This window comes from Haliotis cracherodii, unplaced genomic scaffold (genome assembly GCF_022045235.1).
Source record: "Haliotis cracherodii isolate W230 unplaced genomic scaffold, xgHalCrac1.p SCAF_3, whole genome shotgun sequence".
NCBI classification, from domain to species: Eukaryota; Metazoa; Mollusca; class Gastropoda; order Lepetellida; family Haliotidae; genus Haliotis; species Haliotis cracherodii.
Window position 1 is genome coordinate 69677790 of NW_027266286.1, and position 144179 is coordinate 69821968.

Below are 144179 nucleotides of genomic sequence, written 5' to 3' on the forward strand. Positions count from 1 at the left end.
TTATATGTCAGTCTCAAATTGCAAGCATATTGATGTAAAGTTTGTAAGGACATACATAGGTCACTACTTGTTGGGTTTAGGGACTGTTCATTCGCGAGTAAGACTCAATGAAAGAGATCATGCCCAAGCATAACACCTTGTCTTAAATGGTCAAAGCGGCTCATAAGCTCGTTAATATACACAAGTAACATCCACGCAGATAAAACGCATCTTTGTCCTACACCTTGTCAGTTGACCAGGGGTGAAAAACAAGATTTTCGTTCCACATTTACCTGTACACCTTAAACCGTCTCTAGCGCATACAGGAGGTATCTGTACACAATTTCCAAGTGTATGCATGAAATTTCAAGGGGTAACAATTGCATAAATTGAAGGTAAAATGCCCACTCTGACGAGATTGAATGTGACATTTTTATTAAGCCATTAAACTATCCAAATTATGTCTTTGATTACAGGTTATATATTCGGTTAGCTGAATTTGGCAAATATTTTGATTCATTTGACTGTTATTCTAATTCTCAGTGAAAACATTGAGGAAAATCATGTTTTTTTATTTCATTTTCAAATCTTGTGAGTAGATAAAGCACGCACCTGAAGCCATATTGTTACCTCTGTGGGAAGTCGGGCTCAATATATTTGTCATTCCTCTCAATTCAGTCTAACAGGGTATTTTAGAAGGGTTTTCCCACCACGGACGTCAGGGTGATACCTCTGTAATTTGCAGGATCCGATCTGTCCTTATTGTTTCCTTTATGTATCGGAATAATTGTTCCAGATCTTAACAGTGCAGGAGCATAGCAAGTACGTATCGTGTCAAACAGCTGGGTTAAGTGTTAAGGAGCAAATCTCCATGAAATATACATAAGTCGATTTGTGATAGTTCAATCGTTTAAGTTCGCATACTTTTCTATGTCCGTCTTACTATAGTTCCATCCTCTAGAGACCCGTGAAGATCCGGGAAGAATAGGTCTTCAGCAACCCATGCTTGTCGTAAAAGGCGACTAACGGGATCGGGTGGTCAGGCTCGCTGACTAGGTTGATGCATGTCATCGATCCGAATTGCTTGGATCGATACTCATGATGTCAATCACTGGATTGTCTGGTTCAGACTCGATTATTTACAGACCGCAGTCATATAGCTGGAATATTGCTGAGTGCGTCGTTACACAACAAACAACACTTTGGGACAAAGCACCTCACACGGATGTAAAAAATAATGGATACATTCAAGGCCACCTTTATTTGATCAAATGATTTACCATGACTCACAGGATCAATTGTTTCAAGTTTTTTCACGAACTCAGTATCACCAAATACTTTTCTGAACACTGCGGGCTAAAGACACTTGTCTCTTATGTTTTTAAGTTCAATCTTGGGTGAACTGTCGAAAAAAGCACCACAAATTTGAAATTCACGTTGAAATATGAATTGATGCTTGCGTTCTTTTTGACACCATGGCAATGTAATTTTCTGCAAATTCCTTGTCAGTAGACGTTTCTTCAAATTCAACTGTACTTTATCTTCATCGCCGTCCCCATCATTATCGCTATCTGTTTGAAGCGACTTACGATCAACGACGAGCTCGCCAAAACACAGCCAACAAAAACTGATACCAGCCACGTGCTACAGTGACAATATCAAAGGATAGCCAATGTAAGCCATTTGTTTATACTGACAGTAATGTACACCCACTTTGGTGATATATAAATATTGTTAAAACCAAAAGAATGGAAGTAACTATATCTGACCCGATATAACAAAAACAGCTTGAGCGTCTGACCTCGCCGAAGGTTTGAAGATGTTTCCGTGGGGTGGTATCTCTACGATGGGAGTTACTTTCCTTATAGTCCAGGCGCTTAGGGACTCGTTAGGGGGTATCGTGCAGATGTGTCTACAAGCATCAAATTTGGCACAGGTGTAGACAAGAACATCCTTATTTCTTTTAGGAGGGCGCCAAAGCCGGTGATCATTGGGGCCGCCATATTGGCAAAATCCGAGATGGCCGCCAGCCCCTATTGGATTTTGTCCTTACTATATAACCAAAAGTCATAGGATCACCAATAAAGGCTCTTTTCATAGGTTTTTGACCTCAAGGATTCCAAATCTGAGCTTTGTTTTGACATACAAAATACGCTTTGTCCAATGTAGTTGTCAGAGTATTACCAGGGGCATACTTAAGGGCAAAAACTTGCAGGTTCAGGTTTAATTTGGATGTGACGCAATAATGTTATTTTCTGGTCAGCAAATGAGCATAATGCATTGCTGGTGGTTGATGGTTTATATTGCTGAACACATAAAGGTCACATAAATTGTTCCTTGCATTTATTTTTCCTTCTTCAAGTAACACTGATATGGGTGGTCATGACTAATTGTGCATTAATCACACGTAGGTGGCGTATATGGCTACTTGTCCAGTGAATATTTTCATATTTTTCCGTCTCTGTAGTTGTTTTTGACTGAAATGGTGAGAATAGTAGTGGTGGTGGTGATATAATTGAAAATTGAACCTGTGATATTGCACCAACAGTGGAAAGTATCAATTGGGAACTTTGCTGTATGCCAGTCTGATAAACATGGAGAATTGCAAACACCAAAGGTAGAAGGTCTTTTAACTCTTGGCAGAGACCTGACTGACTTTAAGGAAATCAATGCCGTTCAGTCTGATATTACAGTCTTCTTTGGTCAACTACATAATGCACCAGGTATTGCAGCAACACTCCGATCCCATAATGCTAAGTGTCACAAAACATGTAGGAACTACTGTAGTAGTTCTCGTGTTAAGAGACCATGAACACAGAGTTCACCCAAAAAACTCAGATCAGCGGTGGCATCACATGGAAAACGCAGTGACGTCAAATGCTGCATTATCGGTGATGAGGATGACCAGACCAATATACGCAAGGTGGGAACTGACAACGTAGATGCAAATCTAAAAAAGCTGGGCAAAGTCAAATAATAACTTCCAGTTGAAGGGTCAATTGATTGCACATGCTGCGGATGCCCATGCTGGTGATGTTTTGTATAATGTTCAATGCTATCTGCATCTACGAGAGACTGCCGATCGTCGAGCATCCGCCAACCCTGCTCTGCATGAGTTTCGTCAAATTGCTACAGCACAAATAGCAGCCCTTGTTGAGGATTACAGCCTCCATATATAAGCTCTCAGCACTTCGACAGATGTACCGAACACTGATGGAATAACAAGGAAGTCCCTGTCACGATACCAGGCAGCCACATTCCACATGGTTTAAAGAGCATATTCTCAATCTTCTTCGAAAATGAGTTTTCACAGGAGACGGTAATCTACATTTCTAATAATACAAAGATTGCAGATGAGTCACAGCTTTGTCAAGATGATGCCCTATTAAAGGGTACATTGTCGTTCAAAAGTACACACACAAGTTCAGGCTCACCGGAAAGAATCAGTCACACGAAGAGTCCAATAAGAGTCCACAGGCACATATACATCATTATGGAACAGGAAGTCGTCACATCTCTCTCTAGGGTCCCTGAAGTTAGAGAGGACCTCAATGCACAATACATTTCACAGACACTCAAAAAGGTGCCAGTGCCAGTGTCAAACACTATCAGGCATTATATAATCCTGACATTCGAGAATCGTCCTGATATGACCAAAAAAGGAAACAAAACCAATGATTTACCGAAGAAAAATATAACTCTAATCACAAGACTCTTCCTTACACAACAGTCACGACAGATGTAGATATGGAAGAGTTTTTTCGTTTTGAAAATAAATGGGAACCACCATTGGCTGATAGTGGTTCACTTCGATTCGGCAACAAGTCTGATATTCTGGAATGCATCAAATCGCCAATTGGTTGAGCACATCCAGCCGAATTGGCCACAGTTGTTGTGTAGGATATGGCAACTGTTGTTCATATGGTGCGGCCTATTATAATCAGCGAAGACATTTGCTGAGTATGTTACACAACACATGGTGCCATTCCTGGAGTCTCAGATAACCACAGCAGTTACACGTATAGATGCCATTGGGGATAACAAACCCGAAAACAACATCAAATCCCTCACACATCAGCGTCGGGATACAGGTCCATGGACTATGACTGGGGATGGCCACACATGAATCCCAAAGCATGACCGGAACAGTAAATTTCTCATAAATGATGATAACGAAAAGGAGTTATTCTCTTTCCTCAGTGAGGAGCTTGTCAAGATATTCCTTCATCTGGCACATACTGTAGCACAGGGCCACCAGTGTTCGGATTTATGATGGTAACGTGGTGGTTTCTTCTCTACACTATCAGAGCTGTTGGTGTGTTTCGGTAGCGGGAAAAAAATCGCGATCCATGATATCTCTTCCTATCGTGGACCTTCATGATCTGTGACACTGCCGCTTTTCCATTGCATTACATGGTGCGACATGACATACAGTCAACGAAGGCAGACATCGTCTTTTTACAACTGAGAATACACCACCCACTCAGGCAGCCTTGTTTGGACACATAAAAAGGGCACTGCTTTAGGCAAACTTTTACTGGAATCAAGCAGCCTCAGGTCGCCAGGAAATCCCTGGCCTCAGTGAATGGGGGTGGCAAAAGGAAGACGGTGGTATCTGGTCACCATACTGGACAACTCTCGAGGATACAAGTAAATCACTTAATTTGCCAAAAAAACGCACTTCTATGTCAAAACAAAGCTCAGACTTGGAACACTTAAGGTCAAAAAGCTACAAAAAGAGCCTTCATTGATGATCCTATGACTTTTGGTTATGAAGTTAGGACAAAATCCAATAGGGACTGGCGGCCATCTTGGATTTTGCCAATAAGGCGGCCTCAATGATCACCGGCTTTGGCGCCCTCCTAAAATGAATTTAGTATGTTCTGGTCTACACCTGTGCCAAATTTGATGCTTGTAGACACATCTGCACGATATCCTTCTAAGGGCCTGGACTATTATCTTTGTGGAGGGTAAATTTATATCGCATAAGGAAGTGAACTTCTTCAGGAAGCCCTCTCAGAATCTGCCACAGGATAAAGTAACCCTCCGTTTGTGCTACATCAGGACAATGCCGTCTACCACAGATCAGCGTTCGCAAAACGCTGGTTTACAGACCACCACCTTGACGTGATGTATTTTCCGCCCGTTTCACCTGATTTTAATGCCATTGAAAATGTCTGGCAGCTCGACCTGTAGGACAATGTTGAGAATTTGGAGCCTGGAAATCTTGGAAGGGCACAGTCAGCGGGAGATGGTTTAATGTACCACAATCTATCATAGACAGTTTAACAGGCAGTATGACGAGTGTATGAACCAGTGTATCGACAGACAGGGTCCTCCCACTGAATGTTAAGATTGTACTTGACAAAATGGACACTTACATAGCTTATCGTAGAAGCACATTCACATATATGATGTATGTCTTATGATTTATATAACGGGGAGCGAGTTCTTTCGCGACACAATATGACTGCTCAAAAGCAACAAGACATTATTAAACATTTTTTCTGCTTTTATTCAGTTCACACAATTCATACATTAAAGTCTCATTAAAGTTTAATATATTTGATACTAAATCCAAAACTAGAAAGTACTATGGTAAACAAACAACTTAACCACCAAGCGCCTGAAGCCACACACGTTTCCTCTGAACCACAACATTACATTCAGTATACACCCAATAGCATTGCGTCTTCAACAGTGAGTGTTTCGCAACTTGCCTCACATTTGTATATCTACGAATTTTAGGCCAACTTGGTCTTATCAGAGAAAAGGTGAGATCGGCGACATGAAAAAAATAACTAATCGCTTCACTCGAGGTTACGCGCGCTTAATCCTAGATAAGTTGATGGGTGTCAAATCTCACCAGGAACCCGTATGGGGGTCCCTTCCACTGTTAAAAGACGATATATGAAATACAATCGCTAATGATTGTTCTCTAACGTTGGCGTTTATGTAACAAAGGTTACATTTGGGATAACACTTTCTTAGTAAAGTACAGATTCTCGTAGAAAGTGTTTTCCCAAATATAACATTTGTTACATTTGACCACTTTCTAAATGGCACAGAATGTTCGTTGACGTTTATTTTACATTGGTTTTCGAAGAAGCATATATTTTATCGATTTATCAACCACAATTGGAAAAGGTGTTTGCACAACAATAATGATTGGCCTATAGAGTGACAATCTGAGAACGAGGAAGTTGGCTCACCTCCAGTTAAGACTTATGAGTATTGTGTGTGGGTAAATGTTATCTTTAACGACGTTCGCACTCACTTCACCCCTCATGCAATCATGATCAATACGATTGCTTCAATTGCATACGCAACACAACAGCGATTTTAAATATGTAGATCACATACACGTATCACGCCAGTCAACTCAACGCATAACTAATTCACTATGCTATACGTAACCTCTGCTGTCGCTGTTTACAATGTGCTTATTACCGACCTTTATAGCCGTGTTTGACTATGAGTAATATTATATTGTAATGTGTTTCAGCCTTGTAATGTATTTATGTATATTTCTTGTGTAAATATTCCAAACATATAAAGAGAACCGCGTTTTAATTTTGTTCTTACAAAGAGGTTATTTCTTTCCCTCGCTTATTAACTTCTTGTATTACTTTTGTTTTTTCTGTTTTTCTTGATTTTAATGTGAATACCCTTCAGTTTGCTATAAACATAAGGATATTTACATCTGCATATAGATACGTTGTCCCTAATGTATAACCAAACTGCCCTGTTGGTTTGTAGTAGGTCCCAAGCAGTGCTATGTTGAGAATCGACCATTTTAGATCCGGTGACCAGAGTCCGTATCTTGGTTTTAACGTGTCATCGTTCCCCGATGCTGTTCATAACATCAGTAGATGACTTGACCGTCTCACACTTGATTATTTACCAGTCGCTGTGATGTAGCTGGAATAATACTCCGGCATTTAACAGTTATTCCCTTACTCATTGATAACCACAATGTGCATGTATGGGGAAAAAACCGGAGTGAGTCTTGGACTAGACCAACAGGAAGCCATTCTGAAAACAAACAGCGAGAATATGGTCACTTCAGTCATCCGTATTCAAACTTTATAATTAACTAATTGGTTATGTCTTGGGCATGTAAATCAATGGACAACAGCACGAGAGATGAACACTTCGATCAAAAACACTCCGTAAATATCCGATCTTCATTTTAGTCATTAGGTGCCTGTCACCCATTCTGCCCCAGAATCCCAATGTCATTGATAATTACCCAGTGACGGGTGGGGGAAGGTCGAGGGTACGACCCAGGGCCGTTGTTTACCAGAAGACATTTGAAAGATGGTCCTTGTTGTTACCCTGCCTGGCGCTGGGCATTAAGGGGATGAAAGGTCGGCTCGGAGTCAGTATACTGTGTTAAACATGTTAAACTGCGACATAGACTCTCAGTGGGCTAGTACTATAAGATGGCAATAGTCCAGACACGTGCATGCAGGTCGCTATATACGTGCAACCTTCAACGCGACATTAACCCCCTTTTCATCCTCATCTTTGTCTAGAAAGTAAGGGCGTTATTAGAAACAAGAATTAGGATGAAGTAATATATCTTATGTATGCAAAGTAATGCTGAAAGGCTTGTGGTCGCGTGTAAAATAACATAGAAGGACCTAGGGGTATGTATACTGTACACCGAAACCTACCCGGTCCCAGGCTGGTGTAAAGTAACCTACCCAATTATCTTCAGGCCAATGAAAGCCGATGTACTATGAATCTTCACAGAATATGAGATGAGATTTTGAGTTCTGTCCTTAGACAAATGCATTATGATAAAAGGAACATAATCAAAGTTACGTCGTTGCCCTTTCCCTAAAGTAACGCTAATCTTATCCAAACATGAACGCTATTGATCTCCGTTAGTTGTCTGTACTGCTTGTCGTATAATGGGTTTACAAGGTGGGGCTTTTTAATCCGTAGTAACACAACAACGCCGTCGGTTGACGTGAACTGTAGTATATCTTATTAAGCATTGTTAACCGTATGTTCCTTTAAACAGTTGGAAATATAACCAGGAAGACGTTACAGAATGTTTGTCGCTTGCATTGCGACATCGTCTGTGCTGTTACTGTTGTCATCCATCGTCGGGTTGATAGGTATGTATATTTGTGTGTTTGTTACCAAGACACCATGATACCAGTCACGGTTGAACAACTACTTTTGATGAAAGTGTGATTTACTTTCATGATACATACTTAGGCAAAAGCTCGAAGCAATGAATTTCGCTCAGTGACAAGTTGCTGAAGGTTCCGTTGTAAAAGATATATAATATAATAAATTATTGGTAGAATAACGATTATTGTTGCAACTATTATGATATAAAACATCATTGCCATATAATATTCAGCATGCATTATCTACAACTTATTATTTTAACCTATGCATATATTCATGAGCAATAAGCATTTAATATACTCTTTTGCTTGAAACCAACTGCCTACACTGAATTGTATCTTCAGAATCCTACACGATAGTATTCAACCCGTCATCGCCTGTATTCACAAATGGCACCAACAATGCTGTCTTGGAATGTTCAATCTTACCAATGGCCTCTGGAATGTCCCTGAAACTTTTCCATGAAGCACTGGAGTTGGGATCAGCAACCGGAAAGCGTCTTACGTCGTCAGGATCAAATACCACGATAACAATTGATACAATTACATTGGCCGACCAGGGTAAGACACATTTAACATCGCAAATCTGCATTGACTTTAAACGTCACAGGCACAGCTATATCAACATTTGTATCTCAGCAGGCGGTAACGTTAATGAATGTTTGATTTTAAAAGAACACAATTGGAAAATATTTTATGACATAAGTTGACATTAGGCGGAGAGAGATATTGCTGAAATAACAAGGTACGTCAATTATGTCCATGGTCAAAGTTTGAATGCGAGCGAGGACATCCTTCCACCAGTATTGTGATTATGTGCCTTGTTGCTACAGGTAATTACACGTGTAAGGCGTTCACTGGATCCACAGAAGTTGCCTCTGGATCCACAGATTTGAAAGTGTACGAGGTTCCTCGTTTGGTCCTGTTTCCCCCTACATTGGAGATCGCGGGTAAACAGACTTCAACCTTGAAATGCTCTGTCAACAACCCTGGCCAGATCAACCCCGCCCAAGACACTAGCATCATCTGGTGTAAAGATGGCATGAACATTACAAGTAAGTGCCAGTTTCGTTTCATCATAATTCTCTTCCTAACTCGACTTGTTTTTCATTACTACATTTCTTTTGAAAACAAATATTTGTTACAGTTTTTCAGCTACGTTATATGCGCACGCATTTAGTTGATATATATAGTGTTGTTATACGTTCTAAATATTCCTTACATGAGGTGTCATTATATGTGGACATGCGATGTGATCATGTGTCAATGTAACACAGTATGTTTTAACATGCATTATCCCCATATGTGTACACACGGTATGATTATATGTCTACATACAGTATGATTATGTGTCTACATGTGTTATGCTTATGTGTCTACATGTGGTATGATTATGTGTCTACATGTTGTATGATTATGTGTCTACACGTGGTATGATCATGTGTCTACATGTTGTATGATTATGTGTCAACATACAGTATGATTATGTGTCTACATGTGGTATGATTACGTGTCAACAAATGGTAATATACGTGTCTAAATGTGGTATGACTATGCGTCTACATGTGGTATGATGATGTGTCTAAATATGGTATGATTATGTGTCTACATGTTGTATGATGATGTGTCTATATATTGTATGATTATGCGTCCAGATACGATATGATTATGTGTTTACATGTCGTATGATTATGTGTCGACAAATTGATGGTATGATTATGTGTCTACATATGGTACGATTATGTGTCTACATGTTGTATGATTATGTATCTACATGTTGTATGATTATGTGTTGACAAATGGTATGATAATGTGTCTACATATGGTATGACTATATGTCTATATATGATATGACTATGTGTCTACATATGGTGTGATTATGTGTCTATATGTGGTATGATTATGTGTCGACATGTGGTCTGATTATGTGTCTACATGTGGTCTGATTATGTGTGTACAAAAGCTATGTTTATGTGTCTACATTGTGTGATTATGTGTGTACATGTTTTATGATTATGTGTCTACATGTGGTGTGACTATGTGTCTACATGTGGTATGATTATGTGTCTACATGTGGTATGATTATGTGTCTACATGTGGTATGATTATGTGTCTACATGTGGCATGACTATGTGTCTACATGTTGTATGATTATGTGTCTACATGTGGTCTGATTATGTGTCTACATGTTGTATGATTATGTGTCTACATGTGGTGTGACTTTGTGTCTACATGTGGTATGATTATGTGTCTACATGTGGTGTGAATATGTGACTACATGTGGTGTGACTATGTGTCTACATGTGGTATGATTATGTGTCTACATGTGGTATGATTATGTGTCTACATGTGGTCTGATTATGTGTCTACATGTGGTATGATTATGTGTCTACATGTGGTATGTCTATGTGTCTACATGTTGTATGATGATGTGTCTACATGTGGTCTGATTATGTGTCTACATGTGGTCTGATTATGTGTCTACATGTGGTCTGATTATGTGTCTACATTTGGTATGATTATGTGTCTATATGTGGTGTGAATTTGTGACTACATGTTTTATGATAATGTGTTTACATATTGTATGATTATGTGTCTACATGTGGTATTATTATGTGTCTACATAAGGTGTGAATATGTCACTGCATGTTTTATGATTATGTGTTTACATATTGTATGATTATGTGTCTTCATATGGTATGATTATGTGTCTACATGTGGTGTGACTATATGTCTATATGTGGTATGATGATGTGTCTACATATGGTCTGATTATGTGTCTACATGTAGTATGATTATGTGTTTTGTCTTATGCCTTACACCTACAGTATATGAGGGGTGGGGTGGTCGGGACGCTTAGTTGTTAAAGCGTTCGCTCGTCACGCCGATGACCCGGGTTCGATTCCCGACATGGGTACAATGCCCCTTTCTGGTGTCCCCCGCCTTGATATTGCTGGAATATTGTCAAAAGAGGCGTAAAACTATACGAACTCACTTCACTATCTTAGAACCATAATATACAATACAATTCATATTTATTACAGAGATAAATGGCATCAAACATTTGGACGCATTTTTCTCTTGGGACGCAAAGTCCTATTTTCAGAATGATAACTGTTTAGGTAATGATTGCAGTTTTCAGATATAATGTCTGATTAATTGAAAGTAGACATGCATGTTGAAATGTTTTGAAATAATGTGCACTCATGGCAAATTTCACGGAAGTGAGTTGACGTCAAACGTCTGTCTTTATGACGTCACAGCACAATTGTATCCTTTATGATATACTTAAGTGTGGAGTGAGTGCGTGAGTGAGTTAATGCTTTACGTCACACCGGCAATATTCCAGCCATATAGTGACGAGAAACCACACATTTTTCAATACATATATTTTTGCTAAACTAAAACCTGTCATCGATGGACAGTAAAATTACTAAAATAACACAGATTTATATGTAAAACTAGCATACAACTATAAAAAGATATCACTATAAATTACAATACAATATAAAAAGGGCTATAGTTCGCCAGCAGCTGAAGGTAGATCACCATGCTAGGATCCATAGGGACTTACAATACTTTTGCTACCTGCATGGACCCCAGCCGGATTTACATCATCCCTTCCGCGATTAATGACAAATTTAGCCAGGTTAAATGAACACATATACTACGATTAAAATTGTGGTGAAAAAACATTACTTTGAATGACGTGGTCTGAATTACCCTCTCAGGGGGACAATCATTTTACACAACTTCAACCCCCATCAAGGGTAAAGCCACGAACAGTTAACACGTTTTCCACTACCAATACTAAAATATTTATCATTTACAGAACATATCATCAAAATTTATTTTATTATTCTATTTCTTTTAATAAAACAATAGTTAAATGACTACTTACGTGATTAAAAAGATCCTTTTGCGATAAAACTGTGAAATAGTTATCCCTTGTGATGGAAAAATCAATACAGTCAAGCAGGACATGCTTGACCGTGATTCTTTCATCACAAGGGATGCAAAATGGAGGATCCTCACCTTTTAAAATATATTCATGGGTGTACCGTGAATGGCCAATACGACATCGTCTTAAAATGACCTCTTCAAATCTGGTCTGACAACACAAGTAGATGTAACCGATATTTGCTTTTATTGCATGTAATTTATTTATACCGACTTGGGTGTCCCACTTCTTCTGCATTAGATCTCTGATATAACATCTAATAACAGGTTTATAATCACTATAGGGTAGAAGAAGTGGTGGCTTAACTGTGGAAGTCTGAGTTTTCCGAAGTTGAGAAAAGTGATATTTTCATAGCAGTGAACATAACATATGATATTTCACTGCTGTGAACATAACTTTGACAGAACTATAGTCATACAAGAATGACCTCCCCTCAAATTGTTTCCTTTTGTCGTAAGTGTCTGTCCCGTTCACAAACTGTTGACCAATTTTTTACCTTAGTTCCACATTGACAAGGCAAAATAGTGACAGATGGTCATTTATGGTGTTAATGTCGCTTCATGGCGTTTGTTATTCTCTTGAAAATGTTTCGTTATAATATAAAAAAATTCTTACTTAACTCGTCAATGGAAACTGCTATTTTTGTTTTTTTCACCACTTTTTTGAGTCCATCAACGGTCTCGAAGTTACAAAAAATATTTTTTTGTTAATGTTGATTTTTTTCTATAATCATATCTTCATGTATGATACAGAATTCTCGCGACCCTAAAAATTTTTTAAACTTTTGTTTATATATTTTATGATTTTCCAAAAACGAGACTTCTTTTTTAGTCGCAAATACAAGGGGTGGTGACCCGTCCCTGTGTGTTAGGTAGGGAGAATTTACGTTTTAAGGTTTTACATTTGTTATGAAATAATTTAGTTTTCCGACAACTATATTCCACGTGTCTTGTGTAATATCATGTTTCTCTCATCTCGTGACGGGGGAAAAGGAGATATGTTCACGAGTGGCGAGAGAAGCATGACACATGACACATGAAATGTCCTCTATATTTCACATATATTGATGGCAGTGGATACATGGATGGCTACCACGTGTAAAATTACCCCCATGCGTGCCCTTACTCTCACTCAAAATAGGACAAAGAATTGTCACATTATTTTGCAGTTGTACTCCTATGCAAAACGTAAGATCGCCAGACATTTAATTGACAATCAATTTTGTCAACTCAAGGGTTAGTTGAGTTTTCTGCAAAAGTTTTATCTCTTGCTATTCTGTGAACAACACGTGGTGTTTTGATAACCGTTCCATATAAAATGTCAATGTATGATATGTATGCAACATGTATATTAGAATTGTGTGGACTATACACTTAATAGATGTAGTAATGATGACAGTAAGAAAATTGCACCCATCTATTTATAATTATCTACTCAACATTTGAGACTAGTTTATGACTGAATGTGGAAATGTAGACCTTTTCGTTGACTCAATGTTCATGGTACCGTTAAATAGAAGAAAATTTGGTACCAATTTGAACGAAATGGGCCAAACGAGAAGATGAACATGTTGAATTGGTGGGTTACGTCAGTGTTTAATGTTGTCATTCACAAACCGGAATAGAGGAACAGTATTGGAATCACCTTATTCTCAGCCAGTCATTAAACATTTGCCCGACAATGAACCATTTGTGGTTGTTCTCAATGACAAGGCCTCAAAGAGCATAACATTTATATATACACACAAAAAAAAGTTAAGCACACCCCTATTTCTGAACCATGACAAATAGCAAAAATCATGGCATGGAATGACTGACCACAGGAGCTGGGCGATACCAATGTCTTAGATAGAAGAAACATTTGGCAATAAATAGAAAAGATGTTGATGAGTTCTGATTGACATTTACTGACAGAAACATCATGGTGACACAGGTACTGTTTTTGACCTTCGACAATACCTAATAAAACTTATCGAGCTGCAGGATTAAGCAAACGAGTTACGTTTGATAATTCATGTGAAAATGTTCTTTCAAGTCTCTACTTGACATGACACGTGAGCCAGATCAGTAGCGGGTATAACCGCCACGTGCCCGGATGACGCATTCTAGCTACGTCTCATGCCTCCACTCAGACGTTGGATCTGTTGACGTTTTATATAACATTTAAGGCACCAGGAATGCTTTCACGGCGTTTATTGTAGACGTGTAGAAACCAGACACCTGAGAATATATTAAACTTTTAATAAATAAATTAAAAGATTTCTATTGTGTTTCTTAGACCACATAAATAAATCAACAAGGTGTAATGCATTACTACATCAAGGTACATCATGTAGCACTTGGGGACCAATTACTTGAGACATCCCATTTCTGTGAATACATAATCTCATACTCGTGTCTACACAAAATGAGAACATGTTGTCAGTGACTGACAATTTTCACTTCTATGTACATAGTTTATTACGTACACACCTTGGTGTGTCCTTTGATACTGAGGGTGTTATCAGGCTCTATATTATCGAACTTAAAATAACCAAACTGTAACTTACAGAGGAACTAATTCTGAGACTGATTCTAACTAATTACGATTTATGTGGTAATGAAATTTGATGTTGATTTCTTATGTTTTTTACATTTTCTATTGATTAATATGGTGCAAACTTCGCACCTGAGTATGTTTTGTTTATAAACGTTAATTGACATAGGTTTCAATAATTATGGACAAACAAATAAATATATAACTCAGCTTGTGATGAAAGCATGTGCCGATGTTTCCACGTTGGGTAGACTCACCGAATCGTCTTGACTTGGAGGTGGTGTTGAAAGTGTACCTAGGGCGATGTAATAAAAACAACTTTCTCCACACCTGCCATGTTTATGATTAGTTAGAGATATCTCTGACAATACATGCACAATTAAGTAAAACATGTAAATTGAGAAAAAACAATATTCTCGTTGGATTGTTGGGTTGAGAACTTACAAATGTACGTTCCTGTCCAGATTAAATGGTTCATTTGTTAAATTTGTACGGGTATAAAGTAAAACAAAAAATATCTGAGTAGATCAATTCTATTTTATATTTTTACATAAATTTCAAACGTCTTTTTTTATCCTAATCATACAGAGGACTAAGCCTATTAGGACTTGTCCATTACCACAAAAGGTAAATCTCATATGTTTTGACAAGCCATCTGTACTCCACTGTCTGGGGTACCTGGAAACTTGCAATGCATTTGATACTAATCTTATGATTATGAAATGGTTTTACCGCTTTTATTGAATGAAAATGTTTATGTGTTGTGTTACCAAGTATACTTTCATTGATATTCCAATGATGCTTATGTAACTGTACATATTTGGAGACTATTCCTAATCATCGCATAGTGATTTCATACTTCGCTTAACGCTATATGTTGCCAATGCATAATGCTAAACTTTTACAACGCGTTTAGTAGTTGTTTAATATAAATGATTATGTTCTTCATTACAGGTGCAGTGGGATCGGTTAAATTGGTCGGCAAGGAGTCTCATCTAACAATCACAGCTGTGGAAGTGGGGAGTACGTATGGCTGTGGAATCAGGGGCTATCTTTGCTCTGCACATACAATAACTCGTCCTTTAACAAGTAAGTGATAACATCACCCATCTTCATACACTAAAATAACTATTGTCATAAACTCAAATCAAAACCATCAATAAATCTTCAAGAGACCATGCAAACCAAGGTCCACCCAACTGATCAGTCGCAACATATTTGTATTTAGTACTAACTGTGAAATGGCGTTATTGTGCGTATCCAACCATAGGCTTTTTACTGCTGTAACTCACCCCTGAGGATCAGAGTGCTGCACCATGCACCGGGATACTTGCTCTTGCGCTGGAGAAGCCACAAGCCTCATCAGTTTTGGTACAAATGATGAAGAGAAGATAGTGTTCACCACTCTTTATTGGCTGAGTCCTACGTAGCATTAAATATGTTCTGAAGAGTTAAATAAATATACCCTTTACTGATAATAAATCAAATAAATCAATTACAGTTCTTGAAAAGTATTCAAACATTCATAATGTTCACCCAAAATCATACCCAATAAAGTTTACATTTCATTTTGAAACAAGGATTTCTCCCTAAATTTATCTCGCTCCAAAATTCACATTTACGGTAAATAAACATTTTCTTTGACTGACATTTACGCAGCAAAGAATAGTTATACCATTTAGGGGATATAACAATACTTGAAAACATTACAAATACTTCAAGCATATATTTTGAGCACTCAAAGATGATCGAAAATCGAACAACATGCTCTTTGAAAAATGCAAAATGAATTATCAATAAAGTTGACATATTTCCAAAACTTGCACTTATGACATGATAATATATCAAACAAAAAACAGTATTTTATACCTGAAGATTAGTGCTCAGCCGCTTACTCTCTGCAACACACAGAAATTCTCACACATTTGACCATCACGGGTTACTCACGCTCATCGCTGCAGCTCGCAAAACTCAACACGGAGTAATCATAATCGGACAATTGCACCCCTGCTCTTTTCAAGTACACACGCGTGTCACCGTATCTAATCGCTTTCGCTTTGCTCCTTTTGCTATGTTCACAATCGCTTTCGTTTTTCCCTGTTTATGCTTTAAATGCCATGAATTTCATCTCTCATTGTATTGGGTCTATTTCGCTCCACTCTCGAATCCTTTTCTCTGAATCTCATTACGAGGCCGCCAGTGAGGTGGCCGGGCAGCCAATCAGAGCACACTCTATGGGGATTCACCATCCTTCTGTGGAGATGGAATAGACGCACATTTCCAAACAGCCCGTGAGGAAGAAACTTTGGCGTGACGAGTCAGTGGATCTAGGCACTCAACTACCAAACACTGAGGAAAGCCATAATTTTTCAAGTAAGATCAACCTTAAACCGATTAAGCAGCAACCTAAATGCCTGTCCCTGGCAAGCTGGACTTGAGCTTTCCACATGTTCAAGTAAATATACATTAGAAGGTCAACACAATGTTGGGGTTGCTGTCCTACATGGAAACAATTAGGACAGCGTTCAGATTCGGCCTAAGACCAACACTTCCGGCACAGAATGTGAAGGGACCCCTCACTCATTACATTGACGGGAAGCTGTGGCTGAAGAATATAGTAACATAGCAGGTATGACAACCTTATGACATCTTGGACTTTCATAAATTTGGTTGAACCAGGCACAACTGCAAGTACCCTCACAAATGTGGTAAGTTGTGCCAAAATTCTCATGGCATTAGGACCTGCTTTCCAGAGAGTGTGGGAGTCCATATTACCCATGACAAGACCGTCGGTCCATCTACACAACTGACGTTCGTTCTTAGGGTTTGAGATTGACACTAATGCCATGCACACCAGAATTCCAAGGAGTCCAAGGATTGGACAGCGGATATCCAAGACATCCTGTCAACAGGTAACACAAGGTCATGCAAAAGTTCCTCACAGTAAAGTTTAACTTTTTGTGCAGGGCTATACCAATGGCAAGGGCCTTCAGCCATTGCCTTAACGACCTGCTTAGAAAAGGTATGCAACTATTTCACCACACTAGGATTTTGTACCAGCTATAATGACATTTCAGTGTTTCAGGATCAACTGTGGGGAGACAGCAATATTCTCAGCTGTTTACAGACGAAGCCATTGGGGTTGGCTTTGAGGCCTTATTGCCGGGCAATTGGTTTAGCATCAGATTATCAAACTAGTAGGTTATGGAAGAAACTACAAACGACTTGACTCTGCTGGAGCTGTTCCCCATTACTCTGGCCATCCAACTTTGGGGCAAGCAACAAGCAAATAAAACGTCGTCGCAATAATCAATAAACAGTCTACCAAGGTTCCCAGATTGATGAGCCTACTCTGCCACCTTATCCTACAGTGCCTTCGGTATTATATTCTGTTTAAGGAAAAAGAAGTTTCTGCCACTGCTAACCCTATTGCCGATTTTTTCTCGAGGTTGCAGCTTTAATGCTTCCGTGCGGCAGCATCTGACGTGGACCAGAAGCACACACCTTTCCCATGCAACGTATGGCTGATGTGAGGCAACAGTCAGGTAGACTCCTTCAACAATCTCTGTCTGTGAACACATGGTCCACAAACCAAAAAGGCATCAATGCCTTACAATAGTTCTGGTCGGCACATCAGGTGGTAAACTTCTTATCTGTCAGTCACTCACCACCCCCCTAACACAGACAAGATTGACACTGCAGCGCTGTCTCCGCAGTACAAATTCTGTGGTCTCACCGATTGTAAAAACCATTTCCTGGTGGGTAAGCTAGTAACAGACTTATACAAGTTGGTGGTCCGACTAGACAGTAGAAAACTCATCATGGTAGATCTTCTGCTGGTACTAACTAACATATGCATATGCATATATCTGTTGCATATGAAGCCAGGCTGTTCAAGGCACTGTAGAGCCTTCTTCGTGTTCTTAAGGGTCGGCAAGTTGGTCCAAACCATACCCTCCAAACCAGGTTGCTGCGTCCTTAATCTAAGTTTCTCCGCCAACCCCCGGCAGCTATCAATCCATCTCCCACACTCAAAGAGTGTGATCAGTACAATACAGGGTTACAATGTCACCTTTGCCAGGTAATCCACTATTTCATCACCAAGCACTATCTTGGTCAGCTATATCGCCAGGGCATGGTAGTAATTGATGCTGAAGGGGACCAGTCCAGACCAACTGAAGATGCTTGGTGTGGCGCGATGTGGAATGAAGTGGATGCAGCTGGACTCCATCTTACATGCACAGGTCGAGGCTACAAGGCACAGTCCCAGAGCCCTCATCATTCACCTGGACGATAACGATTTGTGCATGGTGAAGGGCAGCCAAATCGTTGACATGGTGGCCTCATTCCTTCGGATATGACTCCAAGATCATCATATCCACTATGCATCTCAGGCGCCCTTGGCACGATGCCAATCAAGATCAAGGGATGTAGAAGAAAATTAACCACAGGCTTGCCAACCACATGACTTGAAATTAATGATACACAAAACTGGAACATTAAACCGATTGTTGAATACGGCGGGGGTTCGTTTGTGGTTTGGGTTTGTATCTCTCATGATTGCAGGTTGGATCTGGTCAACCTGGTCAACCTAACAGGGGCATCCGGGACGTCTTGAGGCCAGTCGTCGTTTCTCATTTTGACATCCACCCTCTTGCCACTCGACCTCAGTACATGGATGACAATGTCAGGTGTTCGCATGCAGTCGTTGATTACATGAGGGCCAATGCAATAATGACTCTACCCTGGCTAGCAATGAACCAACATTTGAACCCACTTGAACATGTTTGAGATATTCTATGGCGGTGCATACAGGCACAAGACCCTCCTGTACACGATTTACGCCAATTGGAAGCCGCATTGCATCAGGAGTGGTTGTTGTTGACCCATGAAGAGAGCCAACGTCTGACTGGAGGCCTGAGACGTAGGGTGGAATGCGTCATCCGGGCACGTGGCAATTATACTCGCTACTGATCTGGTTCACGTGTCATGTCAAGTAGAAACTTTGAGGGACATTTTCACACGAAACATCAAACATAACGCGTTTACTTAATCCTGCAGATTATCACAGATGTAGATTTAAAACTGGCATGTCATCATAAAATTTTGAAGTATTCATAACAATACAAAGTAAAAATGGGCTATAGATCACCAATAACCAAAGGTAGGTCACCATACTAGGTACCATGGGGACTTACAGTACTTCTGCTACTTACATGGTACCCCAGCAGGATTTACACCATCCCTCTGGCTCCTGGTGATTGTTGGTAAGTGTAAGCCAAAGCAGTAAAAAACAACAAGTATTCTATGATTAAAATCCAGGAAAATGAAATATACTTTGAATGAAGTGGCACTTACGTACAATTATTTTACGTTACTTCTACACCCTTTGAAGGTACAACCACTAACAATCAAAGTTATATAATCATTCCACCATACTAAAATCACATACCTTTTAGAATACATGTTATCACAATTTGTCTATTAAGTCAATTTCTTTTAAATAAAACAAGAATTAAATGAGTACTTACCTGATAAAAAAGATCCTTGATGGATGAAACTTGAAAATATGTATCCCTTGTGATGGAAAAGTCAAAGAAGTCAAGAAGGACATGTTTGACTGTGATTCTTTCATCACAAGAGACACAAAATGGAGGATCTTCACCTTTTAATAAATATTCATGTGTATAACGCGATTGGCCAATACGACATCGTCGCATAATGAACTCTTCAAATCTGGACCGACAACCCAAGCAGGTGTTACCGATAGTTGGTTTTATTGCATGTACTTAATTAGTACCTACTTGGGTGTCCCACTTCTTTTGCATAAGGTCTTTGATATAGCATCTAGTTTGCATAAAGGTTTGCAGTCGATGTATGCTACAAAAAGTGGTGTCACAGAATTGTTGAGGGCTGCCTTTGCTGCAGCATCAGCCATAGTGTTACCCATGATTCCAACATGAATGAGCAGCCAGCAAAAGACGATGTCATATTGACCAGTAGCAAGGTCATTGTACAGTTCTAAAATATCTAAAATGAATGGATGACTTGAAGAGCTAGATCTTATTGCTTGTAGACATGATAATGTGGGGTTTAATCCGGAACCAGCTTAGGCTTACTGTAAAAAAGATCTTCGTAAAGGGGTTGAAAAACACAGTTGTATGCAAGGTGTAATGTGTTAGCCTGTGATTTTTTAATGTATTGTAGCGATAATTTGATAAGGCGTTGCTTCAATGATGGTTCATTAGTTTCTACATATAAGCTATCCACAGGAGATGATCGTATGATGCTTGTATTTCCTACAAAAAATGAATACAATTGATCTTAGCTTTTGAATAAAAATCATTTTCGAGACACCATTTTTGGATTTTGTTGAGACATAGCTGCAACTGTCACTTGATGGTATGCATATTTTTGCCACGACATGGAATATTAAAATCGTCCACAAATTGAATGATCCATCAATGGATTCATATATAACCTTTGACAGACAATCAATCTTTATACTAAACATAATTACAGACAAAATACTGCCTTGTGGGACACCCTGATCCTGATTATAATGGTCAGACAGGGTGGAACCACACGAACCTGAAATTGTTGGTCTGTTAAAAAGTGGGATATAAATTGAGGCAAACGACGTCTTAACCCCAAATCATGTAGATCTTTAAAATTATCATGCTTCCTTGCGGTATCATATGCTTTTTCTAAATAAAACAAGATTGATACTGCATGCTGATTATTGACAATTTCATTTTTGACAAAAAATTCTAAATGTACCAGATGGTCAATGGTACTTCTATTTTGACGGAAACCACATTGTATGTTACTTATGAGATTGTTAGTTTCCAAGTACCACACCAGTCGATTATTTACAATTCGCTCCATGGCCTTGCACACACAGCTGGTTAGTGAAATTGGTCTACAATTAGATGCATTGGTATGGTCCCTACCACGTTTAGATATGGAAACAACAATTGCATTATGCCATGAAGGAGGAAAATTTCCTCATGTCCAGATCTGATCAAATATGTCAAGAAGTGTCTCTAAACATGAATCAGGCAAATGATTCAGGAGCTGACAGTGATTATTATCAGCTACCGCTGCAGTATTTTCCTGGTGGAGTGAAAATACTTCATTATAATCTTGAGGATCTTTGAGAAGTAAAATCAACCCTGTTTCCTGTTGTTTCTGTTATTTTTTAAACTTAGGATCATAGTTCGATGATGAAGAGTCTTTGGCCAGCGTTTCACCCAATGTATTGGCAATGTCTAATTTATCTGTTAACACATGGATATTGTCCTGGAGATGGTGGACACTCAATTTTGAACTTTTGCCTTGAATTTTTGCAATCGTGTTCCACACTTTGGATATTAGCGTGCGATAATTAATTTTAGAAACATAATTCCTCCAAGGCTTACACTTATTTTGCTTTTAGGTACGGCATGCCTTGACACTTGTGATTTTAACATGATTCAAATCATGTACCACTAGATGTCGGTGGAAGTATTTTCACAGCCCTTTTTCTGCACTTCCTAGCCTGTTTCCACTCATTGTCAAACCATGTTTTTCGAATGTGTGGATTTGCAGAGGACTTTGGAATGGACATGTCATGTCAACACCTGAATAGGGTCAGTAACATTCCTGAACGCATCAGGCTCCAACCTATCAATACAAAGTTCCTGAAAAGAAGGCCAATTGGCTTTGGTAAAGTTCCCTTGATGTGGGTGGAACATCAGATGGATTATTTGCTGTTAAGATTGAAGGAAAATGATCACTTCCACACAAGTCATCATGAACCGCCCACATAAATTCGTTTAAGAGATTGGAATCTGTTAGTGACAAATCTAAAGCGGAATAGATTCCAGTAGCTGGATGTAAATATGTACTTGATCCATTATTGAAAATGCACAACGGCAACACTTCCCCATAATGGGTTATGGCCGTTTAACTCACCCATGATCATGCAGGGCTTAGGTAGCTGGTCATATAGTGATTAAAGGTGTGATCGCCGAACGCAGGAGAAGGGGAAATGTTATGTGCAAAGACAGGCGTACTGCGACAGCTTGGAGATTGGTTTGAAGCGCCACCGATCTGTGGATCACACCCTGTCTCACCAAAACAGACAATCCTCCAGTAGCTTTAACACCTGGTGGTGGTAAAGAATGGTAGGAACTAAACCGACGCAAAATCAAAGTTGTCAGTCTGTTGTCTCTCCTGGAGACAGATTGCCGACAGGTTAAAATCTTGTATCATTAAGTGTCATTCATTAAATCAGTACCGAGACCTCTGCAATTCCACTGAATCAGCAGATTCATAATGCTCAAGTTACAGGTGGATGAACTGGAGATCTACGTCTCCCATTTCGAGTCAACTTACTTCTGTTGCACCCATTTTGATGAGTAGAGACATCCATGTCCTCCAAGGTTTTTAACCTATGATTTATTTGTTTGGGTCATGGTGACCCTTCGGTACACGATATGATTTTTTTTAGAATAATCAACTTTCTTGCAATAGGTGATCTTTTTGGTGCTGGAAAAGTTATCGTTGTTAACCCAAGTTATTTCTGGCATTGAAAAGAGGTAACTGATTTGGAAGTTGCGTTGCATGTCACAGCTGCTGAGTTTGACACAGCTGTGGAGGTAGGGACAGTAGACATGACCAAATGCTTTGCTTCAGGGAAGGTTATGTTTCTCTTATGTTTCACTTTGACTATCTGAAGCTGGACTGTGTATTTGGGAAGCCACATGATCTCCAGAACAGTTTACACAGTGAGCGTTTTTGCTATATTTATCATCTGCATTGTGGCCACCTTCTCCACATTAATGGCAGATCTTGTGATTGTGGCATGATTGTGCCCTATGCCCAAACTGTTGGCATTTGTAGCATCGAAGTGGCTTAGGAATATATTTATCCACTTCTATGTTAAAGTAGTCAGCTTTAATATTTCTTGGAGGAGTTGGTTTAGAAAAAGTCATGAGATAAGTATTTGATTTCAGAATTGCATAATCTCTTTTGTAGGTGTAACGTCTGACGTTTGTAATTCCTTGGTCTTTCAATTCATCAGCTATTTCAATTTCGGACATGTCAGAGCGACAGTGGTCTCTATCTCTGATAATAATAAGCAGAAACCAAGAGTGTAGCAGCTTGTAGGTTTGTTGATTGTTTAGCAGCTTTGCATTTAACAAACCACAAACCAGAACAGAACTTTTTAACATCCTGTACATCTCCAACTATGCCAATAAGTGCTTTAGAAATGGCAATTGGGTTCAACTTCAGTGGAGTAATATCATTGGCAGAAACCACTAAAAATCGAGACCAACAAGTAAACGAAGTCGTCAGGGTTGCATTCTCCTCATCTGAGGAATCCTCTAATGCACGTTTTTTTTTTTTTGCATGTGCCGTGGTTAGTGTATTTACGGTTCATCATCCCAGCTCCCCACCCACCATGGAGTGTCATAAAGACAATGCTAAATACCAGTAGATCTCCAACTGGCAGGATACCAAGGATACTTTGGTGATATACTGAAGCAGAAGAATTAATTGACAATTATCCACCAGAGTGGCCCATGAGCCACCGACTTCTGGGCATACGACTCTAGGCAAATTACATAGTGACCCATCCCCAGATTCTTGCATCAAACAGGACATATACCTAGGAGAGCGTACACCCCAGCGAAAAAAGACACTGCATTTATGGACAATTTGTTACGTGGCCCTGGCACCTGTTTTGCACTACTTTTCCCTATCTAGGCAAGCTGGGTGGCTATGCTATTTCCATGTATCGTTTGGCCGTGGGTGTAGGGTAGCACTTTGGTGCTTTTTAGCTTGGTTCTTGCTAGTTTCAATTAACTTGCTTCCAAATTACTCCTCACGTTTAAGGCTACCAGCTTTCAGGGTAATCTGCTTGTCAGTGAGAACCTGGCCATTCCCGACTCTTCAGCCATGGAATCGTAAAATAGTTTACATTGGGGCAACCAATTGTATATTTTGGTAGTTGTCACGTCAGCGGTAGTTGACATTTTGTCCATTGGCAGTACCTGCCAGAATGGTTTTACTCACTGGTCGAGGCAGTGGTATTTGTTTTTGGACCGCAATGGTAGTTGCCATTTATACTATCAGGGGCCGGCAGCGCGGTAGTTTCCATAATTAAATATGTTGTCAGAGCCAGAGGCGGCAGCGGCCCTGAGCCAGCAGTGGCAACTGCTAATCACCATTGGCATAGGTAGCTTTTCATATACAAGCACCTGCACACCCTGGGCCATTTATTCGACTCTCATGTCGTGTTGTTATTATAGGCACGAGCATCCACAATATGGTATCCAGTATCTCACCCACGCGATAATTGGTTAATAAGAAGACTACACTACAGAAGACATTTTGTCTCTATTATTATATGCAATCCATTTTTCAGCAACATCTACCACCCAAATACCAACGGCAAATGTGTCAATCTCAGGAGTCGTCACATCAGACTACACGTTTCGTGAGAAAGATACAAATGTCAGTGTAAGCTGTGACCTTAGGAGTTCACCGCCGACAGATTTCACAATACAATGGTCTAGGAACGGATTTCGGCTTCAGAACATTGCCCTCCGTGTTCATATGTCTCAACATGAACTCGCTCATGGTCACGTCGTTGGAACACTTCATTTCTCAATAATTTATCGTCGGGATGCGGGTATGTGTTGACTGAACTCGGAATACGTTCATCTCTCCTCTAACAAACACGTGTGAGTGAGTGAGAATTATTTTACGCCGATTTTAGCAATATTCCAGCAATATCACGACGGGACTAGAAATGGGACTTCACACATTGCACCCATGCGGGGAATCGAACCCGGGTCTTTGTTCTGAAGTAACAGACACGAAGACTACTATTGCTATGAATAGCTAGGATAATTACCATCCACCAGGGCTTAGGATTTAATGAATGATTTGCATTATTGGATTTTCATGTATCTGTAGTTAATGTACTGCAAAAATCGTTGTCTTGTCCTTCGAGTTAAACTTGATATGCGAATTACTTTGGGTCTGTATTTACATACATGTAAAAATAGAACGTCATCCCAGTTTGGATTATCAACTGAAACAGATTCAACCGGGCGCCAAAGGCAAAATAGTGGTGAAAAGTATTTAAATGGATCACTGAAATTGCACACCAACGACCAAGTCAGTGTTCGTTAATACTGCTGCCAAGACATACCCCGTGGTGTATGTGTACCACACATACATAATGACCACGGATGTGTATAAATAATGAAAATTCCAACCTACATCAGATAACATTAATTTTTAATACAATTAATATACTCTTATTTCAGATTTATATTCTTGCAAAACATCAAAATCTGCAAGAGAATGGCCCTTAACAATACACGTGTATTCTCACCCGATATTACAGTTGATATCGGACACACCATTTGTCGAAGAAGGCTCTCCCGCCACTTTCAAATGTAGTTTTTCTAACATGGACTCTTTGGAACCTGGTGCATTTGCAAACATCACATGGTTTGAAAATGGAAAACCCCTGCAAGGTAGGTCCTGGAATAACGATATTCGGGTCGATTAACAAATACAAATCGTGGTAACTTTATAGTTTTTCCTTTTGCCGGATATCCTCTTTTGTAATCAATGTTGAACCCACATATAAGATTATGGATTTTTTTGTGCAGGACTGTTCTTCTTATGCGGATATTGTTTTCTGATATGGAAATGTATTATTTTGAGCATATATATATTATTTCGTCATTGTCATCATGTATTGGATAGGGTTGGATTGATATGCCCTGCACATAAACTAGCTGGCCTCGAAAGTTCTTTCGTTAATGAAGAATTTCTTCCTGTTTCAAGATATATGTTTGATGGCAACATTCCCGCAATATGCCGCCCTTGCATTATTTGAATGTGACGGGTCTGAATATTGGACTGTCTCAATTCAGTCACTTCCGGGATTATTTCCCCATTGTGTTCTTGCTGAAATAATGCCGACACGACGTTAAATGTTAACTCACTTAATATACACGTTCGTAGACTTACAATCATAAGGATGTGAAGGGTGTTCAATGTAACATATTTAGTTTATTGATTCAGAAACTGGAAGGAACATAACGAAAACTGGACTCGGCTCAGAGAAGCTGTACATTGACAAAGTCTCAGAAGACACCTTTTTCCACTGTTGCCTAAACATCACATGTTCTCGAATAGCGAAACTTACAATACTCAAGAAAGGTATATTATCTTATTTTGGATCAGGCTGAGTTTTATAAATGATCACTTCTTAAATGTTTTCGCAATTTTGATGATTGTGTTTGTGATTGGTTGTTTTGTTGTTTTACGCAGCACTCAGCCATATTCCAGCTATATGAAGCCGATCTGTAAATAATAAAGTCTGGACCAGACAATCCAGAGATTGACATGAGCATCAATCCAAGCGATTGGGATCGATGACATGCATCAACTAAGTCAGCGAGCCTGACCACCCGATCCCGTTAGTCGCCTCATTCGACAAGCGTAGTCGCCTATTACGGCAAGCAGATGTTGCTGAAGACCTACTTAACCCCAGATCCTCATGGGTCTTTGTTTATGAAGCATACATTAAGATGTAATACGGGAATCAGTATACGCAACATTTTTATGTTAAGAAATATTGGCGAGATTCATATGTAACATCTGGTTTATGCTACACAAACTGTCATCTTTATAACTAAATTTGTATATTCTTGTATTTATGCCATGCATAACTTACTTTGCACATCTTCTAGATTCAGCAGCTTGTAAACCAGAGCCGGATAGTAAAGGAAGAAACTGGACAAAGGCAATAGCTGGAGGAACCATGGTAAACGTGTGTCCAGTGGCCTATGATGGTAACTGTCTTTCCAGAATCCACACTTTATGGCGGATTTCAAGTATACATTAGAGTGTTTTTAGACAAGTACATACACGTAGACCAACATACATATTTGGGTCTGTGGTTTTCTTTGAAGGTACCATATCCCGTAGATGCAATGAACGTGAACAGTGGGAGGATCCCAAGGATTTCTCTTGTGTCAATCAAACATTGCTTAGTCTGATCGATAAGGTAATGTATTATTTTGTTCTTGGATACCTGTGTGTCAACCATACGCCCTGAAATGTTTTTGTTTTATACAATTTTCGACCCCATATAGATGGGGGTCAACCATACTAGATTATTATAAGGAGAACGGGGACACGGTCGGCCCAGTCGTACAACGCGCAGCTCGCTGTGCAGAAACCAAGCGTGGGTTTTGAATCCCGGTTCGCCCCAATTATGGTTCTCGATTTGTCAGCGTCATACCCTTACTCGTTGGTTTCAATGAAGTGGTCAACGTTTAAGACCTGCATCGCTTGGGCTTTACTCCCAGAAGAGGCTGACATGCCGTGATATAACTTGAATACTGTTCAAAGCGGGAAACCAAACTCACTTACTTTCTTTATGTGTATATACTTTATATAAATGAGTAAGTAGGATCGTGAAATATTAATGTTATGATCGGCCGTCAGACGGACGAAATATTCTGCTTTGAAAAAGACTGCTACAGAACGGTTTCGGAAGCAAAACCTAACGCCCCAACCCATCCGAATCATTACACGTTGGCCATGCGACTCTACTGTGCACCTGGTTAGGGGGTCACTCTTGGTTTTGATACTTTAGTAAAATAGCCCTGAATATTCAGCAATGTTTTTTTCATTTTCAACAGTAAGACGTAAGCTCCCTGCTCTTGTTAAATTACAGTATTTGTGATCAGATTGGGAATGCGTCGTCTACAACGTGATAGACGCCTGAGCTAAGGCTATTGACCTGATTCGAACTAGTAGAACTATTAGACAATATGTTCAAAGTGTATCAGTTGGTGATTTACAGACTTTGGGAAAAGGATCTTGCAAATAAAAAATGTTAACAATTGGCCCCGCACCGGCGACCACGTATTGTACCTACGTGATCAAATCGACACACTCTAGCCAGATGCTAATGGTGTCCAGAGCGTAGAAACTTGTTGAATCGCCGATGGTCTCGTGTAATGTTTTCAGATTACTACAGTTTCAGCCTGGACTTTGCAGATATGCGAATGGCAATGTTAGGCAACTTGACATAGTTTGGGATGGGTCTGTAATGATATTTCGAGGGATCACTATGACTGTCAGAACATCGCTCCATGTTTTCCATGGAAGGGTCACTGGACAGTACAACGAGACAACATACTGGCGCCAATAGTGTGCTGTGCTGGGATATTTAAAAACGATAATGCTCTTGACCCCAGTGCCCATATCGTGACGGACTACCTCTATTCGCAAGACATCGCCAGAATGCAATGGGCAGCCATGAGTCCTGACGTTTCCCCATTCAACATGTCTAGGATATGATAAAAGGCCACCCGCTACGTTGGCTATACTGGGCGCGGCGCGGCAAGAGCAGTGGACAAGACTCCAAAAATTGTCATTGAGAGATTGATTCGGACCATGCCATACCGTATTATGTGACCACACATATGTCGTTTACATCCGCCAACATGTCCTATTGATTGTCATGCTACACCTTGTTCTTTCGTTTTCTTATCCGTCTATTGCCTTCATTCGATACTTTTTTCTGTTTCTGTAATCATCTGTTATTGTCGAATATTCCCTACTTTTATTGGAGAGTACGCACATGTTAGATGCATGGTGTGGATCAGAATGTTTGTTTCTACCACCAATGATACTTCTTTTAAATTTGCAAGCTGGAAAACATAGAAGAAAGACTTGAGCCTAAAGACAATATCAGAAATTTACTTCTCAACTTCCGGAGTATAACGTCGAACAAAGAGGTTCCTCTAACTGCCGGAGATCTTAACAAAAGTATTAGCCTCCTGAAGGACATCGCCACATTTTTGAACAGCTCTGAATACATACTGAAAGAAGACGTTACAAAGGTAAGTCAATTGTTATACATGTAGATAAATGACACACTTTCAAGCAAAAAATTGCTCAACTGCTATGGTTCGTTACACAGATGGTCCAAATGACACGATGAAAGTAACCATACTATAAACCGATACTGCGTTGAATACTATGTTATTATCAAACATCACAGATCTTCCTCGACATTGTTGATGAGATCCTTTCGTTGGAGAAGAAGAAAGACTGGGACTTGGTATCAGAGGTGGTATGTATCTTTTGGAAAGTCTTAATCGCTTATGCATATACAGGAAAGATACAAAGTAAAATATAAACGTTTGCACATATATATCCGACTATGATATATTACAAAGGAAATAATGATTATTTGGTACTTGCTGAGCAAATGATAAGAGCCCAACACTGAAACTATCTCATTAACACAAACTCAGAGTTTACTTAATTTCAACATGTTTCAAGATGTCAAGATGACTTTTCTTGAGTAGTTTATTCATGACAAAAGATGAAATCAAACTGTAGTTTATGAAATTATGAGATCTCTGGGGCACACAAGAAACCTATAATAGTGGGTTCGATTCCCGGTTCGCCACGATTATTTTTCTAGGTTTGTCAGCACCATACTCGTGCCCGTGGGTTTCGCCGAAGTGGTAAACATCTAAGACCTGTATCACTTCGGGCTTTCCTCCCATATTAAGCTGAAAGCGGCGATATTACTGGAATACTGTTAAAAGCGGCGTTAAACTCAAATCACTCACTCACTCTTGCCTTGCCTATCACCTAAGGTTCCAATGTGTTTGATGTGTGCAGTTAGTTTGCTTCTTTCCTCAGACAGAAGTTCCAAGAGCATCGTCTCTCTTAGATATACTTAAACTTCTCGGCGAAGCCAGTGGTCACCATCAAACAGATCAGGTGATGAATATCACCGGACGTAATTTAAGTAAGTGTTAGACGTGCATACGATACTATTGTTTATAACCATTTTAATGGTACATATTTAATGGTTAAATATCAGTGACACCAGTTCATGGTGTTTCATGTCAAACGAAACATTCACTTGAACTCAGCGTTACTCTACAGAATCTCATCAACGACCTGTCACTTAAAACCAACATCAGTGTGGTAGCTGGTAGTGACGTTCAATCACGTTTAGTCTTTCAGGTGATGAACACAAGGAAGCCTGTTGGCATCATATTCCCATCCCAATATAATGCTAATGGCACTGCAACACTGAAGCTTAATCAGATTACACTGCAGAACATAGCAACTGGTAAGAAGACATTTTTTGCTGTTTTATTTTCGTTAAACCTAATTTGTTTCATCCACACTAATCGGTTATTATTATTGTTATACATTCTGATATACCAAAGGTTCGTATATGTCCATGTTGGCTACACAATGTCAGTTTTAGTTCATTGGCACTTGTACCATTATATGTCTATTCTAATATACATTATTGTTTTGCAGATCCTAGAGGCCATTTCATAATTGTTTTGGTATACTACAGTACACTATCGCAGTTTATATCAACGGCACACACATCGGCGAGCAGGTAAACTTGGTTTTAGCTGAAACTGATCAGATGTATTGTTTCCTGCCACTTATCGCTCAGTGACTTTCTCGAGTAGATGAATTGGTGACTATTTATATAGGAGTGAACTTCATTCGAATTATTATCACATAGAATATGAACCACCTTGTCATTATTATCTTGCCAAGTTAAATGTAATAACTATTTCTTCATGTTACCAGAGCCGACTGTGTCAACAGAGCGACGTTTGATTTCATTGAGGACTCTCCAATCGTTTCTCTGCACATTTACAGGAATAATCCAGGAGAAAGACGCACTTACATTCTCGACTTAAATCCAGGAATTGAAGTGCTTAATCCACACAATACGGTTATACACATTTTAGTGTAGTAATATGAATTTATGTGTTTATGTACCACCTACGTGAATACTCAAAGCATAATAGACCCTCGTACAATAATATACATTTGTAGAAGGCACAATGACCCCATTAATAAAATGTTGATACATCGAGTTGAAATTACCTTTCTAGGGCTGGGGATTCGGTAATTCTATCACAATGGTCAATTTGTTAAGACCGAAAGTTTTGTTTGTTTGTTAATCCTGTAACTGTCCTGATTTTTTTTACAAATCCGATTATTAATGTGATCACCACAATTAATTCATATGCTGGATAACTTTACAGGTTGCAGTCGATAAACAGCTGTGTGTGGAAATGGATCATGCTGAAATGTAAGCATACAAGGCGCATTTGTATTCATGCATGTTTGCAAACGCAGAGTTAAAGATGTGTAATGACTTCCCGCTACATTTGTAGTTTGAAAAATTATTTAGCAATTCGACACGTTTCTCATTACGCCGTAACATAAGTCAAATCAAAGGTAATCCAAGTGATTGAATATTACCACGATTCGGGAGTTTTCATCACCTGGCATATATAAATCATAGATCAGATAATTTGCAAATATAAATATGTTTTGAGATATAACATATCTTGATTCTAGGGGATGGTCAACTTGTTCTGCCACGAAAAAGTCTGGAAATGAAACCATGACTTTCTGCACATATCCACAGACAGGGAACTATGGTGTTGCTGAGGTATCCCGCATCTCCTGTAAAACACCCGTGATGATGCGTATACAAATTCATATTTCTCATTTAGTATTAATCTATATTCAAAGAATAATACCATACCCCCCTCTTAAAATGTATTTGTGTTGACTAATTCATGTTATGCACACCACAAAAATTGACCCGTGAAGAATAGGTAGTCAGCAACCCATGCTTGCCGTAAGGAGCGACTATGCTTGCTGACTTGGTTGATGTATGTCATCATATCCAAATTGCGTGGATCGATGTTCATAATGTCAATCACTGGATTGCTGAGGGCAACCATCCAACCAACTCAGCATGTTGTGCTGTTTTTTTGGTTTCTCTTATCCATAAAAAGACGTTAATCTAAACTTAGTTTGTAACATCCGCTATATATGCAAACATTTGAGTGAGGCATGGAGTTTACAAACCACAACAATTATACCTGTTCAGCACTCTCAGCATAACAATTGTGAAGGTATTGCCATGGAATAATGCCCAGTCGCTGAATACATAGGTATACTCTTAAAAAAAAGAAACGCAAAACCGATATTTGTGGACATAAAAGCAAAATTAGCGGACCAAGAGGTGCAAAATGAAGGGGTGTAATGTGTTATAGTCTCAGTGACAAATTTCCCGGATCACAGTGATCACAACCAGGACATGCAAACCATTAGTAAGGAAACACGCACGATTCGGAAAAACGCACCCAGTGCATTAACAAAAGCAATGGAGCTGACATGCAGCAGCACTGTAAACGGTATTTAAGTGCAGGGTTTTTGATTGCCTGGCATCTGCGTCAATCGAACAGTGACAGTGCTAGAAACCAACGTCATAGGCCGCTTGCAGGCAGGGCAATCCCGATGAGCTGTAGCCAGGGTTTTCAATGTAGCACCCTGCGCCATTACAAGGCTATGGGATCGGTTTCAACAGCATGGGTCAACACGTGACAGGCCAAGGTCGGGACGACCAAGAGAAGTGAGTGATTGAGTTAATATTCAACGTCACATCGGCAATATTTCAGCCATATCGTAACGAGAAGTTATACATTAATTATTCATATATTTAGGCTTTATAAAAACCTGTAATCGTAGGACAGTACGATAACGAGAATATGACAGATTAGATTTAAAACTAGTAGAGGAACATTTAATAGCAGAAAGAATGAGTTGACAACACAATATAAAAATGGGCTAGAGATCGTCAGAAACTAAAGGGAGACCCCCATACCATGGGGACTTACAGTGCCTTTGCTTCCTGCATGGACACGACCATGATTAACCACCCCCGCCCAAAGATCCGACTGGGCCACCTTCGTGAAAAGGCGACTGCAGCCACCTCAACCGCATCCCAAATACCCAGACTGCACAGAATCCCCGGCCAGACCGTACGAAACCGTTTACGAGCAGCAGGTCAACGAGCAAGACGTCCTGTTCGACGCGGCCTATTGAGTCGACAACATCGTCAACAACGACTGCATTTGTGTCTTCAGCACAGGGTATGGCCTCAGGGTTCAGCGTCGAATCAAGATTTCTCCTTCGTCGAGGGGATGGAAGAGCCCGGGTCTACAGACGTCGGGGAGAACGTTACGCCGGAAACTGCGTACATTAAGTGGACAGGTTTGTTTGGGGTAGCGTTATGATCTCTCATCATGGCAGGATGGGTTTGGTCCATATCCAGGGCAATCTTACGGCTCAACGTTACATCAACGATATTATCCTACCGCACTTCCTCCCCAATGCAGCCAAAGGCAATTGTGTATTCCAGCAGGACAACGCTCGACCGCATACAGCACGGATCACAAGAGCCTGTCTTCACAACAACGTTAATGTTCTCCCTGGCCCTCCAGATCCCCGGATTTGAACCCGAAAGAGCGCCTGTGGGGTGAAATGGATAGACGGCTACGCCAACGTCAACTACAACCCCGGACGTTGCAGCAGTTAGTGTTGCGGGTTGACTGAGCTGCCATTTCCCAGGATGTGATTCGCAAATTCGTCCTTAGGCAGGAGATGTCAGGCCGCTATCGATTCCAACGGGGGACCATATGCGTTGTTCAGCATCGTGCTGACAACAAAAACAAAAAGATTACGCAATTATTCAACATTACGAAATGCCACGCCTGTCCGAAAATGAGCGTCTGCGAGCCATTGGTATGCTTGAAGCAGGATCGAGTCAACTTGATGTTGTAAGACAATTTAACGTCCACGGAAACACCATTTGGTGTTTATGGCAACGTCGACAACAGACGAATGCAGTCAGAGACCATCCTCGAAGTGGCAGGCCACGCGTAACCAATAATCGATTAGACAACTGGATTGGAACAATACATCTACGAAAATCGATTCCAGCCAGCAACAGTGACTGCAAGTAGCATCCCTGGCCTTCGACGAATATCTTTACAAACAGTACGTCGCCGCCTCAGATGTGCAGGGATTGTTGCCAGAAGTCCCGCCAGACGTCCCAGTTTGACAGGAAACCATCGCCAAGCACGTCTACAGTGGTGCAGACAAACAGTCTCGTTTTCACCTCAGCCACAGCGATGGGCGGATTCGAGTGTATCGACGTCGATGTAAACGTTACGTCAATCATTGTGTCATGGAACAAGATCGGTTCGGGAGCGGCAGCGTTATGGCATGGGGTGGAATTACAGCAAGACAGAGGACCCGTTTGATAGTGGTAGAGGTAAATCTCAATGGACAGCGCTACCGCGTCGAGATCATCGGCCCTATTGTTTTAACGTTTTTCCGTCGTCATGGCCCAGGCATTACCTATCAACATGACAACGCCCGGCCTCATATTGCTCGACTTGTTCAGGATTCTCTTTAACAAAACAACGTGAATGTCATACCCTGGCCGGCTCGCTCCCTTGATCTCTCACCAATCGAGCACATGTGGGATGAGATGGATCGGCGCCTTCGACGTCAACCACGTGTTCCACAGACACTCCAGGAACTTCGAAACATGCTCCAGCATATGGATATGGACAGATATCACACAGGACTTTGTGCGACGCCTAGTCCATTCCACAACACGAAGATGTGTTGCTTGCATCGCAACCAGAGGTGGACACACATGCTATTGATTTGTAAATTGACATTTTGGCATGTTCAAGTTTTTGTTATCAAATCACGCATTTTCAGAAGTCAGTATGGCAAATTAAACCATTTGAACGCTTACAGGAGTCTTTTATCTGTTGCAAACCGAAATTGTTTCAGATTTGGTAAAAAACGTAACTTTGCATTAAATCTTATTCATTGTCACAGGAACATTAGTTGTTCAGTATACTTCAGTTGAAAAGTAGGCCCAGGGAGATGGGAGATTCAGTATCTGTGGACAATGCAGACTTGCTTTAGTTATGACTATAGAAATACGGTAAGGACTTTGCGGAAGTAAATATTTAGGACTGTTAGACAGACTAGTGCTCTATATTCGCATATGTTTTAACTGTATTTTGGTTTTTTTAATAAATCGTTACAAAGTGTAATATTTCAACAATTATACATTATTCAATCCACTCCCTTTACATCAAACATTCAAGACATATTGCAAATATAGACAATCATAAAATATGATATCATACTAATATTCGTTGCTAGGATTGAAAAGTCCGTTGATGGAAGACCAGAATTGAAAGAAAGCTGTATAATTGCAATTTGAGAATGCAGTTAATTTGGTCATATTGTAGTTTCTAATAACTTCACGTTGAATATATTTCAACTTCAGCTGAAAACCCTTTCGTGATTGTTTAAACACAATAAATTTGATAAGTAATATAACTACATTCAGAGAGTTGTTATTCATCCCCTTAAATCAAAATAAAATATTCTCTTTCCGAAATCAAGTCTTCATTCCACAGATGGCGTTAACCAGTTGAGAACAAACTACCACATCTGAGCAGCATATTCACAATCATAAAATACATGTACAATAGTTTCACTATATTTACCACAGAAGTTGCAACTTGGTGAATCTTTGTAACCAATATTATGTAAGTATTTATTTGAAAGTAATATGTAGTGGATATTCTCAAACTGCAACCATCTCCTTGTTGCCATGCAATTGCATCCCACCCACTATCGGTAAATACTTTCTGTAACGTTTTTTCCCATTTAAGCATTCCATGACATTTTATAAACGCTGGTTCTAAGAGTGTGTCATAAAAGAGTTTACGGCCTTGATTACACATTGTGAGTAGTGAAACATTGTATGTCTAAATAGGTTAAATTGCATTATTGATTGAAATTTGTTGTTATTCTATATCTATCAATAAAAGATTCATAAGAATATATTTCACCTGTTTCATCCGAAAGAAAGTAGTTGTTTACAGCAGGAATAATTTCATCAGTGACATACTTAGCATCTACCATCCATAATCTGTTAATGTTTTGGATAGAATTCAATGACAGTAACAGCCATTTTGAGTAACTACATAACATTGCTGATAACGCAGGATATAATTTTGATAATAAAAGTGATTTTAAAACTGTATTTCTACCTACTGGAGTCAATAATCTTGCTCTCCATACACTCATTTCTCTTTCATTTTTTTCAAATATATCTGTATAGTTTAAGTAAATAAGTTTTTCCAAATCAATAGAAAAAATAATTCCCAAAATTTAAATGTTATAGGAGTCCAGTCACGATTCCACTCTTTACAGAGCTTATATCGTGATCTCTTTTTCGAACCTTTCCATATCAGTGAGGATTTGTCAGTATTAACGTTTGATCCTGAAAACCTAGAGCAAAAAAGTTTAGTGTATTTAACACATTGAAGAGGCCTTTTTCAGATCCATCTAACATCAAAGCTGTACCATATGCAAATTGTGCTAGTAAATGTTCAATACTGTCAGTCATTATTCCCTTAATACTTTTGTTTTTTTCTTATTGCAAGTATCTCTGCGCATGTATAAGGCGACACTGGATTCCCCTGGCGACAACCTCTTGTTATCTTACAAAAAGGCTAGCAAAACCATTGACTAATACACTTGATTGAATATCGCTTAAAAATGTGATCCATTTTACTATGCTTGGACCAAAGTTGAAAAATTTAAATGTATTTAAAATGAAATGTCTATCAACAGAGTCAAAAGCTTTTTCAAAGTCAATCAGCATAAGTAATCCAGGTATTTGTTATATTTATTATATTCCATCAAGTCATATATTAATCTTGTAACTTCCAGTATATCTTCCCGGGACAAAACTTTCTGATCTTCACTAACAATTATACTTAAAAATTCTATTTGCAATTACTGCTGATGCTATGTTATACGAGGTATTGAAGAGAGTGATTGGGCGCCATTTTTAAGGAAATGTTTTGACTTATTTTCCCCAGGAATACATGTTATTAATCCCTGTTTTGTGTTACCGATTGAGATTCATTTCTGTATGCATGATCAACAGACTTAAGCCATATGTTTTAACTGTTGTTCTTTTCAGAACACCGTGAAGATCCCAGAGATAGTGATTCTGGCTATAAAGATCGTGGCTGGAATCCTTCTCCTGGCAGTGGTAGTAATGGCGATCATGAATTTCTTGGCGGAAAAAAAGTGAGCTATTTATAGATTAATTCGCACCAACGTTGTTTTGAGTACCAAGAGAGTGAGTTGTTTGTTTGTTTGTTTTACGGCGCACTCAACAATATTCTAGTTATGTGACACTGGCCTGTAAGTAAGGAACAGGGAACAATCCAGTGATTGATATTGTGAACACCGGGGACGATGACACACCATTAACCAAGTCACAGACCCTGGCCGACCGATCCATGTAAGGATGCCAACCAGCACAATTCTGAATTCCAAATACCATTTATTTTTACACTCGGTGTCTCAGCTCACCCCTGAATCCCAAATACCATTTAACACAAATCTCAAAAGCACATGTCTGATTTACAAGGTGAGGTGAGGTGAAATGGAGTCGCATTCGGGATGATTGCTCGAAAAATAGCGACGTGCATGCACGTGTATGTGTGTGGCTGCTTGAACTAGACCGAACTAATGCCAATTTTATAGTGCTAGCATACTGAGATACAGAGCGTGTGAGTGTATAAATATGGTTTTACGACGATTTTAGCAATATTCCAGCAATATCGACTCGGTAGACATTTGGATTTACGCATTGTAGCCACATGAGGACTCTAACATGGGCCTTCTGTGTGACATGCGAAGGCTTTAACCTCTAGGCTACCCCATCGCCTCAAGAGCCGAGAGAAGTTGAGTCTGCTACCAGATTGTGAGCAAGTCCCCCGCTGCATATTACATGTGGAAGACGTAGTCCCTGCATTCTGTCATTCATACGTCTGGTTATAAGTGTTTAACTTCTATACATCATTGTTCTTTGTTTCGTAATGAAGGTTGATACTGCAGAAAGTATATGAACATTTATTGGTTTCATTATCTCTGTCTCACTTATTATTCTGCAATATGATCAATCCAAACAACAATTTTACTCTGTTCATGTCAGCAACAACTTCATAAATGCAACTTTTGAGTTTCAGTCGAACGGAGCATTTAATTGCGTTAAGTATGCACAGTTCAGTGGCCATTTCGTACGGCCTGTTGGTGTTTGGTGGGACGGCGTCAGAAAATAAGGTACTTATGAATAAGATACACATCGCCTGTCTTTTTCGTATGTACATTAGGGATTCGGAAATGTTTGTTCTGGACAATAAGCGTCAACTTAGTTAAAATGTTCTCTCATACAGATTCGGTTTTTTTCTCTAATAATAAACAAATATATTATTTACTTTGCCTGACCAAACTGTTTTACTTCCGAAAATATCTAGCTGACCAAATGGAGAAATATTCAACTGCAATATAATGTACATTATTCAAAATCGTTACTTCATCGTCATTTGGACAGACCACCCACACACTACACTTCAACACTGTTTCAGTATCCAGGATATATGATTAAGACACGATGAAAGTGCATAGGATACAATAATATAGGACGATATATTTTGTAACTATTTTGTATATTACTTGGATAAAGGCGTACTTTCTATTCAAAACATATTTTATGTTCTTCATGTAAATCTATTTCATGGTACAAACTAAGATCTTAATTCCAGGATATCTGTTCTAACATCGCCGTTTGCATCAACTATTTCTTTCTGACGACGTCGTTTCTGACACTTTCGTTGAGTCTTTCAACTGTAGAACAGGCAAAACGATTCGCCATCGGTATGCTTATCGCATCACTGGGTAAAGTATTATATATACTTTTCGATTATTGCCTTTCATCGATTCTCATTGATTGAAAAACATGATAAGACATTATCCATTGTTCATGAAGACACAACTTGTTCACGTTACGTCAGCAGAATGATAGGTTATCTGTGAAATGTCAACGGACATACATTGTCGTCCTTAATTGACAATGGTTACAATTAACTTGAAACTTGTAGCATATTTACTTCATAACTTTTCAAAGCTTAATGATTCATACGGATGTTTTTAACCAAATAAGATATCAATTTATCTTATATTATACAAATATTTCTGTAACTTAATCTCAATGTTATATTTATATGTCAAGAGGGATTGGGTTGGGTGTTGACATGTCAGGTGTCCGGTATAATGTATGACACAGCTGATATACTGTCCCCACATTTCATTATTAGTATTATCTTTCTAAATCGATCAGGAACATTATCCATGAGTCCTATCTTTTTAGTTCTGCCGTCCATAATCATCGGTATATACTTATCAGTAAAAGGCAAGTCAGGCTACGGGTCCAACGACGTGTAAGTACAAATATCTGAATCTGACCTGAACAGGCGTTCAACTGGGTGATCAATTCAACTGATATGCCAGTTACTTTCACTCTCAATGTACCCCATGGAGTTCAGAGTTAGACAAGGTGCCCAGTGAACAGATGCGCGATGTAAGTGGCAGCCGTATGGATCGGGCAGTCGATCACTGAGACGGCGTGGATCAGTGCTCACAAGATCAATCAGAGGGGATCAGTGCTCACAGTGTCTGGTCCAGACTCGATTATTTACAGGTTGCGGCGTTAAGCAACAAGTAAACAAACAAAACCAAATACAATCTCAATGTACATTAATGTCCCGCATAATGTTCATCACATTGTTGTAATTCCAGGCAATTTTTCAATGTTTCTAGGTGTGTTCCATCAACAACAAACAATGCTCTATATCTTCTTGTCATCCCTCTACCAGCAGTGGCCGTGGTGAGGATTGTTTCATAATAATCGATTGAATTAAATAAAAAAAAGCGACGAAGCTCTTTTCCATATCATAACAAATCTTTAAACGATATCGACTATCTTTATACGATATCGACTATATCATAAGCATGTGTTTGAATCATAATCAAATAGTGATGATACCAGGTGTTGAACAGGTGAGCGTGTCACCCACCGGTGGTATCCGCCACAAACACTTGCAAATTTGGAAAACAGGCTCCACATCTCCACCATAAAACGTTTTGAAATCTTTACTGAGGCCTTGAATGTCGTAAAGCTCATCACAGACCCTTTGAGCAAGAGTATATAAAGCTCATTGGTTTTACCTCAAAAGCCGTGAAATGTAGACACCAGAGGCTGTAGATACAGGTGTATTGCTCGACAGTTAAGGGACAGTTGACTAGGGAAAGGTTGAAGTCTATCCTCTTGTCATTCATTGTCACTCTGAATCATTATGCATTCACCTCAATACGAAAATGATGAGGTGAATGCACTGGTCTCTTTTATTTTCAGGTCACGTGTGTAAATAATTAGAAGGGTTATTTTAGAGTGTTCATGAAACCCAATATCTATATCTGTTCCATATACGTTTGTTCACTAATATGGTAGAGCTTTCTTTCAGGTACAGGTTCTACTGTGTATCATTGTGGGCAAAACAGGCAAAGAAGGCAAAAGATGTCAATGCGTTAACAAATACAGGTACGGCATTTGACACTCTGTGTGTGTGTGTGTGTGTGTGTGTGTGTGTGTGTGTGTGTGTGTGTGTGTGTGTGTGTGTGTGTGTGTGTGTGTGTGTGTTTGTGTGTGTGTGTGTGTGTGTGCGTATGCCTTACCAAGACTTACGGCTACTCAGTAACAATGATTTTATTATAATGACATGTAATGATATAATTTGCTATTCATGTAGGTGAATCAAGACACGCCCAATTGCTTTGATATGACTGCTTACGAAACAGGTCCCTTACATTCACTTTAAAAAACAAAGCAATTGCAAAGAGTAGACGAAACGAACAAAATTGAGGCATATTCATTCGTGTCTAGACTGTTCTAAAGATTGTTCTTCCGTAACATTTCGTACAGAACTAACTACATGCCATCGTACATAAGATTATCTACCGACAGATACATGTCTGTGCAGATCGTAATAAAAACATACGAATGAATGTTTTGGAGAAGTTGTTTAAACACAAAACTGTTATTTCTAAACAAAGAACTAAACATAAGGCGTAAACCCTCTTAAGTAGGTGACGTTGACATTGTAGCACAAATGCTTTTGTTGGGGATAACAAAATAACACTGAACACTAGATTTAACTGGTCCATACTTTGCAGTTTGTCATGATACCAAGTAGAATCAATTTATCACTTTACAAGGTTACCTTATGAATGAGTTCCCTTCGTTTATTGGTTGATTAAATGTGGCAAAACCAACAAACTCTACTATTGAAAAAGGACTTTCATTTTTCTAATGCACTATGTCTTTGGTCCTTCTGGTTTAAAGTTCTAATGCAGTAAGAAAGAATTTTCCGAAAAAGAAAGTGGCATAATCCTTACTAGAATACTAATAATGTTACATTCTGAAAAAAATATTTGTTTTGAAGTTCTAGATAAAAGGGACAAACCACTTTTCACAATCATACTGATTAAAGTGAGTGAGTGAGTGAGGTTTTACGCCGCTTTTAGCAATATTCCAGCAATATCACGGCGGGGGACACCAGAAATGGGCTTCACACATTGTACCCATGTCGGGATTCGAACCCGGGTCTTCGGCGTGACGAGCGAACGCTTTAACCACTAGGCTACCTGACCGCCCCTCATACTGATTAAAAGCGCCAAGACCCTCTCCATATTGATAAGAAATATCTGCTAAAAGCAGTCGATTGCATGATTCCGACTACATCATTAACATGTGTTTATGAATACCCATCAAATAGAGATGAAACCAGGTGTTAGTATCATGAGCATACCCCAACCCCACCCCTAAATCGATGGCATTCGCCACAAAGACATGCAAAAGCAAATCAATTTGCCACTAATGCGTCAAATTTGGACATGTCCTCAACTTGTCTACCATAAAACACGTATATAAAAAATACGATTCACTTATATACATATAGAAAGAATTTCACAATATGACACAACTCGAAATCGTATTAAGTATGTATTGTATGTCAGTCATGTCATTATATCAGTAACAAAAATATCCTTATTGCAGGTCAGGTTTTCGTTCACTGAGGCTTGGTACGGAAACTGTATTTGGGATTCTTTTGTCATTGCTTACAGTATATTCTCAAGAAACTATCGATGTCCTATTTTCCGTTGTTGGCGTGGCCCAGGTTTGTATACATTTCATACACATTTACTTGAGGTTGTTATCGTACGGAAGCGTAGTAGGACCACAGTGAATTTTTTTGTCTAAGTATCTCCTATGTAGGACTTAGTATCTTCTACGTAGGACTTACTATCTCCTACGCAAGACTTAGTATTTTCTACGTAGGAGATATTAAGTCCTACGTAGGTGATATTAAGTCCTACGTGGGAGAAAGTAAGTCCTACGTACTAGATACTAAGTCCTACGTAGGAGATACTTAGTTCCACGTAGGAGATAGTAAGTTCTACGTAAGGGATAGTAAGTCCTACGTAGGAGGTAGTAGTAAGAAACGTGGTCATATTCGTGACAATGCCTTCCTGGTTGGGATTATATACTTACTCGTATTGTAGTATTTCTGCTTGTCTTCTTTCATTCCCGATTTGTAAGCAAGACCATGTGCACAAAAATGTGGTTTAAAAAGCCAAATAATTTTTTTTGTCTCTATGCCATTTTTAAAACTTGGAATTGATGAGAATGTTGTTTATATGTTTTGTATTTTAAAATCTGCCAGGATTATACAAATTCAAACAAGAAGTGATACGGAACATTTGTCTTCTGAATTCGTCCTGTTTATTTCTGAATAAGATGTATACATATCTATAATATCCAGTTAGTTAGTTTTAGATATCCTGTTCGGGTAAAACATATTGAACGTGTATTTCTTCTTTTCAGGCATCTTTTTATGTTCTAGCCGAGTTGGAATTGGTAAGTCTGATTAAACTTTATCCGGGGATGATGATCTTGTTATGGTGATATTTTGAATGAGGCATGTAATCTAATTAACGTCACGCGGTGCACATTTCATCCTGTTAGTGCACCAACGTTGTAGCGAGGCGAAGTTATTGATTGCATGTCGTAGTACCCCGACGAGACGGGGTTGTTCATAATATCAGTCACTGGTTTGTCTGACCTAGACACGATAATGTATAGTCTTCCATCATATAGCCGAAATGTTGCTGACAGCGGAATAAAATAGAATCCCGGTTCGCCCCGATTATGTTTCTAGGTTTGTCAGCACATTCCCGTGCTCGTTGGTTTCACCGAAGTGGTAAACCTGACACGCCGCGATATAAAAGCGGCAATAAACCCAACTCACTCACTCACTCGTAACTTTGACAGCGTTTCTGATTTAGGTAAGAACTAATCAGCAGTGAAATATAAAGAAATCCCCAATAAATGTTAGTGTTGTATGTTATCTGATAACTAATGCAATGATATTGTTACAGCCACGGGAAAATGCTGTTTGGCCTTCTTCCAGTTTGCAATCAAAGAACGACGCTAAATATGTATGACGTTTTTTCATGATTTCCTTTTTACCCCATGATTCAATTGTGTGCAATCCACGGCAAGTTTGCTGCAACCGTCAATGCAATGTTTATCTTCACTTTTTAGGGTTGGTTGCCCATAACCGCGTCCTGTATATCCATGGGGGGCCAGGCTCGCTGAGTTGGTTGATGCATGTCATCGATTCCATTTGGGTGAAACGATGCTCATGATATTAATCAATTGATTGTCTGGTCCAGACTCGATTATTTACAGGCCGCTGTCATATAGCTGGAATATGAAAGTGCGGCTTTAAAAAAAACAAAAAACAACTCAACAACATGGTTATACAATGTACATGAACTGAATGAAAGTATACCGTAGACTCGTATGGGTATAAGAGAATCTCACTTCCTTCGTTCTCACAAATATGCTTGACGTAAGAGGCGACTAACAGGATCGGGTGGTCAGGCTCGCTGACATTGTTGATGCATGCCGTCGATCCCAATTTCGTGGATCGATGGTCATGATGTCAATCACTGGATTGTCTCCAGACTCGATTATTATCAGACCGCCGTCATATAGCTGGAATATTGCTGAGTGCGGCGTTAAACAACAAACCAACCAACCAGTCGTTCTCACCCCTTGGGATTTCCATGGTTAGTGATGGTACCCAGCAACCAACATGTATCTTAGCTGTGAGGGGCGATAACATGGATCGAACAATCAAACTGTTGTTGACCAGGTACTTCACTGAACATTTGTACTAAATCTTTGTTACAACATAACCTCATGCGCCTTCTTCCAACATACATCACATGTTCGCTGTCGTATCTTTACAGCGTTGCAGGTTCAGGTAAAAGGAATTAATAGCGACATAAAAGCAGATCCTCTTTAAATGTTAGTGTTGTATGTCACCCGATAACTAATCGCAGACATACTTTTACAGCCACCGGAAAATGCTGCTGGGAATATTCTGGCGACGCTTTCACCAGAGGAAGCTAAACAAACGTACGATTCTTTCTATCCTATACAAATTTGTACAAAATAAAGTTGTGCATCTACTGAAGGAAATTATTTAGTTGAACCACATCATAAGAATCAACATAAACTAAAAATAATATATTTGTAGGAAGAAACAATCTGAAAATGATATATTGATATTTCAGGGCTCCAAAAAAACACCGACAGGCCACCTCAAACCAGTGAATATTTGTTGGGCTCTACATTTGGAACTACCATCTTCTGAATATTATTTGGATTTTGTGAATCGGTTTAATTCATAATCAGATTACATTTTAGTTTTGTTATTTTCAAGGTAAGAATATAACTCCACAGCAGTCTGAGCGTGTCGTAAAAGACGACCAAATGGATTGTGTGGTTAGGATGTGAATTGGTTTATTTCATGTCACCGTATCCCACTGTCGTGGATCGATGCCCATAATATCAAACACTGGATGTCTGGTTCAGACTACATTAATTACAGACCACCGCCATGTAGGTGGAATATCTCTGTCTGTTGTGTTTCACAACAAACATATTTTTCTGGCATATATGATAATGCAAAACAATCTGTAAATCACACTGACATCATATAGGTATCCAAGAACAGGAAAACTAAGAACAGGAAAACCAAGAACAGGAAAACCATGAACATAGGAAAACTAAGAACAGGAAAACCTAGGACAACCAAACCCCACACACAAGATCAAATGCAGATGTGACGAAACATACATCGGAGAAACATATAGATATCCGCACCACAGAACACCAAAGATTAACTGACAAAAAGAGACTCCAAATCCGCCATTTGAGATCACGTTCAACAAAGCCCCAGTCACCAGATCCAGTGGACCAGCCCCATGTGCCTTGCCGCCAACCACAAAAACAACATCACAAACCCTGCCATCCACATCAAACGATTAAAGCCTGCTTCGTCATGCCATCAGCCTTTCATCATCTTAGATTTAAGAGGGGATTCCATGAGATCCTAGATCTTGTCTCCTCAAGTGAAGAAGTTGCTGTTGATGAATTGGGTGCTGCTGTCTGTGATCACTTTGGTGTAGATGTGTTATTCCGTGTTGTCAAGTCTGGAACTGATTGCCTGCAGGGCTTCGTCTATTAGTACTCAATTCTAATATATTTATCATCTGGCCCAATCTCTTTGAAATGTGTGAATTAATTTTGTAACTTTATGGCCTTTATGTGACCAGATTTATAGTATAACTTTTCAGTAAAATTGAAAAAATTAAATAGAACATTTTGTATACATTATATATCTGCCATCTTGTATGTTTTTAAATTGTATCATGTACATGTATGTACTCATGTAATGGACTGTGTAGTAAAGTACTGTTGGAAATGCTAGAACACTGCTTTTCTGGCTTCATTTAATAAATACAAGTCATAGGGCTATGAAAATAGCATATATCAAAGTAAAGCAAATTGACCTAATCTTGCCTTTCCTAACTGACACTGACACATAAAGTGTTCATTTACAGGTAAAATGATGGTAAACTAATACAATATTCGTGTGTTGTCATGCATGGATGAAACGGCCTATAGCATGAGGTATTACCGCACACCTGTCCCGAGGTGATGACCTCACACCGGCCCGTGCATTCTCACAGGTGCAAATGTCACCCGACATGGGCTGACAGTAACGTTTTGTGCGAGATTTTATGCGTACTTCACTTCACTTCGAACACGATGAACCACCAGTGAGTATAGACAGATCCCACAGATTACGCTCTAAGTGCGGACAGAGACCAGTTATTGTGAAATTGCAAAGATAAATGCCAGGTTCTTGATGCTGCTCGGAAATATCTGAAAGGTAAAAAAAACCTTTTGGGTCAATTAAGACTTCGCTGAGTGAGAAAGACACATTCTCGATTGGCTCCCTTGATGATGAAGGCACGCGAGAAAAACAAGATATCTAATCTGAGCTATGACAAACTGATAATTGACGGCACTGTGTATACGTGGGATGGGGAGGCTTCAGATATACAGCAGGTTTGGAAACGTCGGAACAGGAGTTCTAATCAGCTGGAACATCTGAACCGAGGGACAGTACGTCTTATCAACATATATCCAAGTAGAGATGTGACAGATGCCCCAATGCCTTACTTTCTAATAGTGTAAGTGTAAACAACACCATCAGTGTCGGCAGCTTCATCGCTACAGATGGCAATCCTCTACCAGTGAGTCCGCACACCGGAATAGACGATGTAATTCGTTTGTCAAATACAGCACACGGTGTCAGTTCTCCAAACACTTATAACAGGAATATTGTTATTGTTATAGACTACTACTACTACTACTACTAATACTACTACTACTACTATTACTACTACTATTACTATTACTATTACTATTACTACTACTACTACTACTACTACTACTAGAATATTGTGAATAATACTACAACTACTACTACTAATAATAATATACAGTATAATGTAAGCACTGTTATTAATGTGTGTAGATGGAACATTTATGGACTTATGTCCAAAGACGAATCAGCTGACTTCATTTCATTTTGTGAAAATTTACATATATTCTGTTTTATAGAAATCATGTGTATTGATCCTAAGACCGTTTTAAACAAACTATTCTGTAACTTTGGTACCTTGGTTTGTAGCCTAAAGCGGTTTTCCAGTCGGGTTAGGTTGTCTGGAGGGTTAGCAGTATGTATTTCAAAGAGTTTATAGCCACTGGAACACTAACTAACACTTCTTGGTGTTTGTTTAACTACCATCGGATCTCTTTGAAATTGTAATAAGATTTTAGACATGGGTGTTTTCCCAGAATCTTGGAATATAAGTATGGTTATTTCATTGTATAAATCTTGGTCAGTTTGAACCAACTAATTATAGAGGCATTTCACTATTAAATGTTATGGGAAACATCTTAAAGTCAATCATAGAAAAACATTTGAGAATATGGATGGCAGTAAATGCTTTACTGACCGAGTCTCACGCAGGGTTCCGACCAAACTATTCTACTGTTGATAATTTGTTTGTTTTACAAGCTCTTTCATCTAAATATCTCTGTAAAACCAGAGGTCTCTTTTATTGTGTATTTATTGACTTTCAAAAAGCTTTTGACTTTGTTAATAGGAAAAACATTGATGTATTTACTTATTACTAAGGGATGTCATAGTAAAATGTCTGCACTTTTTAAAAACATGCATGCATCAGTCAGCGCATGTATTAAGGTCAATAATGAACGTACGGACTGCTGATTTACAACATCCTCCGGTGTACGACAAGGTTGTCTTTTAAGTCCGTTGTTGTTTATATTTTTCATAAATGAACTTGCCATAGAATTGCAAAATAGTTGCCAACATGGGATATTTGTAACCCAAGAAATAATGGACATTATGCTCCTTCTCTTTGCTGAGGATGTCGTAATTTTCCTATTCTGTAAATGGCTTGCAAAAACAGTTTAATGAGTCTTGAAGTAAATCTGAATAAAACTAATGTTGTAGTTTTTAGAAAAGGTGGTATTGTTGCAAAACATGAAAAGTGCTTGGTTCGTCTGCCTTGGGTGTAGTCACTTGCTATAAATATAAGTGTTATGTTTTCCTGTAGATTGTCATGGTCTATGGCATGTAAGCAATTAGCTGTTCAGGCGTCGAAAGCCATTATGCCGCTTTATGATTTATTCAGGAAAAATAGTTGTGTTTTTTTCACAGAATGTACCATTTTTAAGGCAACATTATGCCTATACGTTTGTATGGTTCTGAAATATGGGGTGCAAAGAATAACGCTGCAATTGAAAAAGTTCACACTTCATATTTCAAATGTGTTCTATGTGTTGGTAAGTTTGCCACAAACAAGGCAATCCTTGGTGAAACAGGCCGTAGTATTGGATTAAGTTACTTAGAATGATGCCTGATAGATACCCATATCAGTGTTACAAAATGTTAAAGGTACTTGAGGATAATGGTAAAAATAATTGGGTTTCAGATGTGAGAAATCTATTATTTGTTATTATTTCATTGCACAAATGTAATGTAAATATATGTCGCAGCTCCAAAAACGGTGATATTGTGAACTCTATTTGTACAAACTGTTCACTCGGAGAATTAGAAGATAAATACCATGTCTTACTTATGTGTGAAACGTATTCCCATTTAAGGTATAAATTTCTCACAATGTTGCAATGTATTTTAAATGATAAATCTGCTGAAACTCTGAAAATCCTGGTATGATCCATGCTGTTTCCATATTTTTAAAACATGTCTTTATAAAGCGGAATGTGTAACTTGATTTAAAATTATGTACATCAAGTGACAAATGTTAATATCCAATCTGCATTGTATCATGGGCCCTGATGCCTAAATTACTGAATAAACTGTCTGTTTGTCTGCCTGTCTGTCTGATATCTGGTTCAACAAGGCTGATATCTTGCAAAGACTGCGTTGATCCTCCCTTTGACATGTGTGGGTTTCAATGTTGAGTTATGGCTTGCCACGAACCCTTCACAGTTTTGTTTTAAACATATTTTATTGACATATATGGTCAACGGGATTGGGCAACAGTTATCCAACTTAGGTGGCCCTTTCCCTACTCTATATGTACAGACATTGATTATACATATATATATATATATATATATATATATATATATATATATATATATATATATATATATACACAAGTATGATCCAATTGCAGAAGAGAGTGCTCAATACAAAGTAGAGCATACATACAGATTTGAATACACTTTCCTTATATCATTTTGCAACTCTGAGTTTCACGCACCCATGGTATTGCGTACGATCATCAGGCATAATGAAACATGGTTTTTAGTTTGACCCTTTCTTTTTTGCTCGGCTTGGGGGTTTACCATGGCGACAGGTGGAAATGAGCTCGCTTCTTTTGTTTAGCTTGTTAGCTGTTAGCATGAGAATCTCGAGCTTCTCTTCCATGCATAGGTTGCAGATCCCTGAGTCTCTTTTGTTGGTGTTTGATTTCTTGATTATGTCCCATTTAATTTTGTAATTGGTTTTGTTTCTTTTTAACTTCCAGATGTGTTTGGAGAGTTCTGTCTCTTTTTCATATTTTTCAATCCTGAATGATTTTGTGTGGTTGTTATACCTTGTCTTGAAGGGGCCGCTTGCTAACCCAATGTAGGTTACATCATTGGTATCTGTTGTAACCGTGGCCTTATAGACTACGTCACGAGTGAGGCATTTACCGTTCATTGGGCAATTGGCTTTTTGTCTACAGTTACAGTCTTTTGATTTGGTTGATCAAGAAGTTTTCAATCTGTCAATACCATACTACGAAAAAGCCCTTGAAGCTGCAGGATACAACACGAAGTGCGAACTAAACCCAAATAAAGATCAAACACAAAAACAGAAAAAGCAAAGAAAACGGAAAATCATTTGGTACAACCCCCCCTTCAGCAAGAATGTGAAGACAAATGTAGGCAAACACTTCCTGAAACTTATCAACAAACATTTTCCAAAGGACAGCAAACTCAATAAAATATTCAACAGATCATCAGTTAAAGTCAGCTACAGTTGCATGAAAAACATCCAACAAATAATCAAGGCACATAACAGCAAGGTGATGAAGTCAGCCAACCAATCAACCAAATCAAAAGACTGTAACTGTAGACAAAAAGCCAATTGCCCAATGAACGGTAAATGCCTCACTCGTGACGTAGTCTATAAGGCCACGGTTACAACAGATACCAATGATGTAACCTACATTGGGTTAGCAAGCGGCCCCTTCAAGACAAGGTATAACAACCACACAAAATCATTCAGGATTGAAAAATATGAAAAAGAGACAGAACTCTCCAAACACATCTGGAAGTTAAAAAGAAACAAAACCAATTACAAAATTAAATGGGACATAATCAAGAAATCAAACACCAACAAAAGAGACTCAGGGATCTGCAACCTATGCATGGAAGAGAAGCTCGAGATTCTCATGCTAACAGCTAACAAGCTAAACAAAAGAAGCGAGCTCATTTCCACCTGTCGCCATGGTAAACCCCCAAGCCGAGCAAAAAAGAAAGGGTCAAACTAAAAACCATGTTTCATTATGCCTGATGATCGTACGCAATACCATGGGTGCGTGAAACTCAGAGTTGCAAAATGATATAAGGAAAGTGTATTCAAATCTGTATATATATATATATATATATATATATATATATATATATATATATATATATATATATATATATACACATATACATACACACATACATATACATATACATACGTATACAGAAATGCATACATATACACATAATCATATATACACACAATCATACATACTCATACAAAAATACACATACGCATATACATATGCACATATTACATATATGGTAACAAAGAGAAATATATTTACACAAGAACATAAACATAATGTTTGCAAGAATAACATAGACATACGTAAGAACTGCCTATGAACACAATTTACTTGTATATACACATTAATCCAAAATACATGCAAGACTACATATATAATTACTCAATCATACATACACTTATGTACATGTACATATATGCACACATACACACACTACATGTACATACCTACACATATACCCTTGTATAAAAGGGTTACTCGAATCTATATGTCGACAGTATATATTTTTGAACGCTGTTGAAGATGAGGTTATTGTGACCTTCAGCTAGGGATACATCACCGTAGAGAATATTTTGTATTGTACATGTAGTTCCAGCTTTTATAATGTTAACGAACATGATATTTCTGGGAATAGTGTAATTGGGACATTCAAGAAAAAAGTGTATGTTGTTTTCACATGGGTTTCCACAAGAGCAGGACAAAGTATCAGATAAATTTCCTTTACAGAGGTCTGCATTTAGGGAACTGCAAGAATGCCTTAGGCGTGTATGTAAAATATTAGCGTTTCGGTTGCCGATTGAGAAGTATGGGGGTGGAGCTGCAATGGTTGTTTTAATCATATGTTTAAAATTTGATAATGATGTTGCACATCTGTATTCAGGGAGTAACTCATTCCATAGTTTGATTGAAGAAGGTATAAAGGATTGTTGGTATGTAACTGTTCGTGCATGCTGCAAATTCAGTTTGTTCTGATTTCGTAACTCATATCTACTAATAGTTGATACTTTGGGTGGTAACGTGTCATGTAAATACGATGGACATAGGTTATTCACAATACTGTAGAATGTACAAAAAAAATAATTTTTTCCTTCTATAAGATAGTGATCCCGTCTCAAAATATAAACTCGATCTTGAAGAGAATTTAGAGAGACCTGTTACTATGCGAGCGGCTTCGAGTTGAATCATTTCAAGTTTTTCGGAATTTTCTTGACTGCAGTTATCCCATACCTCTGAAGCATATTCTAATATAGGCCGTATGAAAACAAGATAGATTTTGGACAGGGTTTGTCTGTCAAGTAGATATTTAACTGTTCTTAACGAACAATTCATTTTGGAAGCTGAGCGGCAAATGTTATCAACGTGAGTTGTCCACTTCATATCATGAGAGAGAGTAACGCCCAGATGTTTGTGCGAGATAGATGCGCTAAGTGCGGTATTGTTATAAATGATATCTGCAGTGCGGTTTTAACAATGAGTGAACAGAATGAATGTTGTTTTGTCCGGGTTAAACTTAACTAGCCATCTATTGGCCCAGGTATTGAGAAGCTTTAGATCACTGTTTAATCTGTGTTCTATCATTTGTAAGTGAAGAGATGATGTACCAATGGAAGTATCGTCTGCAAAAAGGCGAGTAGAATTCACTAGATTATCAGCGAGATCGTTGATGTAGACTAAAAACAAAAAGAGACCTAATACCGAGCCCTAGGGGACACTGGCTCTGGTGAATTTCAAAGATGAAAAGTTGCCATTTACAAAAACCTTTTGTCTCCTCTGACTAATATAGTCTTCTAACCATAGTAATAGCTTCACAGTTAGCCCAGATATGCTCAAAAGGGTTGAGCTCACAATGTCTGACTGGCTTACGTGAGACAAGTGAACGGGACCGTGTTGTGCCGCCAGCACATATGTCTTGTACTTTACTGGTTTCTTATTCAGCCGAATTTTTTCCATGAGCTGAAGTTTCGTTTCAGATGGTCTGAAATCGACAATGTCAGATATTCCTGTATTGTCGCCTTCAGACTACTCATGGTTGGCGCGACGGTATCTGATTCCCGGACGTTATATTAATTGGCGTTATCCATGACAATGACACTGAGTATGTCCCCACCTCCAAATGACCTCTCTGAACACATCACCATTCATTCCCTTATGATACTCACCAGTTTTCGTTTTCGCCTCGAAAACTAGCCATCTTTTAGTCCATCTGACAGTAGCCACATGCAGTCACATGTAGACGTCAAGGTAAATTATCTTGAAGCCCTTGAGATATGACAGGGTGGAATACTTTCCCTAAAATGTGCTCGGTCATCGCCACGCACAGTGTATCGAAATCCCATCACGTGGAGATCAATAGTTAATCGTGTCTTTAATTTCCTCCCGAATTGTACTACAAGTCGTGGCTACTTTCTGCTCATAAAACTTGTACACTATACGCCTAATCACCCTGTATCAAAACTGTCTAATATCATTCTCCGTTCCGGTTATGTTTTTGAGACTACCCCTATACCTTTTTTGTTGTATCTATCATAGACTTGATGGTATGAATTGAAAACCCAATAGTTTGGGCAGTTTGTTAATTCACCCTATCTAAACTAATAAATGTTTTCCCAATATCTCTCTGAAGTATAAAGAACTTGTATACATTTCCTAGTTCAGACTCCATGTCGTGTACCATGGTTATGGCTACGCAAGTGTAATGTAACATGCCTCATGAGGGCAGTGTTGACAATATAAACGCAGTCTCATTTTGTTATTTCAGAAGATGCACATCTTGAATTTTCTCCATATGATTTTTTGGTGTGGAATATATGTTTATGAACAGATACATAACAATGTATTATGATTAAAACGGAGTCAAGTGCGCATATTTCTATAGTCCGTTTTTGGACTTAGAATAAATGTGAACTTACTGTTTTCGTTCAAACTTTCCTTAGGTAAACTTGTCGATAGGACTCCTTGTGACTGAAATACTTCAAACCACTGGTAGGTCAATCGGTAGTTACTAGATATTTCAATAGCAACAGTCCGTGAAAACTTATATCCTTTTTCAACGGGCAAAAAGCATTTTTATAGCATTTCCGACAGTACTTTAGTGGTCTGTGTAACCTGATTATCTTTGTGTATTGTGATAGTAGCTCAGACGTAGGGTGGCTTTGGAAGAGTGCAACAAACAAACTCTTAATTACTTGTTTATGCAAATCATCTTAGTGGCGGGTCCTACCGGTGACCAGGAGCGTGTTTTTTATTATCACAAACAAGACAAAAGTTGGCTCACGCGATTAGCTTGTGTCAGTGATGGAATGCCATGTCATCACTTCGGCGTACTGTGTTCAGTGGGTAATATGCCAAATGATGATCACCTTAGTGATCTCTGTGTCAAAACCACAAGCATCCACTGACAATGTGCTGGACAGGCTCATTAAATTCATTGCATAATCTACATTTCATAGTTACATTTTGATGCAAAATCACTCATTGACGGTTTCGAGTGGGAAGTGACTGGTCCTGACCAGCAAACAGAAAACCTGCTGTTGCAAGAGTTTTAGTAGTAGAAGTAGTAGTATTAGTCGCTACCCGCCTTACATTGTACATTGCATTCAATTGCAATTTGGGTTCTTTGTATATCCCACCTTCATATCCCCTTCGACAGTCTGATCTACTGAATCTGTATGATCAGCTCCCTGCATCATCATGGGCGATTTAACACGGCATAAGCCTCCCCGGGGAAGTTCAAGTACAAGACATAAGAGGAAAGTCAATTTTCAGACTTTGTTTCTGATAATATCTAAGTGTATTAAGTGACAATTCAAGCGTCTATCTTGCCGCTGCAACTTATTCTGCCCTTGATCTCTCACTCACAGATTCAAACATTTACAATGGACTTGAATGGTCTATCTATGACTGATGACCAAAAGGAGAGGTTACTTCCCTAAAAACCGGATGATGACCCACCCCCTCCCCCTTCTTCATCTTACAAAGGTCAGTTGCTCGGTGTATGAAATATTCAGTGGTGAAAAATTAAAACCTGACAATTACAGATGTTGTGCCAGTTTCTATCCAGTTGTTTTCGGTCCTTGAAAATCCTCGTATTCGTAAACCATATAGTTGTGGATATGAAATATTAAAAAGAGTCATATAAAGCCTTAAGAAGAGATAGGCATTAGGGCCGCTTCATATCATCAGAAAATATGATTAATGTGACATAAATATATACAAAAGGTCCCATCTCTGGAGAAAAATAACTCAGTTGTGATAAGTATCTCTTTGATGAGCTAACTGTAGTAGGTTCTGAGAAAACGTGTCCCCATCGCAGACACTTTGCACCAAGTAAAATGACATCGATCAAAGGCTTTAACGCTGAAAAAATAAAAGACGGGAACAAATTTTTCATTTATCTTGACAAGTATCTCTTAGATAAGCATGCAAAATTATATTTAAGTACTAGTAACTGCAGAAGTTTCTGAGAAAACTTGTCCCCCCTTTCACACAGTATGCACCAAGTTGAAATGTACGGAGCAAGGACCAAATGTCTCTAAAAAACATAAATGACGCGACCAATTTTCGAACTCAATCTTGACAAGTATCTCTAAGATAAGCATGCAAACTTTCATTCAAGTAACTTCAGTATATGGCAAAGGTTCAAATTCTTCTGTACAACATTTTGAAGGATTCTTCATCATCAAATGTTGTTCCTGAGTTTCAGAGCTATCAGAAACAACAGGAAAAGAAAAAATGTTAATTTTGCTTCAAATAACGGTGAAGATTACCATAAAGTATTTTCATTCCATGAGCTACATACTATGCTTGAGCAAGCTCATAATACTCCAGCAGGTGATGCTAACATCAACTATTAGTTACTGAAGCTATTGCCTGAATCATGTCTGGAGAATGAATGAATGAATGAATGAATGAATGAATGAATGAATGAATGTCTTTATTTCCTCCAGATAAATCCGAAGATTCTCAAAACATCAAGATTATGTAATTAAATAATCAAATAACACACACATATACATATCAATGTCCCGCATATTTACAGGCTATAAACAGTGAGAAATATTGGTAAGGTTACCACACGTTGTTTAGGATCTGTTTAATTTGATATAAATACTTTGAAAATTCAATAATTGTGAAATGCCACGTTATTTCATCAATGTTATTGTTGTCTGCACCACGAAAGAATGCTAACATATCATGGTCTTCCATCATCTCTATTTTTACATACATTTCAACATCAAGATTATCAATTAGAGTTGAAAAGAATAAATCTCTCTCTGAAAGTAGACATTCACAGTTTAAGATGACGTGGTGATAAAAATCATGAGCAAAAGTATTCAATTTTGTGCATTCTTTTGATATTTTGCTTCTGGATTCAATCCTTATTACATACTGCATTTCTTCATTACAATGCTGTATAACACATGAGGAGTATGTGTTGTGTGAATTATAGAATATCGGGATAGGTCAGCTCTACATGATAGTTTATATTTCCATACTTCTTCCTCGTGAGTAGATATTTCATTTAACACAATCTTTCTCCACTTAGTCTTCGCGGGGAATTCCCCTGTGCGAACGTAGTGAAATACATGATGAAGTAGGCTATATTTGTTGGCTGTTGGAAGCAACACTCCACATAAAGTGTGTAAAGTATTGTTATGAACGAAATAGAGGGAAGTTGATGCGCAGAAAACAGTTTTACAAATTCAGACACATGAGTTGTTGCAGAGACGCCCCAGCAGCTGAAGTCTACATTTATCTATATAGCCAACCATGCTCCAAAGTCCTAGATTAGCAATAGTGGAATCAGTGGGGGAACGTTTGTCAAAACCTTGTACAATCCTTGCAAAGTAACGCTGGGTGCAATCGTACAAGGGCTTTGTGTCATTGATTTCTTGTCCATTTTGGCATGTGATAGCAATTCAATAACGAATGAATGTTATCCGATCTGGGTAGATTTTTATAGAGCAAGAAATGGGGGAACGCATGTGCATTTCAATTTGCACGGAACTCACGTGCATCGGGTTACCATGGCCGTTGCCGTGATGCGTTTGGGCGATCGGTTTTATTGTCATCTGCTTTGTTTTTTTATCATCATATTTCATTTTCTCGGACAAGGTAATGTTAAATTTTAGAAGATTTAACAAAAATTAAGGGAAGGTTTCAGGTACGGCCTATGATGTCCACTAACGTCTCCAGTGCACCGACAACTGTGTGCAAATAGCTCTCTGGCACATCAGCTCCTATATTCCCAGTGTCAGGCATTACATCACCAAGCAATCAGTGAACCTCGGGCTCGAACGTACCACGTTTAGGGGACTGGCTTTCGGCCATTTGTGTGGAATGGACGGCATACCCTCTTGCAACAAGCATAGTCATCTTTTACAGCAAGCATGGGTTGCTGACCCCTGGTCGGCTAAGTTTTTACCGAGATTTCTTTTGAATATGGAAAGGGTTTTGTCCCTTATATGTCCCTTGTGTTCCAGGTTGCGTACTGCCGTTTTCATTACCTTGTCAATGAGATTGCGTGAATGCTCGTTTTAAGGAGGCTGATCTGTGAGTCTTTATCCTTCATTTGATATGCTGTGTCTAACTTTGATGTGTCGAACTTACGGTTTTCTCGAAGTAAAAACATGGTTCTGCGTATTCCTTCTTTATGTATCATTTTCGGTCATGACGAACCTCGGGTAACTCAAAGTATTTACATGGGTCCCTTCAATTTCGACACAACGGTGTTTCGCTGTACTAAGATCCTGATATCGCTGTGTAGTTTAGGTTAGTGTGGTGCAGTCTTTCTATGTCTCTGCTGCCATTTATAACTTCTGTATTCTTCTCCTCCAATGATCGATTAACGGTTTTGATGTAAAAATCAAATTTCTCACACTGGTGATGTCCGTTTTCTTCTGTGATTGTTTTTCGTTTGTGGGCTAGAATCAGGATTAATGTGTCATCAGGGTTTTGGCTATTTGTCTTATTTAAAACCCCTTACTGAAGAACATCAGGGTGGACAGATTCTGTTATAAATCTGTATAGGCAAAAACATCTGAAGCATATTTCTCTGTTATAGTTTTATTTTCCCCTATTCTTCATTAGTGAGTGAGTGAGTGAGTTGGGTTTAACGCCGCTTTTAACAGTATTCCAGCTTTATCACGGCGTGTCAGCTTACGTGGGAGGAAAGCCCCAAGTGATGCAGGTCTCAGACGTTTACCACTTCGGTGAAACCAACGAGCACGGGTATGGTGCTGACGAACCTAGAAACATAATCGGGGGGAACCGGGATTCGAACCCACAATCATAGGTTTCTGGGGTGCCCAAGGGACGCAACTCTGCATATGGAATCGCGGCGCCTTAGTCGACTTGGCCACCCGTGCCCCCTTCTTTATTAAATATCCATAGGCACATTCTGATACATCTGTATAAGTACTTAACCCACCTTGTCCAAGACAAAATCTTGTAATTATGACAGCCTTATGTTATTTTCTATGACGATATATCGTATTGATTTTAGCAGGACAAACTGTTTTCATATCTCGGTCAGTAGTCCCAGCATTTTAGAATAAAGATGCCATTTTCGGTTAGCCATAAATACCTGGCAACCATAGTCAAGCCAGGATAGCATATTGTACATATTTGATTTTTCTATTGCACTGAGATGCCACATGGCCAAACCGTGGACAAGTGTAACACCCAAAAGATGGTTGAACAAAAAGACGAACACAGAATGACTTGAAAAAACTTTCAGGTCAAATGACAAAAAAACAGAGGTAGTGACCTCTTGTTCTTTACCTCGTAATAAACGCTTAGCATGTATAACCTTTTGACTTCTAAGTTGATCAACAATTGCATTTAAATCAATGTTACAGTCAACGTTACACATCGCCCCTTTGCTTTGAGTTATACTCTTTTGGGCAAAAGATCCGGGGTAGAATAGGTCTTCAGAACCCATTTTTGCTGTAAAAGGTGACTTGTCGTTAGAGGCGACTAACGGGAATGGGTGATCAGGCTCGCTATCTTGGTTGGCGCATGTCATCGATCCCAATGGTGTGGGTCGATGCTCGCGATGTCAATCACTGGATTGTCTGGTCCAGACTCGATTATTTACTGACCGCCGTCATATAGCTGGAATATTGCTGAGTGCGCCGTTAAACAACAAACAAAACATTGGGACAAAACCCCTCACACGGATGTAAAAAACAATGGATACATTCAAGGTCACCTTCATTTGATCAAATGATTAACCATGACTCACAGGATCAATTGTTTCAAGTTTTTTCATGAACTCAATATCACCAATACTCTTCTGAACACCGCATCTTCCCGAGGCAAGTGAGTTAACTGACTATAAAAGTCCAGTTTCCACCCTTACCAAACTTGGATGGTATTACGGAATTACATTTTGGCTGGACTAACGAGTCTATGCATAGTCCAATCAAAATCGCGCACCGAAATCGAAATCCGGTTCGTAAAGTGTCATGCAGATTACGGTCGACTGCAGGATTTGCAAAGCATGTGCACCGCTATTTTCTAAATCTTTTCATGTTTTTAATCAAGGTGCGCATGTGATTTGATGCACTCCGCGTTGTAAAACTCGTTTTATCACAATATAGATCTTCATTATCGATCAGACCGTCTTGACTGGGCGCCACCGTTTTGTTTGAAGCAAATGCAAGTGATACAAGAGGTTGAATCTGACTGGTCAATAGGAGAGGTATAGAAAGGACATAACTCGTAATAGCCACTGGTGGCGCTACGATCGAGCCCAGGAATTCCAGCCTAAGGGTGGAAACTGGACTTTTAAAGTCAGTTAACTCTCTTGCCTCGGGAAGATGGAACACCGCGATTTAAAGACATTTGTCTTAATGTTTGTAAGTGCAATATTGGGTGAACTGTCGAAAAATGCACCACAAATTTGAAATTCACTTTGAAATATGAATTGATGCTTGCGTTCTTTTTGACACCATTGAAATGTAATTTTCTGCAAATCCCTTGTGAGTAGACGTTTCTTCAAATTCAACTGTACTGTATCTTCATCGCCATCCCCGTCATTATCGCTATGTATTTGAAGCGACTTACGATCAACGACGAGCTCGCCAAAACACAGCAAAAGAAAACTTATACCAGCCACGTGCTACAGTGAAAATATCCAAGGATAGCCAATGTAAGCCATTTGATTATACTGACAGTAATGTACACCCACATTGGTGATATGAAAACCAAAAGAATGGAAGTAACTATATCTGACCCCATATAACAAAAACAGCTTGAGCGTCTGACCTCGCCGAAAGTCTGAAGATGTCTCCGTAGGGTGGTATTTCTACGATCGGAGTTACTTCCCTTATCTTTGTGGAAGGTACATTTATATCACATAAGGAAGTGAACTTCTTCGGGAAGGCCTCTTAGAATTTGCCACAGGATAAAGTAACCCTCCGTTTGTGCTACATCAGGACAATGCCGTCTCCCACAGATCAGCGTTCGCAAAACGCTGGTTTACAGACAACCACGTTGACGTGATGTATTTTCCGTCCGTTTCACCCAATCTTAATGCCATCTCGATCTGCAGGACAATGTTTTGCGAATTTGGAGCCTGGAAATCTTGTGCGATGGAATGGCACACTCAGCGGGAGATGGTTTAATGTACCACAATCTATCTGAAAAATGGACACTTACATAGCTTATCGTAGAAGCACATTCACCTATATGATGTATTTCTTTGATATACATTACGGGGAGCGAGCTTTTTCGCGACGCAATGTGACTGTTCAAAAGCAACAAGACATTATGAAACATTTTTTCTGCTTTATTCAGTTCACTTAATTCACTCATTAAAGTTTAATATATTTGATATGAAATACAAAACTAGAAAGTACTGTGGTAAACAAACAACTTAACCACTCAGCGCCTCAAGCCATACACGTTTCCTCTGAACCACAACATTACATTAATTATACAACCTATAGCATTGCGTCTTCAACAGTGGGTGTTTCGCAACTTGCCTAACATTTGTATATCTACGAATTTTAGACCAACTTGGCCTTATCAGAGAAAAGGTGAGATCGGCGAAATGAAACAAAATAACTAATCGCTTCACTCGAGGTTACGGGCGCCCCTTCCACTGTTGAAAGACGATATATAAAATACAATCGCTACTGATTGTTCACTAACGTTGGCGTTTATGTCACAAAGGTTATATTTGAGATAACACTTTCTTAGCAGAGTACACATTCTCGTTGAAAGTGTTTTTCCAAATATAACATTTGTTACATTTGACCACTTTATAAATGGCATAGAATGTTCGTTGACGATTAGTTTTACATTGTTTTCAAATAAGCATATATCTTATCGATTTATTAACCGCAATTTGAAAAAGCGTTTGCACAACAATAATGATTGGCTTACAGAGTGACAATATGAGGACGAGGAAGTTGGCTCACCTCCAGTTAAGAGTTATAAATATGGTGTGTGGGCAAATGTTATCTGAACGACGTTCGCACTCACTTCATCTATCATTTAATCAATACGATTGCTTCAGTAGCATACGCAATACATCAACGATTTGAAATATATTGATCACATACACGTATCACGCCAGCAAACTCAACGCCTAATTATTTCACTATGCTGTACGTAACCTCTGCTGCAGCTGTTTACAATGTGCTTGTTACCGACCTCGTGTTTGACTATGAGTAATATTATATTGTAATGTGTTTCAGCCTTGTAATGTATTTATACATAGTATATATAGTATATAGTATATAGTATATAGTATATAGTATATATTTATATATAGTTCTTGTGTAAATATTCCAAACATATCAAGAGCACCGCGTTTTAATTTTGTTCTTACAAACAGGTTAGTTCTTTCCCTCGCTTATTATCTTCTGGTATTACTTTAGTTTTTTCTGGTTTTTCTTGACTTTAATGTGTATACTCTTCAGTTTGCTATAAACATAAGAATATTTACACCTGCATATAGACACTTTGTCCCTAATGTATAACTGCCCTGTTGGTTTGTAGCAGGTCCCAAGCAGTCTATGCTATGGTGAGAATCGACCATTTTGGATCCGGTGACCAGAGTCCGTATCTTGGTTTTAACGCGTCATCGTACCCCGATGCTGTTCATAACATCAGTAGCTGACTTGTCCGTCTCATACTTGATTATTTACCAGTCGATGTGATGAAGCTGGAATATTACTCCGGCATGTAACAGTTTTTCGCTTACTCACTGATAACCACAATGTGCATGTATGGGAAAAAAATCGGAGTGAGTCTTGGACTAGACCAACATGAAGCGATTCTGACAACAAACAGCGAGAATATTGTCACTTCAGTCATCTATATTCAAACTATATAATTAATTAATTGGTTATGTCTTGGGCATGTAAATCAATGGACAACAGCACGAAAGATGATCCACGTCGTCGATATCACTTCGATCAAAAACACTCCGTCACGTCACACCTTAAATATCCGATCCTCATTTTAGTCATAAGGTGCCTGTCACCCATTCTGCCCCAGAATCCCAATGTCATTGATAATTACCCAGTGAAAGGTGGGGTAAGGTCGAGGGTGCATTCCAGGGCCGCTGTTTACCAAATGACATTGAACGATGGTGTTTGTTGTTATCCTGCCTGGCGCTCGGCATTAAGGGAATAAAAGGTCGGCTCGGAGTCAGTATACTGTGTTAAACAAGTTAAACTGCGCCCTAGAATCTCAGTGGGCTAGCAGTATAACACAGCAACGCCGTCGGTTGACGTCAACAGTGATATATCTTGATAAGCAATGTTAACCCGTGTGTTACATATCTATATTCCTTTAAACAGTTGGACATATCACCAGGAAGACGTTACAGAATGCTTGTCGCTTGCATTGCGACATCGTCTGTGCTGTTACTGTTGTCGTCCATCGTCGGGTTGATAGGTATGTATATTTGTGTGTTTGTTACCAAGACACCATGATACCAGTCACGGTTGAACAACTACTTTTGATTCCTTTCATGATACATATTTAGCCAAAATCTCGGGGCAATGAATTTCGCTCAGTGACAAGTTACTAAAGGTTTTGGTGTTAAAGAAAAATAATATAATAAATATGGTAGAATATAGATTATCATTGCAGCTATTTTAATATAAAACATCCATGCCATAGAATATTCAGCATGCATTATCTACAACTTAGTAATTTAAACTATGCATGTATTCATGAACAATAGGCATTTGAAATACTCTTTTGCTTGAAACCAACTACTTACACTGAATTGTATCTTCAGAATCCGACACGATAGTATTCAACCCGTCATCGCCTGTATTCACAAATGGCACCAACAATGCTGTCTTGGAGTGTTCAATCTCACAAATGGCCTCTGGAATGTCCCTGAAACTTTTCCATGAAGCACTGAAGTTGGGATCAGCACCTGGAAAGCGTATAACGTCGTCAGGATCAAGTACCACTTTAACAATTGATACAATTACATTGGCTGACAAGGGTAAGACACATTTAACATTGCAAATCTACATTGACTTTAAACGTCACAGTCAAAGCTATATCAACACTATACCACAGCAGTCGGTAACGTTAATGAATGTTTGATTTCAAAAGAACAACACATTTGGAAAATAATTTATGACATTAGTTGACATTAGACTGAGAGAGATATTGTTGAACTAACTTGGTACGTCAAGTATGTACATGGTCAAAGTCTGAATGCGAGCGAGGACATCCTTCCACCAGTATTGTGATTATGTGTCTTGTTGCTACAGGTAATTACACGTGTAAGGCATTCAATGGGGCCAAGGAAGTTGCTTGTGGATCCATAGATCTGAAAGTGTACGAGGCTCCGCATTTATTCGCGTTTCCCCCTACATTGGAGATAGCAGGTCAACAGACTTCAACCTTGAAATGCTCTGTCAGCAACCTCGGCCAGATCAGCCCCGCCCAAGACACTAGCATCATCTGGTGTAAAGATGGCATGAACATTACAAGTAAGTACCAGTTTAATTTCATCACACTCCTTCTTCCTCCCTCAACTTATATTGTCTTTCGTTACTAACAAGTATTTGTTACAGTTTATATGAGCACGCATTTAGTAGACACATATATATTGTTGCTTCGACATGCATTAGAAACAATATGTGTACATACGGTATGAATATATGTCTACATATGGTATGATTATGTGTCTACATGTGGTATGAATATGTGTCTACATGTGGTGTGATTATGTGTATACATAGGGTATGATAATGCATCTACCCACGGTATAATTATGTGTCTACATATAGTATGATTATGTGTCTACATGTGGTATGATTATGTGTCTAAATATGCCATGATTATGTGTATCCATGCGGTATGATTACATTTCTATATGCGCCAATATTATTTGTCTGTATATCAATATGATTATGTTTCTACATGTGGTATGATTATGTGTCTACATGTGGTATAATTGTGTGTCTACATATGATGTGGTTATGTGTCTGTATATGAATATGATTATGTGTCTACAGATGGTATGCTTATGTGTCTACATGTGGTATAATTATATGTTTACATGTGGTATGATTTTGTGTCTACATATGGTATGATTATGTGTCTGTATGTGGTATGATGATGTGTCTACATGTGGTATGGTGATGAGTCTACATGTGGTATGATGATGTGTCTACTATGCTTGTCGTAAGAGGCAACCAACGGGATCGGGTGGTCAGGCTCGCTGACTTAGTTGATGCATGGCATCGATCCCACTTGCGTGGATCGATGCTCATGATGTCAGTCACTTGATTGTCTGGTCCAGACTCGATTATTTACAGACCGCCGTCATATAGCTGGACCATTGTGGTGTTGAACAACAAACAAACAAACAAACTATAAGTTCTAAATATTCCTTACATGAGGTGTCATTATATGTCGACATGCGAATGGATTATGTGTCAACGGTATGGACCCGTGAAGATCCGGGGTAGAATAGGTCTTCAGCAACCCATGCTTGCCGTAAAAGGCGACTAACGGGATCGGGTGGTCAGGCTCGCTGACTTGGTTGATGCATGTCATCGATCCCAATTGCATGGATCGATGCTCATGATATTAATCAGTGGATTGTCTGGTCCAGACTCGATTATTTACAGACCGCCGTCATATATCTGTAGCAGCAGCTACGGCCTTCTCCGATGCGTCTGAGAAGACATGTATCTCTTTTGTTATGACACCCTGAAATGAGACAGGCACATACACTGTATGTGCGTGGTATCTTCAGTTCCTCAAGCAATGTTAACGAGTCCTTCCAATCTTCCCATTCTCGTTCACTGGCAGAAGGTAATGGTTGATCCCAGTCTGAATTTCCAGATATCAGATCCCGAAAGAGAATTTTTCCACGAATGGTCACAGGAGCAGCAAATCCCATAGGGTCGTAGAGACTGTTGATTGTTGATAGAATTCCTCGCTTGGTGTAAGGTATTGGGTCTGCAGACACTTTGAAAGTAAAGGAGTCAGATTGCAAGTCCCACGCCATTCCTAGGCTACGCTGCACAGGAAGCAAGTCTGACCCTAGGTCCAGGTCTTTTAGGTCTTTCGCCAAGTCGTCTGATGGGAATGTTTTCATAACCTCTGGATCATTTGATGCGACCTTGTGTAGTCTCAGATTTCCTCCTGACAGCAATGCTTGCTGTGTTCTCTTTATTAGGTCAATTGCTTGCTCGGTAGTTTGTAGACATGTTAGCCCATCATCAACATAGAAGTCTCTTTCGACGAAGAGCTGCACATCCTTTCCGTATGTTTCTACAACAGACTTGGCAGATCTCCTCAGTCCGTAAGTGGCAACAGCTGGTGAAGGGCTGTTTCCAAAGACATGAACTTTCATCCTGTATTCCACAAACTCTTGGTTTATGTCATTATCCTTATACCATCGAAATCGTAGGAAATTCCTGTGTTCCTCTTTTACGAGGAAACAGTAGAACATTTGCTGAATATCTGCCATTAGAGCTGTCGACTCTCTTCGAAAGCGTAGAAGCACACCTACAAGACTGTTTGCTAAGTCTGGTCCTTTCAGCAGCACATCATTAAGTGATGTCACCTCATGATTTGCTGAAGAGTCGAACACTGCTCTTAACTGGTCCGGCTTCTTCGGGTGGTAAACCCCAAACAAAGGTAAATACCAACGATCCTCATCTTCCGACAATGGTGGAGCCGACTCTGCATGATCATTGTCTAGAATTCTCTGCATGAATTCCAGGAATTGTTGTCTTTTGATGGTGTCTCGTTTCAGGCAGCGATCTAGAGTGTTGGCCCTATTCAAAGCGCGGCTCCTATTGTTTGGGAGCCGCTTTCTGCCATTTCGGAAAGGAAGTGGGGCAATCCAGTTACCTTCTGATGTTTTGACCATTTCATTATCCATGATTTTAAGGAACTCTCTGTCCTCCACAGATAATCCTAATTTGTCATCCTCTTGAGTGGTAACAAAAAGCTTGTCCTCATTTTGTCCATTTCTTTCACGTGCTGTGAAGATAACATGTTTTTCTCATTTCCTGATGGCCAGCCTTCCTTCACTTGAAAGTGATTGTCACAAGGCTTAAATATGGATGGGCGTCCATCTGACAGAGTGTAAGTCTTATTTACCGTGACTTGCTTGGGCTGATGAACTTTGCCAAGGCAAGTTTCGCCTACAATCACCCACCGAAGAGAGAGTTTTTGTCCATAGGGAGTCTTGTTCGGGCCAATCTGTTGGTCCAAAACATGGTGGGCCTCTATTAGGTCCCTACCAATCAGAAGGAGAATTTGTGCGTCATTGTCCAGAGGGGGTATGCAGTTAGCAATGTCCTTCAGGTGATTATAGTGCATTGCAACCTCAGGTACAGGTATCTCTTCTCGGTGATCCGGAATCTGATTACATTCTATCAGTGTGGGAAGCTGTAACCTGGAATGTCCATCAAATGACTCTACGATGTAGCCTTTGGCCCTCCGGCCAGAAGTATCTTTGCGTCCAGCACAAGATGACAATGTGTATGGGATTACTTCACCATCTGCCTCCAGGATCGTAAAGAATTCAGACTTCACTAAAGATGCATTGCTCTGATCATCAAACATAGCGTACATTTTTGTAGCCATATCAGGTCTTCCCTCTGGATAAACTTTCACAAGAACAGTTTTTGAACAGGACTTTCCAGCAAATCCATCTCCACATATCTGAGTGCACGTTGAAGCAATAGGCAGTTTGCTTATGTCTGAAGGTGAATCTTTCTTCTCCCCGCCATCATTCCCTCGGGGAGAAGGTGTTCCTGTTTCTGAGTTCTCTTGTTCCCAATCAACAACATGCAATGCTGTAGCATGTCTAGTGCTTCCACAAACTGCACATTTAACAAATTCCCTGCAGGCTTTGGCTAGGTGGGTCGATGTCAGACAGCACCTGCAACAAATACCAAAGCCCTTGATTAGTGCCTTGCGGTCTTCAATAGTCTTGAGCTTGAATGCCTTACATTGATTCAAAGAGTGATCAGTCTTGTGAACAGGGCACATTTTTGACCAGTCCTGGTTTCCTCTAGTCTCCTGGGTGACCTCTGTCTTCCGATTTGCTACGACCAGAGGTGGTTGTGAGAAAGGCGGTTTAGATCTGTCTTTCCTAGGGGAAGCTGTGTAAGTTTCATGTGCAAAACTTGGATAATTTTTCGCCTTGCATATGTCTCTTACGAAATTCACAAAAATTGAAAATGGGGGGAACGACACTTTGTTAGTTCTTTTGTATCTGATGGCATGAGATGTCCATCTCTCCTGGAGGCCGTAAGGCAGTTTGTTGACAATTGGTATCACCCCAGCTGAGGAATCAAAATAAGATAGAAGTGCCTTGTATTCATCCTGACCCTTGATGGATTCAACTTCCGAGAGGAGGTCTCAAAGCTCGTATAAAAAAAATCACTATTCTTGTAAGTCAACCTTAGGAAAGCAGCCAGTTTATTCTTCAGCGCAGCCTCAACCATCTCTGGGCATCCATATCTTTCATCCAGCCTTGCCCATATTCTTTCAAGGCCTCTTGAAGGGTTTTGCACATTAGCAGCTCTCAAACTGTTGGCGTATTTCGAGGATGCAGGGCCTAACCACTTCACCAATAAGTCAAACTCTTCAACGTCTTTAGCCTGCAGTTCGGCAATGATCCTGAGAAAGCTTAACTTCCAAATGACATAAGATTCAGGCCGATTGTTAAAACTTGTGAGCCTTGTGAGCAGTAACTCTTTCTTCAGCAGGAAGCGTGACAGTTCAGTAGCAACAAACATGTTATTGCCCTCATCCCTATGAATGTTCTCAAATTCCATCTCCTTGATGTGCCACTGAGTACACTAAATCTGCCTCTGCACATGGAATATTAATGTCCGACAATACATTAACTGGTCCCTGTTGAGCCTGTGGGGGAGAAGTTGAAGTCAGACGTGTGTTGGCTTCTTGTTGGAAGTTGTGCGGAGGCACATATATGTTACTCGTTTGGTTTTGTGAGTGCCTCACTACGTAATCCCTTGTGCGATCCTTGGCACCTTCAACTGGTATAAACACATAAATTGAATGCGTCAGCATATTCAAAAACCGCACGAAAACTTAGTCACATTACAAGGCTTGTCAAAGCGAATTCACGACATATCATCCTATGACAGCCTAATTAAGGTGTACACAAACAATCTTAACCATACTATCATGAATATACTGCCAATACTCACACTGTGCTGTGTCACAAGTGGTCAAAACCTAATTTTCCTGATTGCGAGAGCGAACGGCGTGGTTTGTCTCGCTTACCTTTAGGCAACGCCAAATTTGACTCGCGCACAGGAGAGCTCCAACAGCCAGGGAGCATACATTGCGGGAAACAGCACACTACCTATGGTTTGATTATTTGTCTACATATGGTTATGTGTCTACATGTGGTGTGATTATGTGTCTACATGTGGTGTGATTATGTGTCTACATGTGGTGTGATTATGTGTCTACATCTGGTATGATGATGTGTCTACATGTGGTATGATTATGTGTCTACATAGATAATGATTATGTGTCTGCATGTGATGTGATTATGTGTTTACATCTGGTATGATGATGTGTCTACATGTGGTAGGATTATGTGTCTACATGTGGTGGGATTATGTGTCTACATCTGGTATGATAATGTGTCTACATGTGGTATGAGTATGTGTCTACATAGAGAATGATTAGGTGTCTGCATGTGATGTGATTATGTGTTTACATATGGTAGGATTATGTGTCTACATGTGGTGGGATTATGTGTCTATATAGAGTTTGATGATGTGACTACCTTTGGTTTTAATTATTTGTCTACATATGGTAGGATCATGTGTCTACACGAGGTGTGATTATGTGTCTATATGGAGTATGATGATGTGTCTACCTATGGTTTGATCATTTGTCTACATATGGTAGGATTATGTGTCTACATGTGGTGTGATTATGTGTCTACATCTGGTATGATGATGTGTCTACATGTGGTATGATTATGTGTCTACATAGAGAATGATTATATGTCTACATATGGTGTGATTATGTGTCTTCATATGGTATGAATATGCGTGTACATGTGGTGTGATTATGTGTCTACAGAGTATGAGTATGTGTCTTCATATCGTATGATTATGTGTCTGCGTGTGGATTGATTATGTGTATCCATGCAGTATGATTACATTTCTTTTTCGGCGAAGGTTATTGGTCTGTATATGAATATGACTATGTTTCTACATGCAGTATGATTATGTGTCTACATATGGTATGAGCATGTGTCTACATAGTGTATGATGATGAGTGTACTTATGGTTTGATTATGTGTCTATATGGAGTATGATGATGTGTCTACTTATGGTTTGAATTATTTGTCTACATATGGTAGGATCATGTGTCTACATAGTGTATGATGATGTGTCTACATGTGGTGTGATTATGTGTCTACATCTGGTATGATGATGTGTCTACATGTGGTATGATTATGTGTCTACATAGAGAATGATTATGTGTCTGCATGTGATGTGATTATGTGTTTACATATGGTAGGATTATGTGTCTAAATGTGGTGGGATTATGTGTCTATATAGAGTTGGATGATGTGTCTACCTTTGGTTTGAATTATTTGTCTATATATGGTAGGATCATGTGTCTACATGAGGTGTGAGTATGTGTCTACATGGAGTATGATGATGTGTCTACAAATGGTTTGATTATTTGTCTACATAGTGTATGATGATGTGTCTACATGTGGTGTGATTATGTGTCTACATAGAGAATGATTATATGTCTACATATGGTGTGATTATGTGTCTTCATGTGGTATGAATATGCGTGTACATGTAGTGTGATTATGTGTCTACAGAGTATGAGTATGTGTCTTCATATCGTATGATGATGTGTCTACATGTGGTGTCATTATGTGTCTACATCTGGTATGATGATGTGTCTACATGTGGTATGATTATGTGTCTACATAGAGAATGATTATGTGTCTGCATGTGATGTGATTATTTGTCTACATATGGTAGGATTATGTGTCTACATATAGTATGATGATGTGTCTACATATCGTATGATGTTGTGTCTACATTTGGTAGGATGTTCTGTCTACCTATGGTTGTTGTGTGATGATGTGTCTATATGGAGTATGATGATGTATCTACCTATGGTTTGATTATTTGTCTACATAAGGTTATGTGTCTACATGTGGTGTGATTATGTGTCTACATGTGGTATTACTATATGTCATCATATGTGTATGATGATGCGTCTGAATATGGTATGATGTGTCTATATATGATACGACTGGTAATGAGAGATGACTGCTTGATCCCTGAGAATCTTCCTCTAACTGCAAGGCCCTTACTTCTGCTTCAGCCCCAGCCACTTCTTTCTGTTCTTTGAGAAGTTTGAGGTCAGCATCCATGTCTGCCTTCTTACGAGAGCACGCTGCTTAAGAATCTCTGCTTCCTTGACAGCATATTCTGCCCTTGCACGTGCTGCCTCTGCCTTAGCACGCTTCCTAGCAAGCGACGAACTGGTGTTGCTTAACCCAGATTTGCTGGTGTGCATAATTGACTTTGAATGATAGGATGATGAATCAATGAGTTCCCGGACGTGATGATCTAAAATTTTGCCCGTGATTTCAATTTCACTTTTCAGTACCTGGTAGTTCTCCAAATGTAGATCTAGGTCAGTGTTGCTATCCAGCGTGTTTGTACGCCCTTAAAAATCTATATATACCGATGACAGTTCACAGTAATGTGTATGCACTTGAGCCAAGCTCCGTTCAGTAAATCGTAATGACTTGAGGTCGCCTTGGTATTGACTACAAGCTTTAAGAATTCCCTTAAGTTCCTGTTGGGCTTTAGCTAGTTTAGCGCAGTGTGCATCCTTGGTCTCCTTATACATTCCACTTCCTTTTTCTGTTAGAGTTCTTAATCTGTATGAAGTTCCAGTAAGTTCCTCTTTTTTAATAGTTTCCATCTGCTTCAAACTCATAAACTCCTCAGACCTTTCTGCTTCTGCTTTGTCTATGTCAGACATGATGAATTTTCTCACAGTAGTTATTACTGTATGTTGTAATCAGCTTCTAACTCCTGTTGTTGCCTGAAAAGGGTTCCTGTCCTATTGCACAGTGTAGATATACACAAATCCTTGTGGTGGTTGCATTTTCCTGTTAACCAGCTTGCAGCAGTCTTATACTAGTCCTTTTACTGTACTTGCATCACCCTTGCGAGCTACAAGTCAGATAACCCCGAACCTCTTCCATTCAAGAAAAGATGGTACAAGTGTCATCATATTTGAAGGTGTTTATTCTGTAGATGGAGGTTCTCATAAAGGGTAAAAGGCTGGAAGAAATACAAACACAAATGATTACTTAACCTGGTCGGTAGCATATAATATCATGTGTTTAACAAAAAGAGTCCACATTTTATAATCATTACGGTAATTTGCTATACAACAAAAATAACAACTTTAAGTTCACAACAGAGTTTAAAGACACACCTAAACAACGTAAGAAATATCCATTTACGTATAACCTTATGCGACAATAAATTATAAGGGAAATCAAACACATAAATTGAATGCGTCAGCATATTCAAAAACCGCACGAAAACTTAGTCACATTACAAGGCTTGTCAAAGCGAATTCACGACATATCATCCTATGACAGCCTAATTAAGGTGTACACAAACAATCTTAACCATACTATCATGAATATACTGCCAATACTCACACTGTGCTGTGTCACAAGTGGTCAAAACCTAATTTTCCTGATTGCGAGAGCGAACGGCGTGGTTTGTCTCACTTACCTTTAGGCAACGCCAAATTTGACTCGCGCACAGGAGAGCTCCAACAGCCAGGGAGCATACATTGCGGGAAACAGCACACTACCTATGGTTTGATTATTTGTCTACATATGGTTATGTGTCTACATGTGGTGTGATTATGTGTCTACATGTGGTGTGATTATGTGTCTACATCTGGTATGATGATGTGTCTACATGTGGTATGATTATGTGTCTACATAGATAATGATTATGTGTCTGCATGTGATGTGATTATGTGTTTACATCTGGTATGATGATGTGTCTACATGTGGTAGGATTATGTGTCTACATGTGGTGGGATTATGTGTCTACATCTGGTATGATAATGTGTCTACATGTGGTATGAGTATGTGTCTACATAGAGAATGATTAGGTGTCTGCATGTGATGTGATTATGTGTTTACATATGGTAGGATTATGTGTCTACATGTGGTGGGATTATGTGTCTATATAGAGTTTGATGATGTGACTACCTTTGGTTTTAATTATTTGTCTACATATGGTAGGATCATGTGTCTACACGAGGTGTGATTATGTGTCTATATGGAGTATGATGATGTGTCTACCTATGGTTTGATCATTTGTCTACATATGGTAGGATTATGTGTCTACATGTGGTGTGATTATGTGTCTACATCTGGTATGATGATGTGTCTACATGTGGTATGATTATGTGTCTACATAGAGAATGATTATATGTCTACATATGGTGTGATTATGTGTCTTCATATGGTATGAATATGCGTGTACATGTGGTGTGATTATGTGTCTACAGAGTATGAGTATGTGTCTTCATATCGTATGATTATGTGTCTGCGTGTGGATTGATTATGTGTATCCATGCAGTATGATTACATTTCTTTTTCGGCGAAGGTTATTGGTCTGTATATGAATATGACTATGTTTCTACATGCAGTATGATTATGTGTCTACATATGGTATGAGCATGTGTCTACATAGTGTATGATGATGAGTGTACTTATGGTTTGATTATGTGTCTATATGGAGTATGATGATGTGTCTACTTATGGTTTGAATTATTTGTCTACATATGGTAGGATCATGTGTCTACATAGTGTATGATGATGTGTCTACATGTGGTGTGATTATGTGTCTACATCTGGTATGATGATGTGTCTACATGTGGTATGATTATGTGTCTACATAGAGAATGATTATGTGTCTGCATGTGATGTGATTATGTGTTTACATATGGTAGGATTATGTGTCTAAATGTGGTGGGATTATGTGTCTATATAGAGTTGGATGATGTGTCTACCTTTGGTTTGAATTATTTGTCTATATATGGTAGGATCATGTGTCTACATGAGGTGTGAGTATGTGTCTACATGGAGTATGATGATGTGTCTACATATGGTTTGATTATTTGTCTACATAGTGTATGATGATGTGTCTACATGTGGTGTGATTATGTGTCTACATAGAGAATGATTATATGTCTACATATGGTGTGATTATGTGTCTTCATGTGGTATGAATATGCGTGTACATGTAGTGTGATTATGTGTCTACAGAGTATGAGTATGTGTCTTCATATCGTATGATGATGTGTCTACATGTGGTGTCATTATGTGTCTACATCTGGTATGATGATGTGTCTACATGTGGTATGATTATGTGTCTACATAGAGAATGATTATGTGTCTGCATGTGATGTGATTATTTGTCTACATATGGTAGGATTATGTGTCTACATATAGTATGATGATGTGTCTACATATCGTATGATGTTGTGTCTACATTTGGTAGGATGTTCTGTCTACCTATGGTTGTTGTGTGATGATGTGTCTATATGGAGTATGATGATGTATCTACCTATGGTTTGATTATTTGTCTACATAAGGTTATGTGTCTACATGTGGTGTGATTATGTGTCTACATGTGGTATTACTATATGTCATCATATGTGTATGATGATGCGTCTGAATATGGTATGATGTGTCTATATATGATACGATTATGTGTCTACAGTGAGTATGATTATGTGTCTACATGTGGTGTGATTATGTGTCTACATAGAGTACGATTATGTGTCTACATGTGGTGTCATTATGTGTCTACATATTGAATGATTATGTGTCTACATGTGGTGTGAGTATGTGTCAACATAGATTATGATGATGCGTCTAAATATGGTATGAGTATGTGTCTGCATATGATACGATTATGTGTCTACATGAACTATGATGTTGTGTCTACATTTGGTATGATGTTGTGTCTACAGATAATATGATGCTGTGTCTATATTTGGTATGATGTTGTGTCTACATATGGTATCATGATGTGTCTTCATTTGGTATGATGTTGTGTCTACCTACGCTATGATGTTGTGCCTTCATATGGCCTGATGTTGTGTCTACATAGAGTATGACGTTGTGTCTACATAGAGTATGATGATGTGTCTACCTATGGTTTGATTATTTGTCTACATATGGTAGGATTGTGTGTCTACATGTGGTGTGATTATGTGGCTACATGTGGTATGATTATTTGTCTACAAAGGGTATGATTATGTGTATACATAGGGTATGTTTATGTGTCTACATGTGATGTGATTATGTGGCTACATAGAGTATGATTGTGTGTCTACTTGTGGTGTGATTATGTGTCTACAAAGGGTATGATTATGTGTATACATACATGTATGGTTTGATTATGTGTCCTCATGTGGTATGATTTTGTGTCTACAAGTGGTATGACTATATGTCAACATAAAGTATGATGATGCGTCTAAATATGGTATGATGTTGTGTCTATATATGATACGATTATGTGTCTACATAGAGTATGATTGTGTGTCTACATGTGGTGTGATTATTTGTCTACCTATGTATCATGATGTGTCTATCTATGGCATGGTGTTGTGTCTACCTATGGTATGATGTTGTGTGCACATATGGTATGATGTTGTGTCTACATTTAATATGATGTTGTGTCTACATAGAGTATTATGATGTGTCTACATATGGTATCATGATGCATCCATATTTGGTATGATGTTGTGTCTCCCAATTGTATGTTGCTGTGTCAACATATGGCACGATGTTGTGTCTACATAGAGCATGATGATGTGTCTACAAAGTGTACATGTTGTGTCTACATTTGGTATGATGTTGTGTTTACCTATAATATGATATTATGTCTACATTTGTTATGATGTTGTGTCTTCATATGGCAATACCTAAAAAAGAGAATGGAGCTGCAGCATTAAGTAAACGAGTTACGTTTAATGTTTCATGTGAAAATGTTCCTTAAAGTCTCTACTTGACATGACACGTGAAACAGATCAGTAGCGGGTATAACCGCCACGTGCCCGGATGACGGATTCTACCGTACGTCTCATGCCTCCAGTCAGCCGTTGGATCTGTTGATGGGTCAACAACATCCACTCCTGATGCAATGCTGCTTCCAATTGGCTTAAATCTTGTACGTGAGGATGTCTGTATGCGCCGCCCTAGAATATCCCAAACATGTTCAAGGGGGTTCAAATCTGGGCTCATTGCTGGCCAGGGTAGAGTCGATATTGTATTGGCCCTCATGTAATCCAGGACTGCATGCGAACGATGAGGCCTGGCATTATCATCCATTTACTGAGGTCGAGTGGCAAATGTCCCGGATGTACTGAGCCCCTGTTAAGTTGCCCCTTATGGTGACCAGATCAAACCTGCAAACATAAACCAAAACCATAAACGAGCCCCCACTGTATGCAACAGTCGGTTTGGGGGTGTAGTCCGTTCTTCCATCAGTGACGTGGAGCAGAAAGCGACTTTCGTCCGACCAATGGATCCGTCTCCAAGTTCTCAGATTCCAGTTCTGTCGCGCAATAGGTCTGAGCATGTTTCTCGACTAAACAGCTACCACTGTGATGATACCCCAAATTCCGACCAATGGCATTGCAAGACATTCCTGCATTATGCATGTCGATTATTTGCCATCTTGTGACGTTTGATAATCGCCTTTGTGCCATCGTCACACATGTCATGGAATAAATGTTTATAACCGAGCTTAAGAAAGCAATTTTAACGTTTAGCTATATTGCTTTTAGAGATACTCGAAATATGATTTTTCACGTTATTATATCTTTCATGACAGTTAAATAAATTGGGACCAAACAATAATGAAATATATTAGGGTGTGCTTAACTTTTTCCTTTGTGTATATGTAAGCATCACTACATCAACTGTAGACAAGTAAGGCGACTTCTGCCCAAACAAAGCATCAGTATTATCAGGTTTTGGCTTAACTTAAAAATAAGAAGACACGTAAAATCCTCTTTTGTACTGGATTCAAAACTCCATAAAAGAGGGAAAACTTGCAAGTTCCATCAAATTTACCGCCAAATCCCTGTTTCAAAGATTAGATTGTCTAATACGAATACAAATTCTTTATATCACCTTCTTTATATGCAGAATGTATGTGAGACAAATGGAATTAATACCACGTGGATTCTCATAACCTCAAAGGATTAACTTGCATTTACTTGCAGTTAAATACTGGCAAAACATTGGATTCTTCCACTCAATGCAACACCTTCCCACGCCACAAACTTAATGGATAACAACATTCCTTGATCCAAAGTATATTTGTCAGAAAAGGTGGTGACTATAGCTGTACATTTCCTGAATACATTTACTGGACAAGAATATTTGAAATGTTGGACTTGATAACATCAATGTGAAAAATGGGCACAATTATGCTCTCCTCTTTGCTGAGCTGTTTGTTTAGGCACACTATGACGAGTTGCTGCTGCAACTGACAAAATAAAAACATCGGAGTTTGGCCAAGAAGCTTAGCTTAAACATCAGCTATACCGATGATCTGATATAATGGTTAAATAAGGCGATTTTCTTTCAAATATGTACCCACCCGAACTATAAATAAGAGAGATTAGTGAAACACGACTGTATGACAAGAGGGATTACTTGAGCTTCCTAATAGTCAACATTGCCTTTATATCGAACATATATTCCATCCATGGATGTCTACGCCTCACAATCAATCAAACATGACCTTTCTTTCGTCTTCAGGAAGCTTAATACGACCCCTGCTTAAACGTTGTTTGATCAGGGTTTATGCGAATTGTGTGAGTGGCGGTTGCTACCGGTAGGGCAGGACATGCTTACCTTTTTTTGCGAACACCTGGTATTGCCACTGATTTTTATTGATCCATTCATTTAATGTTCTCTGCTATTTTGCCTCTTTGGCCAGATGACATCTGTTTCGAGTATAATCGAGACTGGTTATTGGCTGGCGTTGACGTTTTATTTAACATTTAAGGCACCAGTAAACCTGGTAGACGTGTAGAGGACATTCCCAAATTTTACGCATCATGACCAAATGTTTCAATAATTATGGCCAAACAATAATATATATAGCTCAGGTAGTGATGAAAGCATGTGCCGATGTTGCCACGTTTGGTAGACTCACCGAATCGTCTTGACTTGGAGGTGGTGCTGAAAGTGTACCTAGGGCGATGCAACAAAGTCAACTTTCTCCAAACCTGCCGTGTTTATGATAAGTTCAGATATCTCTGACAATACATGAACAATTAAATAAAACATGTAAATTGAGAAAAAACAATTTTCTCGTATGATGTTGGGGTGAGCACGGCCCTTTCCTCATTAAATGGTACATTTGTTAAAAATGTACGGGTATAAAGTAAACAATAAATATCTGAGTCGATCAATTCTATTTTACCCATAAATTTCAAACGTCTTTTGTATCCTAATCATACAGAGGATTAAGTCTGTTAGGACTGGTCCATTACCATAAAAGATAAATCTCATTTGTTTTGACACGCCATCTGTACTCCACAGTCTGAGGTACCTGGAAACTTGTAATTAATTTGATAATAATCTTATGATAATGAAATGGTTTTACCGCTTTTATTGAATGAAAATGTGTATGTGTTGTGTTACCAAGTATAATTTTATTGATATTCCAATGGTGCTTATGTAACTGTACATATTTGGGGACTATTCCTAATCACTGCATAGTGATTACATACTTCGCGTAACGCTATTTGTGCCAATGCATAATGCTAAACTTTTACAACGCGTTTAGTAGTTGTTTAATATAAATGATTATGTTTTTCATTGCAGGTGCAGTGGGATCAGTTAAATTGGTCGGCAAGGAGTCTCATCTAACAATCACAGCTGTGGAAGTGGGGAGTACGTATGGCTGTGGAATCAGCGGCTATCTTTGCTCTGCATATACAATAACTCTTCCTTTAACAAGTAAGTGATAACATGACCCACCTTCATACACTAAAATAACTATTGTCATCAACTCAAATCAAAACCATCAATAAACCTTCAAGCGACCATGCAAACCGAGGTCCACCTAACTGATCGGTTGCAAAATATTTGTATTTAGTACTAACTGTGAAATGGCGTAATTGCGCATATCCAAACCATAGGCTTATTACTGCTGTAACTCATTCACTCCTGAGGATCAGGGTGCTGCATTATGCACCGGGACACTTGCTCTCGCGCCATCCCCTCCTTTGTTCCATCGTCTGAAGTCGGCCATTCGCACCCCCGCTCTTTTCAAGTACACACGCGATATCACCGTATCTAATCGCTTTCGCTTTGCTCCTTTTGCTATGTTCACAATCGCTTTTGTTTTTCCCCGTTTATTCTTTAACTGCCATGAATTTCATCACTCATTGTATTGGGTCTCTTTCGCTCCACTCCCGAATCCTCTTCTCTGAATCGAGGCCGCCAGTGATGCGCGTCGGGCAGCCAATCAGAGCATACTCTACGGGGATTGACCATCCTTCTGTGCAGATTGAATAGACGCACATGCCCAAACAGCCCGTGAGGAAGAAACATTGGCGTGACGAGTTCGTGGATCTAGGCACTCTACTACCAAACACCGAGGAAAGCCATAATTTTTCAGGTGAGATCAATTTTAAACCGATTAAGCAGCAACCTAAGTGCCTGTCCCTGGCAAGCTGGACTATAGCTTTCCAGACTTTCAAGGAAATATACATTAGAAGGTCAACACAATGTCGGGGTTGCTGTCCTACATGGAAACATTTAGGACAGCATTCAGATTCGGCCTACGACCAACACTTCCAGCACAGAATGCCAAGGGACCCCCACCCAGATGCGATAACATTGATGGGAAGCTGTGGTTGAAGTACATAGTAACATAGCATGTATGACAACCTTACGCCATCTGGGACTTTTATAAGTTTGGATGAAGCAGGCACAACTGTGATAAGTTGTGCAGACATTCTCATTGCATTAGGATCTGCTTCCAGGGAAGGGGGTCCAAAAGAAGCCCAACCAATCTATGCCGCACAGCACCCCAGTCGCAAAGAAACGAAAGTTCAATGGCTCATTTCCCCGTGGATCTCAATGAAATGTCACCCTGGTTACGCCAATATGCTAAGTCAATTACAGAGACGCAAATTCCTCGAAATTTGTGACCAGCCACGCACCTAGACACGGTGGGTTTCGTCAAATAATAATTACAATTGGAAGTTGACCTCGGCCGGATGTTAGGTCCCTTCAAGGACACCCCCATGGACAACTTCCAAATATCTCCAATGTGCCTGGTGCCAAAGAAACAATTATGCCAACTTTCGGGTAAGCATGCTGATGAATTCCGTCTTGTTCACCATTTATCTTTTCTAAAGGACTAATCTATGAATGACTATATAGACGCAGATGCCTGTTCCCTGTACGATTTTCCACTACCTAGATGATTTCCTAACGGGGGTCACAGGGGGCACCAGGCACTGCTTTGACAACCTCAAAGGGTGTTTACATACACTGTGTGGGGGTCGATATTGCCCATGACAAGACCGTCGGTCCCTCTACACAACTGACATTCTTAGGGTTTGAGATTGATGTTTTCTCGAGTTTGCAGCTTGAATGCTTCCGGGCGGCGGCACCTGACGTGGTCCAGATGCACACACCTTTCCCGTGTGGGTGATGTGAGACAAGAGTCTGATAGATTCCTACAACAATCTCTGTCTGTGAACACTTGGTACACATACCAAACATCAGCAATGCCTTACAATACTTCTGGTCGGCACATCAGCTACAGAAGGTGTGGCCAGTTCCACTGGATCAGGTGGTAAACTTCTTATCTGTCAGTCACTCACAACTCTCGTAACACAGTCAAGTTTGACACTGCAGCGTTGTCTCCGCAGTACAAATTCTGTGGTCTCGCCGATTGTACAAACCATTTCCTGGTGGGTAAGCTAGTAACAGACTTATACAAGTTGGTGGTCCGACTAGATAATAGAAAACTCATCATGGTAGATCTTCTGCTGGTACTAACTAACATATGCCTATGCATATATCTGTTGCATATGAAGCCAGGCTGTTCAAGGCACTGTAGAGCCTTCTTCGTGTTCTTAAGGGTCGACAAGTTGGTCCAAACCATACCCTCCAAACCAGGTTGCTGCGTCCTTAATCTAAGTTTCTCCGGCAACCCCCGGTAGCTATCAATCCATCTCCCACACTCAAAGAGTGTGATCAGTACAATACAGGGTTACAATGTCACCTTTGCCAGGTAATCCACAAGCACTATCTTGGTCAGCTATATCGCCAGGGCATGGTAGTAATTGCTGCTGAAGTGGACCAGTCCAGACCAACTGAAGATGCTTGTTGTTTCGCGATGTGGAATGAAGTGGATGCAGCTGGACTCCATCTTACACAGGTCAAGGCTACACGGCACAGTTCCAGAGCCCTCATCATTCACCTGGGCTCCACCGATTTGTGCATGGTGAAGGGCAGCCAAATCGTTGACATGGTGGCCTCATTTCTTCGGATATGACTCCAAGATCATCATATCGACTATGCATCTCAGGCGCCCTTGGCACGATGCCAATCAAGATCAAAGGGATGTAGAAGAAAATTAACTGCAAACTTGCAAACCACATGAAATGAAATTAATGATTCACAACTACAGTAAACTACGGTTATAACGAACTCAAAGGGACTACTAAGTTTAGTTCGTTATAACCGTAGTTCGTTATATGTACATATACAGCATTACTACAGCAAGTAGTCGGGACCAAAAGCTAAGCTCGTTATATCCGTCAGTTACAAGCGTGTTCGTTATAACCGTAGTTTACTGTAATAATAATTTATTTCATTCTTGTTTGGTCCCAATATTTGTAACAGTCATGAAATATATAATTACGGGAAGAATTATATTTTCTTGAGATGATGTAACCAGTCATGCGTGAGGAAAGCTCACATGCCAGGCATGGTATGCCCGTGCAGCATGCTACCATCAAAAAGCATATGTCCAAACGTTAAACTTGCCTTCTTAAACTCGGTTTTAAACAGTTATTCCATGACATTGTGTGACGATGGCACGAAGGCGATTATCAAACGCCACAAGATGGCAAATAATCGGCATGCATAATGCATGAATGTCTTTGGTCGGAACTTGGGGTATCATCACAGTCGTGAGGCGTTTAGTCGAGAAACATGCTCAGACCGGTGATGTACAGGATCGTCCCAGATCCGGAAGGCCTCCTCGCGACGACACAGACGACACATCGCGAAGACAGGGACCTTCTTCGTCTCATATGCTGAGAACCCTTTTTAAGAAGTACTCGTCTTAAACAGCTGTGGTTTCAGCACCAGAACCGTCAGGAACCGGTCGAAAGCAGCATGACTGAGGGCTAGACGAGTCATAAAGCGTCCCTTGTTGAAAGATCACAATGAAGCTGCTCGTTTAGCATGGTGTATTGCCCGACAACCCCAGGGACCGACTGTTACATACTGCGGGACCTCGTTTATGGTTAAGGGGTGTATCTATCATGATTGCAGGTTGGCTCTGGTCACCGTAAGGGGCAACTTAACAGGGGCTTGGTACATCCGGGACGTTTTGAGGCCAGTCGTCGTTTCTCATTTTGACAACCACCCTCTTGCTACTCGACCTCAGTACATGGATGACAATGTCAGGCGTTCGCATGCAGTCGTGGATTACATGAGGGCCAATGCAATAATGACTCTACCCTGGCCAGCAATGAACCCAGATTTGAACCCACTTGAACATTTTTGGGATATTCTGTGCCGATGCATACAGGCAGGAGACCCTCCTGTACAAGATTTACGCCAAATGGAAGCAGCATTGCATCAGGAGTGGTTGTTGTTGACCCATCAACAGAGCCAACGTCTGACTGGAGGCATGAGACGTAGGGTGGAATGCGCCATCAAGGGCACGTGACAGTTATACTCGCCACTGGTCTGGTTCACATGCCATGTCAACTATAGAGTTTAAGGGACATTTGCACATGAAACATCAAACGTAACTCGTTTACTTAATCCTGCAGTACCTGTGTTATCATGATGTTTTTTTCAGTAATTTTCAATCACAACTCACCAATATCTTCGTTTGTTGTCAAATGTTTGTTCTATCTGAAGACATTGGTATCGCCCAGCTCCTGTGGTCAGTCATCCCATGCCATGATTTTTGCCATTTGTCATGGTTCAGAAATAGGGGTGTGCTTAACTTATTTCTTTGAGGAAATAACCAGATTATCACATATGTAGATTTAAAACTGGCATGTCGTCATAAAATTTTGAACTATTCATAACAATACGAAGTAAAAATGGGCTATAGATCTCAAATAGCCAAAGGTAGGTCACCATACTAGGTACCATGGGGACTTACGGTACTTCTGCTACTTACATGGTACCCCAGCAGGATATACACCATCCCTCTGGCTCCTGGTGATTGTTGGTAAGTGTAAGCCAAAGCATTAAAAAAAACAATTAAAAAACAAGAATTAAATGGGTACTTACCTGATAAAAAAGATCTGATGGATGAAACCTGAAAATATGGACATGTTTGACTGCGATTCTTTCATCACAAGAGACACAGAATTGAGGATCTTCACCTTTCAATAAATATTCATGTGTATAACGCGAATGGCCAAAACGACATCGTCGCATAATGACCTCTTCAAATTTGGACTGACAACCCAAGTAGGTGTAACCGATAGTTGGTTTTATTTAATTTATGTAATTCATGTAATTTATTAGTACTTACTTGGGTACTTACTTGGGTGTCCCACTTCTTTTGCATAAGGTTTTTGATATAGCATCTAGTTTGCATAAAGTCGGTTCAAAAAGTGGTGTCACAGATTTGTTGAGAGCTGCTTTTGCTACAGCATCAGCCATAGTGTTACCCGTGATTCCAACATGAATGAGCAGCCAGCAAAAGACGATGTCGTATTGGCCAGTATCAAGGTCATTGTACAGTTCTAAAATATCTAAGATGAATGGATGACTTGAAGAGCTAGATTTTACTGCCTGTAGACATGATAATGATTCTGAGAAGATGATGAACCATTTACAGCTGGACTGTTTTTGGATATATACCAAAGCAGTTGATATTACTTTGGCTTCTGCGGTAGAAATTGACCTATGGTCTGGTAATCGGGATGACAACAGCACTGGAGACTTAACTGTGCTACCATCCTTTGGTCCATCTGTAAAAATGGAACGGTGGGATTCATATTTATTTCTAATTTGTAGATATTCTTGTTGATATATTCATTGATTTGTGTCTGATTTTTTAAAATGTGTGGGAGTATAGTCTACTTCCTGTCTGACAAGTTGCCAAGGTGGAGACGACAAAAGGACTGAAAGGAGAAATATTATCTAAATTAATATTGGCAGCTGTGATGTGGGGTTTGATCCGAATGCCTAGTGGTGGGACCAGCTTAGGCTTACTGTGAAAAAGTTCTTCGTAAAGGGGTTGAAAAACACAGTTGTATCCAATGTTTAATGGGTTAGCATGTAATTTAGTAATGTATTGTAGCGATAATTTGATACGGCGTTGCTTCAATGATGGTTCGTCAGGTTCTACATATAGGCTATCCACAGGAGATGTTCGAAATGCGCCAAGACATAGTCGTTGGCCCTGATGATGAATTGAACCTAATTTAGAGTGGATCAGAGACCAATACAAATGGAGGAGGTTTGTCTGATCATCTCCCCACTTTGTATTAGAAACAACTTTCAACAAATCTAGAGCCTTCAGACGTTTAGTTTTATATGTGGCTTAAATGTCAAATGATGATCGAAAATGAGATCCAGGAACCTCTTCTACAACTTTGATAGAAATGCCATGTAAAAATAGCTCTGGATCTTTATGATGCTTGTATTTCCTACAAAAATGAATACAATTGGACTTAGTTTTTGAAAACTTAAAACTATTTTCGTGACACCATTATTGGATTTTGTTTAGACATAGCTGCAACTGTCACTTGATGGTATGCATATTTTTGCCACGACGTGAAATATTAAAATCGTCCACAAAAAGGGAACCATCAATGGAATCATTTAAAGCCTTTATCAGACAATCAGTATTTATACTAAACAGAAATACAGACAAAATACTGCCTTGTGGGACACCCTCATCCCGATTATAACGGTCAGACAGGGTGGAACCACACGAACCTGAAATTGTCTGTTAAAAATTGGGATATAAATTGAGGCAAACGACCTCTTAACCCCAAATCATGTTTATATTTTAAAATACCATGCTTCCAGGTGGTATCATATGCTTTTTCTAAATTAAAAAAGATTGATACTGCAAGCTGATTATTGACAATCGCTTTTTTGACAAAAGATTCTAAACGTACCCGTTGGTCAATGGTACTTCTTTTTTGACGGAAACCACATTGTATGTTACTTATGAGATTGTTGGTTTCCAAATACAACACCAGTCGATTATTTACAATTTTTGCACACATCTGATTAGTGGTCTATACATTGGTCTATAAATAGATGCATCGGTATGGTCCCTACCAGGTTTAGGTATTGAAACATCAATTGCATTATGCCACAAAGGAGGGAAATTTCCTCTGGAATGTGTGGATTTGCAGAGGACTTTGGAATGGTCATGCCATTTCAAAAACAGCTGAATAGGGTCAGTAACATTCCTGAACTCATCAGGCTCCAACCTATCAATACAGAGTTCCTGAAAGGAAGGCCATTTGGCTTTGGTAAAGTTCCCTTGATGTGGGTGGATCATCAGATGGATTTTTCGCTGTTAAGATTGAAGGAAAATGATCACTTCCACACAAGTCATCGTGGACCGCCCACATAAATTCGTTTAAGAGATTGGAATCTGTTAGTGACAAATCGAAAGCGGAATAGGTTCCAGTAGCAGGATGTAAATATGTACTTGATCCATGACTGAAAATGCACAAGTTGTTATCAGAAATGAAATCTTCCAGGACTTTATCTTTAGGATTAACGGCAACACTTCCCCATAATGGGTTATGGCCGTTTAAATCACCCATGATCATAGAGCTGGTCATATAGTGATTGAAGGTCTGATCGCTGAACGCAGGAGAAGGGGAAATATATAGGGAGCACAGTGTAAATATTATGAGAAAAGTCAGGCGTACTGCAACAGCTAGGAGATTGATTTGAAGCGCCACAGAACTGTGGATCACACCCTGTCTCACCAAAACAGACGATCCTCCAGTAGCTTTAACACCTGGTGGTGGTAAAGAATGGTAGGAACTAAACCGACGCAAATTAAAGTTGTCAGACTGTTTGAGATATGTCTCCTGGAGACAGATTGCCGACGGGTTAAAATCTTGATATCAACAAGGGTCATTCATTAAAATTAGTCCCGAGACCTCTGCAATTCCACTGAATTAGCAGATTCATAATGCTCAAGTTACAGGTGGATGAACTTGAAATCTACGTCTCCCATTTCGAGTCAACTTACTTATGTTGCACCCATTTTGATGAGTAGAGCCATCCATGTCCTCCAAGATTTGAAACTTATTATATATTTTGTATAGGGTCATGGTGACCCTTCGGTACACGATATGATTTTTTTTAGAATAATCAACTTTCTTGCTATGTTTCTCTAATATTTCACTTTGACTATCTAAAGCTGGTCTGTGAACTTGGAAAGCCACATGATCTCCAGATCAGTTTGCATAGTGAGTTTTTTTGCTACATTTATCATCTGCATTGTGGTCACCTTCTCAACATTAATGGCTGATCTTGTGATTGTGGCATAATTGTGCCCCATGCCCAAACTGTTGGCATTTGTAGCATCGAAGTGGCTTAGGAATATATTTATCCACTGCGATGTTAAAGTAGTCAGCTTTAATATTTGTTGGAGAAGCTGGTTTAGAAAAAGTCATGAGATAAGTATTTGATTTCAGGATTGCATCATCTCGTTTGTAGGTCTGTAACTCCTTGGTCTTTCAATTCATCAGCTATTTAAATTTCGGACATGTCAGAGCGACAGCGGTCTCTATCTCTGAGTAGAAATCTATAAGTAGAAATCAAGAGTGTAGCAGCTTGTAGGGTTGTTGATTGTTTGGCAGCTTTACATTTAACAAGCCACAGACCAGAACAGATTCTTTTAACATCCAGCACATCTCCAACTATGCCATAAAGTGCTTTAGAAATGGCAAATGGGTTCAACTTGAGTGGAGTACTATCAGTGGCAGAAACCACTAAAAATCGAGACCAACAAGTAAACGAAGTCGTCAGGGTTGCATTCTCCTCTAATGCAATTTTTTTTTTTTGCATGTGCCGTGGTTAGTGTACTTACGGTTCATCACCCCAACTCCCCATCCACCACGGAGTGTCATAAAGACAATGCTAAATACCAGTGGATCTCCAACTGTCAGGATACCAAGGATACTTTGGTGATATACTGAAGCAGAAGAATTAATTGACAATTATCCATCAGATTGGCCCATGAGCCACCGACTTCTGGGCATACGACTCTAGGCAAATTACATAGTGGCCCATCCCCAGATTCTTGCATCAGACAGGACATTTTATACCTAGGAGTGCGTACACCACAGCGAAAAAGGACTCTGCATTTATGGACAATTAGTTAAGTGCCCTGGCACCTGTTCTGCACTACTTTACCCTATCTAGGCAAGCTGGGTGGCTATGCTATTTTCCTGTATCGTTTGGCCGTGGGTGTAGGGAAGCACTTTGGTGCTTTTTAGCTTGGTTCTTGCCAGTTTCAATTAACTTGCTGCAAAATTACTACTCACGTTTAAAACATAAAAATCGTAAAATAGTTTACATTGGACAACCAATTGTATATTTTGGTAGATGTCACGTCAGCGGTAGTTGACATTTTTGCCATTGGCGGTATCTGCCACAATGGTTTTACTCATTGTTCGAGGCAGTGGTAGTTGCTTTTGGACCGCAATGGTAGTTTCCATCTAAACTATCAGGGGTCGGGCAGCGCGGTAGTTTCCAAGCAATTGCAGTGTTTCTTATAATTAAATATGTTGTCAGAACCAGTGGCGTTAGCGGCCCTGAGCCAGCAGTGGCAACTGCTAATCACCATTGGCAATGGTAGCTTTTAATGTACTAGCACCTGCACACCCTCGGCCATTTAATCAACTCTCATGTCGTGTTGTTATTATAGGCACGAGCATCCACAATATGGTATCCAGTGCCTCACCCTTGTCACATCACGCAATAATTAGTGGTTGATAAGAAGACTACACTACAGAAGACATTTTATCTCTATTATTATAGGGGCGGTCGGATAGCCTAGTGGTTAAAACGTTCGCTCGTCACGCCGAAGACCCGGGTTCGATTCCCGACATGGGTACAATGTGTGAAGCCCATTTCTGATGATATTGCTGGAATAATGCTAAAAGCGGCGTAAAACCATACTCACTCACTCACTATTATTATATGCAATCCATTTTTTCAGAAACATCTACCACCCACATACCAACGGCAAATGTGTCTATCTCAGGAGGCATGGCATCAAACTACACGTTTCGTGACAAAGATACACATGCCAGTGTAAACTGTGACCTTACGAGTTCACCGCCGACAGATCTCAGGATACAATGGTTCAGGAACGGATTTCGGCTTCAGAATACTGCTCTCCGTGTTCATATGTCTCAACATGAACTCGCTCATGGTCACGTCGTTGGAACACTTCATTTCTCAATAATTTATCATCGGGATGCGGGTATGTGTTGACTGAACTCGGAATACGTTCATCTCTCCTCTCAAAAACACGTGTGAGGGAGTGAGTATTATTTTACGCCGATTTTAGCAATATTCCAGCAATATCACGACGGGACTAGAAATGGGACTTCACACATTGCACCAATGTGGGGAATCGAACCCGGGTCTTTGTTCTGAAGTAACAGACACGAAGGGGCATATTGATATGAATAGCTAGGATAATTACCATCCACCAGGGCTTAGGATTTTAACGAATGATTTGCATTATTGGATTTTCATGTATCTGTTGTTAATTTACTGCAAAAATCGTTTTCTTGTTCTTCGAGTTAAACTTGATTAGGCGAATTACATTGTGTCTGTATTTACATACATGTAAATATAAAACGTCAACCCAGATAATAGCCAGTTTAGATTATCAACTGAAACAGATTCTATCGGGCACCAAAAGGCAAAATAGTGGTAACATTTTTTAAATGGATCACTGAAATTGCACACCAACGACCATATCAATGTTCGTTAATACTGCTGCCAAGACATACCCCGTGGTGTATGTGTACCACGCATACATAATGACCAGGGACATGTATAAATAATGAAAATTCAAACCTACTACAGATAAAATTAATTATTTTTACAATTATTATACTCTTATTTCAGATTTGTATTCTTGCAAAACATCAAAATCTGCAAGAGAATGGCCCTTAACAATACACGTGTATTCTCACCCGATAGTACAGTTGATATCGGACACACCATTTGTCGACGAAGGCTCTCCCGCCAATCTCACATGTAGTTTATCTAACATGGACTCTTTGGAACCTGGTGCATTTGCAAACATCACATGGTTTGAAAATGGAAAACGCCTGCAAGGTAGGTCCTGGAATAACGATATTCGGATCGATTAACAATTACAAATCGTGGTACCTATATAGTGTGTCCTATCTACAGGATATCCTCTTTTTTAATCATTGTAGAATCCACATATAAGATTATGGATTTTTTTGGTAGGACTGTTTTCCTAATGCGGATGTTTTTTTTTCTGATATGGAAATGTATTATTTTGAGCATATATATTTTAATTCGTCAATGTCATCATGTATTGGATAGCATTGGATTGATATGCCCTGCACATAAACTAGCTGGCCTCGAAAGTTCTTTCGTTCAAGAAGAATATCTTCCTGTTTCAAGATATATGTTTGATGGCAACATTCCCGCAATATGCCGCCCTTGTATTATGTGAATGTAACGGGTCTGAATGTTGGACTGTCTCAATTCAATAACACTGCCTCAGTCACTTCCGGGATTATTTCCCCATTGTGTTCTGGCTGAAATAATGCCGACGCGACGTTAAATGTTAACTCACTTTATATACACGTTCGTAGATTTACAATCGTAAGGATGTGAAGGGTGTTCAATGTAACATATATAGTTTATTGATTCAGAAACTGGAAGGAACATAACAAAAACTGGACTCGGCTCAGAGAGGCTGTACATTGACAAAGTCTCAGAAGACACCGTTTTCTTCTGTTGCCTAAACATCACATGTTCTCGAAAAGCGAAACTTACAATACTCAAGAAAGGTATATTATCTTATTTTGGATCAGGCTGAGTTTTATTTATGATTATTTTCTGAAATGTTTTCCCAATTTTGATAGTTGTGTTTTATGATTGGTTGTTTTGTTGTTTTACGCAGCACTTAGCCATATTCCAGCTATGTAAAGATTCCGGGGTAGAATAGGTCTTCAGCAACCCATGCTTGCCGTAAAAGCTGACTCTGCTTGTCGTAAAAGGCGACTAACGGGATCGGGTGGTCAGGCTCGCTGACTTGGTTGATAAATGTCATCGATCCCAATTGCATGGATCGATGCTCATGATATTAATCACTGGATTGTCTGGTCCAGACTCGATTATTTACAAACCGCCGTCATATAGCTAGAATATTGCTGAGTGCGGCGTAAAACAACAAACCAACCAACCAACAATATAAAGCCGGTCTGTAAATAATAGAGTCTGGACCAGGCAATCCAGTGACTGACATGAGCATCGTTCCACGCAATTGGGATCGATGACATGCATCAACTAAGTCGGCGAGCCTGACCACCCGATCCCGTTAGTGGCCTCTTACGACAAGCGTAGTCGCCTTTTACGGCAAGCAGGGGTAGCTGAAGACCTACTTATCCCAGATCTTCTTGGGTCTTTGTTTATGAAGCATACATTAAGATGTAATATGGGAATAAATATACGCGACATTTTTACGTTAAGAAATATTGGCCAGATTCATATATAACATCTGGTTTATGCTATACAAACTGTCATCTTTATAATTAAATTTTTATATTCTTATTTTTATGCCATGCATAACTTGCTTTGCATATCTTCTAGATTCAGCAGTGTGTAAACCAGAGCTGGATAGTAAACGAAGATTGTGGACAAAGGCAAAAGCTGGAGGAACTATGGAATACGTGTGTCCAGTGGCCTATGATGGTAACTGTCTTTCCAGAATCCACACTTTATGGCATTGCGGATTTCAAGTATACATTAGAGTGTTTTTAGACAGGTACATAAACGTAGACCAACCTACATATTTGGGTCTGTGATTTTCTTTGAAGGTACTATATCCCGTAGATGCAATGAACGTGAACAGTGGGAGGATCCCAAGGATTTCTCTTGTGTCAAACAAACATTGCTTGGTCTGATCGATAAGGTAATGTATTATTTTGTTCTTGGATACCTGTGTGTCAACAATACGCCCTGAAATGTTTTGTATTATACAATTTTCGACCCCATGTAGATGGGGGTCAACCATACCAGATTATTATATATCAAAAGGGGGACACGGTCGGCCCAGTCGTACAAGGCGCAGCAGCTCGCTGTGCAGAAACCAATAAGCGTGGGTTCTGAATCCCGGTTCGCCCCAATTATGGTTCTCGACACTTTCTTTATGTGAACATACTTTATATAAATGAGTAAGTAGGATCGTGAAATATTAATGTTATGATCGGTCGTCAGACGGACGAAATATACCTGCTTTGAAAAAGACTGCTACAGATAGAACGGTTTCGGAAGCAAAACCTAACGCCCCAACCCATCCGAATCATTACACGTTGGCCATGCGACTCTACTGTGCACATGGTCATTCTTGGTTTTGACACTTTAGTGAAATAGCCCTGAATAATCAGTAATTTTATTTTCATTATCAACAGTAAGAATTAAGCTCCCCGCTTTTGTTAAATTACAGTAATTGTGATCAGATTGGGAATGCGTCGTTTACAACGTGATAGACGCCTGAGCTAAGGCTTTTGACCTGATTCGAACTATTAGAACTCATCGAGAGGTAGACAATATGTCCAAAGTGTCTCAGTTGGTGATTTACAGACTTTGGGAAAAGGATCTTTCAGATAATAAATGTTAACAATTGGCCCCGCACCGGCGACCATCACCGATGGTCTCGTGTAATTTTTTCAGATTACTATAGTTTCAGCCTGGACTTTGTAGATATGCGTGGACGTGTCTGGAGGTGTTCTAAGGAAGATTATGCGAATGTCAATGTTAGGCAACTTGACATAGTTCTGGATGGGTCTGTAATGTCATTTGAAGGGATCACTATGACTGTCAGAGCGTGGCTCCATATTTTTCATGGAAGGGTCACTGGACAGTACAACGAGACAACATACTGGCGCCAATAGTGTGCCACGCTGGGTTATTTAAAAACGATAATGCTCGGACTACCTCCAGTCGCAAGACATCCCCAGAATGCAATGAGCAGCCATGAGTCCTGACGTTTCCCCATTCAACATGTCTGGGATATGAGCAAAGGCCACCCCGCTACGTTAGCTAAACTGGGCGAGGCGCTGCAAGAGCAGTGGACAAGACTCCTATAAATTGTCATTGAAAGATTGATTCGGACCATGCCATGCCGTATAGAGTAATGTTTGACCAACTGCACAACCCATAATTGATCAAGTCATCTCAAACATTCATTATGTGACCACATACATAATATGTCGTTTACATCCGCCAACATGTCCTGTTGATTGTCATGCTACACCTTGTTCTTTCGTTTTCTTATCCATCAATTGCCTTCATTCGATACTTTTTTCTGTTTCTGTAATCATCTGTTATTGTTGAATATTCCCTACTTTTACTAGAGAGTACGCACATGTAAGATGCATCAATAATACTTCTTTTAAATTCGCTAGCTGGAAAACATTGAAGAAAGACTTGAGCCTAAAGACAATATCCGAAATTTACTGCTCAACTTCCGGAATATAACGTCGAACAAACAGCTTCTCCCAACTGCCGGAGATCTTAACACAAGTATTAGCCTCCTGAAGGACATCGCCACATTTTGGAACAGCTCTGAATACATTCTGAAAGACGACGTTACAAAGGTAAGTCAATTGTTATAGGTATAATGACCCACTATCAAGCACACAATTGCTCAACTGCTATGGTTCGTTACACAGATGGTCCAAATGACACGATGAAAGTAACCATACTATAAACCGATATGTGTTTGTCTGCGTTGAATACTATGTTATTATCAAACATCACAGATCTTCCTCGAAATTGTTGATGAGATCCTTTCGTTGGAGAAGAAGAAAGACTGGGACTTGGTAACAGAGGTGGTATGTATCTTTTGGAAAGTCTTAATCGCATATGCATATAGAGTAAAGATACAAAGTAAAATATAAACGTTTGCACATATATATCCGACTATGATATATTACAAAGGAAATAATGATTATTTGGTACTTGCTGAGCAAATGTTAAGAGCCCAATACTGAAACTATCTCATTAACACAAACTCAGAGTTTACTTAATTTCAGCATGTTTCAAGATGTCAAGATCTCTTTTCTTGAGTAGTTTAATCATGACAAAAGATGAAATCAAACTTTAGTTTATGAAGTTTAGATGAGATCTCTGGGGCACGCCAGAAACCTATGATTGTGGGTTCGATTCCCGGTTCGCCACAATTATATTTTTAGATTTGTCAGCACCATACCTGTGCTCGTTGGTTTCACCGAAGTGGTAAACATCTAAGACCTGTATCACTTCGGGCTTTCCTCTCACATTAAGCTGAAAGCCGCGATATAACTGGAATACTGTTAAAAGCGTCGTTAAACCCAAATCACTCACTCACTCGAAGTTGCCTTGCCAATCACCTAAGGTTCCAATGTGTTTGATGTGTGTAGTTAGTTTGCTTCTTCCCTCAGACAGAAGTTCCAAGAGCATCGTCTCTCTTAGATATACTCAAACTTCTCGGCGAAGTCAGTGGTCATCATCAAACAGATCAGGTGAAGACTATCACCGGACGTAATTTAAGTAAGTGTTAGATGTGCATACGATACTATTGTTTATAACCATTTTAATGGTAAATATTTAATGGTTAAATAGCAGTGACACCAGTTCATGGTGTTTCATATCAAACGAAACATTCACTGGAACTGAGCGTTACTCTATAGAATCTCATCAACGACCTGACACTTAAAATCAACATCAGTGTGGTAGCTGGTAGTGACGTTCAATCACGTTTAGTCTTTCAGGTGAGGAACACAACGAAGCCTGTTGACATCATTTTCCCATCCAAATATAATGCTAATGACACAGCAACACTGAAGCTTAATCAGACTACACTGCAGAACATAGCAACTGGTAAGAAGACATTTTTTGCTGTTTTATTTTGGTTAAACCTAATTTGTTTCATCCGCACTAATCGGTTATTTTTATTGTTATACATTCTGATATTCCAAAGGTTCGTATATATGTCCATGTTGGCTACTCAATGTCAGTTATAGTTTATTGGCACTTACCATTATATTTCTGATATACATTATTGTTTTGCAGATCCTAGAGGCTATTTCACAATTGTTTTGGTACACTACAGTACACTATCGCAGTTTATATCAACGGCACACACATCGGCGAGCAGGTAAACTTGGTTTTAGCTGAAACTGATCAGATATATTGTTTCCTGCCACTTATCGCTAAGTAACTTTCTCGAGTAGATGAATTGGTGACTATTTATATAGGAGTGAACTTCATGCGAATTATTATCACATAGAATATGAACCACCTTGTCATTATTATCTTGCCAAGTTAAATGTAATAACTATTTCTTCATGTTACCAGAGCCGATGGTGTCAACGGAGCGACGTTTGATTTCATTAAGGACTCTCCAATCGTTTCTCTGGACATTTTATGGAATAATCCAGGAGAAAGACGCACTTACATTCACGACTTCAATCCAGGAGTTGAAGTGCATAATCCACACAAAACGGTTATACATATTTTAGTGTAGTAATATGAATTTATGTGTTTATGTACCACCTACGTGAATACTCAAAGCATAATAGACCCTCGAACAATAATATACATTTGTAGAAGGCACAAAATGACCCCATTAATAAAATTTTGATACATCGAGTTGAAATTACCTTTCTAGGGCTGGGGATTCGGAAAAAAATAATTCTATCACAATGGTAAATTTGTTAAGACCGACAGCTTTGTTTGTTTGTTAATCCTGTAACTGTCCTTAATTTTTTTACAAATCCGATTATTTATGTGATCACCACAATTAATTCATATACTGGATAACTTTACAGGTTCCAGTCTTTAAACAGCTGTGTGTGGAAATGGATCATCCTGAAATGTAAGCATACAAGATCCATTTGTATTCATGCATATTTGGAAACGCAGAGTTAAAGATATTGTGTAATGACTTTCCGCTCCAATTTTAGTTTAAAAAATTAATTAGCAATTGGACACGTTTCTCAAATCAAAGGGAATCCAAGTGATTGAATATTACAACGATTCGGGGGTTTAATGCACCTGGCACATATAATTCATAAATACTAGATCAGATAATTTGCAAATATAAATATGTTTTGAGACATAACATATCTTGATTCTAGGGGATGGTCAATTTGTTCTGCTCCGAAAAAGTCTGGAAATGAAACCACCACTATCTGCATATATCCACAGACAGGGAACTATGGTGTTGCTGAGGTATCCCACATCTCCTGTAAAACACCCGTGATGATGCCTATACAAATTCATATTTAGCATTAACGATCTATATTCAAAGAATAATACAATATGCCCCTCTTTAAATGTATTTGTGGTGACTACTTCATTCTATGCACGCCACAAATATATGCAAATATTTGAGTGAGGGATGGAGTTTACAAACCACAACAATTATACCCGGTTCAGCATTCTTAGCATGAGCATTGTGTCCCCATGAAATAATGCTGAATATATAAATATATATACTTAAGTTGAAAAGTAGGCCGAGTGAGATGGGAGATTCTGTATTTGTGGACATTCTAGACGTGCTTTATTTATAGCTATAGCATCACGATAAGGACTTGGCGGAAGTAAATAGTAAGGACTGTGAGACAGACAAGTGCTCTATTTTCGCATATGTTTTAACTGTTGTTCCATTCAGAACATCGGGAAGATCCCAGAGATTGTGATTCTGGCTATAAAGATCGTGGCTGGAATCCTTCTCCTGGCAGTGGTGGTACTAGCGGTCATGAGATGCCGGAAGGAAGAAAAGTGAGCTATTTATAGATTATACTTTGAGCTACAACGTTTCTGATTGTCAGTATAATTAACAAAACTAATTCGGACCGACGATGTTTTGAGTACCCGGAGAGTGAGTGTTTTGTTTGTTGTTTGACGCCGCACTCAACAATAGTCCGGATATGACAGTGGCCTGTAAGTGAGGAACAATCCAGTGATTGGTATTGTGAACAGCGATCCGCTCCACCGGGGTACGGTGACACACCATTAACACAGTCACAGAGCTGGACCACCCGATTCATGTGAGGGTTCCAACGACTACTATTCTGAATCCCGAATACCATCTAATTTTTCATTCGGTGTCTCAGCTCACCCCTGAATCCCAAATACTGAATACAAGGTGAGGTGAGGTAAAATGGGGTATCACGTCGCGTTCAGGATTATTGCTGTCATATAGCGTCGCGCATGCACGCGTATGGGTGTGGCTGCTTGTTCTAAACCGGACTAGTGCCAATTTTGTAGTTTGAAGCATTCTCAGATACGGAGCTTGTGAGTGTGTAATTATGGTTTTACGACGATTTAAGCAATATTCCAGCAACATCACCCCGGTAAACACTGGGATTCACGCATTGTAGCCACATTGGGACTCGAACGTATGCCTTCTGTACGACATGTGAAAGCTTTAACCTCTAGGCGACCCGTCTGCAATGAGTCTTCTACCAGATTGTGATCAAGTCCCTCACTGCATTGAAAGATGCGTGGCCCCACCATTCTGTCACTTATATGTCTGGTTATAAGTGTTTAACTTCCATACATCATTGTTCTTTGTTTCGTAATGAAAGTGGATAACTTAAACTGCAGAAAGTATATGAACATTCATTGGTTTCATTAGCCCCGACTCACGCATTATTCTGCAATGTGATCAATGCACACAACAATTTTACTCTGTTCGTGTCAGCAACAACTACATGATCTCAACTTTTGAGTTTCAGGAAGGATTTAAATGCGTTAAGTATGCACATTTCAATGGCCATTTCGTACTGTCTGTTGGTGTTTGGTGGGACGTCGTCAGAAAATAAGGTAATTTATAAATAAGATACACATCACCAGTCTTTTCGTATGTTAGGGATTCGGAAATATTTGTTCTGGACAATAAGCGTCATATAATGTAATTCTTTTCTTATACAGATGTATGTTTCTCAAAATATTTGTTGTTGTTTTACTTTACCTGACCAAATTGTTGATCAGGTATTAAAGCCAACAAAATGGTGAAATATTGAACTGTAATATAACATACATGATTCAAAATGGTTACATCGTCATCCTACTGGCTAGCCATCTAAACATGCACTTGCAACACTTGTTCAGTATTTTGGATATGTGATTGAGACACGGTGAAAGAATATTTACAGTTCCTTTTTCCATACTATATCTGATGCTAACGTAAATCTGAACACTGTTTTTTTATCAAGACATAAAGATAAATTGATAGATGTAATATAATAAGGCGATATATTTTGTAACTATTTGTATATAAGCTGGGAGCCTTAGATGTATTATATATTCTACTTCTGGTACGATCTAAGAAACAATCTAATGAGAATCAGATCTTTTACTCCGAGAAAACGTTTCATTTGTACCAATCAAACTTTCTGAATGGAGATGAGAAAGAAATTAAGCCGAATCGTTTTACAAAGCTAACATATGTTTGTTCTTAGAACCCACGCATCCCTCAGTTAGATTGGGTGTTTAGGGTTCACCTTCTATACACATGTCCTAAGTTCTTAATGCAGCTAGGTATCATATCGGAGTAAATGATCTGATTTAAATTAAATTGATCTAAGGAACTGAAGCGCCAAGTGTCACGTAAACATCAATGTGGCTACTCAAGTGAGATAAGTTTCATGATGACTCGGAAGGGGCCATGAAGACAATGGATATAATAGTTTGAAAACGTAATATCATTTGCGTAATTATTATGCTGACAGGGTAGTTTGGTGCCCAATGTGGTGGGAGATAGTTCTCAGAGTTGACCGCTGAAAATCAGTGCTGTGCTTGTAATCATACATGTATATGTAATCGTATGTGTGCATGTGCGTACAATGTATATATGTGTATATAGGTGTAATTATATATGTAGGATTACATGTGTGTTTGTGCTTATGATTTTGTTTTGTATTTATGTGTGTATACAAGTACAATGTGTTCATGTAGGCAGTTTATGTATGTTTAGGTTTTTCTTGAAACACTGTGTTAAAAAAACAACATATTTATGTTTTTCATGTAAATCTATTTCTCTTTGTTACTTGGACTGTCCATAGATTCGGTGCATTGGTAAATCAGTGATTGTCATTTACCCACAAAGCAGATCGGTACATGGCCAATGTTTGTAGAAGATCGTTGATCGTTGATTACGTTACACCGTCTCCTCGTATGATGTATGCTAGCTGTCTCATCATGGTCCAAACTATGGTCTAATTCCAGGACATCTGTTCTAACATCGCCGTTTGCATCAACTATTTCTTTCTGACGACGTCGTTTCTGACACTTTCGTTGAGTCTTTCAACTGTAGCAGCGGCGTTAAACAAAACCGACCCACGCACTGTAGCAAAGCCAGAACTATTCGCCATCGGTATGCTTATCGCATCACTGGGTAAGGTATTATATATACGTATTGTATATATATAGTATTGCATTTCATCGATTCTCAAAGGACGGCTAGAGGAGCATTGTTGAAACAGATGATAAGACGCCATCCAATGTTCAAAAAGACACAGCCTGTTCACGTTACGTCAGCAGAATGATAGGTTGTCTGAGAAATGTCAACGGAAGGTTATCATATCATACATTGTCGTCCTTAATTGACAATGGTTAATGTTAACTTATAGCATATTTACTTCATAGCTTTTAAAAGCTTAATGATTCGGACGGATGTTTTTAACCAAATAAGATATCAATTTATCTTATATGATATAAATATGTTTACTTTTATCTCAATGTTTTATTTATTCCTCAAGAGGGATTGGGTTGGGTGTAAAGTGGTGGAGTGTCGGGTATAATGTATGACACAGCTGGTATACTTTTCCCACGTTTCTTTATTAATATTATCTTTCTAAATCGATCAGTAACATTATCCATGAGTCCTATCTTTTTAGTTCTGCCGTCTATAATCATTGGTATATACATATCAGTAAAAGGCAAGTCAGGCTACGGGTCCAACGACGTGTAAGTACGAATTTCTAGCATCACGGTATCAATTTGAGTAGAAACATAATCGGGGGGAACCGGTATTCGAACCCACAATCGTAGGTTTCTGGCGTGCCCAAGGGACGCAATTCGCTGTGCTCTAATGTGTTCTAATGACATATTATTGACACAATGAGAAAATTATTTGGGATGGGATAGGGTTGGCCAATTGAATTATGGGGAAACAATATAATAATATTGTTTTCAAGGTGTTGGCTCAAGAACTGGGTGATCAAATCAACTGCGGTACTACTTGCTTTCAATCTCAATGTACCCCATGGGGTTAGACATATGCGTGTTGTAAGTGGCGATCGTATGGATCGGGTAGTCGGTCATGATGACTTGGTTGATATCGAGGCATCGTACCCCGACAGCATGGATCATTGCTCTCAGTGCCTGGTCCAGATCCGGGGTTTTATAGGTTGTGGCATTAAGCAACAAGTAAACAACCTAAACAAAACAATCTCAATTTAAATTAATGTCCCGCATAATGTTCATCACATTGTTGTAATTACAGGCAATCTTTCAATGTTTCTAGGTGTGTTCCATCCACAACAAACAATGCGCTGTATGTTCTTGTCATCCCTCTTCTAGCAGTGTTCCTGGTGAGGATTGTTTCATAATAATCGATTTAATGAATTAACAGCGACAAAGTCCTTTTCATAATCATAACACATCTATATACGATATCAACTATGTCATAAGCATGTGTTTGAATCATTATCAAATAGCGATGATAGCAGGTGATGAAAAGGTGAACGTATCCTGTTCCACCGGTGGTATCCGCCATAAACACTTGCAAATTTTGAAATGCCCTCCACATGTTTACCATGAAACGTTTTGAAAGCTATACTGAGGCCTTGAATGTTGTAAACCTCATCACACAACTTTTAAGCAAGAGTTGTAAGAAGCTCTTTAGAATTTTCGAAAAAAGAGCAGGCCCAGTTGAGACACCAATGGCTGGAGTATTGCTCGACATTAAAGGGAACGTTGACTATGGGAAAGCTGAAGTCGTACCTCTTGTCATACAGTCTTGTGTAGAGTTTATTGTCACTCTGGATATTTATGCTTAGATCTCAATTTAGAAAAATATGAGGCGAATGTAAATAATTAGAAGGGCTATTTCAGTGTGTTCATGAAACACAATATCTATATCCGTTCCATATACGTTACTTCAGGTGAACATTTGACTTGCCTTTGCATGTGTTTGTGACGGGTGTAACCTGTGGGGCAGGATACGCTCACCTTTTCGCGAATACCTGGTGTCGTTACTATTTGATAGTGATTGATAAACACATACTCAGGATATAGTCGGAATTGTACAATCGACTTTGCTTTATGCAGAGATTTTTATTGGATATGGAAAGGGTTTTGTCGCTTTTTTCACTAATATGGTAGAGCTTTCTTTCAGGTTCATCTTCTACTGATCTTTATCTGTGGTAGAGAGTATCTAGATGAAAAGGGCAAAAGATGTGAGTGCGTTAACAAAAACAGGTACGGCATTTGACACTTTACAAACAGGTACGGCATTTGACACTTTACAAGTTTAAAGTACTTGATGAAAACAAAGTGAAAATACATCTGATCTTATGTCTGATGTTGAAGTACAGGTTAACTGTTTCAGACCATTTCATGTCGTAAACACAATGGCAAATCATTACAAAGATAAACACTATGAATGAAAACTATAATAAGAAAACCTTATTATTCCCTAACCAAGTAAACTACGCAACTAAGAAAATTTAGAAATGAAAGTTGGTGAAATAATTACATATTTTTCACAAAAGTTATTTCCAAACATTACACTGAGAATAGTACACACAAGTGAGACATTAGCAAATCAAAGACACATATTCATAATAATAAACTTTAAAACGTCAACAACAGAAAATAGTCTCGTTTATCCGCCGAAACAGATTATATTGGGCGTAACAGGCAAAATAGCGGTGAAAAGTATATGAATGGATAACTGAAAATCTGTGACGACACCAGGTTTTCACGGACAAGATATGTGTGTCCAGCACCCGCCCCTCACGCGTTACTGATTTTGTTGAAACTAAAAACTATACCACGTATGTTAATTTTAAATTAAGTCTGCTGTGTACAAGTGCAGACATTTTTCTGCTTATGGGTAAAGTAAAATCGTTTGAGAAATATGTGAGAATGTCTCGGCCCAATGTGTAAACTTTATCCAACGTAAAACGGATATATATTCTTTAACGATTAAGGCTGTTGAGGAATTGTCGACAGTATTCTCGTCAAATATCAATACTAAGTCGGCGGTATTTAAATAATCAAAGTTGGACCAGACAATCCAGTGATTGACATCATGAGCATCGACCCACGCAATTGGAATGACGTGCATCAGGCACGTAAGCAAGCCTAACGACCCGTTCACGTAAGTCGCCTCTTACGACACGATACTAAGTAAAGAAAAAGACAATGTCATCAAGGATATCGTGCAGCCTTACCAAGACTTACGGCAACTCAGTGACAATGTTTTATTATAATGACATGTAATGATATCATTTGCGATAATGACCTGTTTTTTTCCAATATCTCTGCGAATTCGGAATAACTGTAGGTAGATTAAAGACATACCGAATAGCTTTGATATGACTGCTTATGAAACAGGCCACTTATGAAAAACAAATTTGAGGAATCATGAACAAAATGAAATTTCAAAGAAAGAACGAAACGAACAAAAATTGAGGCATATGCATTCGTGGTTAGACAAAAGATTGTTCTTCGGTAACATTTCTCAGAGAACTTACTGCATACCATCGTCCATAACATTGTTTTGTCGATATATGCAAATCTTAATAAAAACAAACGAATACATTTACAAAAGAATGTTTTGGAGACGTTGTCTAAACACAAAACTATAATTTCTAAACAAAGAACAAAATACAAGGTGTATAAATAATCAATAAATAACACTGAACTCTAGATTTAACTGGTCCATATTTTTTCGTGTTTGTCATGATACCAAGTAGAATCCATTTAACTCTTTTCAAGTTTTCCTACTGAATATGTCCTCTGCGGTGATTGGTTGTTTACATTCTGTAAAACATACGAACTCTACTATTGTAAAACTTCTAATGCACTATGTCATGGTTCCTTCTGGTTTAAAGTTCCAATGCAGTAAGGATGAATTTTCCGAAAAAACAAGAGGCATATCCCTAACCAGGCATCTTTAAATGTGAAGTTGGTTGGTTGTTGGTTGGTTTGTTGTTTGCACTCAGCAATATTCCAGCTATATGACGGCGGTCTGTAAATAATCGAGTCTGGACCAGACAATCCAGTGATTAATATCATGAGCATTGATCCACGCAATTGGGATCGATGACATGCATCAACAAAGTCAGCGAGCCTGACCACCCGATCCCATTAGTCGCCTTTTACGACAAGCATAGGCACCTTTTACGGCAATCATGGGTTGCTGAAGACCTATTCTACCCCGGAATCTTCACGGGTCAAATGTGTATAAAAAGGAACAAGCTGTTTCCATAATCATATTAAAAGCGATAAGACCCTCTCCATATTGATAAGTGATTTCTGCTAAAAGCAGTGACGGGCTTGTCTATTGTACGATTCCGACAATATCATGAACATGTGTTTATGAATAATCATCAAATAAAGATAAAACCAGGTGTTCGTATCTTGAGCATATCCTGCCCCATCGATGCCACCCGTCATAAACACATGAAAATCAAATCTAATTGCCACTGCCAATTTGGAAATGTCCTCAACATGTCAACTATAAAATTCCATGTATACACGTTTATAAACGATACGATTCACTCTTGTACACATATATAGCAATACACACAATGATGACACACCAAATCGTAATAATTTTGTCTTTAATGTCATTCATGTCAATTAATAGCGACAACAATATGCTTATTTCAGGTCAGTTTTTCGGCCACTAAGGCTTTTTGCGGAAACTGCTAGTGGACTTCTTTTGTCATTGGTTACAGTATATTCTCAAGACACAATCGATGTCCTATTTTCCGTTGTTGTCGTGGCCCAGGTTTGTATACATTTCATACACGTTTACTTGAGGTTGTTATCGTCAGTTTAATATCTGCTCCATCAACAACAACATAATTAACTTCTCATGATTACATGTCGGTACAATATACACAGAGCAACACTCTTGCATAACAAGGCATGAGCTGGAATAATCAGATCAGACATTCAACATAACTGGGATATATTTGAAGATCAAAGTTTTTTGGTCGTTTGTCTTCTAAAACGGGAAAACGGGGCGCGATTTAGTCTTAAACTATGGTATATCTGGTTAACATTGTGTTAACGTGGTCATATTCGTGACAATGCCTTCCTGGTCGGAATTATATACTCACACTTATTTTAGTATCTCTGCTTGTTTTCTTTCATTCCCGGTTTGAAAGCAATACCATGTCCCAAAAAAGTGGTTCAAAAAGCAAAATAGAAATCGAGTCTCCTTGCCATTATTTAAAACCTTAAATTTGATGAGATTTTTTGTATAATTTTTGTATTATAATATAGCACAGGAAAAGTCTGCCAGGAATATACAAATTAAAAAAAGAGTTATTACGGAGCTAACCAGACATATTTTTCTTCTGAATTCGTCCTGTTTATTTCTCAATCTATGTTATCCAGTTCATAGCCGTCGGTTAGTGTTAGATATCCTATTTGGGTAAAACATATTGAACGTGTTATTTTTCTTTTCAGACATCATTTTATGTTCTAGCCGAGTTGAATTTGGTAAGTCTGATTTAACTTTTACCGGGGATGATGATCTTGTTATGATGATCTTGTTATGATTTCCTTTTGACCCCATAATTCAATTGTTTGCAATTCATGGCGAGTTTGCTGTAACCGTCAATGCAATGTTTACCTTCACTTTTTAGGGTTGGTTGCCCATAACCGCCTTCTGTATGTCCATAGGTGGTCAGGCTCGCTGAGTTTGATGATGCATGTAATCGATTCCAATTGCGTGGATTGGTGCTCATGGTATTTATCAGTGGATCGTCTGGTCCAGACTCGATTATTTACAGAGCGCCGTCATACAGCTGGAATATTGCTGAGCGCGGCGTAAAACAATGTACATGAACTGAATGAAAGTATACAAAGAACCGTAGACTCCAACTTCCCTTGTTCTCACCCCGCTGGATTTACATAGTTAGGGATGGAACCCAGCAACCAACATGTATCTTAGCTGTGAGGGGCGATAACATGGATCGAACAATCAAACTATTGTTGACCAGGTACTTCACTGAACATTTGTACTAAATCTTTGTTGCAATATCACCTCATGCGCCTTCTTCCAACATACATCACATGTTCGCTGTCGTATCTTTGCAGCGTTTCAGGTTCAGGTAAAAGGAAATAATAGGGAAATAAAAGCAGATCATCAATGAATGTGAGAGTTATATGTTACTGATAACTAATACGCAGATATACTTTTACAGCCACCGGAAAATGCTACTGAGGATTCATCAATGGAATTCGCTGCACAAACGTACGATTCTTTCTATCCTATACAAATTTTGTTCGTACAAAATAAAGGGTTTAGATATAGTTGCACTTCTACTGAAGGAAATTATCTAGTAGGACCCCATTATAAGAATCATTATAATCTAAAAATAATATATTTGTTAGAAGATACAAACCTGAAAATGATAAATTGATATTTCAGGGCTCCAAAAGGCACCAGCAGGCCAACGAGCGGCTGCCTCAGTGCGGTGAATATATTTGTTGGCCTCTACATTTGGAACTACCATCTACTGAGCATTATTTGGATTTTGTTAATCGTTTTGATTCATAATTAGATAAGATTTAAGTTTTGTTATTTTAAAGGTAAAAATATAACTCCACAGCAGTCTTTGCGTGTCGTAAAAGGCGACCAAATGGATCGTGTGGTTAGGATGTGAGTTAGTTGATTTCATGTCACCGTATCCCATTGTCTTGGATCGATGCCCATAATATCAAACACTGGATGTCTTGTTCAGACTCCATTAATTACAGACCACCGCCATGTAGGTGGAATATCTCTGTCTGTGGTGTTTAACAAACAAACATAATTTTCTTCTGAATTCGTCCTGTTTATTTCTCAATCTATATTATCCAGTTCATAGCCCTTGTTTAGTTTTAGATATCCTATTTTGGTAAAACATATTGAACGTGTAATTATTCTTTTCAGACATCATTTTCGCAAATTGAGATGAATTGGGTAAGTCTGATTTAACTTTTACCGGGGATGATGATCGTGTTATAATGATCCTGTTATGATGATGTTTTGAGTGAGGCATGTGATCTAATTAACGTCACGTGGTGCACGTTTCATCCTGTTTGTGCGCCACGTGACGTTGTAGCGAGGCGACGTGATTGTTGACGACATTAGGCATTGCTCCTAGTATCATTCACTGGTTTGTCTGACCTAGACATGACAATGAATAGTCTTCCATCATATAATCGGACTGTTGCTGAATAGCATTTAAACAATCAAAGTACTCTTCATGACGCTCTTTTATGATTGTCTTTTGTCCCCATGATGCGATTGTTTTCAATCCATGATGGTTTTGTTGTAATCCTCGATGCAATGTTTGTCTTTGGTTGAATGTCTATGCAACGTCTCCTATATTTCTGCGTCGAATAAATGTACATGAACTTAACATGAAAGTAAAATTAAGAACCGTAGAATGATATGGTTACAGCCGAATCACATTTCCTCTGTTCTCGCAACCGTTGGTATTCCATGGATCTGATAGGTACCCATATAGCTATCCTTACTGTAAGAGGCGAGAAAAAAGATCTGGTGGTCAGAATCGATGAGTTGGTTGATTGGTTCCAGAGAGCGTGGGGCGTTAAACATAATTTTAGCCATAGGTGTATCGGATGAGAGTTAAAAAACAAAGAATATTGCTGACTAGGTATTTTACAGAACATTCCAAATAAATCTGTCTTTTAGTATCACCTCATGCGCCTTCTTCCACCATGCATCACAATTAGTGACTGGATGGAGGTAGTCTGCTTACGGCAATAGGAAAGTAGCAAATATGTTCGCTGTCGTAACTTTGCAGCGTTTCAGGTTTAGGTAAGAACCAAATCAGCAGTGAAATATAAACCAATCCTCAATGAATATTAATGTTGTATGTTTTCTGATAACTAATGCAATGACACATTTTTACAGCCACCAGAAAATGCTACTAGGCCTTCGTTGGGTTTGTCTTCATCACAGAAAGTCGCTGAATATTAATAACGTTTTTTTTATGATTTCCTTTTTACCCCATGATTCAATTTTTGCAATTCATGACGAGTTTGCTGTAACCGTCAATGCAATGTTTACCTTCACTTTGTAGGGTTGGTTGCCTATGACCGCCTCCTGTATGTCCATGGGTGGTCAGGCTCGCTGAGTTGGATGATGCATGTAATCGATTCCAATTGCATGGATCGATGCTCATGATATTAATCACTGGATTGTCTGGTCCAGACTCGATTATTTACAGAGCGCCGTCATATAGCTGGAATATTGCTGAGTGCGGCGTAAAACAACAAACCAACCAACCAACATGGTTATACAATGTACATGTACTGAATGAAAGTATACAAAGAACCGTAGACTCATATGGGTGTAATAGAATTCCACTTCCTTTGTTCTCACCCCGCTGGATTTCCATGGTTAGGGATGGTACCAAACAACCTATCGTAGCTGTGAGGGGCGATAACATGGATCGAACAATCAAACTATTGTTTACCAGGTACTTCACTGAACATTTGAACTAAATCTTTGTTGCAATATCACCTCATGCGCCTTTTTCCAACATACATCACATGTTCGCTGTCGTATCTTTACAGCGTTTCAGGTTCAGGTAAAAGGAATTAACAGTGACATTAAAGCAGATCCTCTTTAAATGTTAGTGTTGTATGTCACCCGATAACTAATCGCAGACATACTTTTACAGCCACCGGAAAATGCTACTGGGAATATTCTGGCGACGCTTTCACCGGAGGAAGCTAAACAAACGTACGATTCTTTCTATCCTATACAAATTTTGTTTGTACAAAATAAAGGGTTTAGATATAGTTGTACCTCTACTGAAGGAAATTATCTTGTAGGACCGCATTATAAGAATCAACATCAGCTAAAAATAATATATTTGTTAGAAGATAGAAACCTGAAAATGATAAATTGATATTTCAGGGCTCCAACAGGCTCCAGCAGGCCAACGAGCGACTGCCTCAATGCGGTGAATATTTGTTGGCCTCTACATTTGGAACTACCATCTACTGAGCATTATTTGGATTTTGTTAATCGTTTTGATTCATAATTAGATAAGATTTAAGTTTTGTTGTTTTAAAGGTAAAAATATAACTCCACAGCAGTCTATGCGTGTCGTAAAAGGCGACCAAATGGATCGTGTGGTTAGGATGTGAGTTAGTTGATTTCATGTCACCGTATCCCATTGTCTTGGATCGATGCCCATAATATCAAACACTGGATGTCTGGTTCAGACTCCATTAATTACAGACCACCGCCATGTAGGTGGAATATCTCTGTCTGTGGAGTTTAACAAACAAACATATTTTTCTTCTGAATTCGTCCTGTTTATTTCCTTCTCGCAAATTGAGTTGAATTTGGTAAAGGGGCATTCACACGGTACAACTAGTGGTATACAACTTGTTGTATGCAATTAGTTGCACAAACTGAAGTTGTATATAACTCGGCATCCACACGGCGGCAAGTTGCATACAACTCGGGTCTCGCGAGATCTCTGAAAAAAAGCTTGTGATTAACTACATTATCGCTTGAATCTTGGTTGCCGAGTTAATGTTCAGACGCAGAGCTTTGAAAAATCAACGCTGTGCGAGAATTGCGGTCGCACGGTACTGGGCCAACCACTGACTTTGCAATTTAACGGACTTGTATATTATTGAATTTTTAACCCCATGATGGAAAATTAAATGTATAACGTGACACATCCGATACGAAAACGTACTTGTTTTATGTGTCGAAAACAAATTTTCCGTTACACGACGTCAAAACACGAGGGCGATGCCCACATGTACAAAGACCAAAAAACCCCGCAATTCCTAGTCATTGCAAAACTCAGTATACGTCATGTCCGTGGTGAGCATTTGCTTTGGCTCAGGACAATATATTCTAGTATCTTTTTGTTTATGTGTATCTACAAAGTTCCCCAGAAAAGGAACCGATGTGGTTATTAAAGTCGATCTTTAATAACCACATCGGTTCCTTTTCTGGGACATTGAGCGATTGTCATCCAAAATGTCCTGAAGACATATTTCAGATTTTGTTATAATATAGAAGAATGAACTATAAAAATCCTGAAAGTGACCTTTGGCAAGTTGAAATCAGATACTTTTAGCTTATTTCCCAATTTATAAGAAACGTTGAAATCGGTAACACAAAAAAGTGACAGTATATTACCAATTATATTCGGTTATAGTATGGAAAATTTCGATTAAAAGAACAGAATGTTGGGCTTATCACTACAACAGCTCCACAACCCCTCCACCCCCCAGCAACGCACACCCAAGCCCCAACAGACCATGACCCACCTCCACCCATGAATCCCAAATGGTCGGCCCCTATTTTGAAACGCGCACCTGATGCAATCTTTAGCTGTCAATGTTCCGCCAATCAAACGTTAAAATCCAAATGTAAGACAAGTAGTTGTCCACACAAGAGTTATACATTAATACAAATATAACGTGGCGAATTTCCTTCAGGTATATATATACTTAAACTTAAGAAATGAAGTGCCCGTTTTATTTAACCTATCTATATACATTTGCCACAAAGAATATTTCACAATTCTCCAAAGGAAATATGTATATGCTGCAGTGTGTTACATTTACAAAGCATCTTATGGGAAGGATAACACGATAAATGTCAATTTCTATGACCAAACAAACAGCTGATTATTATGAGTCATAAATTCTATGGCCTTTATGTATACATGTATCCATTTTGCAGCAGTGCATTATTTTGCTGGGTGAAACGATATTGAAGAGATATTCAAATTATAATTCAAGATTGAAACAGTAAACTACTTCATAACTGAATGCGTTGTGTACTAGTTCACCCGCACCTCAAAGAAAATAACAAATATGTACAACGATGTTGATGTTGACGTATACTTTTATGACATCACTACCGGTAACCTCCCGTCATAACATAGCGAGTTCGCTGATAGCAGTACGCGGAATGTTTGGAGTAGGATTTACGGTGATGCTGGGATCACATACATACATACATAAATGAGTCATGTAAGTTAAGTAATCAGAATCAATCTGAAATCAACAAGTTCTGTTTATTTTTATGTTTCCATTCTCGCATTGATACTACGTGGAAAGGCAGACCAATACCGTCGTCAGTGTGTATGATTTTGCGTCAATCATGGCGTCACGTTGAACGATTTCTGTTGACTTTTTCCAAATAAGTATCTGGACTCTAATTATTAATTCCTCAATTTTTGCAACGCTTATCGACCCATGCATCTTCGTAATAAACTTAGCAAATGTATGCAACAAATTGACGACAAAATCTCTCGGAATAGTAAAATGTTCAGTAAAACTAGAAGTTTGCTTTGTTTACATTTTAAATGAGAAGGCCCACTGGTAGGTTTCAGAGCACAGGGTTTGGTTTCACACTTGAATACTGCGGTTGATTTCATTTGGACCGTTTGTATTTATTTAGTGACTTAGACAAAATGTCAATTGATTCTTAATGGTGTGATAAATTCAGAGATGTATGTATGGTAGCTGAGTGTGAAATACATGTGATGTGACAGGCATCTCGCCTGACGCGAAAAGAACCGTGATTTTGTAACACTATCCAACATGGAGGTTCGGTCCAGAGTTTTTATATTTCGAAAACGAATATAGGGTTATTGGAGTCTTTTCGGAATGATGATTGGTGTTTTGACAAAGGGCAGACACCCAATGGTTTTGTAATGGAACTTCTCATGTAGCTATACGTCATTTGAATAAATAATCACATTTAGAACAGTGAATTGGTAAAATGCGAAAATGGCATTTTTTTCCTTGTACACTATTTTCAGATGTCGTTAGTGATACATATGCTTCGGCTAAAATAGTTGTTAATGGCATCATATTATAGATACTTTCACACAGAATCTAAAACTGTGACGTGTATTTGTGTGTATGATGTATTTTAAGTTTTAGAAACGTATTATGGACCTTATCTCATCTTGGTCTACAGTACAGTGTACATTCACAAAGCCCGTCGTTTCAAATAACACCATGAACAGTTTAACCAGGAGAATAAGACCGATGCAAATGTCAAAATATATGATTTGGTACAGTTGTATTCTACGTACCTACTTTTCATAGGTCCTTTATTGAGTGGTGACACTTAGGATACCGAAAAACAGAAGTTACCGACGTGAATCGGAGTCGCCATTTTTGTTTACAAATTGACGTGTAAATGTCACGTGATTTTCATACGCGTTTTGATTGGCTGCGTTCATACAACTTGGCGCATGAAAACAGAGCATGTCCTATTTCGTATAACTCGCGTCCAACAAGTTGCATACGTCAAAAGTTGGGCCGACTTGCCCCTTCACACGGATGCAATGTGTTGCATTCAACAAACTGTATACAACTAGTTGTACCGTGTGAATGCCCCTTAAGTCTGATTTAACTTTTACCGGGGATGATGATCTTGTTATGATGATCTTGTTATGTGATCTTATTAACGTCACGTGGTGCACGCGTTGCTCCTAATATCATTCACTGGTTTGTCTGACCAAGACATGAAAATGTATAGTCTTCCATCATATACTAGTAACCAGACTGTTGCTGAATAGCATTTAAACAATCAAAGTACTCTTCATGACGCTCTTTTATGATTGTCTTTTGTCCCCATGATGCGATTGTTTTCAATCCATGATGGTTTTGTTGTAATCCTCGATGCAATGTTTGTCTTTGGTTGAATGTCTATGCAACGTCTCCTATATTTCTGCGTCGAATAAAGGTACATGAACTTATCAATGAAAGTTAAATTAAGAACCGTAGAATGATATGGGTACAGTCGAATCACATTTCCTTTGTTCTCGCAACCATTGGTATTCCATGGATGTGATAGGTACCCATATAGCTATCCTTACTGTAAGAGGCGAGAAAATAGATCTGGTGGTCAAAATCGATGTGTTGGTTGATTGGTTCCAGAGGGCGTGGGGCGTTAAAAATAATATTAGCCATAGGTGTATCGGAGGAGAGTTAAAAACAAAGAATGTTGCTGACTTGGAGTTTTACAGAACATTCCAAATAAATCTGTCTTTTAATATCACCTCATGCGCTTTCTTCCACCATGCAGCACAATAAGTGACTGGGCGGAGGTAGTCTGCTTACGGCGATAGGAATGTAGCAAACATGTTCGCTGTCGTAACTTTGCAGCGTTTAGGTAAGAACCAAATCAGCAGTGAAATATAATCCAATCCTCAATAAATATTAGTGTTGTATGTTTCCTGATAACTAATGCAATGACACATTTTTACAGCCACCAGAAAATGCTACTGGGCTTTCGTTGGGTCTGTCTTTTCACAGAAAGTAGCTGAAAATGTATGACGTCTTTTATGATTTCCATTTAACGCAATGATTCAATTGTTTGCAATTCATGGCGAGTATGCTGTAACCAATTGGGTGGATCGATGCTCATGATATTAATCACTTGATTTTCTGGTCCAGACACGATTATTATCAGACCGCCGTCATATAGCTGGAATATTGCTGAGTGCGGCGTTAAACAGCAAACCAACCAACCAATCGTTCTCACCCCTTGGGATTTCCATGGTTAGAGATGGTACCCAGCAACATACATGTATCTTAGCTTTGAGGGTCGATAACATGGATCGAACAATCAAACTGCTGTTGACTAGGTACTTCACTGAACATTCAAACTAAATCTTTGTTGCAATATCACCTCATGCGCCTTTTTCCAACATACATCACATGTTCGCTGTCTTATCTTTACAGCGTTGCAGGTTCAGGTAAAAGGAATTAAGAGGGAAATAAAAGCAGATCCTCAATAAATGTTAGAGTTATATGTTCCTGATAACTAATACGCAGATATACTTTTACAGCCACCGGAAAATGCTACTGTGGATATCACGACGCTTTCATCAATGGAAGTCGCTGTACAAACGTGCGATTCTTTCTATCCTATATACATTTTGTTTGTACAAAATATAAGGTTTAGATATAGTTGTACCTCTACTGAAGGAAATTATCTTGTAGGACCGCATTATAAGAATCAACATCAGCTAAAAATAATATATTTGTAAGACGAAACACACCTGAAAATGATAAATTGATATTTTAGTGCTCCAACAGGCCACCCAGCGACTGCCTCAATGCGGTGAATATTTGTTGGCATCCACATTTGGAATTACCATCTACTGAGTAAAATTTGGATTTTGTTAATCGTTAATCATAATTAGATTATATTTAAGTTTTGTTATTTTAAAGGTAAGAATAGCAGTCTATTCATGTCGTAAAAAGCGACCAAATGGATCGTGTGGTTAGGATAAGACTTAGTTGATTTCATGTCACCGTATCCCATTGTCGTGGATCGATGCCCTTAATATCAAACACTGGATGTCTGGTTCAGACTCCATTAATTACAGACCACCGCCATGTAGGTGGAATATCTCTGTCGGTGGTGATAAACAAACAAACATATTTTACTGACATATATGATAATGCAAAACAATCTGTAAATCATACTGACATCATACAGGTATCAGGAAAACCATGAACTGGAAAACCAAGAACAGGAAAACCATGAACAGGAAAATCAAGAACAGGAAAACCATGAAGAGGAAAACCAAGAACAGGAACATCGTGAACAGGAAAACCAAGTTCAGGAAAACCAAGAACAGGAACGTCGTGAACAGGAAAACCAAGAACAGGAAAACCATGAACAGGAAAACCATGAACACAAGAAAACCAAGAACAGAAAAAAACATGATCAGGAAAACCATGAACACAGGAAAACCAAGAACAGGAAAACCAAGAACAGGAAAACCTAGGACACCTAAACCCCACCCATGAGGCACAAGATCAAATGCAGATGTGACGAAACTTACATCGGAGAAACATATAGATATCCGCACCACAGAACACCAAAGATTAACTGACAAAAAGAGACTCCAAATCCGCCATTTGAGATCACATTCAACAAAGCTCCTGTCACCAGCTCCATTGGTCCAGCCCCATGTGCCTTGCCTCCTGACACAAAAACACCAACATCACAAAACCTGCCATCCACATAAGCTATCCACACCAAACGAGTCAAGCCTACTTCGTCATGATATCACCCTTTCACCATCTTAGATTTAAGAGGGGATTCCATGAGATCCTAGATCTTGTCTCCTCATGTGAAGAAGTTGCTGTTGATGAATTGGATGCTGGTGTCTGTGATCACTTTGGTGTACATGTGTTATCTGGAGGGCTTCGTCTATTAGTACTCAATTAGTACTAATAGATTTATCATCTTTCCCAATCTCCTTAAAATGTGTGAATTAGTTTTGTAACTTTATAGACTTTATGTGACCAGATTTATAGTATAACTTTTCAGTAAAAAAATTGAAAAAAATAAATTGAACATTTTGCATACATTATATATCTGCCATCTTGTATGTTTATAAATTGTATCCTGTACATGTATGTACTCATGTAATGGACTGTGTTGTAAAGTACTGTCGGAAATGCTAGAACACGGCTTTTCTGGCTTCATTTAATAAATAGGGCTATGAAAATAGCATATATCAAAATAAAGCAAATTGACCTAATCTAGCCTTTCCGAACTGACACAGGCACATAAAGTGTACTTTATGATGGTAAACTTAGGAAATTTTCGTGTGATGTCATGCATGTATGAAACCGCCTATAGCCTATAGCCTGAGGTATTACCTAACACCTGGCCCGAGTGATGACCTCACACCGGCCCGTGGATTCTCACAGGTGCAAATGTCACCCGAGTAGGGGGTGGCGAAACATGGACTGACAATGACAGTTTTGTCCGAGATTTTATGCGTACTTCACTTCATTGAACATGATGAACCAGTGAGCATAGAAAAGCCCACAGATTACACTCTAAATCCGGACATAGACCAGTTATTGTGAAATTACAAAGATAAATGCCAGGTTCTTGATGCTGCTCGGAAATATCTGAAAGGTATAAAAGACTTTGGTGTCAATTGAGACTTCATTTAGTGAGAAAGACACGTTCTCGATTGCCTCCCTTGATGATAAAGCGCGAGGACAACAATATATCTTATCTCAGCTGTGACAAACTGATAATTGACGGCACTGTGTATACGTGGGATGAGGAGGCTTCAGATATACAGCAGGTTTGGAAACGTCGGAACTGGGGTTCTAATCAGCTGGAACATCTGAACCGAGGGACTTTTCAACATATATCCAAGTAGAGATGTGACAGAGGCCCCAATGCCTTACTTTATAATAGTGTAAGCGCCATCCCTGCAGCTTCATCGCTACAGATGACAATCCTCTACCAGTGAGTCCACACACCGGAATAGACGATGGAATTCGTTTGTCAAATACAGCACCCAGTGTCAGTTCTCCAAACACTTTTAACAGGAATACTACTACTACTACTACTACTACTACTACTACTACTACTACTACTACTACTAGAATATTGTGAATACTACTACAACTACTACTACTACTAATAATAATACACATTATAATGTAAGCACTGTTATTAATGTGTGTACATGGAACATTTATGGACTTGTGTCTAAAGAAGAGTCAACTGACTTCATTTCATTCTGTGAAAATTTAGATATATTTATATTCTGTTTTATAGAAACCATGTGTATTGATCCCAAGACCGTTTTGAACAAACTATTCGCTAACTTTGGTACCTTTGTTTGTAACCTAAAGCGGTTTTCCAGTCGAGGTAGATTGTCTGGAGGGTTAGCAGTATGTGTGAGAAAGACGTTGACACATCTTTTTGAAAGAGTTTACAGCCACTGGAATACTAAAAAAAATTCAGAATTAAGGATAAGTTGTCTCCATTTACAATTTTTTGGTGTTTGTTCATATCCCCTCTGAACGCTCACCGATGTACAGTAACAGTGATCACTTGGACCAACAACTGATGCACATTATGTATGACTATGGAGAAACATGTACATTTATCCTGTCTGGCGATTTTAACGTTAGAACCGGGTGTGAAGTAGATTGTGTTTTGGATGATGGTTTGAATACTTACATCAATGATGAAGATTACAAGGCAGATTATGTTAGTTGTTTTAAAAATTCTCTTGATGCAAATGTTAATAATTTTAGTAGAATTCTGTTGGACTTCTGTAAGCTATTTTGTGTACATATTGTAAATGGAAGATCTGTACTGGATAGTTCCGTTAACTTTACCTTCATCTCCTATACAGGTTGCAGTGTTGTACATTATTTTATTGTATCTACGGAGTTATTTCCAAATACATTAGGTATGTCAGTTTCGCCACGCACAGAGTCTGATCACTTACATATGGTATGCAGTTTCAAGGATCTTGCGATTTGTGGAGTCTACAGGGAAAGCACTGCTACTGTTAATTTATCCTATGTTCCTGAATATAAAGTATCTTCAAAACAGTTTTCATCTTATGCTAAGTATCTCCGTGAATATATTTGTAAAATGATGTTTGAAGAATATATATTGTTGGTAGATCAAAATGTAAATGCTGCAGTATGTAAGCTCATACTGTACAGTGCAAAGACAGGTTCAGGTAGACAAAGATATCAGCCTCAGTGGTTTGATAAGGAGTGCGAGTTTTAAAAGTCCGAGAAATAGAGACTTTTGAATAAATTTAGAAGTAAGTTTTAAGTGTGATTCAAAAGTAAAGCAGTACATAACAGTTTGGGAAGACAGGGAAACAGGCCATACAGAGAAGTCCACTGAGAAGTTATATATCTCCAAGTGACTGGCTGATTTACTTTAGAGATCTTCTTAATCCCTTACAAAGAATTGATTATAATATAGTTTGATTGTGTTGTGGAGGAGTTCCTGCTCTCTCATACATGTGATAACTGTAATGATTTACCCTATTCGGATGAACTCTTGTCAGGTGAGATCACTGAAAGAGAGGTCGCGGACGCTATCAATAATCTGAGTACGGACAAGTCCGCAGGTGAAGATGGGATATCCCCTGATTTCTTTAAACTACCATCGGATCTCTTTGCACCGTACTTGAAATTATTGTTCAATAAGATATTAGACATGGGTGTTTTCCCAGAATCTTGGAATATAAGTATGATTATTTCATTCTATAAATCTTAGTCAGTTTTTGAACCAACTAATTATAGAGGCATTTCACTATTAAATGTTATGGGAAACATCTTCAAGTCAATCATAGAAAAACATTTGAGAATATGGATGGCAGTAAATGATTTACTGACCGAATCTCACGCAGGGTTCCGACCAAACTATTCTACTGTTGATAATTTGTTTCATCTAAATATCTCTGCAAAACCAGAGGTCGCTTTTTGTTGTGTATTTATTGACTTTAAAAAAGTTTTTGACTTTGTTAATAGGAAAAACATTGATGTATTTACTTATTACTAAGGGATGTCATAGTAAAATGTCTGTACTTTTTAAAAACATGTATGCATCAGTCAGCGCATGTATTAAGGTCAATAATGAACGTACGGACTGCTGATTTACAACATCCTCCGGTGTACGACAAGGTTGTCTTTTAAGTCCGTTGTTGTTTACATTTTTTATATATGAACTTGCTATAGAACTGCAAAATAGTTGCCAACATGGGATATTTGTAACCCAAGAAATAATGGACACTATGCTCTTTGCTAATGTTGTTGTAAATTTTCCTATTCCGTAAATGGCTTGCAAAAATAGTTAAATGAGTCTTGAAGTAAATCTAAATAAAACCAATGTTGTAGTTTTTAGAAAAGGTGGTATTGTTGCAAAACATGACAAGTGCTTGGTTCGTCTGCCTTGAGTGTAGTCCCTTGCTATAAATATTTAAGTCTTATGTTTTCCTGTAGATTGTCATGGTCTATGGCATGTAAGCAATTAGCTGTTGTGGCGTCGAAAGCCATTATGCCGCTTTATGATTTATCCAGGAAAAATAGTTGTGTCTTTTTTCACAGAATATACCATTTTTTAAGGCAAAATTATGCCTATACTTTTGTATGGTTCTGAAATATGGGGTGCAAAGTATTACGCTGCAATTGAAAAAGTTCACACTTCATATTTTAAATGTTTTCTAGGTGTTGGTAAGTTTGCCACAAACAAGGCAATCCTTGGTGAAACAGGCTGTAGTAATATTTTTGTAGCCAGCCAATTAAGGGTAATTAAGTATTGGATTAAGTTACTTAGAATGATGCCTGATAGATAATACCCTTATCAAAGTTACAAAATGTTAAAGTTACTTGAGGATAATGGTAAAAATAATTGGGTTTCAGATGTGAGAAATCTGTTATTTGTTATTATTTCATTGCATAAATATAATGTAAATATATGTCACAGGTCCAAAAACGGTGATATTGTGAACTCTATTTGTACAAACTGTACATCCGGAGAAGTAGAGGATAAATAACATGTATTATTATGTGTGAAACGTATTCCCATTTAAGGTATAATATTCTCCCCATGTTGCAATGTATTTTAAATGATAATTCTGCTGAAACTCTGAAAATCCTGGTATGATCCATGCTGTTTCCATATTCTTAAAACATGTTTTTATAAAGCGGAATGTGTAACTTGATTTAAAATCTAATCATGTACATCAAGAGACAAATGTTAATATCCAATCTGCATTGTATCATGGGCCCTGATGCCTAAACTTCTGAATAAACTGTCTGTCTGCATGCCTGTCTTTTTGATATCTGGTTCAACAAGGCTGATATCTTGCAAAGACTGCGTTGATCCTCCCTTTGACATGTGTGGGTTTGAATGTTGAGTTATGGCTTGCCACGAACACATCACAGTTGGCCCAGATACGCTCAAAAGGGTTGCGTTCACAATGTCTGACTGGCGTACGTAAGACAACGTGACCGTGTTGTGCCACCAGCTGCACATATGTCTTGTACTTGACTGGTTTCTTATTCAGCCGAATTTTCTCATTGAGTTGGAGTGTCGTTTCAGATGGTCTGAAATCGACAATGTCATATATTCCTGTATCATCCATGAAAATGACACTGAGTATATCCCCTCCTCCAAATGACCTCTCTGAACACATCACCATTCATTCCCTTATGATACTCACCAGTTTTCTTTTTCGCCTCGAAAACTAGCCATCTTTTTGTCCATCTGACAGTAGCCACATGCAGTCACATGTAGTCGTCAAGGTGAATGATCTTGAAGCCCTTGAAATAATATGACCTCATGGACAGGGTGGAATACTTTTCCCTAAAAACTGCTCGGTCATCGCCACGCACAGTGAATCGAAATCCCATCTCGTGGAGAGCAATTGTTAATCGTGTCTTTAATTTTCTCCCGAATTGTACTACAAGTCGGGGCTACCTTCTGCTCATAAAGCTTGTACACTATACGCCTAATCACCCTGTATCAAAACTGTCTAATATCCTTCTCCGTTCCACTTTTGTTTTTGAGACTATCCCTATACATTTTTTGTTGTATCTATCATAGACTGGATGGTATGAATTGAAAACCCAATAGCTTGGGCAGTTCGTTAATTTACCCTATATAAACTAATAAATGTTTTCCCACTATCTCTCTGAAGTTTAAAGAACTTGCATACATTTCCTGGTACAGACTCCATGTCGTGTAAAATGGTTATGGCACGGAGCAGTGTTGCATGTCCTCCACATGATTTTGGGGTGGATTAGATGTTTATGAAGACTATATTACAATGTATTATGATTATAACGGAGTCACGTGCACTTATTTCTATAGTTTTAGGACTTAGAATAAATGTGAACTTACTGTTTTTGTTCAAACTTTCCTTCGGTAAACTTGTCGATAGGACTCCTTGTGACTGAAATACTTCAAACCACAGGTAGGTCAATCGGTAGTTACTCAGTAGTCAGAATTGTAAACATAGTATATTCATCATTTTAGTTTTGGTTAAACTTGTAAACTATCGCCAGTGAGCAACCAGATGATTTAAATCCGGAGTCCATGATAAATTAAAAGTACTGTAAGTCCCCATGGTCTCTCGTATGGTGATCTAACTTCAGTTTCTGGCGATCTATAGCACATTTTTATTTGTATGTTGTGTTGTTGACCAATAATTTATTCTTTTAGATGTTCTCAACTAGTTTCTAATCGAATCTGTGATAATCTATTTGTTATTCTATCGATGACAGGGGTTTGTTCAGTCTAAATAAATTCTTCACGATATGGCTGAAACATTTGACGACAACCTCACTGAAACGTTCTCATTGACGCCTGTAGACCCTTGCACGACGATCAGAGCTGTCCAGATGAAACCTATCTATAGTATACTGTCCTAGTCTTGTCTTCTGAAGCTCAGATGATGCCTACATCCAGCTAGGCATGCCTGACGGTGACCTGGAAGCCAATTTGGGCGTTTCGCTTGACGTCGGGACCGGATGGTGTTGCGTACGGTTCTGTCACCAACTGGTCTCAACCCATGAAGTGTCCGAGGTGTTAATGGTGCAACCGAATATGATTCTCTTGTTGATGCGACGTCACACGTGGATGAGTCCATTGTCAAAAGTCATAAGCGTTGCCCTGCGGAAGATAACGTTTCCAAAGACATAATCTTGTGTTTCGATTAACCTTAAAATGTCTGGCAACTTCCTTTAGCACCATTCCTGTTTGCAGCATACCGATTTTCAGCAAGCCGTGGCATTGCATAAGCGTTATGTAATGGTTAAACAAAAGTATTTTATAATCACCTGATAGCTAAACAATCATTGTGTGCTGGTCATCACGTGTATGAGTACCATGCTCCCACCAAACGCACAAACATTCAAATTGTGCAGCGTGCATTAACATGTATTCAAGGATGACCTAAATAAGTAACTATAGCTCTTGAACTTTAATTCACTCTTGAACGGACTCTGCAAAGGAAAACATTCGCGCAAATAGCGTAAAAAATGACACAACACATAATATACTCTTCAAAAAACGAAATACAAAACGGATGTTTTGGCCATAAAAACAAAATTAGCGGACCAAGAGGTGCAAAATTAAAAGGTTTAATGTGTTTTGGTGTCAGTGACAAATTTCCCTGATCAACATAATCACAACCAGGACATGCAAACTATTAGGGCCATGGAGCTGGACGTACTGCACGTGCAGCAGCACTATGAACGGTATTAAAGTGCAGGGGTTTTGATTGCCTGGCATCTGCGTCAAACGAACAGTGACAGTTCAACAACATGCCAAGATTTACAGAAGTGCAGAGAAACAACGTCATAGGCTGCTTGCAGGCAGGGGAATCCCGATCATCTGTAGCCAGGGTTTTCAATGTAGCGCCCAGCACCATCAAAAGGCTATTGGATCGGTTTCAACAGCATTGGTCAACACGTGATCGGCTAAGGTCGGGACGACCAAGAGTAACCATGCCTGCCCAAGATCGCTACATCAGACTGCGCCACCTACGTGAAAGGACGACCACAGCAACCTCAACCGCATCCCAATTACCCGGACGGCGCAGATTCTCCGACCAGACTGTACGAAACCGTTTAGGAGCAGCAGGTCTACGAGCAAGACGTCAACAACGGCTGCATTGGTTTCGTCAACACAGTGTATGGCCTCAACTGCGATGGAGAGATTCAAGATTTCCCTTCCGGCGAGGGGATGGAAGAGCAAAGGTCTACAGACGTCGGGAAGAACGTTACGTCGGAAACTGCGTAGAGGAAGTGGACAGGTTTGGTGGGGTTAGCGTTATGTGAGCGGCCATCTCTCTTCATGGCAGGACAGGCTTGGTCCATATCCAAGGCAATCTTACGGCTCAACGATACATCAACAAAATTCTCCTACCACACGTCCTCCCAATTGCAGCTAATGGCAACGGTGTATTCAAGCAGGATACCGCTCGACCGCATACAGCACAGATCACTAGACCATGTCTACACAACAACAACGTTGATGCTCTCCCGTAGCCCAAGTAGGTTCCTCGTATAAGTGTATTTTCCTGTCTTACAGGTATTTGTTTTTGTAGACATAGGCTATAATGTCACCATGAATGTCTTATATTCGGCGGGTCTCCCGTAGTCTTCGTTTGTTTGTTGATAAACGCCGCACTCAGCAATATTCCAGTTATATGAAGGCGGTCTTTAAATAATCGAGTCTGGACCAGACAATCCAGTGATTGACATCATTCACATCGATCCACGCAATTGGGATATCATGACATGCATCAACCAAGTCAGCAAGCCTGACCACCCGATCTCGTTAGTTGCCTCTGCTGACAAGCAGAGTCACCTTTTGTAGGAAAGCATGGGCTTGCTTAAGACCTATTCTACCGCAGATCTTCACGGGTCCTGTACTATTCACAACATGTACCATGACATATGCCAAGTCACTCTTTTCCCATAAAACAACGGTAGGTCTTGTTGTCTAAAACAGAAAACACCAATTATATGATAAGTATTTTATATGTAACATATATCTTTATCCAAGTCAAGATAAGCGTCAAAATAATCTATGCCTTTGCACTGTAGAGTGGACGCCTATCTGTCGCATGTGGCCTATAAACGTAATCTTTGTATTCAAAGATGTCTAATCAGCGTGCGCAGTAAATTCTACAGATGACTTTTCACATAAGTGACCTCGTATGACATGTTTGTCACAGACATTGTGGAACAACTACATTGTTAAGTATGTTGTATGTTGCTCTGGCAACCCTCCTCTTTGCAGGTAATGACACATTTGGCTTTATATAATCTGTCTAATATAGTGCAGTATGTTTATGAACCCTGTGCATATCTTGCAAATTGCATAACTGTTTTTTATTTCATTCACCATTGCTTCATATGAAATGTATATATCATTTTCGAGCCATTGTTTCCCTCTTCTCAATGTAAGCATGTGTATGAGATCACAGAGTAAAATAACTGGGAATAATATACTATAACTGTGATACCATGGGTTGGTAGGTTCCAATGCTGCCCTGCAGTTTGCCTCCTACTACCAGGACCATATGGTTCTACAGAGAGGTCCTCAACAGGCTGTCATCTGGGGACATGCCACAAAAATAGGGGACACTGTGACAGTTGCCATTGCTGGTCACGGCTCCGTCACGGGTGTGGTCGCCAAAGATGCTGCAGGACATGGAACATGGAAGGTGAAGCTTCCGGCTATGACAGTCAAGGGTCCTTACACCGTGTCTGCCAAATCAAGTGAGGGGACAGTGACGATCAAGGATGTCCTTTTCGGGGATGTTTGGCTGTGTGGAGGACAAAGTAATATGGGTTTTCCAGCTGGACATGTAAGTTGAATCTATTATATACTGATTACAACAATGGTTCTGTACTGCTGGACGGTACAGAAATGAGTGACAACCAAGCAAAATGCAATATCAAGTCGACGCAGTTTTTCAAGGAGAAAAATCTGAACGACCACTGCATCGAGTTTATGTGCAGTGTGTTGAGAAAATCAGCAATCCTGCAGAGTCCTTCGCTTGGATAAAGTCGTCATGTCTGAAAAATGAAACAGAAGGTTTTCTGTTTGCTGCTTAGGACTAGTCACTTCTCACTCGAAACCGTCAATGTGGTATTTTGCATCAAAATGTTATTTTGAAATGTAGATTATGCAATGAATGTAATGAGACTGTCCAACACATTGTCAGTGGATGACCAGCTTTGGCACAAACACCGTATCTTAAGCGACATGATGGTGTAGCTCGATCATTTTTTGCCGTCTTCGACATGAAAGCTTGTGCTTTTGACACAGAGGTCCATCCATGGTACGACCCGCAATGTGTAGATGCGTCATGGAAAATGATAAATACAAAATTCTTTGGAATAGGCCCATTAAGAGTCTCAGACATATCCAGGCCAACAAACCTGATCTTGTCTTTTTTGATAAATCCAGTGGAATCATTTTTATAATTGAATTTTCTGTCCCTTTTGACACTAATGCGATTGACAAGATTCAGGAAAAACATGGCAAATATGCGGACCTCGCTTTCGAAATGTAACGCTTGCATCCCAAGTGCCAAGTTGTCCGACTCCCCATTGTTCTCGGTGCCTTAGGTTTGGTACCTCCCAATCTGTTGACTGACATTGGGAGAGTGCCCGGGTTTGCTACCAGGAATACAGCCCTTCTGACAATCTGGGTGATGCAGAAGGCTGCAGTGTTGGGGAGTCTTCAAATTCTCCGAAAAGTCCTGGCTTGGTTTGACTAGGCAGCGATTCCTTGGAGAAGTCCCATTTGCTGTCTGGGCTGCGTGTAGAGGGGGCAAGGGCCCTGAGCTGATGATGAGGATCACGCAAACCATCTTTTCTGCATTTACTTTTAAGGGAGGGGATTTTTGGTACGTTTATTGCCGCTGATATGTTTTATGCGCAAAAGTAGGATGGTCACGCTCACCTTCTACTAATTGACCAACCAACAATGTTTGAAGAGAATTTACTTGAGGTCGCCTACTCGCCACAGTCCTCTTGGGTGGAGTGAGAGGGTTGGGCTTCGAACTGCTTTGAATGACGTGACCAATAGTACCAACACGCAGGCTCCTCACATGTATCTTGCAGAAGTCCATTACTGTTTCCAGTGCGTACATAAGCAATTGAATGTCATGACTACAATACAGCCATTTGTAAAATTGTATACTTATATTTTCGGGGGTGAGCAGACTAACGTATTGCACGAACATATCAAGAGTTTCCATGCTAAATACGTTTCCTCGCAAGCACAAATGCATCGCTCCCTGACACTGATTTATGCGTCTTCAAAGTTCCTCTTCTATCCAATATAGGTACTAAATGCCACTGCTGAATTAGAAGCATCACTGAAGTATGTCGACATCAGGGTCATGAGAGTACGAGACGTTCAGTCGACATCGCCTCTCACAGAATTGCAAGCAAATGGAATATATACAAAGTGGACACAACCAACAAAAGGTATTCAACCAGTATTAATTCTTCCTCCACTATACTTCATCCACTGACAATAAGTTTGTTCCATCACAATCACATCATACATTTACTTCTCAACCCCATTTTATTTGAATAACAATAGAATCAATTATCCTACACAGTCGCTATCAACTCATTCTCTGCTGTCTGCTGGTTCTTTGGCGAGTATCTATACCCCGAGAGAAAGTATCCTATTGGTTTGATCGAGTCACAGTGGGGAGGAACGCCTATCGAAGCCTGGTCTTCTCCAGATGCACTATCAGCTTGTTCTCATCATACAAAACGGTAACATTTACATAGGTTCGATTTCTTATATACTGAACAACAAAAGTTCCTGTGACATTGAATAAGATTTAATACAAAGTTGAAATCTGAAACAATTTCGGTTTGCAACAGATAGAAGACTCCTGTAAGTTCAAATGGTTTAATTTGCCATACTTCAGAAAATGCGTGATTTCATAAAAAAAACCAACCATGAATATGCCAAAATGTCAATTTACAAATCAATAGCGTGTGTGTCCACCTCTGGTTGAGATGCAAGCAATACATCTTCGTCTGATGGAATGGACCAGGCGTCGCACAAAGTCCTGTGGGATATCTGTCCATATATGCTGGAGCATGTTTCGAAGTTCCTGAAGTGTCTGTGGAACACGTGGTTGACGTCGAAGGCGCCGATCCATCTCATCCCACATGTTCTCGATTTTTGAGAGATCAGGGGAGCAAGCCGGCCAGTGGATGACATTCACGTTGTTTTGTTGAAGAGAATCCTGAACACGTCGAGCAATATCAGGCCGGACGTTGACCGGATGTTGAAAGGCTGTGGCTGAGGTGAAAACGAGACTCGTCAGTGAATAGGACTGCATGGCCGTCCAGCGTAGACGCTGTCTGCACTACCGTAGACGTGCTTGACGGTGGTTTCCTGTCAAAATGGGACGTCTGGTGGGTCTTCTGTCGAGAATCCCTTCACATCAGAGGCGACGACGTACGGTTTGTGAATATATTCGTCGAAGGGCAGGGATGCTTCTTGCAGTCATTGTTGCTGGTTGGAATCGATTTCGTAGGTGTGTTGTTCGAATCCAGTTTTCTTGTCGATTATTGGCCTGCCACTCCGAGGATGGTCTCTGACTGCTTTCGTGTGTTGTCAACGTTGCCATAAACACCAAATGGTGTTTCTGTGGACGTTAAATTGTCTTGCAACATCACGTTGACTCGATCCTGCTTCAAGCATACCAATGGCTCGCAGACGCTCATTTTCCGACAGGCGTGCATATTTTGCATGGAATGCATGCTTTTCTGTAGCAGTTGCGTTTTTGTGACTTGATTCCATACATGTACTACAATATTGAAAACCAAACTTTACTTGTTTGAAAAATACACTAAAATATTGGTGTCACAGGAACTTTTGTTGTTGAGTATATCTCTTATTCATTTTACTTATCTTAACTGGGTTTACTCACCCATGTTTAAATCATTAGAATGTGCACATGTCTTTACAGAATGCAATGTGAACACGTGTACGTTCAAAAGAAACACATATTCAATTCGTTTACAGAGGCCCACATGCAGCGTCTGTTCTCTGGAATCCAATGATCAACCCTCTCCTTGACGTTACCATATATGGAGCCATCTGGTACCAAGGTATACACATCTTACAAGCATTTGAATATTATATAGCATAATATTCATTTATCTTTGATGAACAATATAAATGTTCTATGTGTTTATTGACTTTCCTACTATCTGTTTTTTGGGGGGTGGCGAAATCATGGACAATGTTGTCCTTAGTAAAAGCAATGCAGTGGCAAAGTAATCACAATGGTACACAAATCACTGGGATCTACTAATGCATGGCCATATTAATACATCGTGAATAATGTTTTTCTCTAACCAAGTTAATCTACTATGGGGTCGATGCCGTTCAAATATCCACAGAGATGTTAGTAGCTGTAGTCCAATTATCTGTGTCACAACTGCAGTCTAACACGATCTTTCGGGCAATTTCCAAGGGGTACAATGCTTTCTTTTCGGGGAAACAGGTCCTTGAAGATGGCCCTAAATCACTTCTGTCTGAATAATATGAGTATTGAGCAGAGTGAGTCTCACAGTGAATTGCTTTGGCAACGATAACAATTCGGGGCCACACCATTATCTAACAGATGGCTCAACAGAATGATGATGCCTCGACATATTTTGTTTCTCAATTAATGTTACGTGTTATTCCCATATTCTTTTTGCAGACCCATAGTTGACACATATTATCAGTTGTATGTGATTACGTCCCAACAATGCATGTAAATATCATTAACATAACATTAATGCATCGGGTGCAAAATGTCCGTTACATGTTGAAATTACGCTGGCCAGGCTGACGCTGGTTCGTACATTCTGTTCCAGGTGAAGCTAATGCCGGCAACGCTGACAAGTATTCATGCCAGTTCAAGGCAATGATCAACGACTGGCGACAGAAGTTTCATAAGGCCTCAATGGGAGAAACAAGCTCTACCTTCCCATTTGGGTTCGTCCAGGTGCGTCAGTGTTTGTATCGACATCAGAGACTTTTGGATAAGTGTATGCAGAAGAAACTGAAATTCTGAAGATGCCAATCACATTCTGTGAATGTAATTTGTTTACTGAGTGGAATTGTTGATTTTTAGCTGGCTGGTAATCATCATAGTACTTCATCTATCGGAGGCTTCCCTGGACTAAGATGGGCCCAGACGGCTAACCATGGCACCGTTCCTAATCAGGATTTGCAGAACGTCTTCATGGCGGTTGCCATGGATCTTCCAGACTACCATTCGCCATACGGAACGTGCGTAACAGCTTTGTATCTGCTTTTGGTGGTATAAGACTTTGGTAGAAAATAGGCAGAAGATAAAAATTAGATTTATTATTCTGTTAATGTAGAAATATTTAGATGGCCAGTGTCGTTAACTCTTCCCTTCTATGATACCTGAAAGTCAGTAATAGGAGTATGTGTTGCAATCTGATTGGTTGAAAAACGTTTATAAGTGGGATTTGAAATCCTGTAAATCTTTCGAAATTTTCACTGAATTGTCAGTAGTTAATCAACTACTAAACTAACAATTAAATGACACATAATGTTTATATCCTTAACTGAACTTTTGGTTGATTGTGTGTCCTCGAGACCCAATGCTGCAAAATTGTCATTACCGTATTCGACGTAATAAGCGCCCAGGGCGCTCTCAAAAAAAGAAATAGGGGGCTCTTTTTAGAATATTATTTAGTGGAAAAAACAGAGTTGAAAGATAGATTTCATGGTTTATGCTGACAGCCTGAAATGTTTATATACGAGAGATACATTTTTCCAGAATTTAATAGCCCATAATTAAGGGTGCATATAACACACGAGTGCGTATTACACTCGAATAAATAAGTGCTGTGTACATTGATCAATCGGAAGGGGTGCTAATTGGTATTGTTCTCTAGCCAATATATTAGCAAATGTTTCCGTGGGCGCTTATTAGAGCGGGGCGCATATTACGTCGAATACGGTATATGCTGTATGTGTTGTACTATTGAGTGGATCAATATTGACATTTTAAGTTCTATTCAACATCAGCATCCATCCCCGGTACAAGCAAGATGTTGCTAGAAGGCTGGTCCAGGCCGCACGAGGGGTAGCTTACAAGGACGCCGGAGTAATGTACCAGGGTCCGTTTCCTAAGACTGTAGCAGACAATAGCGAACGTCACACAATGAGCGTCATGTACAACTATGGCCCCATAATGGTCAACTCGAACAATGGATTTGAGGTAGGCTGCCCAATTTAAATCAATATTGCATAACACTGTTTGGCTTAAACGTGGATTTGAAGGTTACACTTATTACATCATTCTTCATCAAATCCATACACACTAAGACCAGAGGTTGGTAATTTTTCGTCATAAATTAGAAGTGTCGAAGCTACTACGTGAAGTATTGCTCCGACCGTCAGACCGACCAAACTTAGTAAATAACAACTACTCTTCCTGTTCTAGATGCTACTTTCATTTGGCAGGATGAAGTTTATGAATTTGTGTTATAACATATTTGTAGGTATGTTGCTCAACTGCTGCAAAGTGTGGTACTCACGATGCTTGGGTCGCGGCACCGATCCATTCCCACCAAGCCAATGAAGTAGTCCTGTCTACCACAGCATGTACTCACAACGTAGTTGGTTTGCGATACGCCTGGAGAGAGAGCCCTTGTGACTACAAGAAGTGCGCCATATATGGGAAGGATACGTCACTTCCGGCTCCCCCATTCATTCATACAGAGAATTTCGGAGCTGGGCATATAATTGGTTAATAAATCTGATAATGATTGACACTTGCTTTTGTTCATTAATGTGTTCTGGCCAAATCGGGATAGGTTTAGTACTGAAGAGTTAAATGTTTTCTTCTACTAAATACTGTGTTGCCATGTCAGCAGGGAACTGTCTTTGTGACTTGACGATGGTTGAGATACGTTTGCTTTTAATGTTGTGATCTACATGTGGCTTCAGAGATACAGTTGATTTTAACTGTGTGTTCTATACGAAACTATCATAGGTATTGAAACCGTCACTTCAGATACACACACCATATGCGCTCAAAACGTTATAGTGAGTGAATTTGGTCTTAAGTGATGTATGTCTTTGGTGAAACGCCCGAGCACAGGTATGTTGCTGACAAACCAAGAAACATACCAGTGATTGATATCATGAGCATCGATCCACGCAATTGGGATCGATGACATGCATCAACCAAATCAGCGAGCCTGACCACCCGATCCCGTAAGTCGCCTCTTACGACAAACATAGTCGCCTTTTACCGCAAGTATGGGTTGCTGAAGACCTATTCTATCCTGCTACGAAGTGGGAGGGGTCAAAGGAATATGTGCTGTTTGCCTTTCCATTCCGATGTCATGTAGATGATAAATGTGAAACTATTAGACCATTTTGGTACATGTTTGTTATGTTTTCTAATCATGCAACCTCTAAAGTTTAACACAATGTATGACTGATTCAAAACACTTTTGGAATGAAAGTCGCCAATTTGAAACTAGTGCCACAATGCTTAAGAAAGCTGCTTTCTTAGTGGCTAATGTTGACTTCCTGTTAGTAATTTCATTGGTCGGTCCAAGTTCGCGAAAGGTCGTTCAGACGTGACCTGTAATGGGATGTTCTCATCGATAGCGAGAACTTGTATCCGATTTTATGAGATTTAGGTAATCTAGGCATGTGATTAATCCTGTTTTGTTTATTTAAAGCAGTAATTGTTTATTGTTAAGCAAGTTTATCTCTGCAGCCGTTGAAATATGCAGCTACTCGACGACTCGTCTCGCATCAAAACACGGGGCTGTGTACTCGCGGGCAGATGACCACGGAGTACGCTGATCACTGTGTCGGATTAACGAGACTGATTAATGAGTGATTTCGGTAATTCATTGTACATTAGGTATGTACTAAAAGAGGACTACGCAAGAAAGTTCTTGATTTCCAGAAACTTCAGGTACTTGACTTCCAACAATAACAAAGCGATCACCCAGATCACCAGAAATAGTACCTTCGCCAACACCTTTATCACAGTAAAACCAGAAGTAACTTAGAGTAAGTCCAAAACCGTCCCATAATTAGCTACTGGCGAAAGAAAAGTTTCAACCTAACCATCCAGTAACAGAACAACCCGTAAAAGGTCTAGAGATTGCTGGCGATGGTTACTCTTGATTTCTTAAAGGACACGCGCGGACCTCTTGAGACTACACCCACCGCCAGCTAGCAGGGAAAGTGTACAGCCGAGTGACCCAACACAATTGTGCTTTCTAAAGTTGGGATAACACGAATAGCAAACTAACTGTAAAACCAGTGAGTGAGTTGGGTTTAACGCAGCTTTAACACTATTAACACTATATCGCGGCGGCGTGTGTGGGGGAGGACAGCCCGAAGTGATGCAGGTCTCAGACGTTTACCACTTCGGTGAAACCCACGAGCACGGGTCTGGTGCTGACAAACCTAAAAACATACTCGGGGCGAACCGGGATTCGAATCCACAATCATAGGTTTCTGGCGTGCTCAAGGGACGCATCTCTGCACAGCGAATTGCGGCGCCTTAGACGACTGCCCCACTTCAAACGTAATGTGTAAAACACAACTTTCGTACCCGTATCAAATACATCACCACAATACATCACCACCATTGCTGAGTGCGGCTTTAAACGAACAGACAGACATACATCACCACCGAATAACCATTTTTTGTTTGTTTCATTTTTATAAAAAGTCAAACATTGGTGTATACTTTCTTTTGCCAATCAGTTTACTTGAATATATAGAATAATAGCCAAATTACAATTCTGTAATGTAAACGTCATAATGATCTTCGACCTAACACCTGAACGTATTAAGTCTGTTTGTTGTTTTACGCCGCACTCAGCATTGTTCCATCTTTATGACGGCGGTCTGTAAATAATCGAGTCTGGACAAGACAATCTAGTGATTGATATCATGAGCATCGATCTACGCATTTGGGATACGATGACATACGATGACATGCATCAACCAAGTTAGCAACCCTGCCTCTCACGACAAGCGTAGTCGCCTGTTATGGCAAGGATGGGGTGCTGAAGACCTATTCTACACCGGAATCTTCAAAAAGTATTAAGTAGACTGGTACAGTCAATATTCTATGTCTGACATATCCTTTCGGTTACTTTATGTAACACGTTTTGTGTCATTTAAAATTAATGTTTGTGTTCCTTGAATGATGATGATAGATTATGATGCCAAAATGATTGTTATTGTAATCGAGAATAAGTAGAATAGCATATGTGGCCATGGCAGCATGTAATTCCGATCACGTTTTGAATCATGAAATATTTTATTTTCATCATAGTTGCCACTTTTCTTGATAATATTATAATTACATTTATTCTCAATACACAGTAAGTCGGGATTTGTTTGTATTACTGAATATTAATCATATTTGTAATCAGTATTTTGATTATCTCTCTTTTTAAATGAATTAATAAAGTATGAGTGATACTATGTCGACATTTCTTAAATTGTATCATTCAAAGAGCTTCTCAACGTTTCCGCGATCGATACACACATAAATATGTACGTAAATTAAGCAACATTAACTGTGTATTATATCTCCATTCTATCATGGTATATACCCCGCACCGGTCACAAGCAACACGAATACCTTATCACGGTGACTCGGCAGTAGGCTTACAAACGGGCAGGGCAGCTATAACTACAATCCCTACAATAACGACAGGCAAGGTGTTTGGTGTGTTGTTCAGCGATCCAACATAGCAGGTGGTCAAACAATCAGGCTCGTGTCACGTTTGAAGCAACTTGGCCCGGGCTATAAATTAACGTAAAACTTTATACAAAGAAAAGTAAACTATTTCTGGACTGCATGATTTCGGGATGAGACGAACGACTCCAGTATAGAACACATACACAAGAATGTGCGTGTATATATTTGCCCCCAGGAGAAGCATTTCTAACACAAAGCGCCCAAAATGAAACCGCACGCCCAGGGCGCATGCCAAACGACTTGCTCTGATGGGCGACACGATTCCGCATGAAACAATCACTAGTTTTTCATTTGTTGCAGAATATGAATCGCTTTTTAACAAAATCCAGGTTCTTCGATTAAAAATACATGTGCAAACGCATAATGCATACTGACCATGATAATCCCAGTCTTGTCGCCTCGCCATGTTGCTGACGATATTTGTAACCGTCATGAAACGATAAATACTCAGATCACCGAATAGTCCTTATACTAGAAAACGCCAAAGCCCTTCGGGAGTAACATTTCTTCTTTTTGTCAAGGGACCAAATTTCAAACAGGCGGACGCAACAAATACTTCAGATGGACAGAAGTGAGGTTTCGCTCCGGAACATACTAAGGTGCCTGTGGGCGGTGGGGTAGCCTAGTGGTTAAAGCTTTCGCTCGTCACGCCGAAGATTCGGGTTCGATTCCCGACATGGGTATGGTGTGAAGCCCATTTCTGGTGTACCCTGCAGTCATATTGCTGGAATATTGCTAAAAGCGACGTAAAACCATACGCACTCACTCACTTAGGTGCCTGTGTGTCAATCGGAACATATGGAGATGACTTAGAAAAAGGCTCAGTTTATGAAAATATGGTTGGTTGGTTTGTTTGTTGTTAAACGCCGCACTCAGCAATATTCCAGCTATATGACGGCGGTCTGTAAATAATCGAGTCTGGACCAGACAATCCAGTGATTGATATCATGAGCATCAATCCACGCATTTGGGATCGATGACGTGCATCAATCAAGTCAGGGAGCCTGACCACCCGATCCAGTTAGTCGCCTTTTACGACAAACATAGTCACCTTTTACGGCAAGCATGGCTTGCTGAAGACCTATTCTATCCCGGAATCTTCACGGGTCTATGAAAATATGGAATTTTGATAGAAACAAGCAACTCCATATAAATTGAAAAGGAGCTCCGGTGAACTGGGATATCATGAACCTGTGGAAAATCTAGACTTGCTTTATTAATGGCTATAGCATTACAGTAATAGCAGATGTTTAAATTGTAAAATGGGATTGTGAGACAGACTTGTATATGCGTATCGGAAAGAATAGCCCTATCGTTTCAAGGGGTCGTCATTCCCTATGGCAAATTAATAACGCCACGTACAATCTTTCACACACGGCATCACAATAGAATATACAAAACAAGGACTTCGTTGAAGCGACAGCCCTGACGCTTATGGGCGGGGATTTCACTTACGTAATATTTGTGAATGTAGGCTGACTGGATACCACTCGTTGAGTCGGGTAGTGTGTCGGTTATTTTTACCCCACCGACAGTCAGCTTTTCCATCTGACTCACATCAAGAGGCGACCATGGCGTACGTACACGCCCTGCTGGCTGTGCTGCTGACGGCCTCATCATGTGAGTGTTGTCAGCTACCCTCCAAGGGTGATTTATTTAATTCTAATGACAACTGAACAAGGGTGATACTTCTATGCACATACAATGCGACGTTTCGGTGTAGATACTAACAACGTTATCAATGCAAGAAATGTGAAGGTTACATGCACGTGGATCATTGATGTTTATACAAGGTTGTATGATGATAGATGGATGTTTACACAACAGATAAGATTAAAGTATGAAGCCTGATGATAGTAGTGAGTGAGTTTGATTTTACGCCGCTCATAGCAATATTCCAGCAATATCACGGCGGGGGACACCAGAAACGGGCTTCACTCATTGCACCTATGTGGGGAATCGAACCCGGGTCTTCGGCGTGAGCGAACGCTTTAACCACTAGGCTACCCAACAATCCCCTGATGATAATAATGAGAGGGAGGTTTCATCGCTTTTGGAATGCGGCTTGACCTGAAAAGACTTCTGCTCTCATTTTCTGTTGAAGGACCTTGTTTGTCAATATCAGTATGAACGGTGGGTAATCGCATTGTCGTCAAAAACATGGTTCAGGATGTAAAACAAGAAACGAAATTGTTCATATTGTTTTAAAAATACAAGTGTTGACTTAATATTGTGGGGATAATATTTAATTATGAATTTAAACTGACAAACTAAGCGTTTGATGGACGTATCAAAAGATTTCTTGTAATATGACACATGCTAGTACGTTAGGACAATGTTAAAACAAGCAGACACCCGTCAAATATAACGAATATTGTAAGATCGGATGGAAAAGACCGCATGTGAACAGAATTGTGAACAGAATTCGTCAATCACAATCAACATACACGTGTAGTGAAGGATGTCACGGGGTTGTTGAATAGGTTGTAATAATAATGCTTTGTCATGATTCACAAAGAAGAGCTATGCACATATTCATATGCACCCTTCTGTTATGAACGGGGTCGTCCCGGTTTCTTTGATATGCCGACAGATAATCCGCATGTTGTGATGGCCCCGTTTTATCGAAACAAACTTAAGTTGATTCACTTATTATCCCCTACTACGATTTGGTTGTTTGGTCTGTTGTTTTACGCTGCACTCAGCAATATTCCAGCTATATGACGGCGGTCTGTAAATAATCGAGCGTGGATCAGACAATCCAGTGATTGACATCATGAGTAGGGGTGACTATTGAGGCATTTTTTACTATTGCGATACTATTGCGATAGTTAAAACAACTATTGCGATACTATTGCGAAAGTGGCCCTACTATTGCGATACTATTGCGATAGTTTTCACTTGCAATTATAGCAGGCTTTAGTAGCATATATTTCAGCATTTTGACTGACACCATCAAAATAATTATAACTTTCTGATACTATTTGTAAAGAAAACAAGAAATGAGAAGAAAACAAGTTCAAATTGACCTCTCCAAAATATTTTGATACAAAATTTCACTTCATGTAACTGGTAAAGTCTTAGGTTACTGCAGTGTTTTAGCACCAATATGAATGAATGCTATTGAATGTCTAGTATTTGACTATACAAACTGTCAAACTCTTTAATTGTCACATTGGCATTCACTGAATGACTAAATGCGATTCAACATATCAATTGGGAAACAAAGTTGACAAAAACTCACATGTGGCGTCCGCCATCTTGTCCATGTTGCCTAGCGACGAGTAGCTAAGGGACGTAACTTTAAATCAAGCAGACAAAGTAGTGCAATCCAAACGAAAGCACGACAGAGGTTAGATGATCATAGGAGTTGTTTCTATGTTTTTTAAGAAAGTAAATTAACTTTCGATAGATAGACAAACTATCGCCAATAGTATCGATTGTTTCAAGTTGCAATCGATAGTGTACTATCGTGAGACGAGCAATCGCAATCAATCGATAGTTCGATGTATCGTTACAACACTAGTCATGAGCATCGATCCACACAATTGGGACTAATGACAGAAAGTGAGTAAGTGATTGCATGGATGAGATGGTCGGGTTTAACGCCGATATTGTATACAGGTATAAGGTGGCCGATTGTGTTGGTTTGTTTGTTGTTTAACGCCGCACTCAGCAATATTTCAACTCTATGACGGCGGTCAGCAAATTATCGAGTCTGGACCAGGCAATCACGTGATTGATATCATGAGCATCGATCCACGCAATTGGGATACGATGACATGCATCAACCAAGTCAGCAAATCTGACCACCCGATCCTGTTAGTCGCCTCTTACGACAAGCATTGGTTGCTGAAGACAAGGAGGAAATGCTCACTAATAACGTACTTCATATTAACATAACTCATGCATGCAGGGATTCGAACACGATACCGAGGCCTGGAGAAAATCAGTTATTCAAGAGTAAATGAGTTGGGATTAATCCAATTTTTATCAAGGCTTTTCAGCTTGATGTAGTAGAAAGCTCGAAGTGATGCAGGTCTCAGACATGTAGCGCTTCAGAGAAACCCACGAGCACAGGTGTGGTGCTGACAAACCAAGAAGACCCGTGAAGATTCCGGGGTAGAATAGGTCTTCAGCAACCCATGCTTGCCGCAAAAAAGGTGACTATGCTTGTCGTAAAAGGCGACTAACGGGATCGGGTGGTCAGGCTCGCTGACTTGGTTGATACATGTCATCGATCCCAAATGCGATCGATGCTCATGATATCAGTCACTGGATTGTCTGGTCCAGACTCGATTATTTACAGACCGCCGTCATATAGCTGGAATATTGCTGAGTGCGGCGTTAAACAACAGACCAACCAACCAACCAAGAAACAATCAGGCGGCGAACTGCAGCCCCTGAGACGTCCTGGCCAGCTTTGCCCAAGTTCGCCTGGGCGAAATATTGAATCGAAGTGGCGTGGCATGGGGTTTACCGTCGCGTTCAAGATTATTGCACTTATCTACGTAAGCTGTGCACATATATTCTTCTGCACGCATATGTTGGTATTCATCGAGAATGTTACGATTGGTTAAAATCTGTATCGAAATGCCCTTTGCGCCGGGTGCTACTCAATTACGTACGTTTAAAGGGTAAACAGTCTCATAAGAGTTCAGTCCAACCTAATTCTATACGTGATAAGTTCTTATATAACAACAACTTAAGGTCCGCAAGCATTGCGAAACACCCGCGCATGACTCACCGTGACTCGGACGTTTTGCGTTTGCTCTGTCACGAGCTCGGCTATATGGACATATTTTAGAAATAGCATGCACCAAGATTACTGTGTTTCATGTGATTCTGTTTACATAACTTGTCAGTTTAATCAGTAACCAACAATTTGACATAATCCTGAGAAGAGTAATATGTTTATTTGTTCGGTGCATTTAATTAGATGGTGAACAGATTATTCATTTTGCACCAGTAAGGCAGGCGTTTTAATGTCATATAAAAAGGTAACACAGATTTTTATTTGTTTTATTCCGCAAATACCTTCATAAAGTTGATACCATGAGAAGAGAGCGGTTGCGTTGGAGTTGTTGATGCTATTATTTCTTCTGATAGCTGGAATAAAAAGTTTGACTTAAATTCAGCCAAAGTAATGTAGACCAATGATATTTGCTCTTGCAATCCGATCCCTCGGCACGTTCAGGGGTATTCTGTATTTGCTCGTCGACAAATGGGAGACGCGTGTTTGTTTAAGCAGTAAACTGACACTGAGCACTGACACTGAGCCCTTGTGATTATGTAAACATACATGTCCGAGGTAAATATATATATATTTCACGAAATGTCTAATACACCGTTCACATGCAAAACATTTACTCACGTAATTAATTTTGCACTTATGTAACTATACATACGTGTCTGTAAGTAAATGTACTATGCGTTCACATGAAAATTAACTAAGGTGTATGATAAAGTATGTAAATGGTGTAAGGTACACATATTTATAAGTCTGGTCACGACTTTCAACTTGTAAAGGTTGTTTTCCAATCAAAGTCGAATGAGAAGAGAGTCACAATATAAAAAAATCTTCGCATGAGGCAACATGTGTTTGATTTAATCTGTCAACAACTTTTTTCCTCCCCGAAACCAAACGAAAACATTGTCCTGTCAGCTCTGGATGTCCGCATTAAAGTTGGTATTGCTGTAAACTATGGTAGCCGAGAGCGGACATCGCTCTCTTGCCGTCAGTTACGGCCGCGAAAAAGCTATAACACAGACGAGAAAGTGATATGTCTGGTCTCGTGTTATCGCTTTCTCGCGGTAAAACAATATCCTCTCTTGACCACTATAGGGGTCGCATGCAGTTAAAGACCCGTGAAGATCAGGGGTAGAATAGGTCTTCAGAAACCCATGCTTGCCGTAAAATGCGACTATGCTTGTCGTAAGAGGCGACTAACGGGATCGGGTGGTCAGGAACGCTGACTTGCTTTACGTATGTCATCGTATCCCAATTCCGTAGATCGATGCTCATGATGTCAATCACTGAATTGTCTGGTCCAGACTCGATTATTTACAGACTGCCGTCGTATAGCTGGAATATTGGTGAGTGCGGCGTTAAACAACAAACAGTTATAATACAATGGCCAATATCTAGTCTTTGGACAGGTTTAGCGCAAGAACATCAGTATTCAGTGAATGATAAATGTAGTTATGATATCACTTCTAATTTTCTTCGCCCTGCAGATGTGAACGCCCAGAATGCCTGCAGCGTACGGCGTGACGCGGCATGTGTGGCGGCCGTGAGGTCCCTCTACACCAACACCTCGGCCTTCTGGTTTGGGACGAGGTACGCGACGGACTGCCCACCTGACTCGGGGAGCCCTGTGTGTACAAATAACTCACCCTCCCGAACCTCCCTCCTCACTCGACTGATGGGGGACGGTGCCACCGACTCCAGCGGTCTAGCCTTCGTCCTCAACGTCACGTACCCCATTACTCTTCCAGGTAAGCGGCACCTTCACTACGGCATTTTCCCTTCCAGTTTACGAATTCAGGAAGAAACACATGACTTAATTTTGCAGATTCGAATCACATATGTTAAGAAAATTATTGGTTTATACAAGTTTTGTTTTCTTTGTTTGTTGTTTAACGCCGCACTCTGCAATATTCCAGCTATATGACGGCGGGCTATGGATAATCGAGTCTGGGCCAGATAATTCAATGATTGACATCATGAGCATCGATCCACGCAATCGGGATCGATGACATACATCGATCAAGTCAGCGAGCCTGACCACCCGATCCCGTTAGTCACCTCTTATGACAAGCATAGTCATTCGCCTTTTACAGCAAGTATGGTATGAAGATCTATTCAACCCGGATCTGCAAGTTGACTTTACGATATCCATGATGAAATCCGTCTCCGTTTGAGTCTAACTTTTACTTGACCTTAGACAAAGGGAGGTAACTATAATATGATGGTTCTTATCAGTGAACGCTAAAATGTGTGAGCCAGAGTAAGACAGTTTGTATTCTTGTTTGTATATCATTGTAGGTGCTAACAGGGGGCCCAGGCCTAATTAGGCTTTACGTCAATACTCTGTACAAAAAATAGTGTTAGATCAACAACACACTACCCTTCACACATAATGTATGTCATATATTTTATTTCCAGCTGATGGATCTGACCGTGAGTACATTCCTCCTGCCCTCCTCCAATACATACTTATACATTCACATGTGGGACGCCTTTTTACTATTTATTAGCTAATTATCAAATTTGATTTGAATATTTAAGAAAATGAATTTATGAATATAATCTGCATAATTTTGTAATATCTTAACCTGTATTTTATTACATTTAAACGAATTTATTATGTCACAAAATTAGAAGTATTTAAAAAAAATTAAAACATCGATTGAGTGATGTCAATAATGCATTTTGTATTATCTTATAATTCATCTTGTGCCAAATATGTAGATATATGATAAATGTTGCCACTCATAGTGAGAACAAGCTGACGCTCATTACGTTAAAGGTCTAAGATGACGTTTCATGTTTGATATTAAAAAAGTCTTAAAACTTAAGCCATACACTTTAAGTATTTGATGGTGTTACATTTTGCCATAAGTGTCTTTGTTAAACAACAGGAATATACAACGGCTGTGGGAGGATAGTGAAAGCGCCTTTGACCAGACCACAACATTTCGTCGTCGACCCCCTCGCCAACACCGTCTATCCCCCTTACGACCTGCGCGAGGAGCCGGAAGTGACGTGGCCAGCGGAGGAAAACACCCTCTACACTGTTATCATGTTTGACCCCGCCCCGTTCTACGTGCATGCGTTATACGTCAACGTCGCCGGCGGCAGATTGCAAAATGGAGACGTGGGTGACGGTTTCTCTATACAAGATAAACTGCCGGAATGCCGGGCAAACGAAAGTACATGTATAACCTTGAAAATTGGACATGACCCCAAAATTACAAACCTTATCAAAACTGAAACAGTCGCTGAAAAGCTGCCAACTTTAGGCCCAAAACAAAAGCATGATAACGTATTAGATACATCACCATCGAATAGCCGTTTCATTTTTGTTTCTAATTTAGCTACCATCAAACATGGGTGTAAACTTTCTTTTGCCCTGCAGTTTATATACTTAACTGACACTCAACACGAGATTTCACCCGATACATAACGTGCAGTTTGATTTCCACACGTTTTAATTATTTCTTCCTTTCATAAAGCCCAAGTCACTCTGAGGGGATACAGGTGGCCCATTCATCAAAAGAATTTGCTTGCAAAGTTGCGTCCCAGTATCCGTTGATCCATGGATTTAATCCCAGCTAGATTAATATATTGCATGGCTTGCCAGCACCCTTCCCGTAGGTTTCATCAAAGTTGTAAAAATATCTCTATGAACTATATCTACAGAGAAGTGTTGGTAGTTCTGTCACGCCGGGAAGAAAACTAATTAATTAATGTGATGACAAGCAATCAACCAGTCGTGAAGCCGAACCTCCTGATCCAATTACACTCGCCTCTTTCAATCATAGGTGGACTGACATTTAGTCCCAGAAATAAAGTTATCTTATTCAAAAAATTATATCTACAAAATAAAACAATAAAAATCCAAAATAGAGCCCAGAACAATCCTTAAGGGAATCTAGACTTGCCACATCATTCTAGACTTAAATTGGACTCCTTTTTAAAGTTCTCTCAAGGGTCTGTGAGACCGACTAAAGCATAGGTTGCTGGGGACCTATTGTAACCCGCACGGGATACATCCGGATGGATAGTGTTGCAGCGTTACACTGATCGCGCTATCTAAGGATCGTCAGCCTCACGTGTTTCCGTCTCATGAAATACGTATATCTCCATAGTAAGGAATTCGGCGCCAAACAGGGAATTAAAAAAAAAGAAGAAAACAACTAAAATTTAAATCATTTAAACTAATTGAAACAAAAATAATCGTTATTCACCCATCCTTGATTATCCAGTGTTTCATATATTCATACTCTGATAAGTACAGCCTTAAGCCATTCACTCCCATACCTACGTGTGTCACCAGATCAGTCACCCTTATCACTAACTTAGCCCAGAATTTCATTAGCTGATTTGGTTGATGCATGCCATCGATCCCAATTGCGTGGATCGATGCTCATGAAGTCCACCACTGGATTGCCTGGTCCAGACTCGATTATTTACAGACCGCCGTCATATAGCTGGAATGTTGCTGAGTGCGGCGTTAAACAAACAAACAAACAAACAACAAACATTAGCTCATTAGCTAGATATAAACAATCAATCACTTACATCGCGGATGGGAAGTCCTGTCGTATTTGAAACGGCATGCAAACGTCGAGTATAATTTCATTGATGTCTATATTTGGTGTGGAATCGTATTGAAAGCAAAGATGTTGGTCTTCAACAACCCATGCTTGCCGTAAAAGGCGACTATGTTTGTCGTAAGAGGCGACGAACTGGATCGGGTGATTAGGCACGCTGACGTGGTTGATGCATGTCATCGTATCCCAATTGCGTGTATCTATGCTCATGATGTCAATCACTGGATTGTCTGGTCCAGGCTCGATTATTTACAGACTGCCTTCATAAAGCTGGAATATTACTGAGTGCAGCGTTAAACAACAAACAACCTAACAACTCCAGGTATTTCAAAAGGTCTTGTCGCTATGATCAAGATACTAAAAACCTCATACTGGTATTGAAGGTAGTCATCAAGCGTTCATTCCACGCGCTGCTTAATCCCAAAAAGAGCATGACATCATCGTGCTATTTTAACATCACTGGATTTTTCTAATCTACACATAAGTTATAATAACCAAAACGTTTTTGTAGAAAAACCTGAATACCTCACAGTGGAATCCCCTTTTGGAATTCCACTGGGACGTATTTACGTCACGTGTTACTTTAGGTCTTGAGCCTTGGGTATCGTTCGGTGACTACCTTTAATAGTAACCTATGGGTACTTCGTTCCAGACGATATTTCCCTACTTTGGTCCTGGAAACCCCGTGGATCGGGACAACCCTTACGTCTGGCTCGTGTTTAAGCAACAGAGAGCACTGAACGCCTCACTGATCCCCCGCGTCCGAATCCCGGTCTACGTGGAAGACCTTGTATCTCAGCTGGGGCTGTCAAGTAAGAATTACATTTAAGGAGATTATTTACTCTTGATTTTCGATGAAAAAATATCGTTTTAACATCACGAACCATGCTGCATCTGTCACCCTGTGCCACAGTTACATGTCTTTAGTTGTCACCCCCGAAGATGCGAAATACGAAACAATTTAAGATCCCGAGCTGTTATTAACTTGGTTTGGATACAATGAGGTTTTACTTTGTCTTTTAGTCAACAATATCAGATGCTCTTTTTAAAAGCACGAGTGACAGAAATATATTTTCAGCACTTTACTTAAATAATCGCCTCACATGCAGCGATTATAGTAATATTGTCTTGGCAGAAAACTTAATTATTTGAAGCGGCAATAAACATCACTCACTCCGTGGCATTCAGACATTCAGAACTGTGCACCAGGGCGGTGGTGTGGCTTAGTGGTTCAACATCTCGCTCAGCGCGACGTAATCCCGGGTTGGATTCCCCACATGAGTACACTGTTTAAAGTCGTGTTATTTCTATAAACGTCGTAAAATAATACTCACTGCAGAGCTCTAGGTGAGCTGTATCTGCGTAAAATACGCACAACACACCATAAGCCAATTAAGTTTGAGTTGTTTGCGTACAAGTACGAATGAAAACAACAACTGCACTACTGTAACAAGCTTATACGTAATTACCTTATGTAAACCTTTCAAGCCTGCGTGCCCGTGTGTCTTTGTAGATCTCTGTTTACTGACCGAGTGCAGGCATCACGCTTTATATAGGCTAAACATGCATCTCTGTCGTGATCTTGTGCGATATGTGACACACTTGGGGCATCACATGGACGGATGCTGAAACAGCTTTTGAAGCATAACTAGTTTTAAAAGGGTCACCCATTGGTTTAAAAATACCCAAAAGATTGGACCCAATGTGAATACTTAAACAAAAACTATCAATACCCAAAGTGAATGATAACATATGAGTAAAATACTGATTGGCTCAAACATTTTTCTGGAGCTCAGAACACACTCTATTGTGCACCAACCTCGTCTTGTAAATGCTAGGATGCTACATACTCACATACTTGTTCATGGTTACAGCCCAGTCGTATGGCATCAGCGTGGTCATGACCAACACGGATGAGTTCACCGCTGTCTTCATCCGGTCAGTTAATTTCATGAACAGATGTCCAGTCTTTTATGGGCAGTGTAAGTATGGTCATAATTACTCAAAATAGTAAAAGGTAAAAATACTCTATTCTGTTTAATCGTTTCCATTCATTATGGAATGATACTATACTATGTACTATGATCTGCAACCAACCAGACCCGTGAAGATCCGGGTTAGAATAGGTCTTCAGCAACCCATGCTTGCCGTGAAAGGCGACTATTCTTGTCGTAAAAGGCGACTAACGGGATCGGGTGGTCAGGCTCGCTGACTTGGTTGAAGCATGTCATCGTTTCCCAATTGCGTGGATCGATGCTCATGATATCAATCACTGGGTTGTCTGGTCCAGACTCGATTATCTACAGACCGCCGTCATATAGCTGGAATATTGGTGAGTGAGGCGTCAAAACAAACGAACAAACAGCAACCAACTATGACGGACCATTAGCTCCTCAGGAGTCGTACCCCCAAGCTTTAGAAACAATGAGTATAGAGTGCAAAATATCTATTATTAGAGATTATGATTTTATGCTTTTAAGGATCAACATTGTCATGTGGGAAATTTCAATAACAAAAACCGCCTTTCCAACAATCTTTGGATACGTATGTTGCTAAATATTGTTCCCACGTATATGCTTATGCATTTATTTAGCAGTTATTTTCATAAAATGCTACAGTTTTAGCAATATAGCGTTGATGACAAGTACTGTATCACTTTTAGAATACGATGTACTATTACCACTGGTATTCATCCGTGTCCTGAGTGTGTGTGTGTATACTAGTCCGGACTTATGCCTGTGTTAAAGTACTAGCCCAATGAGACCTCCATCATGCCGCAGTTTAACATGAATAACCCACTCAGACACAGCATACTGACTCCGAGCCGACCAATCCTTGTTTTAGCCCCTTAATGCGGAGCGCCAGACAGGGTAACAACAAGTACAATCTTTTAACGTATTTTGGTATGACGCGGTCGGGGATCGAACCCCCAACCTTTTACTCACCGGGCAGACGCTCGATCCACTAGACCACGGAAGCGGTAAATGTAAAGTAGACGTTTGGGGGGACAAATGTTAGTCCTAGCAAGTATGATTCATCATTATCATCCCGGTCATTGGATCCCGGGGGTGGGGGGGGGTGGGGGGTGGGATATGAAACTCTTTACCCACGTCTATCTAGCAGCAAACGCTTGCCCTAAGCACATCATGACGATACACAAGACAGTAATAAAACTGTCTAGATCTATAGTCTGGGTATGGGCAAAATCCCTATTTGAAGATTCTAATGCGGATGAAATATGAAAT

At 39.4% G+C, this 144179-nt stretch overlaps 4 protein-coding genes across 4 annotated transcripts in view; all 4 read left to right on the forward strand.

The window, feature by feature from the left end:
• The first annotated feature begins 8041 nt into the window (after nucleotides 1–8041).
• LOC139473593 (uncharacterized) lies at nucleotides 8042–45205 on the forward strand. The gene is made up of 28 exons (XM_071256254.1): nucleotides 8042–8108; nucleotides 8472–8687; nucleotides 8960–9181; nucleotides 15577–15711; nucleotides 25037–25303; nucleotides 25947–26159; nucleotides 26716–26853; nucleotides 27387–27488; nucleotides 27609–27703; nucleotides 29361–29552; nucleotides 29714–29785; nucleotides 30367–30475; nucleotides 30689–30805; nucleotides 31003–31087; nucleotides 31288–31435; nucleotides 31752–31798; nucleotides 32071–32164; nucleotides 37595–37704; nucleotides 38652–38745; nucleotides 39228–39360; nucleotides 39833–39902; nucleotides 40282–40348; nucleotides 40986–41067; nucleotides 42568–42698; nucleotides 43406–43438; nucleotides 43960–44019; nucleotides 44946–45007; nucleotides 45166–45205. The coding sequence occupies exons 1-28, from the start codon at nucleotides 8042–8044 to the stop codon at nucleotides 45203–45205; spliced, it is 3201 nt and encodes a 1066-aa protein (XP_071112355.1).
• A 17752-nt stretch (nucleotides 45206–62957) lies between these two features.
• On the forward strand, nucleotides 62958–113256 carry LOC139475666 (uncharacterized). Its single transcript, XM_071258854.1, has 28 exons — nucleotides 62958–63024; nucleotides 63374–63589; nucleotides 63864–64085; nucleotides 78548–78682; nucleotides 88149–88415; nucleotides 89072–89284; nucleotides 89857–89994; nucleotides 90797–90898; nucleotides 91024–91118; nucleotides 92614–92805; nucleotides 92971–93042; nucleotides 93631–93739; nucleotides 93953–94069; nucleotides 94262–94346; nucleotides 94547–94694; nucleotides 95020–95066; nucleotides 95329–95422; nucleotides 95865–95974; nucleotides 96928–97021; nucleotides 98426–98594; nucleotides 99097–99166; nucleotides 99726–99801; nucleotides 100599–100681; nucleotides 103088–103223; nucleotides 103910–103942; nucleotides 105381–105410; nucleotides 107143–107204; nucleotides 112965–113256. The coding sequence occupies exons 1-28, from the start codon at nucleotides 62958–62960 to the stop codon at nucleotides 113254–113256; spliced, it is 3474 nt and encodes a 1157-aa protein (XP_071114955.1).
• An 8726-nt stretch (nucleotides 113257–121982) lies between these two features.
• Nucleotides 121983–128618, forward strand: LOC139474768 (sialate O-acetylesterase-like). Its single transcript, XM_071257892.1, has 9 exons — nucleotides 121983–122069; nucleotides 122309–122640; nucleotides 124129–124273; nucleotides 124411–124573; nucleotides 125841–125926; nucleotides 126683–126813; nucleotides 126943–127100; nucleotides 127872–128064; nucleotides 128348–128618. The coding sequence occupies exons 1-9, from the start codon at nucleotides 122033–122035 to the stop codon at nucleotides 128597–128599; spliced, it is 1497 nt and encodes a 498-aa protein (XP_071113993.1). The 5' UTR covers nucleotides 121983–122032; the 3' UTR covers nucleotides 128600–128618.
• A 4513-nt stretch (nucleotides 128619–133131) lies between these two features.
• LOC139474538 (uncharacterized) overlaps nucleotides 133132–144179 on the forward strand; it is a 19495-nt gene continuing 8447 nt past the window's right edge. Inside the window, exons 1-6 of the mRNA XM_071257594.1 lie at nucleotides 133132–133215; nucleotides 137833–138093; nucleotides 138764–138778; nucleotides 139240–139475; nucleotides 141587–141746; nucleotides 142809–142916. Coding sequence (XP_071113695.1) covers nucleotides 133167–133215; nucleotides 137833–138093; nucleotides 138764–138778; nucleotides 139240–139475; nucleotides 141587–141746; nucleotides 142809–142916 — 829 coding nt within the window. The 5' untranslated portion in view covers nucleotides 133132–133166. The remainder of the gene's footprint in view (nucleotides 133216–137832; nucleotides 138094–138763; nucleotides 138779–139239; nucleotides 139476–141586; nucleotides 141747–142808; nucleotides 142917–144179) is intronic.

Coding starts and splice junctions, on each gene's coding strand:
- LOC139473593 (XM_071256254.1), top strand. CDS start 8,042: ATGTTTGTCGCTTGCATTGCGACATCGTCTGTGCTGTTACTGTTGTCA. Junction 29,553..29,713: donor TGAAAGAAGACGTTACAAAG/GTAAGTCAATTG, acceptor CAAACATCACAG/ATCTTCCTCGACATTGTTGA. Junction 29,786..30,366: donor GGGACTTGGTATCAGAGGTG/GTATGTATCTTT, acceptor TTCTTTCCTCAG/ACAGAAGTTCCAAGAGCATC.
- LOC139475666 (XM_071258854.1), top strand. CDS start 62,958: ATGCTTGTCGCTTGCATTGCGACATCGTCTGTGCTGTTACTGTTGTCG. Junction 88,416..89,071: donor AATTTATCATCGGGATGCGG/GTATGTGTTGAC, acceptor CTCTTATTTCAG/ATTTGTATTCTTGCAAAACA. Junction 94,347..94,546: donor GCACACACATCGGCGAGCAG/GTAAACTTGGTT, acceptor TCATGTTACCAG/AGCCGATGGTGTCAACGGAG.
- LOC139474768 (XM_071257892.1), top strand. CDS start 122,033: ATGTTGTATGTTGCTCTGGCAACCCTCCTCTTTGCAG. Junction 124,274..124,410: donor GTGGACACAACCAACAAAAG/GTATTCAACCAG, acceptor TATCCTACACAG/TCGCTATCAACTCATTCTCT. Junction 128,065..128,347: donor ACTCGAACAATGGATTTGAG/GTAGGCTGCCCA, acceptor ACATATTTGTAG/GTATGTTGCTCAACTGCTGC.